This window comes from Thermobia domestica, chromosome 1 (assembly GCF_964235325.1).
Source record: "Thermobia domestica chromosome 1, izTheDome1.hap1.1, whole genome shotgun sequence".
NCBI lineage: Eukaryota > Metazoa > Arthropoda > Insecta > Zygentoma > Lepismatidae > Thermobia > Thermobia domestica.
In genome coordinates, this window is record NC_137454.1 from 302,059,583 (window position 1) to 302,186,252 (window position 126,670).

General features: G+C 35.5%; 2 protein-coding genes across 2 annotated transcripts; both read left to right on the top strand.

The window, feature by feature from the left end:
• The first annotated feature begins 310 nt into the window (after window positions 1–310).
• On the top strand, window positions 311–1,873 carry LOC145680446 (uncharacterized). Its single transcript, XM_081750990.1, has one exon. The coding sequence runs from the start codon at window positions 311–313 to the stop codon at window positions 1,871–1,873; it is 1,563 nt and encodes a 520-aa protein (XP_081607116.1).
• Window positions 1,874–13,866: 11,993 nt separating this feature from the next.
• Window positions 13,867–93,761, top strand: LOC145661725 (dnaJ homolog subfamily B member 14). The gene is made up of 9 exons (XM_081727061.1): window positions 13,867–14,415; window positions 37,609–37,707; window positions 40,088–40,163; window positions 43,477–43,622; window positions 47,463–47,603; window positions 51,992–52,119; window positions 59,331–59,443; window positions 86,236–86,399; window positions 88,995–93,761. Exons 1-9 carry the CDS (start codon window positions 14,280–14,282, stop codon window positions 89,111–89,113), a joined length of 1,122 nt encoding a protein of 373 aa, XP_081583187.1. The 5' UTR covers window positions 13,867–14,279; the 3' UTR covers window positions 89,114–93,761.
• Window positions 93,762–126,670: the final 32,909 nt, after the last annotated feature.

Sequence of the window (126,670 nt, forward strand, 5' to 3'; positions counted from 1 at the left end):
CGGTTAAAGAAGATAAAACAACTGAGCACAAAACTTGCAGACAACTTATTGAGAAGAAAATTCAAGATCTTAAAAACAATATGATTAAATGGATGACATCCATTATAACAATTATATCAGATGCACAAACTTTACAATATGAAGTAGTTCAAAATGCAATAAAACAAGCCACGGAGACTTATTTTCAAGAACGTATTAACACAATCATCTCAACTGAAGGCGACCTACACATTGGTCAAGAATCATTTCAACGGCATCAGAAGAGAAACCATTTGAAAAAATTCACCGCAAAAGTACACAATATGGAATAATGGCAAAACAGCAGAGGAAGGGCGTATCTGAATATAGGCGAAACAAATCCAATAATCTAAGACTTCTTTTCATCAACATACAAGGGATCAGATCCAAAACCTTTGAACTGTCAGCATATGCTCAACAATATCACATCGATATTATAGTCATAAATGAAACAAAACTTACCAAGAAACAATATTTACAAATTCCAAATTTTAAGATCATTCGGAATGATAGGAGCACTCCTACTGGAGGAACTGCAATCCTCATTCGCAGAAATATTTCTTATTCTATATACAACCTCCCGAAAAGACTACAAGATGATAATACCACTCCAATAGCCATAACGTTACACCTGAATATCCCGCTTATGTTGGTTACTCTGTATAACCATCCAGGACAAGATCTAACTAAGAGCATTCCGCTTCTCACACATTTTTCACGATTTCCATATACCATCATTATGGCTGATTTGAATGCACAACATCAGCTAATAGGTGATCCAATCACAAATAATAATGGGAAAATTCTTTTAAATTACCTTACCAATAGTTCACTATTTCTAGTGAAAACTGATAAACCAACTAGAAAAGCACAAAGAGCTAATGAACAAGATACGAACCCTGACAAAATATTAATTACAAGCAAACTACTTCCAATAATTCAAACAGCATTAACTAAATACGATCTTCCTTCGGACCACGGAGCCATTGTTGTGCCCCTTTCTAATTCATTTGTACTTGCTAAACACAACGTAACAATGAAAGACTACCAAAATGCAAACTGGAATCAATATAAAGTCGATCTCACAGAAGCCCTTAAAGAAGTCATTATTGATAATAATGAGGCTTCTATAATAGAGACCTACCATTATTTAGAAGACTCGTTGAAGAAAGCTCTAGAAAATAATATTCCCATTAAAACAATTGACATTACAGAAGAACGATTACCTAAACCATTATTGGAAAAAATCAGATATAAAAAATTTCTTTACAAACTCTACAAATCACATCCTCAACAAGACACTAAAAAGGAAATTAACAAAATCAACGCCGATATACGTAATGAAATCAGAACTTTCAGAGAAAATAAACTCATCAAACAATGCGAACGACTCAAATTATTATATGACAATAACAGATCAAAATTTTGGAAAGAACTCCGACCAAAATATAAAACTTTGTCCACCAGAGAACTACCTACCAACATAGATGGCAACATCTTGACGACTACTGAAGACAAACTTAAATTTTTTCAAAACAAAATGGTGCAAGACTTTCGTCAACCTTCCATTCAAAGTCGGAAACAAAAAGCGATCTTAAACCTTGCAAACACAATTAAAACTACTTTTAACCACCAAGAGGACATCCGATTACAAGACATCGCAGACCACCACAACAACAATGTCGAAGAATTATTAGCAGACATACACCCATCAGAAATAAAAGAAGCGGCCCAAAAGAAAAAGAACACTGCACCAGGACCAGACAACCTACCTAATATTTGTATTAAGCAAGCTCCAGAAAAAGTATTTGAGATATTAGCCAAAATTTATACTCAGTACTGGTTATATACTTGAATCATGGACAAAATCATACACAATTTTAATACCTAAACAAGAAAAGGATTTATCTAAATCCAATAATTACAGACCAATCACTCTCACATCAGTTTTATCTAAACTCATGGAAAAAGTCATCGTAAATCGTCTACACCTATATTTTAAAGAAACCAAACAAATAACGATTAATCAAGCAGTATTTAGACCACAACATAGTTGTATTGATCAAATTCTCCGACTTCATAACTATTTAGAAAAAACAATCAAAAAGAAATTGAAAGGAGGTGCTATATTTTTAGATCTAAGCTCAGCATTTGATTGTGTTTGGCATGATGGCCTCCTTTACAAACTACATCAACTACAAATACCCACTACAATTCTCAGATGGATTTGGAATATCTTACAAAACCGCCAAACTCAAATTAAACTTAATGACAAATATTCAGATCCCATCCCATTATTAAGAGGAGTACCACAAGGAACCACCATCGCACCATTATTATACATACTTTATGTAAACGATACGCCACTCTCACCAAGAACTAAATGTCACCTTGCATTATTCGCAGATGATACTGCTTACTAGACACAAGCTAACAATACTCCACTAATTCTTAGCAGACTGAAGCGACGAACAACTCAATTTAAGAAATGGTGTGACAGATGGTTCCTCAAACTAAACCCTAATAAAACACAAATTCTTCTATGCTACCCTAGTGGTAAAGGAACAAGGAAAGATCTAAATAACACAATCATGATCGACAACCAACACATCTTTCCTACTCGAACAGCCAAATATCTTGGCGTTACTTTAGATAATAGATTGAATTTGAAAAAACACATATCAATTTTAAAAAAGAGAGCAGTACTCATAATGATGAAACTTAAGACTACTATCAATAATATTCAATTCTCAGCCAAGACACATAACCTTATCTACAAACTGTTAATTAGATCTGTATTACTATACGGACATCAAATATATAATAGACAGAATATTGAAGAAATAGCCAAAACAGAACGTCATTGGCTCAAAAATATTTTACAACTGAAAGGCACTCACGAACAAATATATGAATTATCAGGATTAACACCTATCACAGAAACCATTAACTTATTAAATTACAAATATATTCAAAGACTTGACGAACGGGATTTCTTTCGACATCACTTTTCTCCAGAAGATAAAGAATATACTCCATATCCAACTACTATATTACAGGCCATTACAAACTATTATCATGCACAAAATACACAATAAATACAACAATATTGAGATTCAAACAGAACAAGGAAGAATTCTAATAAACAATTATACAAACGAAAAGAAATCACACACAAACAATGAAGAACACGCAACAAACAAAGAAGAACATTAACTAAACAATGAAGAACTCTCAAAAACAAAGAAGCAAACAATACAATCATTCACAACAATAAACTCAACAATAATAATCAATTCTCATTAATCATCAAACAACACTACCATCGTTTTTGTACTCAGCGTTGGACTTCGGCAGGGGGCGCTCCCCACAGGATGCGGCAACAACACGCCCAAAGAAGACCTACTACCAAAAGAAAGAAGAAATGTCTACCCACCACGAAGATTCGCATCAAGACCCGCCACAACAAGAAGGAAATGAGCTAAAACTGGGCCCACACACATATATAATCACAACACAATAACACAATACGAAATAAAAGCAATTTAAAAAAATAAAAAATCACAGATATTACAATAACACTTTAACTGTCACGACTGTTACACACACATATACAAAAACTTCACTAGGATAAAGTAGCATATAGCTAATACATCCATCCATTATCTATATGGAAAACAGACAATGACTTGACTTGACTTGAAGACATTAAGAAGGCGGACGGACTCCTACCATAATCTAAGAACACACAACATAAGAAGAATAGCAGCCAAACTTATACCTGTGTTATAAAAGGTGTAGATGTTGACATTACCATTCCAGAGCTTAAAGCAGGTCTGACAGCAAGTAAAATTGATTTTTGCAACAAGAATTCGAAACTCTGCTGGTGCACTTCCACTAATACGACTTTTCTCCAACAATGTAGAAACCATTAGTAAATTAATTGCTAATGGTGTCTTTATCAACTACAAGAAGCATCGAGTAGAGGCATCCAGATCAGCAGCAGGACCTACACCATGTTTTAATTGCTACAATTACGACCATCCAACCCACGCCTGTAATCGGACCAGAATATGCTTTCGATGCGGCGAAACTTACAGTTCACCTTGTGGAAGACCAATTAATAGATGGTTCTGTGCTACCTGCAAGACAATAGGACACCGCACAGGAAGAAGTGATTGCCCCAAGAGGCCTCGCTACACAGATCATCCCAAACATCCTAAATCCAAGTGAATTCCCAGCACTTCCAGAAACCGGCCCTTGCAAGGCTCACAACCAGACTCCCACAATTCAAGAAGATGAAGAAGCAGCAGAACCAAATTCACAACCGACCACTCAAAGTTCAGATCTTCAAGACAAAATCCAAGAAGCAATAGAACAGGCCACAAATTCCATCATGAAATGGGTAGCTTCAATACTTGTAATAGTTAACGAACCCCCGAAACAAAAAACACTTCACCAGGCCATCTCCAAAGCCACTCGCCAAATATTTTGAAAACAACTAAACATCCTTACAACCACACATAGTAATATCTATATCACTCACAAAAATCTATTCCCATTTGCCACAGCAGAACACCACAGTAAACTCATCTCACATTACATAAAATCATTTCTCCAAACACATACAAGTATACAGTGGTGCCCACCCCCCCCTTATGTCCATGACGCACCCCCCCAATTGTCTATCCGTAGGTGTTCTTCCATGAAAAAAATCTTCTTTTCGATTAATTTTACCCCCCCATCAAACATATTTATATGGATTTTAACCCCCCCACAATATTTCAATGGCGCAGTTTGCGTCATAGCCCCCCCCCCCTTGTGGGCACCCCTGCAAGTATAGAACAACTACACACCCAGCGAATAACATCAATACACAACCAATGTTTTTGAGCTCAATACCATAAGCTTCTCTTTTTGGCTCTCTCCACGGATATTCAAAACGAGAAGAGGATAATCAAGATCAGAAGCTCAAAACAAGGACAAGAAGTTTCTACACTAGCCTGGTACAGGACCACGTACAGGACCATCTACCTGATGGAAGATCTTATACATCGGCTTCGCTCCACTTCGGCATCACACACAATAGAAGACCCAAGAACAGAAGCTAACTTGTTAAGACGTGTTTCGACTAGTTGTTGCGCCCATCATCACTTCTATCAACTTTTCACATACATTCATTAATACTTAACGCTGGATGAAGTAGCAGAAGCTAGAATATCCTTCAATCTCCTATGAGATGGTTAAGGGCCATATGCATAGTCGAGCCCGTAGGGGTCCCCTAGACGAACCGTACCTGTGGGATACCTCAACCTTCCCCTTGACTATGCATTGCACAAAGCTTCCAAAGTGATCCCTCAGGTACGGTTAACACTGAGGGTTGGTTTCTCTAGCTACACCTCGGGCGAGGCTAAAATTCTGTCAAAAAAAAGTTGAAGGTAACGCTCCGAAGCTCAATTCTATTCGGTGGAAGTGTAAATATGGCATGCAGCAACTACAATGGTAAAATGCGTGCCACATACAATAAACGCAAGAAACTTTTATGAAGTTGTTGAAATAATAATAAAAAAGTAACGGAAAATAAGAAAATAATAAATGCAGCAGATTAGAAACAGTATCTTTTGCTTTTGATTTGATTTTGACATAAAATATAAATCTTAAAGGAAAAGTAGTGAATTTATGTAGGCAGCACACGTGTGAGGGTGTAGATTTCCAATGGGGCAACTGTAGAAACAAATATATGCTGTTTTTTTTTTTTTTTACGAAATCGTCTATTAGTAATTCCCAGAATTGTATTTTATAATTCGAGGGAGTAGGCGCGTCAGCGGCGGTGGGTATACATATAAACGAGGATGGTTGGAAAAACATTTTATATGTCATAAACTGCATTGCTTATGTGTCACATAGCTTTGAGGGAGATACTAAACGCCATCCCAAAAGTACCAAAATGTACTAAATTAGGTTAGATTACATTAGGTTTGCTTAGAGGTTCAGCAGTTTCGTTTCCACACTTACGATAAACTGTCCACCTGTTTAGTAGACCATGCCTTTCACACAATTTCAACAACTGACACTCCTTATTTTTGTACAATTCGATAAAACGCAAACATGATATATGACAATCTTGCCATGTAAGCATCATTTGCACACTGCCTCTCCCGTAAATAATAACAAGTGTACCTCTCCGCCAAATAGTTCCTTCCGCCTCCACACATAGTGCCATTTACAACATCAAAAACAACTAGTATTTTCTTAACTTCAACTATTCCCTTCACCTGACTTACATTTAATTTTCTTCACAAACCAACCTGAATTCTCCAATTCATCTGGTAAATTTTCTAAGATTGGTCCGGCGATACAGCAGTTAACTCATAGCTATAAGCACATTTTCTTGGGAAAATTTGATGCAAATATCTTAGAACTGTTACATATATTTTACTAGGGTGCTATCCACCAACTGGTGTGTGCCCATAGCGAAGAGGCACGTTAGCGGTGGTGGGTATACGCGTACAAGATGTGCTCGAAAAATACTAATTTGTTAAAGGTGTCCACTACAAGCTAGTTTTGACTACAATTGGAAGCAGTGAACTGTTTCTATTGTTACAAATGACCTATATAATTTCTCTTAATATTGCTGTTCCTTTCTAGCTTGACAAGTTTCAGGTTGTAAGCCTGTAACAACACCTCCGAAAAGAATAAAGAGCACTTCATCCTTGACAGCCCACAATTGCTTCTTCTGTGAAGATTACTTTGTGCATAGTGTTCATATTTGCTGCGTGAATTCTTCACTATTACTTTTCAGCTGTGTCGCCTGAGTAAAGTAACTATTCTGCATACTCATTTGTTGTGAAGTGACAGATTTCACCTGGAAATTTCCAATACTGGACCCCTTCTTCATTTTAAGCATATCATCTGATATCGTAAAAACAGTTTTAAGCAGTGCGATACATTCCTATGCGATTGTGACTCAAAGCTGCTTCTTGGGACCATCTAGCACAGGGTATGGGAGTGTTTCTCAGACTCTTGTTAGTTTTCACATAAGCCTACCATTGTTATCTCGCTTACTCCTAAGATTACACCCGAGATCAGTTCCTCAAATTCCCTTTGTTCTAAACTGAACTATAGAAAAAAATACTTCTGGACATCTTGCAGAGTCTTGTGCGTGATTTTCGTACTTGACGTCTTCACGCTATATAGCTAAGTATGTATGCATGCATATTATAAATTTGTACACAGTAGATGCATAATACTCAAGAAAATTAGACAGCAGAACATATCAGAAGATAATCAGTGAATTTTCTGGTGCCATCATTTAACCTCTCTTATGGACATGCGCTAACAAAAAAAAATCATTATGATAATAATTCGTGAACAAATAAATTTATTGTTTTTTGGTTATCTCTTACAAATATTATGAGGCTTTCAGAGCACAACGAATCAAGTCTTCAGAAATCTGAGAAAGTAAAACATACTGTTTGTGGGTACTTTTATGTACATAGTTAAAACCAAAACTTTTTTTATTCAAAAGTTATTTACAATATCTGGATATAAATCTATAAACAATGAAATGAACTTCAGTGAAATATCTCAAACGTGAAATGCATCTAAAATGAACAAAAACCAAAGTACTTGATTCTTTTGTACACTGAATGCACCATATGACATACAACCAAAACTCAAAATATTTATATAAAAAAAGCCTACATGGATATCTATATGAACAATTCCAGAGAGTTCTGTATGTAGTTAATGATAGCCTGTGGTATATATTTAGAATTTCACGCTTCTAAGAGTAGTATGAATAAAATAAAGCCGTCTAACATGTTTAAGCGGGCTGGGGCAACTGCAGGATAGAACATGCATATCATGTAATGCCTCTGACCATTTATTTCATTATTATATTTTATTTCTCATCGTCTTACTTAGCCGACAGGATGGAAGCATAGAGGGAGAATACTAAAAATGCAATACAATCAAATAAAATAATGCCATTTAAAAGGTTAAACTTCGAAGATTGAAAATAACATTTACATACATTTCGATAGACTAATTTATTTTTATTTATTTTACAATCCAAACATATTTTACATAAAACGTTCAATTTCTATGGCCTCATCATTATCATCACCACCACCAAGAAGTAAGCCCATCAATTAATTTACAATAATATATTTTGCTATAAAACCAAACTGGATAGAGTGCGAAACTGTTACACGTTAATATTTTTTCAATAAACTTATTGTTTTACTCTGCGACTACCTTAAATCAATTTTAGTCTATAAAGTGCAAAGTTTGTACAATGTAAAACTTTACAATTGCTGTTTCTACTTATACAGACAATTGCTTCAAACACGAAAATTTATTTTTCTCATTCCAAATTATCACTCAGCTACATTTGTTGTCCTCTTGTGATGAAATTATTTATATCTCCACTGTAAGCCTCTCTCTCTCTCTCGGAGTTAACGATGGGAGTGAGTGTTCTACACGGATACCCAGTCACAGAGTAGAGGGCACCGCATCCAATCCTCTTCCAACTTTCTTTTAAAGTACTCTTTTGGAAAACTGCTGTCATGCATCTTAGTGAGATACATGCAACACTGTCCATGATATCCATTCCGAAATTCCCCACTGCCTGAAACGAATGAAAAAGATATAATTCACATTTTGGGTGCAAAAGTAATATGATACATAAAATTTCATATTTTCAAAAAAATTAAGTATTAGAAAATTGATTCTACTTTCCATTACATCACTTGAGATTTATTCAGCAATGTATTTCAGGCATTCCCGGAGCTATTTATCAATCTTTATTCTACTACTACACTGCTCACTAGAACATGGCTATAGGGGGCACGAAGGCATAGCGGTAGAACACTTACCTCTGGTGCGTAGGGTCCTTGGTTCCATCCCCGACCAAGTGGAGAACATCGTATCCGTGGGTTTTCTCGGGGCACTCCCATTTCCTCCCAAAAAAAACGTTTTAGTGAGCGGTATAGTAGTAGAAAATGCATTGATAAAACATGCAAGAGAAGACCTATAACAGTTTGCTGTTATGAATCTCAAGTCCTGATGCAACAGGAGCATAATTTGACTATCAGGTTCAAAAATAGTAAGCCTTTTGTACAAAAGATGGCGTGAGTATCCCAAATCTCAGATTATATGAGTCTCAGCGAGTAAAGCTTAACATCATTCGTTAGCCGACAGTTGAAGCAAGTATATGCAAAATGTATCGATATTCTCTCATTCAGACGTTAGGCATCATGTCGTGAAAATGAGTGTCTTTCGGCAAAGCTGCATTACGATTTTATTGCGATAAAAATGTAAATGCTGTGCAGGCCTGCGAAGAAATTAATGTTGTTTATGAACAAGATACGTTAAAAAAACAGCAAACACACAAATCAGTCGCTTTCGTTCCAGAAATTCTGATGTCCAGAATGCCACTCGCTGTGGTGGCATATGATCTGACTCAAAGAGATATACACGATTAAATTTCTATCTGAGAGTCTTACTGAAACGTAACGAATTCGAGCCATTTCTGATACAGTTGATCACAAGTGATGAAAAGCAGATAATCTATAACACCAATATAAAAGAAAGATTGAAGTCGAAGAGACCGGAAGTTTTACAATCTGTGGCAAAGCTTACACTTCACCCCGGTAGATTAAGCTGTGCGTTTGATGGAATTGAAAGAGTATCTTGCGCCACGAACTGATGATGGCGGGCAGAACGATAGACTCGGACCCGAATTGTCGACAATTAGTGCGGGGTGTGCCTAGGAATTTAAATTAAACGACCGGAATTTATCAACAGAAAGAGTGTGGTAAACCAGGCTAACATCATTCGAGCGCTTACATACTTGATCAGTCAGAAACTGAGAACTCGGTTCAGAATATATGACCATTAGAGAAGAGACAACTTGCAAACTGCTTACTGTAAGCTTGCATTGAAAATCGGTAAGCTTGCATTCGGCTTGATTGGAAAGGGTGCAAGCATGCCGCAAGCTGGATTCCAGTAACAAAGTTATATGGGTGCAACCTTGGATTCAGTGTTCCATTCAAGGTTGACTCAAGAGTTTTACGCTGGCAGCAAGCCAATAAGACAATGAACGACCAGTGATGATATGACGCTCTGCGAATGATCTAAAATATCGCATGCAAATAAAACAAAAGGCAGATTGTATGAAAGCACGTGTTAATACAGCAAGCGTAGAAAGCCTAAAGCCAAACACGCACCAACTGGCCGAAAGCTTTCTTGCTACCGTATAGCATGAATGTATCCACCGTATAGCACGGACATGGCACTATCAGATTATTGTTTTTTCGATTATTGTAAAAACTCCTTGAGCAGTGTTTTAAAGTTAGATTTGAAAAGAAATCTGTTGAAACCATGTGTCACAATTTTTAACCAGAAACTACAAAAGCTCTGTAGCAACAGGGTTATGGTGTTACCGGAGAAATGACAAAAAGCATTGACTAAACTGGTGTAAATGTGATTTCGTAATATTTTCTAATCACAACTAGCATACTCTCAATTCTACCCTACAAAAGCTCGAATTTTTTAGACAACCTGATACTTGCAAACAACTTCCTTTATGTGTATGCTTACTAACATGTTTTGAGTTCGATGTCTACAGCTACTGCATACACATTTTGCTCAGCAATGCATACCAACTGGATTACATTAGTTGTACTTAGGTTTGGACAGTTTTCTTTAGCTTTTAAAGTAGTTACTTACGTGATTACTGATATATGCTTTGATATGTATTAAATTGAATAAAAACCCACTACTTCAAACATCGTTTACACATTGTTCTACATACAGTTTTTTTAAAAAAACACTTCTTTTCCAGCTGCAAAAACGAACTATCAACCAAATGTCATTTTTTTTATTACGAAAATGGTGCGACTAATCTTTAGTGTACATTACCTAAAGTTCGTATTCTAATGCCTTATTTTATTAGTAGTCTTTTACTTTATTATGTATGCCTGAATGATGGGCTATTAGCTAACCTACTGGGTGGATGATGCTAAAAACGTAGTCAGACATCCATAGGGGGCGCAGAAGGACAGAGGCGGGCGCTTTCTGCTATCAACACTTTAAGGTACTCATAAACATATGTAAAGAGCTTGCAGCACATTGGGTAGATTATATGACAGTGACGTTACATCATTTACTTTCGTACAGATTAAGAATATGGGGTTAAATTTATATAACAGTGACTCAGTTCTTCACGAGAATAGTGTCATCATGCGTTCTAAACGACTCTTTTCTTGGCGCATGCCGATACCCTACTAGGAACATGTTGAAAGGCGCCAACAAAAGTTATAAGCAATGGTGCCTTTAGAAGGAAGTCACATCGGTTAAAATTATAGTTCCATCGTTTTAATTCAACTTAACAAACTTGCTAATGTTTTGATTACGTGTACTATACAATGGTTAGTAAATTTTGGGTAAATTTTCTTATCTTAATTTGAAGTGATAAAAATTTAATTTTTACTGTTGTAACTTCCCTCAAGGTTCGCCACTGATTACAAGTCTTTCATTATTTTTCTCCTAATACTTTCTACTCTTTTATTTTCTTGGCGCCTACCCACTAACTACCCACTAAACTGATATTTATAGTATACTTGCAAACTTGTTATATATTAAAAAAGACAAGTGCAAAAGCACGCACCAACCTGTGCTACGTGGCCACCACAAGCTAGCATTACATCTACTCCGAATCAGAGCAAAGCGAGCTTGAACGACCTGCTCATGCGTCCTTATCGAACACGGACGTCAGTGATGATGGATATGCGCATAAAAGAAAACAAATGTGAAATCTAAGGACTAACTTGTGGTACTTGTTTAATATAGGTAGCTTTGTATTATGACTCCATAGTATTGAACTACATTTTTTACGCTGTTTCCATCTCTACAGACGACTTACATGTTTCCTATTTACACTTAATGTTTCTCTTCCTTTGTGAATTATCATATTTTACTTTTCATTTTCAAAATTGGCCCCGTATTCTTAATCTGCACTCCCATTTCTACATATATTTATTTAGCTCGGTTACAGATTTTAAAGTGATATTTCTGTTTTTACCTATGATATTTTCTATTGGCATAGATTTACCTCTTAATTGATATATTTTATGTTCGACATGTTACTGTAGTCATTTTCATAAACATATTTTTTCTTTTAAAGTTTACACATAGGTCTACTTAATCCAGGGAAAAATCAGAAATAATATGATTCCAAACTTATTTTCATTGATAAACAGTAATATTGGTTTAACATTGAACGTAAGTTTCTGCCTAAACAATATTGTAAATATTAATTTATTAAGAAAATAACCATAACACTCACCTGGTATTTATCAGAACTCTAGAATGACAGTCAGCTGCATTTCAGACCTTGTACTCAATCGATGTATTACAAAATGAACATTCTCGATGCTACATATCTTCTAGATATTTCGTCCACTTGTTGAATAAATTCTTCAAAATTATTATAAAATAGATCTTTTGCACCAAGCATATCCATCTTCTATAACAAAACAGACTGCTACGGGCTGTCAAAGGGTGCTTTGAAGCTCCCGTAGCCTTTCCCTTGACTTACGGGGAGGTTGCGGGCTAGTTTGACCCTGTGGGAGAACTCTGCAACGCAAATTATCAAGTGTCGCGTACGTGGCCCTTAAGTAGCCCGCAGAATAACTATGCATATGGCCCTAAAAGACGTATGCTTGCCTTGCCTTGATCTCTACATAATTGCCCTGATGATGAGAACGATGACAGCTCTCGAAACGTTGGCCTATCCACCAGTTTTTACCTGGCTGATTGCCCGAGCAGAACTTTATCATATACGCCGCCAGGAAAGCTTCAAATCTTACTTCACAAAAGATGATCTTTCCGCTGAAACACCATATCACCTTATTGTTCTCCCTTCCTGCCTACAACGGACTTCAATTTTTGCCCACCAGGGTGTAGCAGCATGCAGAAGTATCCCTACAGATTCTGCAAAATCATCTTGCACGTCTCTGGCATGCAATAAGGAATCCAATATAATAACATTTGCTTGCACGTCCATAGCACGTGCATGGCCAGCTTGGCGAAAATACCGTGCTTGTGCTATGCACGCGCATGGCGTTCAATGTGTTAATAATGTATAGTGATGGCTTGCAGGGAAGATTCTAGGACCTTGGACTGGTTTTACATTTTTTACGAATGTCAGTTTACTTACCTTATATTCTTTTTACAGTCTATTATCCTCCTTAGGTCGTGAAATAAGGGAGAATAAGGTGCAATAACTTATATTTTAATATGTTGTTATAACATACTGTTTACTCATGAACTCGGAGATGATTGATTTGTTCCTCGTTTTATATGTATTTTCACATATGGCCATAATACCGTTTTGCTTTATTGGTCACTTTGAAATAGAGGCGCGTTTTGTTTCCTTACAATACATACCGAAGAAGATAACTGTTTTCCCTTTTAATTTGCGGCCTGTGGTTATACTTCCTACGTGCGAGAAAAGTTTTGTCTACTTCTATGGTTGTTCGGATGTTTTTAAAAAGAACACTTCCTTATTGGAAGAGGGTTGGCGGGGAGTATTTAGTTTTCGTGTCATAGAGCCATCTATTACACTGGTATAAAATAATGAATTCGGCCCTTCTTGTTTCAATTTGGTACCATTTTTCAGCCCACTCCAGAACTAGGATTGTGGCAACACTGTCATTTAGCAGACCAAATTTTCGACTACGGAGACTGGCCAAAGGCTTTGCTACTTATAAAGTTCCGCTACTTATTTGATCCAAAAGACTGTTTTATTTCATTGGTATACCTATTCATGTTCTGCACTGTCATTCCCGATTTCCCCACAATTACATTTTTTCCCCTCAGCCACGAGATGAAACTTACAAATGAAACGTACCATTCTTTGATTGGACCGTTGCGTCGTAGCCTGAATGTGTTCGCTTAGCCATTGCATGGTTTATGCAAAAGGAACAAAGTAATGGTCTGATGTTTTAAATATTATATTTATCACATATACCAGTAAATAATAGTCACGTATCAGGTAGCTTGTATTCGTTTTTGTTTGCTTCGTCCCAGTGGCAAAATATACCCATACCGTTCGGCATGGCCATACATCTGTATTTTGGGTGACTTATCAACATTGAAAATCCCAGTCGTCATTTCCGGTGTTGTGACGAAATTGAAGAGACGTGAATTTTATGGTGTACTATTGCAGGTGATGTTTATTAGTGTTTAGTGTCATGATGGAAGGAAATAAGGACGAAGCAGAACGATGTATAGAATATGCCGAACGTTTCATAATGGAAGGCAGAAGAGACAAGGCTGAGAAGTTCTTACAGAAAGCGGAGAAATTATATCCAACACAGCGAGCGAAAGGTAGATGTCGACCTTGTGTATTTCCTTGTCAGCAGAAATAGCTGGGTAACTTCGTGTGTAAATAAAGTGGGTATATGTGCGCTTTTGTTTCCAGGAGCAGAAAGTCATTCAGTGTCAATTTGTAGCACAAAGTTTACAATAGGAGTTGCAAGGCAATAATGTGAATTCGAATATTATATTATTTTTCCGTATTAGAATTTTTAGTATTCTAAAAAATTACTCGGTTAGAGAAATTCAAAAGCTATTTTGATGAACGTGAGGATTTAACTTTCGTCACAATTAAAATGTAGGTTAAGAACAGATTTTCCAAGAGTTAAATAATTCGTAGTTGTGTAAGACGCCATAAAGTTTAAAAGAAATGTTAAACATCACTTTTCGTATTTAAAATAAACCTAACATGTACAAAAGTGTTATTTTCGAAATAATTCCCTACAGATTGATAATATGGTTGCAAAGAAATGTGATAGTGTGTATAAACTGGTAGATTGTCAGTACGAGCAAGATTCATATCGGTCCAGTTCAGGGCAGACTAATGGGCCCGAGAAGGGGTGCGCGTCCGTAGGGAGTAAGGGAAAAGCACCGGTAAGCGTGTGGTATATCTTTTAGTTTCTCCCCCAATCTACCACATCTAAAATCTCCAGTGTTATTTGCTTCACAAAATACAGCTAAGCGAGCGGAGAGAGAGAGAAGCTCTGTACGGCTCGTTGTTTTCTACCTTTATCACAAAAAGAAGGTACTCGGTTCTGGAGCCCTAAAACGAGTTGGAAAGTTTCTAAATGCCATCCTGTATGCGCTAAAATTCCCACTAACTTGTGGTAGGTGGTCATTATAAACAAGAATGATACCGTATCTATTCTCTGTCCTTGTTGGTGAAATATTAAAACTTTCTTTTTTCTTCGAACAGAATTGCATAGTTCGAAGGTTCCAAACGATGTAGGGACAGTTTTATAAGTGGATTCTACAGTATTTATCTAAATGTGGCGCTAGGCGTGTTCGTCGTTATTTTCTTTATGTATTTTCGTATTCTACTATGTTTTTGTATGCTTATGAGTAAAGACACAATTTTGTGTTAGATAAGAATTCGTAATTTCGTTATAAAAATATGCGTAAAGCGGGTTACAGTCGGCGAAAAAAGTTCAGTATAAGAACACTATTTTCTTTGGCAATTACAGTTAGTTACCTTTTATTTCATTTTAATTATCAATCATCATGACATGAGCTCATGCATGACTATATTAAACAATATTTGAGTTTTTAAAAAGTAAGACTAAACATCCTCATTGGATAAAAATATAATTTACATTAAAAAACAAACACACAGAGAGGACACTATTAGAAAAAAATAACCTTAGTGTTCACAGTTTGCTAGTAATGGTAATGAATAAATCGTAAAAGCGTCGAAAAATTGTCACTTTTGCGTAAATTTCGTGGAATATCGAGACTTGTTGCAAATTTCGCTAATTCGACAGAATTTTGTGTTTAATCGCGGGCGTTGTATGGCCTAACAAATAGTGGAAAAATATATATTTTTAGATACACAACATTTTCGTATAAAACCAGGGTTGGCAAAAGCCATGGTTTTTATTGAAAAAACCCCCAAAAAACCGGTTTTTTTGGTTTAAATAATTTGCTCTATGTATTTATATCACATATGGACAGAAACAAGTTTGATTCGCCTTGGTGTTATTATGCAACAACCGGGTTATGCTGGAAGGGGTCACATAATCTTAAAGCGGAATCCAAACCGCTTTTTGGCTTACATCTGAGAAAAATTGTGCTCCATTTGAATTCGAAACCGGGACTTAATTGTCCACAAATGCGATACGTCTGCCGACTCACTCACGAAGGACTCCTGATAAAAAATACATTGTATTGATCTTTATATACTTGTTAATATAATTGTCAAAGAGTCATTTCAGAAGAACAAAAAGATAAACAATTGTACAAGTGAAACCATTACACAGAATTACATATGGACAATTTCAAACTACTGCAGAGTACAGAAGAACTAATTTAGTCCAAGTTAGTTCACTACGACTTTTATTAGTCCAAGTTAAAGAAATACAACGACTTAATTTGCATATTAGTAAGAAAAGTGAATCAAGATACGAATTATTTGAGACCACTTTGGCTCTGACCCATTTATACATAAATAGATACCAAAGATACTTCTGATTTCAATAAATACCTATCGTTTGGTTTGTATGACCCCTCCCTCCCAAAAAAGGGGGGACGGCATTTCGATGTATTTTATCAATAGTAAACGTTATTAAAATGAAACAATATTTGAAATTTTTCTTTGATTATAATTGCATAACAAGAATAACAAATTATAAAAAATCACAAAGGAAACATTCATAAACTTATTTTTAAAAAATCTTGCTTTTGTAGTATAATCTCTTTGAGCAATGAATGGGGAATTTAGGTCTGAATATAATACGAATAATATAAGGAGTAAAACGTGATGACTCACAAATGTGTGTTCATCAAGATTTTACTAACACTTACACTTTTACGAAAATATTTCGTTTTTTGGTTTAAACCAGTTGGTTTTTATGAAAAAAAACTAACTGGTTTAAGCCAGCCAACCCTGTATAAAACTAATACATTTCGCGTGTCACCAAAAAATCGTGTCTCTACTTATGAGATATATGCGATGAATTTAGGATAATTCTTTGATAATAGATGATTCTTAATCAGCTAACATTAATGTGATTGTGGACTCATATATGTTAGGAATATCGTACCTTGGTAGAGTAATAATAATATGCCTAGTTCCATGCGTGTAACTTTGTTTCAAGGATAAATATAGCTTTCCAAAATTGTGCAGAGGTTCTGAGCCGGTAGATACTATTTTATACTCATTTTCTCATGTACCCCATAAAAGTACACCTGAAAATTTACATGTAAAATCTTACTTTCAGACGAGAACTAATGCCTCAGTAAGTTACTTATGCAAGCTACATTTTATGTAATGATAAGATAAATAACGTACATCATATGTAATCTTGTATAAGAGTAGCATGGTATGAACTATACACACACACACACACACACACACAAAGTAGCCTGAATGCCTGTAATTTCCAGAAAACGTGTATACCAGAGGATTAAAGGATAAAATTTACAATACCCGCTCCAGATGCGCACTGGTAAGTAGGGCCGCTTTTAAAAGGGTATTGTAGAGCGGGTTGGGAAGAGTTGAGTTGATTCTGAGTTTAACGTCCCGTTCAGCAGCGAGACTATTTGAGACGTGGGCCTACTGATTAATTTGGAATCCGAACCAGATGAGCTCCCACCGCAGGGTAGGATAGAATAGAGTAAGATAGCTATAAGTAGAGTAGGGGTAGGAACGGGTTAGCTTAAGTTTAGGGAGGTTTTGATCCATTTTCTTAAAATCAAGAAAGTGTATTTTCTCGTTTTGAGTGAGTATATCAGCTGGAGTGGGAATTGTAAAGTTGACCCGGATTAATTATCGATAGTAAAACTTGAAAGTTCCAAATAAAGCCAAGATTTTTGAATTATTATCGACCCATTTTATGGAAAAGAAGGGATACCCTCACTAGATACAGGCAGCTTTATTCTGTTCTTAATCAGCACGTTAGTCAAATACATAATTACCAAATATTTCGCAGCTTCGTTCACTATGGTAGTTAACTCCGGATATCTTCTGCGGCAATGGGTAAATACAAGTCTAGTTGTTAATGCATGGATTGTAGTAGAGAAACTTATTCTATTAGTAATTATGATTCTGATTTAACAGGCCAATATGAATGAGTCTTTTTAAAATATTAAAGTATGATACTAGTACCGAGCAGATTATACTTTCGGTTAGTGATATTAACCACAAACATCGTTAGAGGGGGTGGAGTGGGACATGTCCAACTCAATAATTAATTGTCATGTCTAAGTTTGCCAGTTGGCCGGTATTTTACCGGTAGGGCTGGAGATCTTGTTGCTAGTTTGATTAAGCAAGGCCTATATTGCAGACAATATGAGAGGAGGTGCCGACATTTCGTTTTCCAGTTAGCAACGCAAACCATGTCTTATATCGATGTTTAATTTCTTCTGTGATGTTAAATGTGGTTTGAGTTCAGAAGAAAAAAAGTTTTCTGTCGTATTTGCGAATTGCAAGAAATAACGTGAGGAACTTCTTCTAGTAACCCTTGCAAGACTAAAGAAACTGCCGAAAAGACTTACAGAACCTCATTCTGATCACGCGTAGAAAACTACAGAAGATTACTATTGAAAAAAAAAATACAGGGTGGCCCAAAAGTAGGTATACACCCCAGCATTGATCGAGTAAAACATTCTAGTTAATGGGTTTATTTGTGTTGACTGTTCCGAGCTTAAGGTATAAGAAAAAATGCATTAAGAGTAAATGATAAAGAAACTAACAGCGTTTGCACACGTCCGCGGCAATGACGGATCCGGTTCCGACAATGCCGGTGATAGAATCGGCGGCAATGTAATCAAATTGTAGCTTGCACACGCTTTCCGACCCGGCAAAAAAGCCGTGGAACTCCCGGGACCGGCAAATGCAGTCGGCCAAACCGCCGACAATGTCGGTGTCGGCTCCGGCTTTCTCGGTGTCAATGCTTACTTATGCGTGGATGCACACATAGCCGGCTTGCTGATAGGTTTCTTCAATCTAGCTACAGTGAGTGAGTGGCAAGGCGTTATGTATTCTTGTTTCTTTTCTTGTATTTGGATTTTCTGTTTACTTCGGTTTTTCTGTTATTTTTTCCACATCACTTCAGTATATAATGAAGAATGAAATAAAATGGCTGAGGTACCACAAATATAGCGGCTTGCTATTTACATAAATTCTCAGCAAGGGAAATTCAGATTTTGTTTGAATTACCCAACTACGGCAACGCGGAAAGTGAGTTTCTCATATGTATGTGTAGGGTTACCAGATTTTGTAAACGGAAAACCGGGACACTAATCCCAGACAATATACTCGTATGAGGTCAGGGTTCCTACTCATTTGGTTGGAATCAATTAATTACCTATCTTTCCCAGGTTAGTACTCACAATTTTCCAGTTCATTCTATACACGGTTAACAAAGGATGTATAAAGAATGTGAAAATATAACATTAGAAGAGCTGCTTGCCGCTCCTTATTCTAAATTCCGATTTGTTGTGTTTAACAGGCCTTAAATATTGCTCCAGTTACGACACACCGTCCCATTTATGACTGAAGAGATACTTTTTTTTTTCTTTGTTGCATCATCTGAGCTAAAACACTATCGTGAAAGAAATACAAATATAACATTTAGCAAGAAAAATACTATATTAATGTCAGAGATGGAGTGGGTCAGTGAGTCAACAGGACGTGACCCACTACGACCCACCACCCACTCTGAACCACCGACTCACTCGCACCCATCGACCCAGTCTGCTCAGTGCATTGTAGACAGCATCTTTTGAAAACTGATCAATTTGTCTATGTTTTACTTTCAAGGCTTCTTTTTTTTCTTCCTTTTTCATTTGTTTCTGTTTACTTGGCTGAGCATGTCTAAGTGAAAAAAGAACTTGGATATTGATGGATATTGATATTTGTAATTGTAATAATAGCTAGCAATAGAACCTGGCTTTCGAAATACAGCCGTGAGTTTTTAGAGGAGCTAACTACTGAAAAAAAAAATACATTTTTGAATCATGTGTAATACATGAATTATTATATAAAATAATTGAATGTAACTTCGTGTGCCTGATCATCACGGCCAAATAGCAAGGCTAAATGAAATGACTTTTGGTATATAGTTAGGACCCAATTCCAACTGGGATGTTATACGCTTTTATTATATATACTAAGGGGGTGTCCCGAATTTTTGCGAAAAATTGAATATCTCATAAACCGTTCAATTTAGGTAGTACAAATCTGTATTAAAATAAATAGAACGTTTCCTAGCATTTTTTAATATTCTCTTTTATGGGGAGGAAGCACTTTCTATATATGGGAAATTGGTAGTGGGTTGATGTGTAAAAATAATCGAAAACGATCGATATTAGTTGAGAAACAAGAAATATAGTGTTTTGCATTATATATCCACTGCTTTTTTGTTATAATAATTGCTGAAGCTTGTGTTTATTATATAGAGCGTTCAGAACACAAGGTTATCAAACCATAAAGTTATGAAAAAATAAACATAAAATTTGTACTGGAAGCTTATTTACATGGAAATTTTAAATCTCGTACGGTATACTTATACACCAGCAATGTGAAACAAAAACGTTGACTTTCACTCTACACTGACAAAGAAATTAACTTCACTTCGCTTACAAAGATAGGTATAGCATAGCCACTGACTGATTAAAGTGCTTGATTGTAAAATTGTGCCTCAGAAGACGGCAGATAGGACGAAATAGATAGTTTAAATGAGGTTAACACGCAGCGCCTGAGAGCAGTATCGTCGTTGTTAGTTCCAATAATGGCGCAGATCTAGGCTGCTGACTGAAGTATAAAAGAACTAGTAGTTAAAAGTCTGTCACCGGGAAAAAGACTTTCTTTTCTATTGAAAGTGATATTTAAGAAATCATTGCCACAACATATGAATATATGCCCCTCTTGACTATTTTTAAATCCTTTTTTTTTTTTTTCTCTCTCTCTCTCTGGAAGCTAAACAACCCACAGGACGAAAGAATGAATGTGATTTTCAAACTCCTTGTTGTTGTTTAGTAAAATTAATTGGCTACACATATCTTCCGAAAACCTTTCATTTTTAAAATCTGAAGGACGAAAACCGGGACAAACAGGTGTCCTGAAAGCCTTTTTCGGGAGAGTTAATTCTTTCACTAAAAACCGGGACGTCTGGCAACCCTATGTATTTATGTATATTTGTTATCTTCTACAGCCGAAACTTACTAAAACGATTTAAATAAAGAGGTCGTTGGATTCGTTTTGATAGAGAATATATGTCTTAGCATATATAAAGTCATAATAAAAATCAACATGGCGGAAATGAACAAAATGGAGATATGAAGAAATTTTGAATCTGGGGTAGTTTGCCAGTGTTTATCCTGTTAATTATGCAACCCACTATATAGGGTATGAATAACCTTCATAATAAATAGAGCAACCCACATTATGCTTTATTTTTTTTGTTTAATTATGCTTTATTTATTTCCAAATTATACTTTATTGCTAATTTCATTACATATACATTAATCGTGTATAATGTATAATATTTACTATACATTACATATTTTAAATATCTTGATCTATTTATTAATATTTTATGCAACCAGTTTCTTTCATATCTAATGAATTTTCTACTTAATGCACTATAAAGAGATATGCTTTGATCGAGTCAATTTTTTCTATCACTTGTGTGCGTCTTAGAGATGCATATATACAGAAAGGGAAAGTAAGAGATGCCACCAAAAAGTACAGAAAGTGCTCAAGTTCAAGAGGTATACATAACAATATAGTGTGAAGTTCGTGTGTACTATTCATTGTTGCCGGAAAGTTTTCTTCTTCTTTTCCTTTTTCTTTTCTTTACATCAAAGGATTACACCGAAAAGTTTACAGAAATAAAAATAACCTTTTCATTGTTGAATTGGTATGTTTTGCACTGCAATGATTTTGCATTGTAAATATTGGTTTTAAAAAATATTAATACAGTATGTTAAACTTGCAGTTAAACAGAATTTTCCAAAAATTGTTCTATATATTTAAATTATGCTTTATACTCTATTTTCTAAAATTATGCTTTATTATGCTCGTAAAATTAGTTTCTTCTGGACTCTTAGACAACCACAACCATGTTCAAGGTACCAACCATATGTGTAAATTGCTGTTATGCTTTTTAGGCTTTCGGGTTGCCCTAATAATAAGAAAACAATGGTTTAAATCTCCATCATAATCGAAGAAGTAAGCATTCCCAAGCATAACGAAGGTTGTAAATAAAATAAAAGTAAGTAAAAACTAAAACACAACTACAGAAGGAACTGAAAAAGCACAAGGGGCGCAGTGGCTCAGTGATAGAGCGCTCACCTCCGGTGCTTGGGGTCCCTCGTTCGATCCCAGCTCGCGCCGTGTGGACTTGGTGGTGGGTTTTCTCGGAGTTCACCCCTTTCCTCCCACTTCATTCTATCATTTCATCCATTTCTCATCACCGTCTCCTTTAGCCTAACTGGCATAATCGTGGGACGTAAAACTTAGATTTCATTTCATTTTTGAAAAAGCACAAACAGAACAAGAAAATTTCCAGTCTTGTGGTTGCATGCTGCTTTACCCTATAGATCATAATAAAAATATTCTTGTACTCTGTGTCTAGTCTGGCATTTGTTCCCTAAAACGATTGTGGACTGAGTGAGATATCGTTTGTTTATTGCTGGACTCATGTTCTCTCTCTCACGTTCAAACTCAAACTACTTCTCAGCACCGGCATTACCGAAATGTGTGTGCAAAGCAGCGCCGGCACCAGTTTTGCCGGCCGGGGCCAGCATTGCCGGGAACGTGTGCAAACGCTGTAAGTCTTACTTGATGGATAACAATAAAAAATTATATAAAATGCAATGAAGTGAGAAACGAACCAAAGCATATATTATCTAATAAATAATAGCGTTTACAGTTTCGGCAAGGCTACTTTGCCAAAACTGTAATAATATTATTTATTAGATGGTAAATGCTTTAGTTAGAGTTTGTCTTTTATCTTATACAAGAAGTTCCAAAGATAGAAATAGTGGTCTTAAAATACTATACGAGATGAATGATTCAGCTCTTTGGGAAATCTGACCAGAATAAATTTGAGCAGTCAGGAATTAAGCAAGCTCAAATGATGGAAAATGTGTTACTAACAGAGAAAGAATTTCTGTGCTTTGAAGTTATATTGGGCAATTGAAACATCATCTTTAGATTTGGAATTGACATAGTTCTTGAAGAATAAAAACATAGCCAGTATTAAGAACGCAGTAGATACTTTGCATGAAATGACCCTTAAAGAAATGACTTCAACTTGTAAATTATTCATTGTAGCTTTGGAAAATTCAAGATTACTAATAAAACTCCAACTGACCAAAGCAGTATATATATTTTAAAATTATATATTTGTGTTACAGTTTCTGCTATGTAACATAAATATATAATTTTAAAAAATATATAATTTGGTCAGTTGAAGTTTTATTAGTAAATAACTTCAGTTTCAAACGTGGATACGCTTCTTCGACTGCTGTTGTTCATACCGAATTCAAGCTGTAAAAAAACAGAAATAAATTTCAATGTTAGTCGTAAAAACATTTGCGTTCTGCTACGACTCAGAACAACTCATGGCAGTTTGTTATTCTCACTAGGACCTTTTAGACAGTGTTGAAAAATAATAAATTTATACAAATTTAGTTTCCAAGGAGGACACGGTTTGGTACTGGCCACTGAGAAATGAGATTGATAATTTAAATGACTGTCGTGTGGATTTTCGGTAATGGCCGCGGTGGCTCAGTGGTAGAGCGTTCACGTGTAGTGCATGGGGTCATAGGTTCGATCCCAGCTCACGTCAGGTGAACTTTGTGGTGGACAGACCTCATGTGCGTGTGTTTTCTGGAAATTCTCCGTTTTCTTCCACTTCATTGCACTGTTTCCTTTATTTTTCACCATCACCGTCTCCTTTAGCCTAGCTGTCAACCGTGGGTCGTAAAGCTCAAGATGTCATTTTTTAAAAATTTTTCGATAAGTTAATTGATCTTTCCTATTGAATGTATATTATTTTGACATGAACAACGTTTCCTTTTTAGGTAGGGGGCGCGGTGGCTCAGTGGTAGAGCGTTCACCTCTGGTGCTTGGGGTCCCGGGTTCGATCCCAGCCCCCGCCAAGTGAACTTTGTGGTGGACAAACACCGTGCTCGTGGGTTTTCTCGGGGTTCTCCCGTTTCCTACCACTTTCTTCATTCCACCATTTCAGCCATCTCTCATCATCACCGTCTCCTTTAGCCTAACCGGCATAACCGTGGAACGTAAAACTCACAGATTTCATTTTTTTTCCTTTTTAGGTAAACCAAGTGTTCTGATAGGCCTTGAAATTATACGTACTTTCAGGGGCGAACCTAGGATTTGTTTCGATGATTTTTATCAGAATATGTAGTTTTTTTTTAAGTGTATTTTCCTCTTGTAATATAATCTAGTATTTGGAATGACTTTTTCTTATTTCTGAGCAAATAGGGCCAACCCTTTCCTAAGTTCGCCCCTGCGTACTTGTATTCATATGAATGATTTTATTATTATTACATGAGTTGCGATAAATTTTTAAATTTCTATGAATCAAACCAAAACGTAACAGTAACTTTATGTGGAATATAAAAGGCCTCACCCAATATTGAAAAGTTAATAACGCCGGTGATGTTAACCATGTTTATTAAGTTATTGATTGCCACAAACAAGTGTGTAATAAGAGTTAATGCAGTAGGAGGAGCTGTCGACAAAAATTTGAAATTTTACAGTTGAAATTTGGGTAAACTTCCTTAATTTTGTGGACAATGATGAAAACTTGATATCCGCTACGTAATTAGTGACAAGTTAATTATATTTCTCAAGAAAATGAAATCGTATGAAATCAAGAAGGAAATAATAATATAAAGAATAAGGAACAAATTCCCAATCGTTGGGTGAATACCTAATTCACAAGGTTGTAACGCAACAATGATATTATCCATTCTACTTTAATTTTCAGCGATCTAATTCCAAAAATATAATTAAAACTTCACCATCTTACTATTCTAGTTGCCGATTTCTACATATACAATTTAAAAATAAAACAATAAATACATTAAAGAAAATAAAAAAACATCATAATACAAGATTCTAAATAAAGCTGAAAAGACAAGAGAAATATTCTCTTTGCATCACTAACGGGAGATGACGTAAAAGAGAATTCTTCAGACTAGCACCATCACACAGAGAAATACTTAACAATTCATGTCTGAACATGACGTCACCCACGAATCACACGACAAAAACTACATATAAAGACCAGATTTAGGCATTGCAACAGGCACATTATCAGCAAATGTTTAAGACTTACTGTTAAGTATCGGAGTATCAATTTTATCGTATATTAATTTTGAAAACTCCATGCTCCTTTTGGACTCGTCGAAATAGCTGCTAGATGTTCAAATAGTAAGAATTACGTTTTGAAAATGTTATTCTATTAGAGAGTACTTCTCAGAATAGGAAGCAAAAAGCGCCGTATAGAAACTGCACTGTTCGGTCTGTCACATCATTTCCGCCCGAGTGAACAGTACAACTTTTACAAGTAGAACTCTCAGTGCATGAAAAATGCCTGAAGAGAACTAAAACCATTGAAGAGAAGTTGCAAAATAATGGAATTCATCATTCTACGAACGTAACACAATATACAGATAGTGTATATTGGAAATTACGTAATGTTCAGCCAAGACAATGGTTGTCAGCTACACACAATTGTGATGCTTTATTTTGGGTGGAGGTATTAAGTAAGTGATTAGAACTAATTAACACTAGATAATAAGGGACTGTACTTAGTGTATACGGACAAAATATCGTGGCCAGAACCTCGTCTCCAAAAATGTCATGTGGCTATAACCTTGCCGCGTAGAACCTGGCGAATCAAAATCTCCCCTTACCAAAACCTAGACGTCCAAAATCTCGCGATCCAGCTGAGTCAAAATTCAAAGTAACTGCTGAACTTCCTTTTTAAAATTAGCAAAATAACTTACTGTGTTGTATGTTTTGTTCTTTATTTATAATAATCATTTTCCAAGCATGCGTTGGAAATTATCTTCCACCGTATTTCAATGTAAAAACAATACAATCTCTGAACAGTGAACACTGATGAAACGTGATTATTCATCCGTAAATGAAGGGTGCCCACTTTGCCTAACAGTTTATCAGCTGTCAATCACAGATAATAATCACATCCACCATTTTAGGTCAAATGCCAATTCCCATTACGTCTAACGATTTTATAGGAAGGAAATACCCCCTATACAGAAGATCTAGCAGGGTTCCCATGCTTATACATGAATGACAGAAACTCATATACAAAATCCACATTTATTTCAACTAAATATAACATATAAAATATTTCAAATATACAAAAAATAACTTACATCAAAGAAATTACTACAATCATATTAATAACTTATCATAATGAACTAAGTTTGCTAAAAAAAAAAAAAAAAAAAAAAAGATACTAATTTCAAATAACTATAACAAGGGATATTCCAAATATAAATTATTGTAAATTACTTCAATCATATTAACAACTTATCATAATAAAGAACTGTTTGCTATAAAAAAAATTTAAAAAAAAAAACTAATTTCAAGTAACTAAGTATGTAAAATATTGTAGCTAAAGAGTGTGAATACACACACAGTCGTCCGGAAAATGAACTTGGATCCCTTGTGCTTCTGAACGCCCCATAAAAAATAAAATAAAAATAATAATAATAATAAAAACCTGTTGGAGCTAAATTTATCCTATAACCCAAGTTTTTTCGAAACGCATAAAATTAGTTTGAATTGATTGATTACAGTTTTGTATCAGTAGCAACGTTATATGAGACAGGGTTTATTTTTAAAGTGTTATCCGAATCATTCATTTTGAAATTTTACGTCGGATCGCAGTCAAAATCTATACAACAAATTCCAGACGTCTCGGGCCTCTACCCTCAAATTTTAATGTTAAAAGACCGAAAATTGCGCCATGTAACGTGGTATATACATACACAGACGAATAAATGTAGCTGAAGTCGTTCCAGGAGCCTCACGGCAATGATGTGACAATAAGTATCACGCTTTGTTTTCTGAATACAACTGAAAAAACTCGTTTCCAAGATAATTCTTTTATTTATTTTTTAATATCATTTCTACAAGTAGTCCTACCTTCGACCACGACACTTTCTTGCAGGTTAACTGATAAGAATTAAACAATATAATAAACGCTAAAAACAAGGGAAAAAAGAGAAAATAAATTTAGATAATCACATTGACCTACTATAGCCATGAGAAATCAAAACAATCAAATCACTTTAAAGTTGTCCATAGCCTGGAGTCCGGTGCACAGAACTTTTATTTTATTTTATTTTATTTATTTATTTGTGTTTGGCTGCGTAATCGTTGCTTTTGTCAACAAGGGCTTTTAAATGTAAGTGTCTGTGAGTTATTTGTGTGTAAGTATGAAAACCCTGCCAGATCTATATATTAACAACCTCCTCACATCGTGCCTAAATTGCATGGGGATGACGTACTTAAGACGATCGGAGATTGTTACTACTCATTGTCTGAAATGAGTAGGTTGAAATGATTGCAGAGGAAAGATAACACATTTGAGTTTCATTTAAGAAATATATAATTTCAAATAATATCAAAGTGTAAAAGTGTATGTTCATGTATGAATGAGTATAACTAGTCAGATCACATATCGCCATCATCTGGAAATTCTATCACGAATAATCCGCACATAGCTGAGATACACATACCTTAATTCTGATGAATGTCTGGACTGGATGTTGATGCTTCTTAATACGGGATCTCCAGCTTGGAAAGTCGATAGGCGATAATAACCGACTAGATGCCAACCATACTCCAAGTCTATGGTTGTTGTTGATGAAATAGATCTCCCTTGATCTATTTAATGGAATGGATAGCAGCTCACTGGTTAGCTGCCAGCGGTTACTAAAGTGGTTATCTAAAGCTCCTTCACTTCTGATGAACTTCTGGTCTCATCTGATCACAATCCTCTCCAACGAGAGGTTTTTGTTCTTCTTTCCAGACAATCTGGAATTCGTTTCGTTGTTCTTTTCTGTCTACCTCAGCTATTGGTGAAACATTGGTTTCAACCCGAATTACATCGTGACCAAATTCCCAGACTAACAACTTCTGCAAAACTGACAGTTATGCCACAGTCAAAAGTGTGTCAATGTTACATACATCATTTCACATTGATGACTTTTCATATTTCGTACACAAAGTTACAAATCACAACAAACACATAAATTGACGACTTAGCGTCTAGCCATAACATTCAGTAATTACATTCAACACATTTACTAACCATTGACGTCAGTAAACAAATAAACAAACAAATACACGTGCGTGTATTACATGACAACATTTCAGCATTATTACAATTCAATCTTTTTAATTTAACTTTGAATAACTATGAATTTCCATCACCAAAATAATATAACAAAATCATATACCTCTACAATATGGAGTATTTCCTTCCTGATAAAATCGTTAGGCCAAGTGGGAATTGGCATTTCACGTAAAATGGTGGATGTGATTATTATCTGTGATTGACAGCCGATAAAGTGTTAGGCAAAGTGGGAATTAGGCCAAATGACGAGTAAATCGACCGTCACATAGAAGTTACGTAAATTTAGATTACTCACAGCTCATGTGGGAATTGCCTGCGGTATACAGTAAATACAGGATGACGCACAAAAAGTAGCTCGTATGTCAAATCCTAGGAGCCTCAATGGCCAAAAGGAATATGGAGGGATACTTAGCATAACAAGTTTAATTATTTCCGTGCTTTGGAAAATCGCGTTGTTCGTGATCTATTTATGATTAACTTAAATTGAATTTGTTCACCTCAAAATTTTAGAATAATAAACAATAAGGAAAATTTGGTATTTATTTATTAAAAAATTCAATTGGGGAACGTATTACAAGTTAGTAAATACATATAATAATAAAAAACGTATTAGAGTAAAGCCCACGTTGTTCGAATCTGCGATATCAGGTGTTTCAGTATATACCCAATCCAGCCTCTCACAATTCGGTTTAATACCTTCCCTCTCTATATCCGGGGACAGAATTTTCTAGAAGAAAGTGTGCTCTGAAGTTCATGTTATTCCCATGTAAAAATTCCTTTATTCATGTACTATTGGTACGAAAAGTAACGCATTAAGATAATGTAAGTTTATTTAAATACTGAAAATTTATTGTGGTCAGAGGAAAGAAGAGTTTTAAGCTTAGCTTGCAACAGATCTTTGTTGTCGTTCATCAGGGAATTGACTTCACACAAAGACATTTAATGGAGGCTGTACTCATATTTATTGTGAAATTGCGGAAAATGCTTCCTGTGCTAATTGAATTGAAAGTAGTTCCTGTGTGTTATGAAGAGATTACTAAAATGTTCGGAGGGAAAAGAATACCGACTGTCCGTTCCATATTTGAGAGTATCAGTAAAATAGAGAGTCCTGTCCCATAACAGTTTCTTGGAACATAAAATCTATGCGTATTATATAGAAGTGTCCATTAATGCAGGTCTCGCTGTGTATATATTATTTTTAATACATATACACTACAGCGATGTTTTGAACATTCTACATTGAAGAAATTGCTATGGCAAGATTTTATCGTTAAAGTTTCGTTCTAGGCGAGATGTCGTTCCGCGAGATTGTGGCCCACGAGGTTTTTGTTGTCCAAGGACACATTACAACCGAGGAGGGCGCTCTATCACTGATCTACCGTAGCCTCTTTCAGCCAGATAGTATAGTCATAGAAACGTACTGACAAGGGGTGTTAGAGTCAGCTCAGTCACTCAATTGAAAAATTAAATAGCTTCATTGGCATCTTTCGCGGAATCAATAAGGTTAACGTTTTTTTTTCCTTTCTTCAAATTCTAGGATGCAAGCTTCTCATTTCATACGTAAAGCATTTCCGGTGGTTTTCCAACGTATTTTCAAATTTATTTTTGCAATAGTGTTTCAAACACTATCTCTAAGAGCGAAATCAGCTGTAGACAAACAGTCTTCAGGCTATGTTCTCTCTTTTTGGTGATTTTAGAATCTTCAAATTTCTGAATTGCTTTGTAATACATACAAAAGGCTTTGATACTGTTGTGTGTAAGTTATAAAGTGAAATAACCTCAATAATAATTTTCAGTATTCGTTTGTTGATGGTTTCTTTTTTACAATGATTTATACTGCTTGTGACAAGGTATGAGAGATGGTATTTCCGTAACAATACTGAAATTCCACAACTCTGAGGAATGTACATTATGCATATGCTTTTGCTAAATGCTTCAGTATCCTGTAAGAAGGGAGAAGAAAAAAATAGAAATTATCAGTCGCTTAGAAGCTTGTGGAGCGGTAGCATGATGCCATTTTGTCACATGACAATATTGACTGGTAGAAATCATGGAGAATTTAGTAGATGAAGAAAAACTTGCATGATGAATCGGATTTGTAAGGGCACATGAGAAAATGAAAGGAGTATATGTATGCTAAAAGCAGCGAGTAAAACAAAATAATTAAATAAATAAATAAAAGTCAACAAATAAGTAAATCAATAAAAGTAATAAGTAACAAAATTTGTAAAAAGTAGTATACGAAGAAGAAGAACAAAGAAAATAACGAAGGAGATATATATATTGGGTGTTCTAAAAATGACACCCATGGGCTACAGAGCACTATTCTACAAATCAAAATAAAGTGAAAAATATATACAAATTGTATACTTTTCAAGTTCTTGTCTGGAGACGCGAAGTACACTACACAGCCACATCGCAGATAAACAACCGTAGACTATAACTTCCGAACTACCAAATAATTACATCAATTTTTTTGAGACAGTAGTTCAAGTCCACTAGCACCAGTATTAGAGTAGCAATCGATTACCTTCTTGATGGATTCATAGAGCAATGTTGATAGTTTCAAGTAATCTACGACGTTGTTCCCCATCTTTTTGGTGCGTTGGGGTATATACCGGGAAATACATACAAGGTGGATCATTTATTTTGTTTGGCATACTCTCAGTACTACAAGATTTCGCAGTGTTGGCAAACTAATATACAGTTGTAGAACTGCTTAGTTTATTACTATTTCAAATATACATGTTAAACGAAAACGTACAAATGATATATTTATTATTCATTGTTTGAAACTTAGATAATTACATATCACAAATATCTAGATTTTGGAGGTCTCTACAATAGTAACAACACAAGTGAGATGGGCGGGACAGTGTACATCAAAATACTTAAGTGTCGTATACACTACAATCCTGTTTAACCGAATCCTAATTGATCTTAATTTTAGGTTAACTGAATCGCGACTTACATTAAAAACACGAACTATGGGTACACTATTTGTTTTGGTCTAACAGTTATTTCTTAAAGAGCATTTCATTGTTATGGCGCGTTGAAGGCTTCATATGTTGTCATCAATGTCTTCTTTACGCTAAAATTATGTCAAATATACAGTACTGTATATCAGAAAATTTTTATTCCGATTTAACCGAATTTTCGTTCAGCCGAAGTACCATCGGTTCCATCAGATTCAGATAAACAGGACTCTAATGTACTACGGTCATGATATGGCACATTACAAACGAACAGAAAAGTAGTTACAAGGGATTGAAAATTTAACATTTTTTCAAAAGATTTTATTTTAAAAAGTTGTGTAGAAAAATATCATATCCAGCCACGTAGATGATTTCCAACAGACGTAAAGATCGTAATGCCGTTTACATCAATTTGTATCTCAAACCATTTCAGAAATTCGAAAAATATGAGTAGATATTGTTATACTGCGTAAAATGCCCCATGTATGAAGAATGTTTAAAATGACGGTTGTTTGCCGTGCTTCTCAGCAATAGTTTTTGGTAGTTGTAATTATAACGAATTCTCGCATTGCATAATTTTAAACAGTGTTGCAGACTTTACAAAAGCTTATCGTATCTACGGAACGGTTTGAAATATCAAATTGCTGTAAACGCCATTATAATTTCTTCGTCTGTTGCTAGCCATGTAAATCCTTAGATGTGATACATAATGTGAAGCCATTTTCGAAATGAGACCTTTAAAAAAAAAAAAAAAAAAAAAAAAAGTTCCTCGTAACTTTGTTACTATTTATTGGAAATGCGTCATATAATGATCATAGTATTCAGCAGTAAAGTGTACATTGCCCTGTCCATCTCGCTTACGGTTGTACTGTTGTAGGGACCTGCAAAAATTTGGATGTTCGTGATGATGTAGCATCTTCAATTTGAAATGCTAAATGTCTGATGTAGTGTTATACGTTGTTGGTTTGACAATACTGTTAATCTAGTGTTATTACAGAGTACGTCAAACGATACCCTCCCTATTAATATTTGCTTCGACACGCTCTTTCCGCCTGTCTAGTGGCTAGCGCACACGACTTTGGTGCACAGTTTCCCGGGTTCGATTCCTGGTGGAAGAGTATTTAAATTTGATGCGAATCCCACCTTAAACTGTAGCTCCATATATCATATATAACCTCATTGCTGACAAGGAACTCTAAATTTCAGCAACAAATAAAAATATATTCAGCGTCTTTTGCTCATTAGTTTAAATCTTACAAGAGAAGAAAATATGATAGGAGACGGTCATGCGCTTAATTAAAGGTACTTTCTCTCGTTTCATTATGTATAATATGTCAGTATTTTATCTTGAAGGTTGTTAAACGCTGTGCTTTGCTCGTGACTGGATCCTGTAAATAAGTGAACCTAAGGTAAACTAATTAGTCACCTGCTACTTCAAAAGTGGCATGTTCAATTTGACTAAGCCTAACGTAGTGAAACGATACCTGGACATTAATGATATGCTGCGAGTAACTTTTACCGCTTACGCACTTCTATTTTTCGTATTGTAAACATATTCAGCGCATGCTTACTTTACAGGTAGGTATTACGTTTAAAGTAATGGATCGATGTCATATGTGTCAGTCTCATGAAGGATGTTGTGAAGGTCATTTATGAAACAAAACGTGTCATATACCGATACAGGGAGTTTTATTCTTTGGCGTTTATAGGGTATTACTTTCATGCTTAGCGCGTGGAAACAACGTTACTGTATTACGTTGGTCCTCACTGCTGCCCAAATAATTAAAATTGGTTGAATTCTACAGATCTATCAATACGACTTTCTTTTTTAAAGATAAAGTTCTGTCTTTTCATTGTTCAATAGCTGAAGTAAATATAAGTTATCTTCTTTGTGAATGATTTTCATGATGAAATAATACATTAACTAAAGAGGGAAGGGGGGTAAAGAAGAGTAAACAATTTGAAATTATGCTGCGGTTACAAATATATGCAAAACATTAATACCTCTGATGAACGGACAACAATGGGACATGATCATCTATCCATAGGTTCAAAGTATCCGTTATACAGGAGCTAATTGACACTAAAATCACCAATCACTAATTTAGATTACTCAAAGTCCTTGTGCTAATTATATAATATATGAATGTAGTAAATACAGGGTGAGTCAAAAGTCTTTGGACACCTGCATAAGTTTGAAAATCGACGGGAAATGTAAAAAGTGATGATGGGAACAGAGGTTTGATGAGGGGCCGCAACTTTCGGAGTGTATGTCATTCATGGCCACCATCTTGAAATCCGCCATTTTGGATTCAAGTCTATTTTTTAAACGGGAAGGGGGGTGTATGAAACATCAAATAACACTAGCTTGAGCTCAGAAATTTAGTGGTGTAATTTTTTTTTTTTTTTTTATCTTGTACAGTTTAGAAGTCATTAATGTTCAAAGGTGGGAAATCACCTTGATACTGACCCAGTTCTCTCTTTATTCCAGGTGATCTAAAATGGGTCTGACATGTGAACAGAAGAGCGAAATCATCCTTATATCAGGGGAACGCAGCCACCGAACAATAGCAGCTGACTGCAACAGGCGGCACCCAGACAGAGAACCGGTATCGCACAGTGGCTCACGTGATCAGCAAATTCCGGGAGACGGGCTCTGTTCAAGATAGGGCACGTAGTGGGCGACCAAAGACTGCCACCAATGAGGAAACTACAACGGCGGTTGTTGCGTCGTTTGTGAAAAGTCCTAAACGAAGTACCCCTCGTGTATCCCTAGCATGTGCAATAAGCGAATCCTCCGTTGTCCGGATATTGGCATCCTTACAAGCTGCACATGCAACATAAACTGAACGAGGATGACCCTGATCGCCAGTTGGAGTTCTGCATGTGGGCTACTGAACAACACGAACTGGATCCTGCGTTTGCCAAGGGCATACTGTTCAGGGACGAGGCGTATTTCACTTTGAACGGGGAAGTTAATCGACATAATTGTCGATACTGGTGTGACGCAAATCCGAACTGGGTTGACCCGAGTCGAGAACATAGTCCAGCGAAGGTGATGGTGTTGTGTGGCATATGGGACACCCGCATCATTGGGCCATTTTTCATTTATAACACCTTAACTGCACCACAGTATCTGATGCTGCTGCAGGACTTTGTGTTCCCTGCCACACTGAACGCTGACGGCATTTTCCCATCTTATTTTCAGCACGATGGAGCCCCTCCACACTATGGACTTGGTGTCCGTGAATGGTTGGATGAACAACTGCCAAGGAAGTGGATTGGTCCCGTGGAGTGGCCACCCAGATCCCCTGACTTAACGCCCCTTGATTTTTATCTATGGGGACATCTTAAGCAGATAGTGTACTCCGTGATTTGAGACAATCCGTGATTTGAGACACCTGGAGGAACGCATCCAACAAGCCTGTGACCAAATTTCAGGAGACATTCTCCTCCGTGTGCAGTCAGAGTGGTTGCGGCGACTACAGTTGTGCATTGCACGGGATGGACAACACGTAGAACATGTGTTGTAGCATTTAGTATCAAGGTAATTTCCCCCCTTTGAACATTAATAACTTCTAAACTGTACAAGATAGAAAGAAACAAATTACACCCTAAATTCCTGAGCTCAAGCTAGTGTTATTTGATGTGTCATACACCACCCTTCCCATTTTAAAAATGACTTGAATCCAAAATGGCGGATTTTAAGATGGCGGCCATGAATGACATACACTCCAAAAGTTGCGGCCCCTCATCAAACCTCTGTTCCCATCATCACTTTTTACTTTTCTCGTAGATTTTCAAACTTATGCAGGTGTCCAAGGACTTTTGACTCACCCTATATATTAGTTCGAAATGTAAATAAAGGTTAATATCAAAATCTGTATTCAGTGTTTGAATTACGGTGGCTCAGTGGTAGAATGCTGGTGCGTGACAGTCACTGATTCAATACTCAAGACAAGTAAGTTTGTAGTGGACAACATCGTGTCTGTGGGTTTTCTTGAGGTACTCCCGTTTCCTACAACATTTTCATTCCACCAGTTCATCCATCATTCACTTACCTTAATCATAATTTCTCTTAGCCTAAAACATAGTCGTGGCACATTAAGCTGAAAAATTTCATTTCATTTGAGTTACGAGGGGGAATGAAGGAGAATTCCCGTCTGTAAAGAAACAAAAGTATCACTGTTACATGATCGTGCACTGAAAAAAAATATACTGAGATGGACAAACACCGTGTGCGTGGGTTTCCTCGGGGTGTTCCCGTTTCCTCCCACTTTCTTCATTCGACCGTTTCATCCATTTCTCATCATCGCCGTCTGCTTTAGCCTCGCCAGCATAATCGTGGGACGTAAAGCTCCAAAAATTTCATTTCATTTTTGCGAAATATACTGCATGTGTACACATGGGAAAGAAAGTATTTGACAATTGACAAATTTTCTTTTGTCAATAACTCGAGGACAAATGAATTAATTTGGATCTTGTAGTTGCTATCCTTAGAATAGTTATAACTTGATAACTTGTCAAAATCGATACTCTAATAGGTTATTTTTTGTTGAGTTATTAGGAAAAGAAATTTTGTCAACTGAAAAATGCTTTCTTTCGTGACTGTACTAATTTTCTTTCCAAGTACATATCTTCGCAATCAAAAATTTATTTAATTCACATATTAATTGTAGCTCTGGTTTAGTGGCTAGCTCGCCCCTTTGTTACACACACACACCCAGGTTCGATTCTGTGTGTGAGCGCCTTAAAATTTGAACTCAACGATTGTTGGCATTGCACTTCAAACTCATATAGCCTCGCCACTGAAATGGACGTTAAACCCCAATACAACTAACCAGACATATTGGCCGTAGCTACTAGAAGTAAAACTAACGTAATAGCATGCGACATTATTATTAATACTGATAATGTAGATACAACTCGTTCAATTTTTATCGTAAAACAAATTACGCTTGTTCCTTTATCTTTGAAGTTATTTGAGAAGATGCAAGTCTCAAAAGAAAGGAAAGAAAATTTTTAGAGAAGGGAAGCGTTTCTTATAGAATTTTTGACCGTACAACTGGCTTTCAACGTTGAAGGTTTTGTAGATTTTCCTACCAGAAAGCATTTTCTTGTAGATAAAGAAAATAAGAATTTTAACTTCAAACTTGCATCTGTTTTGTGTGGTGATTCAACAGGTCATTGACTTATGGCAAAAACATTTTGTGGGTAAGAGATTTTTCTGTGCTAAATACGTATAAACTGGGAATAATTTTTCTTATGTTATGAAGGCGTTAGTAAAACGTAGTGTGTAAAATACGACTGTCGGTGTCATGTCAGAGTTCGTAGAGAGGGAGAGTTCTATCCCGTGTGCTGAAAAAAAAAAAAAAAAAAATCATCGAGTGTCCGTTAAGGGAGGTTTCGCCGAATAACTTTGTTTGTAGTAGACAAATAGTAATATAGTTCATTTCATATTTTCGAAATGCATGTCAGAGACATAAATCTAATTGAGGAAAAAAAACTTCCAATTAAAAAACATAATAATTGCCAATGCAAGTGACGGATTCTGCGTAATATACTAAAGTGTCAACCTGTAGGTTTCAGCTGAATCAGGATTTCAGCAAAAGTAGCCAAGCCATTATCTTAATTTCTGCATTGAAACTCAAGAGAAACGCGAAGCTGACGTCTGTGCAGACTTGTTCAACTTGAACGACAAGACAGTTTTCGACCGATTTCATATATTGCTGCTTGATACTAGTGAAAATAGGTAGTATCTTTTGAGATTCCGCTAACAATTGTCGTTGCGAAGTTGAATTAGGTTTATCGCATTCCAAATTACAAAATGACTGCCCACGTTTATTGAATACCATACTTGTTGCTGTTGTCTCCTAGTATCAGCAAATGTGCGTAAGGTCTCTTCAGAGCTTTCTTTTCCTATTAGCATAAGAATGACAATGATTCGTTGTTTTCAAAAAAGTTGCACGAAGTTAAAAGTAGTTTGGTATACATCAGGTTGTTCTTAACTCCGTAAAATGTCCTATCTATCCAGTATATATAGTGGATAAATAAGATAGCTATTAAGTAATTTATACAAGAAATTTGATGTGAGTAGATTTATAAATTATACATTATTGTTGTTATTTCTTTGTTAACAGACCTTCTAGAGCGTCTCAGCAAAATAAACGGTGCTACAAATATGGGCTCTCAAACCAGGCAACCTGGTCCGGATGATATGCCAAGGAAGAGACGGCCAGGTAAGTCTTAACTTACTAAACTTACTACTTACTAACTTAACTTATTTAATTGGAGAGGTTTGGATTTTACAGGATGAGGACATCGAAGTGGTACCTCATCCCAAGAACTAACCTCAGTGAACTCTTATTTCGAAAACTGAAGGATTCATTGCGAGGCCGAGGCCGAATCAGCGCAGAAGTGCTCTCGGAAGTAACATTTTCCAATGTCTAAAAGACATATATATATATATATATATATATATACACCCCGTTGAGGGAAAGCGACATGATTGTCTTGACAATGGAGATATATTGACATCAAATAACTGTATTCATATTGTACAGAACTTGGTTGTGCTAACTAGTAAAACACACTGCATTTGTGGTTGTGTCTTTGTCATACTCAGTGTATATTACTTGAAATCAAATATTTATGTTCATATACAGTGTATGATGCTACGGAAGTTTACCTTGAATTATTTTACGGTTGTAAAGCGAAAAATACCGATATTCATTATGCGAAAGTATGATAAAAAGAGTATGAAATAAAATTGTGTTGAATTTATAAACAAACCATTTTAAAAGAGTTAAATACTTACTGTCCAGTGCAATGTAGAATTTTTGCAGTTTGCAAAATGGGTAAGATATTCTACATGTGCATATTTTACTTTGGTTGTTTACTGATTAAGATTCTTCGAGTATCCTAGATACCTTTTCAGTTTCTAAACGATTACATAATACCGAAAGAGAAATGTATTCTTTCAACTCCCGCAGCATTAACTGCGTAATTAGTTTTATTACTTTCAACTTCAACAGGGAATTAAAATTATATGGGCGTATGAGAGGATGGTTCAAATCAACAAAAATTTGGCTACTTACCAATGTAAGTCACAAGAAGCGAGCATGTCGGGATTGGCGCTTCATTTAAAACAACATTTACATAATATAAAACAAGTTAATGTAATAGGTTCAGCAAAATCAAAGAAACAACGGGAGATTAAAGAATCATTCTTTTTACATAAATATAGGGTGTCTCAAAAGTCCCCTGACATTGGGTAACTCTGTTATTATCAGAGTTACAACAAAATGTAAGAGGGGAAACCGTCTCCAAATATGATGTTTTCAATCTAAAGTGGATGATTTTTTTTTTTTTTTTTTAAATCGGACGAGTCGTTTGGGCTGTACACTTTTTTTTTTTTGGCCTAATGTTAAATGAAAATGCAACATTGCCATTTACCTGGACTCACAATATAAGTGTATGAAGTTACTGTCTTTTACGCTAACATGTCGATGGCCAGCCCTCATTTTAAACAACCCTAATATTTGAAAATTTATAAGTGTTGGTGCAGTATATGTTACTTTGAAATATATAATTTTATTAGTTCTAGAAATTTCAAGAATTTAAGTGAAAACTCGAAATCATTACACCTTTATACTGCACTGTTGTAAGTGGTACAGCTACGATACAAGAGCGAACTTCTGCAGAAAACAGTTCCTGGGATTTTACATACTATCAGGTTACATGTTCTCAGATTACATTATTGTGCGTTAATTGTATATTTTCCAAGAATGCACCATTATCTAAGACTCCATTAATTAATTTATATAAGAATATTGACTGCAATGTTACATTTGAATAATTGATTGTAAGGTACTCTTTCTAAATAGTCTGATTTATTATATTTCATAAGATAGATATATCTAAGCATTTTCTTTTGAATTATTTCTTTTCTTTTCTATTATTATACGTCTTGTATATTGGACAGCAGATAGTAGAGGCATATTTCAGTTTACTACGAACCAAATTATTATATAACAAAAGAAGGTATATGGATATCGTAAAATTCTCGAATCTTCCTTATAACAGTACCTACGATTCTATAAGCTTCATTAGTAATATTATCAATATATGCTTTTAAATGCCACATTGTGACTGAATGTTACACCGAAATCCTTGCATTGGTATTTTGTTTCGAGTTTGGTACCTTCAACATAATACGCGGGTTATCGCAAAAGTCATGGTAACTTTTTTTTTTTTTTTTTTTCGAGAATAGTAAGGAATAAAAGAAATCTGAAATATACAAATGAAAAGTTAGTTCGTATTATGTAAACGTTACATGTAGGAAGTTGTATGAACACACATATCACCATTAGGATATAGCACGAGAAAAGTGAAAAGAAAAAAAATATTGTCTTTTCAGAAAGTTCAGAAGAATCAGTATTGCAGGAGGTATTAGTTACGATTGACATTCGGGCGAGACTCAATAGAAGTCGATGTTAGAAAAAGAAGTCAAATACAAATGCAATTTCAAATACCATTTACAAATTTAATAAATTAATATCTCAAATGTATTAGAGTTTAATGTGGTAATTATGTATTTAAACCAGTTGATGCTTTCAGCACCCAGACAAGAAGAATCCAAACCTTCGGAAGAAAATGCGGAATATACAAGAGAACAGTTAGATGAAGTCAGAAGGTACGTATATTACTATTATTGTGCTTGACTTTGTGAAATTCAGTTGAAATTTTAGATTTGTTTCAGACCGTTTATCATTACTAGATACAAAGCATATATGTAACTATTCACATGTAGTTACATATATTTTACGACAGGCGTTCAAATAGAATCCAGTGTCTTTTTGGGGGAGAGGCCATTTTGGAGCAATCACACAATGTTTCATGGTTCGATGAATGATACTGCCTTCACCCCATCGATGGATAGGTCAGAATCCGTCGTCTTCCAGGGTATCAACTACTCGAGACGTGCACAATAGGATGACGGTAGACCGGTGGTAGCTTCATTATGATTTAGGGGACCTTCACATGGTCATTCATAAGCCCAGTAGAGCGTGTGGAGAGCATTATGACGACTCATAGCTATCAACAGGGCAATGCTGATCACGTATAGCCATCCAGGTTGGTTTTCTCTCTAGCTGGAAATGACATCTTTCAACAGGACAACGCTCCTTTTCGCAAGGCCAGCGTTGTGCTGCATTGGTTCAAGGAGTGTCCCCGAAACTCACCGATCTTAAGCTAATTGAACACTTTTGGGATGGCAGATCCGATTTCATCTACCACCTCCACAAAATTTACAGGAATTAAGTGACTCGTGTATGCAGATGTAGTACATGATGCCTGCAGCCGCTTACCAAGGTATCATTGCTTCTATACGAAATCGCATTACTGATATCCTGAGGGCCAAAGGTGAACATACCAGATATTAGGTAGGTGATCATAATGTTCTGGCTGTCAGTGTAGATCAGGACGTGCACCGTTCATAAGCAAACTACTGGTTACATGGAAAAATAACCAGAAGAGGCAAAAACTGTTCAGCTTTCATATAGCAAATGATATTTACTAAAGAGCTCCTTTCAGCAGACGTTGATGTTCCAATTTGGCGTCCCCCCTTTAGTGCAGTTACAAGTAGAATTTTACTCCATACTACCGGTAAATCTATCAGCTCAGTTTCATCTATAATACATTATAAGTACGATGTACAGGAAAAGCATTATTTAGCAACCAGATTTTCAAGTAGCTCAAGAATTTCAAGAATTTCAGTCTTTCTTGTTGAAACTCCTTGCTGTCGAAAATAAAGTTACTGTTGGCTTTCGAATTGATAATGTGTTCTTGTGTCTGCGCATGAAAGCATAAAATCAGTCCTTACCTGCTTTCTTCTCCTTGCCAGATGGATGACGAAAATTGTTGCGAACAGCAAATTAAAATGCTAAAATGCATATATTCCTTCTTGTTAGTCCACAAACTACTCCCTCCGTTTCCAGTAAGTAATTTACTAGTTCTTTCTCCGTATCTTCTGAGAAAATTGGTTTATGTCCTAGGCACTCTTGTTTTGTATGTACTGTATTTTTTTCCTTGTTGTTCGCGAGTCGAAACAGAGTTCTCAGATTACTTTGACATTTTCAAATAACCCAGCATTTTTTCACGTACAGCTGCTTTGACACGTGTCATTTGGGTGGAATTCCAAAGTGTTCTCTTTCAATCCTTTCCCAAAACATCCTTCTTTGACATAACTACAATGAAAAGAAAAATAAGTTTGTTTCATTTTCTTAATTGACACAATTATCTAGATAGTTAGTAAGTCTACACAGGTATAACAATAGTATCATTGCAATTTCGAAAACATTTGAAGCATTAAAGTTTCATTCTCAGTAAAAGCTCGCGATCAGTACAAAAATTTCAACGCGATATAATAGAATTGCAAAATCCATATCCTAAGTAAACACTAAATTTTGATATTTGTAATTCTTGGTATTCTTATAGCTTCGTTCAATGTTTATATTTGCTCAATTACAAGGAGGACTGAAATACTTTTTTCATTAATTAATAGGCCTTATTTTTATAGTGGATAATTAAGAAATCCAGAAATAAATTAGACTATTTATCAAATTCCTGTTTTTACAATTCATATTGTAACGAATGACCACTCTTATAAATCGTTTTTGTCTATCTTTCATCTTCCTACGTTCTTTCAGTTGCTTACATTTTTATTTATTTATGTATTGTATTTTTAAGTGTGTACCTTCCATTTTTCTTCTAGAAGCATACAATTTCTGTTTAAAAACTTACAAGTTAGATTAATTTTTCTACAGACTACACATACACTTTATTCGGGCAATATGGAACACCATGCTTTATCTGGTGGATATTGTGGAATGGTCCTATTCTATAATGCCGGACACTCCATCTTGGGAACGAAGGAGTTGTTAAACAGTACAGATTTGAAAACACGTTATCTTAAAAACTTGTACGAATAGTCAAATGTAGCTATTAATGGTGATGGCAAGAATATAAAATTTTCGTAATTTTCAAAGCTTTGTTGCCATCAAGCTTGGAGAAAATGGAGCAAAATCCAGTTTCAATGCATAGCAGCACAACCTGAGCCACAATCACAGGACCTGTAGAGCATCATGGGAACGTGACATAGTAGTTTCTTTTCTCTCCACTTTGAGGCAGTACATCGCAGGCGAGATGAACAAATATTTCATATTATACGACCATTTCATAATATCGAAATTTTTCTCTTATATGAACCAAATGTGTTCTTTTATGGTTTTCTTTACCTTTGGGATTAGTAGAAAATCACAGGGCGGGTAAGACAGTAACAATGTTGTTTTTAGAAAAAAAAAAAAAAAAAGTGAAGTGTGCGTGTGGTCGAAATTCAACAATTTCGGAACAAATTTTGTTACTACATATATCATACTCAAAGCATCCGAAACAAATTGTCAAATGATATGTGAAGACCGTTAGCAATCTCTCTGATGTTGATTCTGCAATTGTCCATAACCACTTTTTTTTTTCGTTTTTCCATTGTCATTGATTTTAATGTACTGGTGCGTTCAGGGTGTCATTATTTTGAACTTCTTCAAGACCCTCTTTATAGGAAATTTAATGTAAATTGTTCCATCATTTTCCATTAGTGAAAAAAATTGTCGAGCACACAATATATGTAACCTAATCGACAGCCAAGAGTAAAATAAACATCCAACATGGCTACCAATGTAAGATATATCAGGGAGGATTGTATCCCCCTCCTTCCAAAAGAAATAATAAAAAAAGAACAAGTAATTGGACTTCTACAGCCCCCGATTTTATTTATTTATTTATTTATTTATATATTAAGCTATATATACAAAATTCGATCCCGATATCTTACGATAAGACTTAAGACTGGATTTTCATCATTACTTAAATGTAGTTGAGGACTGACTTAAGGTAATTGAGGACTACTAACTATAAGTTGCCAATTTACAAGATTTAAATTTAAATTTCAGAATAAAGAAGTGCAAAGATTACTATGAAATATTAGGTGTTAGCAAAGAAGCTACAGATAGTGATTTGAAGAAAGCTTACAAGAAACTGGCGCTACAGTTCCACCCAGATAAGAATAAAACTCCAGGTGCAGGAGAGGCATTTAAAGGTAAGTCCTTGTTTTTATTCAGTCTCTGTAAGGAATTGTCTCTTGATTACTTGGTTAGTTTCTAACAATAAATGAACATGCTCTTATGTTTATGGAGTGTAATCCATTACTTCGGTCCGTAATCCAGGGTCGCACCCCCGCTAATGTTCGGTTTAACTGAGATCATAAGTAAAATTGAGAAGCTTATTAAGTAGTGACGTACCACTGTACAGCGAGCACAAATGCTGCTGTTTGGGGGTCTGTATGCTCGATACGTATTGTCCAATCATTTTAGTGATATCTTCCTACCAGAGCACTTTGAGTTGAAAATGACAATTCATTATTAAATGAGAGTGAACACTAATGATATGTAGTCAAAAGACAAGACTTCCAGAAGCAGTTGATTTTCTGTAATTGTACTTAAGAAAACGAAAGCTCTGTTTCTTTTCAGTTTTAGTTTGTTATTGATCATAATACTCAGCTATGTTTCGTAAAAAATATTAGACGTATGTGTATCATTAGTATCTTAGATATCATCCTATCATAACTGTAGATAAATAAATAAATAAATAAATAATAAAAAATCATAACGGACGGAAAAGTGGGTGAATTTAGTTTCATCTGATTGCCAAATATTCTATTTTTAACGTCGTTATAGTATATAATTATAAAATGATCGTGGATACTGTGATATACAGAGACAATCGAGTGCAGTGCAATACATCTGCTCATGGGAGGCAAAGCCAAAAGGTTACTAAGTTGACGCAGTTTTTTTTTTTTTTTTTTTTTTTTTTTTTTTTAAGTACTCCACTAAATCACTAGGAAAGTCGGTGAATGCAGTTGAGAATTATTTTTAATTTTCTAGGTAACTTTCAGATTGGTAAAATGTTTTAAAATTTAACAAATCACTAAATCCCAAATTTTCCAACATTAAAGTTTTATTGCAAAAGTAACGAAATATAGGCTTCAACAAATAACATGCAAAAACTAGCTATTCGAATTTGTAACTTATTAACAACTCCCTTTTTATAAAGTTCAATTTACAACGATAATGTATATTTCTTATGTACTTTTAAGTATCATTTTTATTTACGGGCAAAATGAGCTATTTAAAAGGCACAAGCTATCAAGAAGAAGAAGAAGAAGATGAGATTTTTTTCTTGTCGCTATGACGATTTGTTTAACTGTTTAAATGTCGTTGCTATGGTAACAAAAAAGAATATAGATAAAACGAAGAACCATCTTGTGTATCTGAATGTATAATATTTTAATGTGGCGAACGACATATAAGTTGAAACATAATAATATATATTTGAAGTGCATAACTGTGTTGAGTTATTCTAGATAATCTTGTGCATTGCATAAACATTTAGAATCAGGGAATATGTAACGTAGCTGGCGAAAAAATTAACGTTACATATTCTATGGTGCCGGAACCCGGGACCTTTGGGATCAGTTTGAAGTATTAGTAAACTATCCCTCAGCATCACGGATTATCTAGTCATTCGTAATAAAAGAAAAATTTACAGAAGACCTACAATGAATGTAAATATCGGAGTTGAAGAAGTTGATATTCCTGGAAGTGAGACTTCAACAGATGTAATTAAACTTTTACAACAGCTAGGACAACAAATGAATTCCATGTCACAACAGAGGATATGAAGTTAGAACGAGTGACACAAAACTTTGATACCAGATTGGAACAAACGGATTCCAAATTGGACCCCAGATTGGAACAAGTGGCTCAGCAAATAGGACAACAAATGGATTCCAAATTGGACACCAGACAACTGACAATAGGATGGAACAGATTGTTCATAGCTTTGTATTGGTGAAAAGTACCGTGGACGTAGTCGAAACCCAAGTCAACGAACATTGCAATCAAATTCGAAGACTGCAGGAAGAAATCCATACTGTTAAAGAGAAAATCAGTGCGATCAACTGTAATCCTGATCCTGCCCTTAATGTTGTGCATGATGAATATAGGAGACCTGAGTTAAGACATTGCGAAGAAGACAACAATTCATTAGAAATCTATTCTGACAGGGAGGACACCATCTCAAAAACTGAGAATGAAGAAAGAAAGGCCACCTCTCAGGAATCACACGCACGTAAAACGACATCTAAGGCATTTTAGTAATAAGAATCGGGTGAAATTCAGTGAAATAAGGTCATTAACTAAATTCAGTGGCAGATCAGAAGACATCCCAGCAAGTACGTTTCTAGAGAAATTTGAGGAAGAATTCTAGTTAATTGACACAGGTAAGGCCAATTTCCTTAAAATCTTACCACATATTTTGTTACCGCCCTGTTCTGTATGGTATAAAGCAATTAGAGGTAGTTTGCGTAACTATTCCGATTTTAAAAATGCATTGTTAGCTAATTTCGAGAATGACTTTATGTTAGCAGACAGGGATGCTCAGATGAGGAATCGACGTTTTGATCCAAAAGTCGATGAAAGCCTTACCGATTTTGTAATCGCAGCGTATAATGACTTGAAACAAATTAATCCTTACCAGCAGGAGTCACGCATTATCGCATCAGTAAGAATATTACTACTGTTTAAGCTTCAGCAAGTATTGATCTCGTCGCAATGTATAAATTTCAATCATTTAATAATGATTGTTCAAACTTATGAAAGTCAGATTAGATTGCAAAGTAATAGTATTAGAAATCAAACTAACTATATTCCTGTTCGAAATATACATGTTAGAGAGGATTGTAATCATAGTACGAGAGGTAATGTTAGATTTACTCGTAACTACAATACGACAGAACCTAATTTCAGAAGAAAAAGAAACAATAATAGTACCGTTTCTAGAAGTAATGTAAATAATCGAGCTAATTTCTCACGAACTCCCAGATTTCTTAATGATTATCTAGATGGCAGAAATTTTCGAAATAGAAACCAAAGAATTAGTGAAGTAAATAACACGCAGGACTGTATTCAAGATTGTGTCATTCAATGCATCCTAATCGAATCTTTTGATAATGTAACTTAAGCTAAAAGTTATGGCGTCCGTCAAAGCATACCAAAAATAAATGAATGCAATTAGTTGAAAAGCTAGTCCCTTCAGAAGTCTTATCTAAGATTAATATAGATAATATCGAAGTTTTAAATTAATCATTAGTGTAACCAATTCTTTATTGTGTGATTATTCTTTTTGTGATATTAATTGGTTTTTGTTTTGTTTCACTTTGAATATTGTTCTGATTTCATTGTAATTCTTACTTCGTCTGGATTCTATGCAATTACACCTATGCATCGATACAAATATTGTCTATCAAATTTATGCTAACTATGCCCGAATAAATGAGATAGGTTAAGTTTTATTTTAACGTACACCAACTTTATTAATATCAAGTGTAAATGGTGTTGAATTAAATAATCTATTTAGGACCTAAAAATAACCAACAAACGTAGCACATTTTGGAATATCTCCTTATCGTCGGTAATTTTATAGACCAGCTGCCTTTTCTGCAGTAATTTCGACACTTCCCGAATACAATAACCGAGATTCGGGCATGTTCTTAAATATTCGTAGCCATGACGGGCGTTCGAAAAACGTATTGTATGCAATACGCAGGGTTTCAGGAGGTTAAGTATTTCAAGGTTTTGAAATATAATAGAATCCACGTTATGTTAGATATTACTTGCTATTCAATTCTCTTTGATGCTTATATGCTAATTTAGCTTGTGATATTCCTTCGGTATATTTGATTGCTACTACAATGTGTCTTCCATCTGATTGTGATAGGTCTTACGTGTTTGTTCTGTATTTTATATTCTGCCGTGAAATTAATTTAATGTATTAATGCAAGTTTTATACTTAATGTAAAAATAAATTCTTTTTCTTTCAGCTATTGGAAATGCTTATGCTATTTTAAGTGATCCTGAGAAGAGGAAACAGTATGACCTTTATGGATCAGAAGAAGAAAGGATACAACAGTCACGACATAATCACGCTAGTTATCACGAAAGTTACAGTAGAGGCTTTGAAGGTACGTTTTTAATTATTATTTACAAATCGTAAGATGTTTAATAACTCACATAGAAATGTATAGAAACTCCAGCGCGAGCTTAAGGAAATGAAAGCATTTTTTAAATAAGTAGTGACCTTTCAAACCACAAGTGTCTGCATGAAAAGCTCTAAGAAAAGTAAGAAAAGATGAACTAGGAAAATGTACAAAGCATCCCGTCTGTGTGGCAAAGTATGAATTCCCAAAAATGGATAAAGCAAACTATCCAAATTTTGTCATGGTGACAGTTTTAGGTACAGATGTGAAGGTGAATGTTAGTTAATGATTAAGAGAGTATTTATTGTCAGAATGACTCACTTTCTCAAATGTTTAAAATTGCTGTTTGCTGAAGCTCTTATCTTGTACATCAGTTATTTCAAAAATTGTCTTCGATTTAGTAATGTATTCCCACAAACAAAACATTTTATGCATGGATTATAACTGACATTTCATACCGATTAGCGATAATACCAAAAATAAATAAATAAAATCAACCGATATATGTGTCTACTAAGACAAAGAATACATATAATTTATATCTGAATAAATAATAATCATGACATGTGAAACAAAAAAAAAAAAAAAAAAAAAAAAAAAAAAAAAAAAAAAAATGCAACTGCTATACTGCTGCTATTTATTATGTATCCATATATTTTAAACCCAGTTGCTTTTTAGTTGAAACTTTATTTGTTACGAATATCATTTGTTTTATTTATTTTTTAAATTTAAGTATTTGCTATTTTTGAAGATGGGAGAAGAAGAGGGTTGATTAGATTTATAAACGTAGATTTTGGAAGACTACAGTAAAATTAAGTTTTTACATTAACATTTCTCTTCAAAGAAAAAAACCTTGATTAATATAACGTATTAAAAGAATGTAACAACGTGAGTTAGTTCACAACAATTTCTGAACGAATAGCAGGAATCGCAAACAGGATATTAGTCACTAATGTCACTTTCTATAATTCTTATATCTGAAAAACATTATTTCAACTTTTTTAAGAACACAAGTGAAACCTTAAATGTTTTCAAAGCACAGTCATCAACAATAATAATTTATATATTTTTTTCTTTGTACGTACATTTTATTTTCGCAAACTGTTATTTTAATACCGTAAGTATCTCGCGTTTTGTTTGTGTATTCGAATTTTGTTTTTTTTAAGGTTTCAGAAAAAAAATGGAAACAAGTTCTCAACATTTTTGTTTAGTTTATATATATTCAACAAGTAAATTAAATACCTATATATATGAAATGTCTTAGAATACCAGTACTACTGGAAAGAGATAAATATCATTCATGTGTATGACAGAATTAAAGAGAATTTTACCAGTGTACGACGAAGATTGAAAGTTTATTCATTCCAAGAGATAATACATTATTCTGTTATGGTATTAGTGTATACTGTATTTGCGGTATCCTAATATTTATATGTACATTTCACATATAAGTGAAGTTAACATGAACACAAAGTTGAAACTATCGAGAAACACAAATTGCAGGCTTTGCTTAGTGTCTAAATACTCGATCAGCAAATGAAAATAACAAAGTAATCCTTTCACGTTCAAACTTGTGTAAATTAGCTATATTACACTGTTCTTTTTTAATTATTTTTTCCCCCTAAAGTATTGTAATTTTTGAAATTGACTCAATTATAAGGAATCCAAAGGTTAATTGCTGCAGAAATCAAAGTTCTCTACTGAAATCTGTTTAAGAGCCATTCATTCAGGTTACGGTTCATCTTCCCATTGGGCTTTATATTATCCTCTAAATACTTGGTAAACCTAAAGAAATTTTGCTGAATACTTTCCAACTAGGCTTGCTTTGTTACGCAAGCAACACACTGTTCCCATCTTACTTGGTATAGTTTAAAAACCGTATTATATTGAGTGTCGCAAGGTATATGACGAGATTCGGGAGTCTCGTGATCGAGCTATGTTGTTTTGGGTTGCTTTTTGGATGGGAAATTCATTGAAGTACACGCTACACAAAATATTAATAAGCCACCATGACAAAATACCACCAATTTGTAAGCCATCTCAAGCAAGAAACAGACCCAAGCTCATTTGTTGCAGAGAGCCTATGAGACAATATGAAAATTGAAGTCAAAATTGGAATAGAAGTTTAAAGTTAAGATGGCTACATAACATAGGTGGAGAATATGTTTTAACTCCTTGCCTTCGTATATGCTCGGATCAGATATCCTTTCCTCTCTCTCATACATACACACATGCATATACTTTTTAGCATGACTTATTCTGGCTCACCCATATAGCACACACATACGCATACCTTGAAAGTAATTATAAAAGTAACCAAGAAAACTCTGTCGCTTTTTCACCCACCACATTCGAACATACCTGGAAGATCAAAAATAGTCCCCATCAGCATCGACAACCTTTTACCAACGTTCTTGAAGGCAATGGATTCCATTACGGTAGAGCTTGGTGGGCTGTGAAGCGAAGAAGATATTAAGTGCATTTTGCAGCTCTGCTAGAGATTTGAACTGGCGTTCTCTAAGGTGATTTTCCAAGAAATGGAACAGGTGATAATCGGAGGGTGCAATGTCGAGGAGTATGGCGAATGCAATAGTGTTTCCCATTCAAGACATAGAATGGTATCCCGGGTCATCCTAGCTACGTGGGGCTTAGCATTATCCTGTAACAGGAGGACCCCTTTCGATTCAGAAATGCTGGCTCCAGAGTTTTGAGTTTTTCTTGAACACGGCTCAAGTGCTAACAGTACACAGTTGCATTATGTTCTGACCAGCTGGTAACAGTTCCCTATACACGATGCCGCGACCTGTCCACCAAACACACACGAGGGCCTTCTTCTGGTATAGTGCTGGTTTCGGCTGTTTTGGAACCGGTTCATGGGATACTAACCAATGATGACGGCGCTGTGGAGCTTCGTACAGGACCCACTTCTCATCACATGTCAACACCCTATCCAGAAATGGTTTCTTCCTCAGACGAGACAGCAGAGGGTCACAGGTATCTGCTCGCGGTGCCGTCTGACCCGGAGTAAAATTATGTGGGACCCATCGACCCAAGTTGATGGAGGTGCTGCCGAATGATTTCTCGACTCTCATTGAATTGTAGTCCCAGTTCCTCTCATGACTGGCCATTGTTGGCCTCAGTTGCTGCCTGAAGATCTTCATTTTGTACATGTGTTGGTCTTCCGACACGTGGTGCGTCTTTGAGTGTTTCGTCACCGTTCTTAAACTTGTTAAGCCACTACTGCACTGTCCGCGTAGTCACAACACCCTAACCAAAGGCCTGGCATATCTTCCACCCTGCTGCAGCGGCGTTTGTCCCCAGTTTGAATTCGTACAGCATACTCACCCCTATGACGCTCTGTGGAGGTCCCATGTTCACTCTGTCCTTACACAAGTTCACAGTGTAACTGAACTGCCACAACCAGGTAGTATGTTGGATACCTATACCAATAACTGACCTTCGCCTTATCTCCATTCGCATTCAACTCACGGTGTGAAGGCTAATTGAACACAGACCTATACAAAATGCGACATAACTTTCATGGTTACCTTTATAAGTGAGAGCATTGAAATCAATCAGTGCATTTTCGGTAGAGATTTTTTTTTTTTTTTAAATTTAAATAATTGCAGTAAATGAGTTTCACCAAAGTTACATGATTATTCGGTAGGTGGATGAAAATAAATGATTTAATAGTAGTGTGTTTCTTTTAAGTTCTGCGAAAAATTTGGCGAGTCCATATTCCGTGTTATAGTCCTACTGCTACATACATGACCAACTCCTTTGCGCCTTGCACTTGTCACTGCACCCACTAGCATCGTACTTTCTAGCCTCTCGAGAAGACATTCATTGACTCGTAGTTCTAAATATAGTCACAGATCACATAGGAAGAAAATAATTGGTCGAGAAAGCAGCACCTACTGTCTATACTAGTAAAAATGTGGAGGGAAAGGGAGAGAACTGCTCTTGAATGTTCACGAGTGGTCACAATCACAAAAGGGAATTTCATTTAATTAGGAATAAATGGAGTTTGTAACCTTCTTTGTTTCGTGGCTCACTTAGATATACAATTCCGTAAATAAACTGTTGAAAAACTGAGTTCATCACAGGTATAAATAATCTAGAATTCGCCCGAAAGAATTGTAAATTGTAACTAAATGGTAAGGAAGCATTGTAGTACATTCTTGCTTAAAGTTTAAGAAAATTTGTTTAAAGTTACCTACCTAACGAATGTTTTTATATTACTGTTATTGTGAGATTGATGTTTCTCTATATATAATATATATTTGCTGTTCAATGTTTTAAATCTAATCATAAATTTCAAAGACAAATGTCGACTAAATGTTTAATTTGGTACATCTTTTCTTTGTTTTTAGCTGATATTACAGCGGAAGAGCTATTTAATATGTTTTTCGGCGGCGGATTTCCAGGTCAAAGTGTTTATGTACGAAGAGGAGATGGCAGATGGCAGAGAGCAACAGAACACAGAACACATGCAAGAGAGGTTTGGATAATTTAATTTATTCTTAAGTAATGTTTAGAAGTAAGATATGAATCTACAAAAAAGGTAGTATTTCGCCAATTTTGATACTTCTGTGCAAGTTTTTATTATTCGCATTATGATGGGTATAATATAGAAACATTTTGTAACACTGATAGAATACGAGGAGCGTATTTCATAGAAGTAGCAGATATGCAAATGTCTCTTCATTACGCGTCAAATATTATGACGAGAAACACTTCTACAATAGTAATGTTCACTTGCTAGAATAGTGAATATAAATTCTGCTATTATTATTATTATTAGGGTACTGTTACGTCCCGTAAGCAAAACGAGACAGATGAATAAAGGAAGTGAATGAGTATAAAAGAGTTGATTGAATGAGAGTATGCGAGAAAACTAAAACTAAAACTTAAAGCAGAGAGAACCACGGACATGACGTTTTGCACCACAGATTCCAATTCATGTTCAAGTTTTATGTACTTTGGTTACGTCATACGTTTCTGTTACACGTCTGCGAAGACTGAATAAAAATGTGCAAGGTGGAAGATTTGTATACGAATAAAAGTACTGTTTAATTTTAAATGTCTAAGAACAAAGATAATGGTTTGTACTGTTCCAGTATTTGACTTGTAGCTTGTATATCAATAACTCCAAAGTCGGGCTCCTTGGCTGCCATACATGCACGCCACAAAATATTCTAATATTGTTGCTGATGACACTTAACCAATTGCCACATAGTTTAAAGTCGGACCATTAGCATCTTGATTTAATAATAGGAAGCGGACCATTAGCATCTTGATTTAATAATAGGAAAGATTTGATGGTTTATGGAAAGAAGGATCATCCAGACTTTTTTTTTAATAGTAACACAAATTCGTATTTGTTACCAGCATTTCAATACAGTCTGGGAAACTGAAGACTGGCTTAGTCACCGCAGTACAGAAGACTGGTATTTCTAAGTTCGTCGCAAGTAGGCGCATCGTAGTACAGCTTTGTGGATATAGTGATTGAATTGTTATACTTAGTTTTCGAATTTTCTGGATATTTAATATTTGTATATAAATCTCGGTACTCATTGAAAATCGAACCAACGATGGTATGATCAAGTAAATTCTTGAATGTTGTTATCACCGTGTTAACTAAGCCGAAATGCTTTTTTAAAAAAAGTTCGTAATTAATCATTAATATGCCAGGTGTACATAAATGAATATAGCAGTTTATTTCTTTGTATTATCACTTAGATGAAGTGTACAAAGTTGTTTGTAGGCTCAAATTAAGGGCAAGAAAGACAGTTTGAGTTGCATGTATGCACGCAGATATCTTTTCTTTGTTTCCACTTGGCAGCGACAGTAACAAAGAAGCCGATTGCTCAACAGAAGGCATTTTGTGTTTTGCAGTTTGCTGTTTTACAATTTAACGTGCGGTTCGTAGAGAACTTAATTTTTATCCCCAAAATGCCAACAACATCCATCGATGGCATAATCAGTTTGAAACGACCGGCTGTTTGTGTACGGGTAAAAATACGGGACGACGTAGAATATCTGGGGAGAATGTTGAGCGCGTTAGCGAGTCTTCCTTTTGAAGTCGTAAGAAATGTGTTAGGTAGGTCACTCGTGAACTTACAATGCCAGTGATGACAGAATGGAAGATCTTAAGAAGACACATATTCGTCCCTATCGTGTAGAGATGCAAGGGCTCGGAAAAAAACCGGCTTTTTTGAAACTTTTGCTTTAAATTGATAATGCAGACTTTGTTTCGCTTCTCTACAATAAAAAACTCATTTAATTTGTGGTTGATGCCGATAATAATATGAAACCTCGAAAATAAACCCTGAATATCAAAAAGATTTGTTTAAAATTCTTAACATATTTACATCATGAATTCCAAAGGATTAACCAATATATGTAATAATATTTTAACCTCTTATATACAATAAGTACTTTAAAAATGTACTAACTAGCAAATAACTAGCAAAATTGTATGTAATATTTTTACTTCAAGAGCTTCGTTTCGGGTGGTTCTGTACATTCTTGAAATTTTTCAGTTAAGTTTTTTCGTATACATTGTATGAATATTTCGAACAAATTTTTCACTGATTGATCACATACGTAATAAGCTGTTACCACCTATCAGGTGCTTCGGATCTGTAAAATCGGTAAAGCTCCAAATTGTGTAATGCACTGACTGTTGCTTAAGCTTGTTCAGAATCGGGAAAGTATCGATTTTTTTGTTCATGGATCATATACGTAACAGACGGTTCATCTGAGCAGGGGCGGCGGTTGGACGTTAAAAGTGGGGGGAGGGGGGCAAGACAAGATCTGAATATTTGCACATAAATGTTACTTTTCCTGGTTGTTTCTGACATTTTGTTTGACGAAAGGTTGTGTAACTAATAGGATACTATCTTTTTCATTTAAAATACCGTATATTGTAATTCATATTTTATTAAGTAAATTGACCAGAGCAAGAGCAACGCCAGTAGCTACTAGCCCTTTGTACTCTTAAACAACGAAAGTGTAAGAGGAGATTTGATTCCTTGCTGATGAACATCTTAAAATTCTGTCTGGAAAACTGTGTATCTAATCAGATTATTGAATAACAAATTTGCAAAACAAATAAATAGAAAGGATAATATTAATCATAGCAATAAATAATGATTCATGTTTTGCAAAAGTCATGTTGAAACAGGGATTAATAAACAACTTAATTTTTAATTTCACACATGCTATTAAATGTACGTTATTACTCTTAGAAAATGAAAGACAGTAAATACTACAAGCATATGCTACGACATTTAAAGAAATATTTGATTTAGCAACTTCCCGAAACTTGTTCGTTGCAATTAGGTGCAGTTTTCACTTTCTTGGAGCACATCAAAACACAACAATACTTAGAATCACTCCATACTCTAGTTATGTAAAATAATCGTAAACCTAGAATTATGTTGAATTTACTAAATTTAATTGTATATACACTCGTACACCCCTAACATACCACTTCACACGTATATTACACTACAAAACAATGGAAAAGGTAGAAGTTGTTTCTTATTACGCTGTTTTCCCTTACATTTTAGGAACTGTCAACTTTGTGCAAGTAAAGAATAACTCGTGAAAGACTTTTTTTTTTCGAAATGTTCTCTCAATTAGTTTGAAAGCGGCTGACTAACATATCGAGCCCTTGTAAGAAGTGAAAGTATGCTGAAATTGTTGTACTCCAATAGGTTAATTTTGGGTTATTTTCTGTGGCAACCAAAATGCAATTCCTGTAGTTTTCTTTAGTCCACGGGAACACAACCAATACGCACTCGCCGAACGGCAAATATATGGCACCATTTTTTCTATGAACCAATAATACAGTAGGACGTCGATAATCCGAACTAATTTGGACCACAGGTAGTTCGGATTTTCAAATTCTTCGGATTTTCGAAAATGACCAAGGAAATGCCACTTAGGCTTAACTATACTGTATGGTATGCTCTTTTATCGATACAGTGTTTATACAGTACATACAGTAACTACAATACCGTACGTAAAGCTACATGCACTTAATGTTTCTGAAGAACCTGCTCGTACACTAAATTACATTGTTCTTGTAACTCACACTTAAAACTTAACTTATTTAGGCCTAAGAGAAAATAAAAATAAAAATATGTATGACAAACAATTACATATAAATGAGCTTTTGTACAAACATTGACTTCACAAAAGTTTGTGTATCGCTAGCGTTAAGACAAAATGTAAAAAGCTCCTAGGGATCGAGTTCGGATTTTTGACGTTCGGATTATCGACGTTCTACTGTACATACAAAAAGTTTCCATTTCTAAATAAAACTATATATATTATGGGTTACTTAAAAAAGGGCGGGGCAACTGCCCCCCTTTGCCCCCCCTAATCGCCGCCCATGCATCTGAGCATATGGTTTCCTAGGCTGTAGAATATATAACCACCATCACGGTTTACCCAGTCCTGAAGGCTTCTGAATTTTTAACAAGAAAATTCAACATATCGTTACATAACTTTTTTTTTACCAAAAAGAAAAACTATGGAATATATTTAAAAAGAGTGGAAGAATCAATGACTGTTCCAATTCACAAGAAAGACGACAAAATTGATTGTAATAATTATCGAGGCATTTCTCAACATTCCGTTAATAAGACTGACCCCACACGCATATGAAATTATTGGATATTATCAGTGTGTATTTAGTCGAAATCGATCAGATATTTACCATTCGACAAATACTCGAAAAGAAATGGAAATATATTACCCAGTACATCGACTGTTTATTGAGTTTAGAAAGGCTTACAACTCGGTTAGAGGGGTATTTAAATGAATCCCAGAGTCCAAGTAGAAAAATCCACGTCGAGATTGGCCTGAAACAACGATATGCGTTATTGCCGTTATTATTCAGCTTTGTTCCGGAGTACGCTATAAGAAAAATCAAAGATAGAAACCAGGGCCTAGAGTTGAATGGTATTTACCAGGTTATGGTGTATGCTGATGATGTAAATCTAATAGGAGAACAATCGAAAAAAATGCAGAGGCTTTATTAAACGCTTGCAGGGACATGAGTAAATGCAGAGAAATCTAAATACAAGGAAGTATTAGGAAATACAAGGAAGTTCACAAGGATCGTAATATGGCAAATTATGAATGCGTTAAAATATCAATTAATACTTTCGACACAGTGGATACTTTCAAATATCTTGAATCAGTATTACCAGACCAAAATCATACCCACAAGGAAATTAAATGTTGACTGAAATCATCAAATTCTTATTATTCAGTTCAAAATATTTTGTCGTCGCGAATTCTGTCAAGGAATTTAAAGCTTAAAACATATAAAATGATAATCATGCCTGTTATGCTTTATGGTTTGAAACATGGTTGCTTACGCTGAGGGAAGAACGCAAACTGAATTTATATGAGAATAAAATTCTGAGACGATTATTTGGACCCAAGAGGAACGGGAATGGGGAATGGCGGAAACTTCATAACGAGGAACTACATAATTTATACGGTTTACCAAACATCGTTAGAGTCATCAAGTCTAGGAGGTTCAGGTGGGCAGGTCATGTAGCCAGAATGGAAGAAAGTAGGAACGCTTTCAAAGTTTTAACTGAAAATCCAATCGGGAAACGTCCATTAGGAAAACCTAGGCCCAGATGGGAGGACAATATTAAGATGGATATAGCAGAAATAGGAATACAGAGTAGAAACTGGATTGAATTGGATAAGGACTGAAGTCAACGGAGAGTTTTGTGGCCATAGAGAAAGAGAGAGAGAGAGAATACATTTAAGTTAAGCTCAACAAACATGAGTGAGTGGTTAGCTTTCGCGCTTCTATCGTGAAGTCCGGGATTCAACTCCGCATTCGACAATTTTGACAAAAGTTTTCTTAATACCATCTGTGAATATAGAGATAATGCGTGTACTATGTGTCCTGGCCGACTTCCTTTCTAATCGTTTTTAAATCTTTGTTATTACTAATTACCAGCAGTGATGGATTTGCGAAGAGGGTTAGGGGTGGGGATGTCTTTCGGATTGAAGCCTCTACCCCGAAATTACGGAATTTCTAAAACAAACTAAATATTAGTTTTGCCTTTACTCATAAACTTCAAGCTATCCTCAAAAAATAAATAAATAAAATAAATAAAAATAAAAAAGCCCCTCTTAAAATACTTTTCTAAATCCGCCACTGATCATCAGTATAAAATGGAGTTCAAGGTTATATCTGGAAGATTATAGCTGAATATACAAACGAAACGAAATATTTGTTATGCCTGTACTCATAAACTTAAGCTCCTCTTAAATAAAAGTTAGGAATTATTAGAAAAACCAAACATTATTCAGAAAAATCCCTCCCAAGTGTTTTTCTAAATCCGATACTGATTATTTCTATCAAATGGTATTCAAGGCTGTGTCTGGAAGATTATTGTTAAATCATTGCACAGCTACAGTATAACGGAAATGTGGAAGTACACTCTGATGTATATATTGAAAAACATAAGTTTAATTATGTGCTAGAAGCTAGGGTTCTAAACTCTAAGAAATGAAACACGGATGACTAAAAAGGAATGTCGATGATTCAGAAGTTAAAATAAGGTTAAACAGCTTCTAAAATTGCCCTCAAATACTACGTACTTTATGTTTACTTTAATTAATAAACCATGTGCTCCATCCATTATGATGGTGAATTCCAGAGCGAAATATGGCATTCAGGTCATGGAATCATATTTAACTTTAGAGTATACTATAAGAAAGCTATTTAAACAGAAAAATCATGAAAATGAAAAAAGCCAAAATTTCCAAAATTCTCGTTTTTTTCCCAAAAAAGCCGGCTTTTTATGTGCAAAAAACCATCGATTCAAAAAAGCCGGCTTTTTTGCATCTCTACTATCGTGTATAAATGTTACAAACTTTAAATCCTACTGACTACGCAGTGCGCTCGAGCTTCGCAATTAAAATGTTGCAGCATAAAAATAATGACTTTCTTGATCGTGTTGTGTTCAGTGATGAATCAACATTTCATCTTAGTAATAAGGTCAACATGCACAATGTGAGAATCTGGGGATCTGAAAATCTCCATGAACTCGTACCATGCGAACGAGACCCTCTAAGTTAATGTATTGTGTGCTGTTTCCGGACGAAAAGGTATGGGTCATTCATTTTCGCTGAAAATACCGTAACTGGAATGACTTATTTAAATATGCTCAAACAGGGCTCACATTGAACACTTAAAGGTAAATTGGAGATGTTACTCCTTCATTTAACTGATAAAGTGTAATTAAATACCTTTAAAACTGCTATATTCATTTATGTACACCCTGTATTTATCATGGGAGTGAAAATAAAGAGGATGCATTGCAATCAGTTACGGGGAGGTATGGAGAAGCAGAAGTATAAATGTGATATTTTATTTGATTTTGACAGCGATCCAAAGACACTAGTTTGGGTAACATAGCATTTTAGTAGAAAGTTAGTTAAAGCTGTAGAACTCAATTGTCAGCAGGTTTTAAAATCATCTTGTGTGACATCCCGTATGTGTTGCCCGATAACCAAAATAAAAAATTCTTTAGTTGCTGAACTCAATGAACCATGTATCGTTACTGTACGTGTTTCCTATTCGGAGTTATTAATGTTTACAATTGTGAACTTTATTGTGGTCCATGAACCTTTTGCTTTAATCCTTCATTATTTCATTTGCAGGCCAGTGGTTATACAGTATTTCTTCAAATGCTACCAATTCTTCTTCTTATATTATTGTCAATGATGAGCAGTTTGTTTGTATCGGATCCCATTTATAGCTTGCATCCAAATTCGTAAGTATATCCATAAATGTATTTGTATTATAGCATAAGTGTTGCGTTTAATAGTGGTACTTGCTTATGCACGAAATCAGTTATGCACCGTAACTAACTTCAGTGTGGAAAGAAATTTTTTGTCATGAAGATTTGTGTATGTTGGTACTGAAACATGAAGTAATATATTAATTATAATAAAAGAAGAAAAAGTATAGATGACGGATAAACTAAAGAAATTTAATTCTTTACTCTGTTATTAAAGTACTTTACTAAATAGTTATTCGGCATGTAAATTAAGTATATGCCGAATGTATTATTAAGTATATATGTACATGGTAATTAAATAGTTTATATGGTGGATTGTGTTCTTCGCGTTTTAAGTGTTAATTGTCTCAAAACTGAATACCGAAATTAGATACCGTACGATCATTTTGAAGAAATCTAGCAGTCTCTGTATGTCGTTAGAATCTCTGCTGTTGGTGAGATAAAACTTCCATGCAGCTCAGTTCAATAAAATGAAACTTCTGGATGAAATTTTAATAGTGAATGAACTAGATACACTACTTTAAACAAACACAATCACTAATCATGGCGAAATCCTTATTTTCATTATTTGCTGTTTGACAACAATATTAGTTTTAAGAATGTAATAAAAATAGAAACGCGTACACTAAACGTTGAATACAAAATAACGCAATATAAATATGGTAAAGATTCACTTAAATAGAAGTACACAGAAAGATATATTCACCAGCTGAAACATTATGACCACCCGCTACCTTTGAGTGAAGTCGTTAGGCGGACGTAAGAGGCACGGGACACAGCCAACCGCTCGCCAGACGGTAAGAATCTTAATCAGTCAGTCAGTGTGATGCTTGTGTGCGTAGAGTGGAGAAGGCCCGAGATATATCAGAATTTGATAAAGACCAAGTTGTGATGGTAAGACGATTTGTAACGAGATCTCGGAAATAGCACGACTCGCCGAGGTTAGTGTCTTCTTAAGGTGGAAAACGACGGTGAAACTATCGCCAAATCTCAAAATGTCGGGAGGCCACATGTTACTAAGATGTAGGACATCGTAGACTTTCGAGTTTGGTACAACAGGATAGGGCGCAAACAATGTCACAACTAACAGTATACTTTAACAGTGAACAAAAACAAAGCACGAGTGTCTGAGCACACAGTTCACCGTACGCTGTTAGATATGGGCCTCTGCAGCCGACGTCCCACACGTATACCAATGTTAACCGCACATCATCATCGAGCACGACTAAAGTAAACACGTGTCATTGGATCGCCGAGGTACAGTCCGCAACAAAAAACCTGGAAACTACGCCTAACAGCGCAGGGAATTAACATAACGTCTAAGTGGCACGAATCACGCCAGAAGAAACCTTGGCGTCCTCCCCTGCACACTTATTTTGGAGCAAAAGAGTTCATTGTTTTCCACAATAAACTTACATGCTCATGTTGCAGATTTTTTGCTGCGGACTGTACAACGTTGTATTGTCCGATGAATCACTATACTGCCTTCATCACATCGATGCCAAGTCGGAATCCGTCGTCTTCCAGGGAGACAGTTGCTCGAGAGATGGACAATAGGATGATGACATGCCAGTGGTAGCTTCATTATGATTTCACACAATTATCCATAGTGCGTGTAAAGAGTACCATGGCGGCTCCTAGCTATCAACAGGCCATTACTGATCACGTATATCCATTCATGTTGGCCATGTTTGAGGTTGGGAATGACATCTTTCAGCAGGACAACACTCGTTGTTGCAAAGCCAATGGAGTGCTACAGTGATTCGAGGAGTACAGTGTGAACGACAGTTGCTACAATGGTCCCAAACTCACCCGATCTTCACCCCATTGAGCACCTTTAGGATGTCACTGGAAGTTAGATCCAACTCATTGCGAAATTTACAAAAATTAAGTGACTTGTGGGTGCAAATGTGATGTGCTATGCCTCTAGCTACCTACGAAGATCTCATTACTTCCGTGCCAAACCCCATTGCCTGTTGTCTTACGAGCTAAAGGTGGATTATGTAGGTGGTCAGTGTATTTGATACCATGTACGTGTCGCATAATTTGAATTTACTGAGGATTATTTTCAAAATAATCTATTATAAACTCAAGTACTAACAGGAATCCCTCTTTGCTAGTTAGGTTCCTGATTTTAGTACGGTACGTAATTTGAATCCCAAGTTTAAATGTAGATCCATGTATTACGTAGCCTCAAGGCAGTGCATTTTTTAAGAATTCGCTACTGGGTATCCAGGCACAAAAAGGCCCTTTACACACTCATAGCAAAATTCAAACGCACAGAGTTTTTAAATCGCATTTTTGTATAATGTACACTTTTGAAATAATGACATACAAAATGACATATTTGTCAGACCTGCTAGCCGTTTCATTTCCGACTTAACACATCGCCATTAATACAGGAGCGGACATGTTCTTTTTTTACATTTTGGCTTAGATCCGCCCTCAGGTCGGTATTTAAAGATAAAACCATACTGTGCTATCATGATTGGATATTTTCCTTCATTTATTTATTTATTTTTATATCTTTTTTTTTTTTTTTTTTAAAGTTGGACATAGGACAAGAACAAAAACGCTACTAGTAGAGATGGAGAGGACAAAAAACACACAATACAAGACACAAACCACTCAACAAAGAAATAACAATATGTGAACCTGACTAAACATTTCCCTAACGAAATCATTTTAGGTGTATACGTATGTATTCGATACTAACTATTACTACCAATATTTTATTTTTTAAGAAACAATGTAATCAAAAAGTTATCTTTATGGTTTAAATCTCTCCTGTTTTAAAGCGTGTTATTCCACTTGCAACTGGTTACTTTCTAGTATTGTTTTCACACTTCAATTGCATTGTTTGGTTTCTTACATGTTTAGAATATAATTGAGTAAGTTTCTCATGTAGTTACCATAGGTTTCACGGAGCCGTTAATATCACTAGCAGTCTTAATACCTGTATCACTGTCACAGAATTTAAACATGATCTACTATCACCGAATAAATGGCACTGATTGATTACCAAAGAAAAGGATTTTTTCTGACAATATTTAAGAAAACTCGCGCTGAAGAAAAAACGAAAAAGTACACAGTGACTCAGTATTAGAGATTCTAGTATCTGAGTATACGGAAAAGGGGGATGGGCACAAAGATAACAGCGACAGATTTATAAAGATATTTTGGTAGGGGCTTCTTCTAGGAATATTTCATGTATAGGAATCCCAAAATTTTGGGAGAAGGGGCTTGATGATTATGAGTAACATTTGATTCGTTTCCTATAGAAATCCTCAAATTTTGGAGCTCAGCCTCCCCGCCACTGCAGGTAACTGTGCAACAAAGAGGATCAAAAATTGTTAAAAATAGCGCTTTGTACTTAATGGACAATCTCTTACTTTCTTACAAGTTAATTATATCAGAAAAAATTGTCTGAACAAATCTCAATTATCGATATTGCCCATAGCAGACATGAAATGTTTGGTTGTCAGAAAATGTTAGGCCAGGATACGTTAAAGAGAACAATCTTTTAGAAGACTGGAATTGGGCGGTAATAAGAATTGGGAATCTCTGGAAAGCGAACCAAGTAATTCAACTAAGAGCCTATCCGGTTTGCCATAAACACCAGACTGTGTCACGTGATCAGGTCAAAAGTCACGTTGCGTGCTAAATCGAGTCTGAAAATTCCAAATCAAGATGTGAGATATTTCAAGCACTTAACCTCCTCGTGGGGTGACCTGGGTAATTCGAAGAAGATACATATACTTCATTATTATTATTGATTTTACTCAAACAACTTGACTTTTGTCAATGTTCTATCCATATTTCCCTATGTGCTATACATCATTTATAAGCTCTTCACTATGTCTTTTGTAATAAGCTTTCTAATAGCCATGTCCTTATTACAGTTTTTGAGATATGTTGACAACTTCATTTTTTTTCACTGATTTTCCATTGACTTGACTTTTTCATGTTTCGTGATCTTTTTTGACTATGTTCCATCCATTTTAGGATTATTTTTTTTTTTTTTTTTTTTGAATGTAGAATCTGCATAGTGTGTTCAATATTTAATCTGATTTTCATCCATCTTCCTTTTAAGGTTTTTGAGATAAGTGGAGGAAATACTTGTTTTCCATTGATTTTTCCCTGACATTAATATTAATGTTTCGTGTTTTTTTTTTTTTTAACTATGTTCTATCCATTTTATGACAATTTGCTTTAGGAATATAGGATCTGCATAGTCCCTTCAGCATTTGAGCTTAATTTCAGCCATCTCCCTGTTTTGGTTTTTGAGATAAGTGGAGGAATTATTTGTTTTTCGTAGATTTTCCATTGACATTAATGTTAATGTTCCATGCTGTTTTTGGGTATGTTCCATCCATTTTAGGACAGTTTGCTTTTCGAATTAGTCTCGTAGTCTCTGCCACATTTAAGCTGAATTTCTGCCATCTCCCCCAAGGTCTGTTTACATCATTGAAACCGGATAGGCCCTTTATTGTTCAAGTACTCTTCCAGTAATTTAAAGATTTATGGAGTGCACTGGGTATCCAAACTGCTAGGCCTGGGTATCCAAGTGCTGGGACTGGGTATCCATTTGGATACAAAAAGGTAGCTAAAAAAATGCCCTGCCTCAAGGTTAAATAAGACGTTAAACTCTAAACAGATTGTTACTACTAACGTAGTACGTGAGAGTTACTCGAACATCATACGTATTTTTACGGGTTTCCCATGAACAACAGACAATGTTCTGAATATTGTTTATTAAGTATTTCAAACACCAAATACGACATTCACTGAAGTTGGCAAACACGTTCTACATTGTGTATAGTAAGAAATGTCTGCACGATACGAGTGAGATGTTACTTAATTCTAGCATCAGAGTCAAAACCTGCATCTCCATGGTACCAGTATCAACAGAAATCGTAGACCCAGCAAAAACATTAATTGAATTCACAATAACGTATTGTGAACAATAACATATCGTCTACAATTGTTACATAATCAGGGTGTTTCTTGTTTCCGAGAAAGTTACAACATTTTTGAAACTTAACCAGGCGTTCATTTCCAATTTGGTCATTGAATTTTCAAATGTGTCATCTACTAACAGCTTTCTAATTTGGATCCTGTAAAAATACCTTCCGAAAGTTTTGCTGCACTCAGTGATGGAAAGGTTTTAGCTATATATTGAAACCACTGCCCATTCTTGTCCACAGTTTTCACAAATTGCTTCATAAGTCCCAGTTTCAGATGAAGTGGTTAAAGTAGCACTTTATTGCGATCAATTAGTGGAGTGTGCATTACACTTTTCTTACCTGCAGACAAATCACAGTGCTGAAGCCACTCTCTCACATTCCAGTGCTTGTTTCTGGCCCTACTATCCCATTCACATAAAAAGCATGGGTATTTTGTATATCCTGGCTGCATTCATAGTAGAAGACCTATGACTTTCCAAGTCCCCGCAAACAGACCAACCGTGTTCTTCGTATTTTAATTAACTTAGAAAGTATTAATTTCAAAGTATTGTACGTTTCTTTCCATGTAACAGAGTATGCTACAGGAATTGATCCAAGTTTGTTTCAATTATGCAGAAGAACTCCTTTTAGGCTGGATTTCGAAGCATCTATAGTCTCCAATCGGGTGCGTTATAAGAAGCACCCAATGCATACACAAAAGCTGAAATGTTGTTGCAGAACACTAACCCGTCTTCTTCAGAGAAATAAGGAAGAAATTCTCTTTCTCGGTGTCTATATCATGAGTAATGTGTCCCACATACCAAAAGTTTTTTCGAACGAAGTCTAGACCCAAGAACCTCTGTACTCTCCTTTGGTAGATTTAAATCTCGAACAAGATCATTAAGTTCTCATTGTGTAAACGGATGCGGAATCGTGCTAGGATAGTTGCTATTGTCTTTGCATGCAACATCTGCTTCACTACTACTAGATGATGATAAAACGTCCATAAAGGCTGGTGGATTGGGAATCGGTAGATTTTTACCATGAGGAACGGACCGAATTGCTGAAGCTATGTTATCCGGATACATAATCCCTTCTTGTTGTTTGTATTGTATCCTTGAATATTTATTGCACAGAAATAACAGTCTCGTGATGGTTTCGAGGCTCCCTCCACACCATAGGTATTCCGAACTGCATTCCTTTCTTTTTACCATTTGCCCAGGATCTCACTGTCTCTACACATATTGTGCACACACTGTGAGATGCCTACGATTTATCTTGATCACCTAATTTGATACCAAAATAAGCCAAGTACACTTTCTTTATGAAACTTGTAATAGGGAGTCTCTGTTTGAGCACAGTGTAACTGCCACACACATAACAGAAAAATATCAGGGCCATTCAAACATTTACGCGATGTCATTTTCTAACAATTGAGTCACTGCACTAACTAGGAAGACACAACACTACCAAAATAAGTACCAGTACATTAAAATATTTTTAAATAGCTAACTTGAGTCACCGCAAGTTATCCAAGAAGACACAGCATTGCTGAAGTAAGTACATTAAAACATAACACTGGCAAAATAAGCACAATAGGAACTTCTTTTCAAATTAGCTAGCTTCAGTCAATGCCCATCAACCAGAAACGCCAAACACTGCTCAAATAAGTACTTTTTTTTATTTTTTTCATCCCATCAAAGAATAACACAGCACTCGCAAAATAACTACATGCACCGCGATGACTCATATAAAACAACACATTTTCAACACTACTATGGATATTTATAAGTAAATAGGCGTATAAATACTCAAAGTAGTTTAAGAACAGCATGGCAACACAATACAAAATAAGTTTTTTTTTTGTTTTTTTAAATTCACATTCAGTTGCAAAATGAAAGATTTGTAACGTAAAAGTACATGTATTTTGTACATGTTTACAGGCGCCATCTATTGACAACATCTGAAACTTTTTTTTGTCTTAAATTAAGAAAAGTAATATACTGTAGTTTTGTGCAAAAACTGTACGTGATAGAAACAAACAGTCTTTATTTTCGGAATGAGCATGTCAAAATTATTACAAGCTATTACCTTCGAGACAACCGACCCATGCTGACCAGTGTAATCTTTTCGCGTACTAATCTTAAGGCCAATTACACAACTGTTATGCGATCAAAGGAAACAGTTTTATAGATGAAGGCAGAAAGATTCTGAAATTTTAATTAAAATCATTTCATTTAAGTGTTCTCCAGAGTGAGAGAAAATTAATTTTAAGTTCTATAGAATGTTTTAGAGTACAAATTAATGACAGAAGTTCCTCTGGCAAGTTGCTTGGAAGTAAATTAATGTGGAAAGACATGGAGAGAAAGAGGAGTGTAATTAAATTTTGGCCAGTAATTTTGTAGACAAAATTTCCGGTCTTTTTCAAGTTTAGTAAGTAAATAGAAGACTCTAGGATTCAAACCTAAACGTTAGAGCTATGTCACTTCGAAATAACTGAAAGTAATTTCATCTTGATTTCCTTTAGAGGTAAAATGATATAAAAGAAAACCAATTGAACTAGTGAACCGACTAATTTATTTCGTGATAAACAAGGACATGGTGGTTTCGTGTTAAAGCACTCAGCTCTCCGAAGGATTTTTAGTTTGATCTTAGATTGCGTGTGTTTGTAGTGGACTATATTATTCGTGAGTTTATCAGATTTCACCAGTTTCCTTCCACTACCTTCACTCCACCAATTTGCAATTATCATTAATTAGCATCTATTATCCGTCTCAGTTTAGTCTGTTTCTCCACAATGTAACGTGTTAATATGAAGAATTATTTGGTGCAGAAAATTTCAATTTAGTCTCAGTTCAGAAACTTGAATGATTGATTTTATGTTTTTTTTTTAAATTTATTTTTTTTTTAATTTCAGTTTTTAATTTTTTAGATGTGCACTTTTACACGCTCATTACTCGATACTCTTCGAAGCAAATTGCTACTCATTACATCCGGTGACAATATTTGAGAGTCAATGGATATACAGTTCGATTGATAGAGATCTATACAGATGAAATGTAAAGATAAGAAAATGACTTGAAAATGATTAATATATTATTTTTTAATAGAATCTGTTACATTTCTACGGTATTAAATTTCATGGTACATTTGTGCAGTATACAGAATATTTTGGGATGATCCCAGCGAACTTTGCGGGAGCACAGGAGCTCAGTAGTAGAACGCTTACGTCGGGTGCATGGGGTCCCTGATTCGATCTCCGACTAAATAAGTTTTGTTGGAAAACTTCGTGTTCGTGGATTTGCTTGGATTTTCCGTTTCTTCCCACATTCCCATTCCACCAATTCTTCCATAATTGTTCACTTGTCTTAATCATCCTTCTCTCTTAGCCTAAAGGACATAATGTGGGATGTTAAACTAAGAGATTTCATTTAATTTCCAAGGAACTTTACACCCACAGTTCTCATTGTTAGGGATAGGTATAACACAAGCGGATAATACGAGTTTGACAAATTTGTACATGCCCTAAATAGTGGTGAACCAGTCTGAATTACCAGAATGAGTTGCTTTTAGAATCGGAATCGAAAACACGGTTATATGTATATGAACACGCAACGAGATGTGTTAAAGTACCTTTGAATAAGTATTAAGCTTTGAGCTCATGGCGTTTAAATGAAATATAGTAAATTTGTGATTGCGGAGAAAAAAATAGAAGTATTATTATGAGTGGAAATAATTCCGTCCTTTGAAGTTAATTATGCGTAAGGCTTAAATGTCTAGACCCCCATATCTTAACTGTAGAATAAAGACTTAGCCGATTAATCTTCAACCAATAACATTTGATTTTCAAAGACAAATTCCAGCAGAAGCTAAGTTTGGAACTCGTTTAGAAGTAGAATTAACATAAGGCTACACTCACGTTAAAAATTACGTAACCCCTTGAAAGTTGTGTCGGCCAAATAGCACATTACCTTGAAAAAAAACTGGCCAACACAATTTTAGCGCGGCTATAGCTCTGTAACTATCTGTATTTCTTAAAAGTGCAAGGTCAGGTTTGCTTTTGTTGTAGTGTACGAACTACGTGCACAAATTTGGTAAGTTTCTTTGAGGTTTTGTTTTCGAGATAATGAATTTGACGATATGATTCGCGTGCCTAGAGCTTGGTAGTTAGGCCTATCTCAAACATCACATATATTCAGGAATGAATATTCCCTCCAAAACATCATTTATTGGAAAAGAAATATCACTGATGCCAATGTTAAAAGCCATCAGAAATTTTAATTGCTCTTTATATACAGGGTGCGGCACGTAAAACCGGCCCGTCGTAATATTCTGGTATATTGTGTTTTTGGCAACACTTAAATAATCTACCTTCCTACCAAGAGATGGCGTGTCGAGGTCGGGTCGACTTACGTGACCTGTAGCAGTCACGTGCAGCCGCAGCCAGTGAAACTTGTCGAAACCAGTTGAGAAAAAGGCCTCGTTGTGTTAAGCCGGGTGAGTGTCAGTGTGTGATAATGCCGTATTCGATACCCGAGCGTGTTGCCATTGTTGAAGGGTTCATTCTCACTGGATCTTTTGTGAAAACAAAGAATTTGTTTCGGGAGAAATTTCCAGGACGTTCTGTGCCAGCAAAAAGCACCATTCAGGAATTGATTGAAAAATGGCGGCGTACAGGATCGGTTCAAAATGCTCCCAGGAACAGACGACCATCTGTCTGCACACCTGAATTAAAGATGCAGGTGGAGGAGATAATGACAAGAAGTTCTCGAAAGTCAACCAGGAGATTGAGTCAACAGGTTCATGCGAGTGAGAGAAGTTGCAGACGTGTTTTAAGGGGACTGAAGTTAAAACCGTACCGGATAAGTGTTGTGCAAGAACTGAAGGAGCCTGACCTGCAGAAAAGGGTGCATTTCTGTTCATGGCTGTTAAGCAATGTTGCCAGTGGTTTCTTGGATCCACTAATGCTCATCATGAGTGACGAGGCGTGGTTCCACCTGTCTGGGTACGTAAATTCCCAAAACAACCGGTATTGGTCGATAGAAAATCCACACGCAATCCACCAGGTACCCTTGCATGATGAGAAGATTGGTGTTTGGTGTGCCATTTCCGCCACATGCGCTATTGGGCCCATATTCTTTGAGACGACAGTGAACAGTGACGTGTATATGGGAATCCTGGAGGAGTTTTATACACACTTGACCGAAGAGGAGCGTCAGTTATGTTACTTTCAGCAGGACGGTCCAACATGCCACACATCAGCTGCATCATTGTCCCTTGTGCATGAGATGTTTACACCAGAGAGGACAATCAGCAAAGGCTTGTGGCCTCCTCGGTCACCAGACTTGTCCACGTGTGACTTTTACTTATGGAGACTGTTAAAGGGAAGAGTATACGAAACAAATCCACACACAATTGAAGAACTCAAGACCAGGATCCAGGATGTCACCAATAGCATTACAACACAAGAACTGACAAGGGTATATATGAATCTCCTCAATCGTGCTCACATGTGTGTTGAAGTGGGCGGAGGACACTTTCAGCACCTGCTGTGAAGGTGAGTGGTCATGTTCAATACATTACATTTCATTTTATGTGTTCACTTTACGGGCCGGTTTTACGTGCCGCACCCTGTACTAATGTGAGGTAAACATATCCATCCATGGGGTTTGATAAAAAATGACCTCAAAATAGGGATATTTATGTTTATTTATATCGCAATTTGAGGTCATTTTTTCAAGACCCATAGATGGATATATTTGAAAATAGTTCAATTGCATTCTGCTCCATAAGTTAGTGTAAAAAGAGCAATTAGAAATTTATGCAAAAGAGGACACTTATACCATTGGCATGAGTGGTAGTTCCGTACCCGAAATCTATTCTTTAGTGCACAAAAAGAAAAATTTATGGGAAAATAAAGAATTATTGTTGAATAGTTTGAAAAATTCCAGATGTACGAGTAATTACACACCTATTTAAAATAAATGTAGTCAGCATTCTATCGCATCATTAACTCCTCCACTATTTCGACAGACTGCCATATGTTAACAGGTATCTTAATTTTAACTTACCTTAGAGTTCCTGCGAGGCCCCGGTAGCTCAGTGGTACATCATTCACGTCTGGTGCTTGGGGTCCCTGGTTCGATCCCAGCTACCGCCAAGTGGACTTTATGGTGGACAAACACCGTGTGCGTGGTTTTTCTCGGAGTTCTTCCGTTTTCTTCTACATTCTTCATTCCATCATCATCATTCATCTTACTATCACTGTTTGCCTCAGCCTCGATGCATAATTGTGAAACGTTGTAATAATAATAATAATAATAATAATAATAATAATAATAATAATAACAATAATATAAAATACTACTACTTATAGTAATAATGAAAACACCTGTAAGCATTGTAAAATTTGTAGCCAACTACAACTTTTCATCGAATCACTTTTGACTTCTTCAGTGTAACTGAAAAACTAAAGCTGCCAATTGTATTGTTGCCTCCAACTATGAAATGATAGACAAATGGAATAGATGAATCCTTGATACATTATATGCAGACGAAAATGGTTACTTTCTGGATTCTTTACACTGAAGAATGGTAAACTTCGCTCAGATGTACAAGAGATATTCACTTAAGAAGGAAATGATGTTCCATTTATTACTGTACAATTCATGTTTTAATTGTTTCATGTATATAACATTTAAACACGTGATCAACCTGCACATGTACTGAGATTATTCGCTTAAGAAGAACACTGCGAGAACTTTCAAGAAAACACTATTGATGTAACGTTGAGTAAATCGCCAATAATAGATTTAAGTTGTGAAGTACTGTAATTTCAAAGTTCGTGGATGCAAAATGCTGCAGAACTATTAACTGAAACGCCTGGATTGGCAGTCCAAATAAAAACAACGGACTTCGTTTATTCAGAAGCGATGCACTTGACATTTGTAGATTTCTACAAATTTTAGGACGCTTATAGGTGAGCTTTTAATTATTAATATTGGCCTAATAGTTTGTAAGTCATTGTAGTTTTACTCGGTCTTTCTCGAAAATTATTATCCAGCTCAGAATCGAATATTAAGTTTTTGTGGGTAGTTTTGTTCCCACAAGTTTTTTTAAAAAATTATTTTTTATTTATTTATTTGTTGCTTACTTACAAATGGCTTTCTTTTTTTCTTTCCTTTTCTTTTCTTTTTCTTTTTCTTTTTTTTTGATCGAAGCACGTACATAATTCGAATTTACGCAGCGAACACTGCATAAGTTAATACGGTGGTCCTTCACGAGTTTTCTGGTGTTCTTTTGCTTTAAAAATATAGAAGAAAGTATAATGCTTCAGACATATACGCTGTGAATATTTACATTAAAGTTTATTCCAGAAATGGTTATCTGGTAATTAAGTAGTAACTATCTCTTCCCGGTAAGATATTCTCCTGTTTTTGCTTCTGTACTTTTCTTGGGTATTAAAAATCCGCTGTCTACAGTGATTTTGGTAAGATATGTTATCTTTGTTCTTAAATTTTGCAGTTGTGATCTTTCTATTTATGAACACAACAAAGAAAAAAATAGTTTTAAATTCCGTCAATATTCTGAGTAATTTCTGTTTATATTTCTTAATACCAACCATTTTGTATGTAAGCGTTACAATGAAGTATTCGTTTGTAGGTATTAAGTTGAATTTTTAAAACATTGTATGGGGTTATCTGTATGCCAGTTATTTCTTTGAAGTTGAACTACAGATAGTAACGTTATTTTATGTATTAAGATGTCACGTTTACTTCTGGATAAAAAGCACTTTGTGTGATTGCGTACATATTTACACGAGTACACATTAATACTCTTCAAAAAATGAAACTAGTACACCAAAATTAAAATAAAGTAGAAATATTTGCAACTTCATATGATAGAATCTTTATGGCGTTGTGCATCATTTTTCTGTCATGAAAGCATGTTCTTTCGTTTGCTTTAAATGTCTTGATAGTGCTAGACGTATTACTTGTGCTTGTTTCGAATTCTGTTTAGTTTCAGTGTTCACACTAACACTCACTTCTTTACAGACACCTTTGGAGACTTGTGTTCAGCCTGAACTTGTTGTGAATGTATTAAAGATGTATTATTAAAAGTAATTTATTCCAGTCCCTAGGCCTAACCCTTGCAAACTGTTTTCTTCTAACAAAGTAGTTGTGCAAATCTCTCTCTTGATAATGTTACAGGTGACATTGGATGGCTGTCAGAAAGGTTCTGCTCATGTGCAGCTATGTATATATTACAAGGTGAGTGTGCTGCTATAGTGTGTATTTTTGTACAGCAATAGAACTTCATGTATTCTCTGAGCTTCTTTCTGAGTGTTGCTTAAGCATTTGATAGTTATTTAACTACTAGATGTACTGCATGGTTGATTTTTTCATTATTATAAAAAAAAGAGGGAAAATAAAAGTTCCCCAATTTCTTACCTTAAAACATCTCTTTGAAAATGCACATGAGCGCTGTACGACATTTTTTACGAAAGTGTTTGAACTAAACTGTCATTGTATACTCTTACGGAAATATGTGAACTTCTTAGATAATTCTTCGTGTTGTGAGGAGGTGGTCATGAACTTTGACCAGACGATTTCAGTGTAAATGTTCGAAAATATATATATATATATATATATATATAGTGCTTACGGGAGAATACCACACGGAGGAGCATTGGCGTATTATTCTGAATAGTGGATCACAGTGTATGATTATCAAGCTGCAAATTTACCCAAATAGGCAATAAGATAAATTGTTAATGTTAAGAGTATAAAATGTCGACATAAATCTGACGTGTTTTTGCCGGAAGCGTTGTTGCGAAAGAATTTAAATGTTTGTGGAAAACAGTTTTTTTAAATCAGTCGAAACTGAACTTTATACTTTGATTTACAGCACTTTTGTTTATGTACATTTTATTTATTTGGTTTCTATTTCATAACTGACTGAATTTTTTTAAAGTACAGTATAACATTTATTACATTTTCTTGTTGTTAGCTTTCATTCTCTGTAATATCTGTATTTGAGAAATGTAAAAGTGTGTATGGGAAATATATTAATTTGACGTTCCATGTCCCACGAGTATGTTCTGAGGCTAATGGAAGTAGTGAAAATGACAATAAACGAAATGATAGAATGAAACCAGATGAGGATGCTTCAAGAGCATTACCAGAACGAACTTAAAAATAATTATTTTTTTCGAAATTTATATGAAATTGTATATTAAATTTATTTGATTAACTAGTGATGCAATAATTATTGAATCTAGAACTAATATTTTTATTAAATTAATATTGGTATTGATCAATACCAATATCGTCTCCCTATGACATACGGTTCCCAAGATATGGCTCCTTAGATCTCCCGAAATCAGAACTTTTTTTGGCCAATATCGGGAACGGTAAGAGTAACGGTAAAAATTCGATCACTTCTTTGAGATTGTTTTTGATGCTCTACCGAATGGAGGGCTCAAAATTGAAATATTCACAAATAACAAACAAACAAACAAACAAACAAAAACAAACAAACAAATAAACAAACAAACAAACAGACAGACACAGACAGACAGACAGACAGACGGACGGACGGTCGGTCGGTCGGTCGGAAACTAAAGTTGGAAGAAACGCGAGAACTTCGAGAAGATCAATTCATAGTGTTTGCCCACCACAAAGTCCACTTGGCGCGAGATTAAATCGAATCAGGGACCCGACGTACCACAGGTGAACACAGCCATAGCAACCCGTTTATAGGAAATTATTATGTAAAGAGGAACTGTGCAGCATATCCATTAAAAGGAAGTTTGAAATGCAATGAAATGTCTAGTTTTAACATCCCACGATTATGCCCTATAGGGTAAAGGAAATAGATAATTAATTGAAAGGGAATGATTATGGAAATAATTGGTGGAATGAAAATGTAGGAGGAAACGAGAGAACTTCAAGAAAACTCACGAACACGGATGTTATCCAGGAGAAACTGACACGACCTGAGATCGAACCAGCCCTGGCACTACACATGTACTCTTTACCACTGAGCTACCATTCTCCGCGAATAAATATTAGACAATGTTTTATATATTTAAGCAATTTATTGGACAAAAGAGAATATTTTAACCTGCATACTTATCTGAGTAGCATGCGGAAAGATATAAATAAGATTAAAAATTTTATGTGTGTTAGTTGACTGTGATTTAATGCTTTTTTGTAAGAAGACTTACAAGACTTGATTTCAGCTCAGTGGTGATGCGACTATTTTTCTATATGTAAAATCTCCACTATTTTGGGAACTATGCCATATAATGCTTACAAAACACTCTTAAATAATGTAACATTTTTTTTCTGTTTCATTTTTTTAAAATTATGTCCTTATGAATTACTTCATTATCTATGGACTATAAGGAAAGGCAGGATAGTTTATGTAATTATACTTTATAAAGCTAGACGACTTACTTCTTAGTTTTCCGGCAATTGCTTATTGTGTATACGTTATTTAGTAGAGTTTAACGAAGGGAGGAAGAGGCGTAAATATAAGCGTTGTTCGAGATAAATATTTCACAGTAAAATGTAAAGTTATGAAAACAGTGAACTTTTAAGCTTTGTCTTCCAGTTACTATTGTGCTACGTGCAAGATAATTTATGTTAATTCTTTTGACGTCAAGAATCAAAACTAAGTAACCGCCTCTGGCCTGGATAAGTATCTGGATTCTGTTTGGAACTGACTTAGGTGGTGTTGGAGCTATGAAACATCGATGTGTGTTTACTCATCAATAGATCTCGTAGTTCAGCAAAGTACATGGATGTATTTCTTCTTGTCACTCTCTGCTCCAGTTAGTGCAGTAGTTTCAATTGGATTTAAATATGTGAATTTCACAGGTCATATTTGGTGGAACAGGGCGCCTGAATGTACAGTCCGCAGCAAAAATACCTGCAACATGAACATGTAAGTTTATTGTGAAACTACGCGTAACAGCGCAAGGAATCAACATAACGTCTAAGTGGCACGAATCATGCCAGGAGAAACCTCGGCGTCCTCCTCTGCACATTTATTTTGGAACAAAAGACTTCGTCGTTTCACAATAAACTTACATGCTCGTGTTGCAGTTTTTTTTTTCTGCGGACTGTACAACGGCTTTGAGCTCTCAGGGTTCCCACGCCCCTGGAAAATCCTGGAAAACCCTGGAAATTGAAATTACCCTGGAATGTCCTGGAATATCCTTGAATTTCTTTGCAGTCCTGGAAAAATCCTGGAAAAGTGAAAGTTTTTCAATTTCTTAACTAGTTGCAATTACATGCAATAGAATGCGAACGAAAGCAGTCCTGAGAAATAAAAATTGCGAGACCTAGGACATTTCCCTCTCAGTGCCGCATTCTAAGGCGACTGAGTAAACGGAAACGCACAGTATACACCATGTTTGGTGTAATACATTTTCGCTCTGTGGAGAGAGGTGTTCATTAGAGATTCCTGTGCTTAGTATATCGATTTAAAAACATTACTGTTTTGTTTCTCGTATCATGTTTTTGACCTTTTTGTGTAGTCGAAGTAACAACTAATCAACGTCACATCTTAATCTGCAATGACATTGTATAAAAGCGAGAGTGCATTAGACTAAACATTGTGTATACTATGCGTTTACGGTTCCTCAACCGCTCGTGTAAACTATTCAAAGGCGTGCTATCGCCTTCAGAGCAATATCCATTACGAAGGAAGGAAGGAAAGAGAAGTGTCCAGTTAGTTCACTGGCGATCTTTGTTTGATAGATTGTGCTTTGTTCATGTGGTTGAATAATAGCGATACTTTTCTTGTTATTTTACTTAACGATTAGACAAAAAAAAAAAAAAAAGCCTAAAGGTAAAAATGAAATCTTTGAGTTTTACGTCCCACCGTTATGCCGGTTAGGCTAAAGGAGACGGTGATGATGAGAGATGAGTGAAATGGTGGAATGAAGAAAGTGGGAGGAAACGGGAGAACCCCAAGAAAACCCACGAGCACGGTGTTTGTCCACTACAAAGTTCACTTGGCGAGGGCTGGGATCGAACCCGGGACCCCAAGTACCAGAGGTGAACGCTCTACCACAGCCACCGCGCCCCCCGGCCTAAAGGTAAATCCACGTTCAGTGAAACTTGGCTGAAGAAAAAAGAATATAAAGAGTGGCTGACTGTGGGTCCGGACAAGTAGTGCAAAATATGTGCTTTGCTCAAAAGTGTTCGATGTTTGCAACATGGGTGAGGCTGCCATTCGAAGTCATGCAGCGGGAAAGAAACATTTGGCTTTGACAAACAACCGAAACAGCACAGTGCAGAATTTTTTTCAGCCGAAAACTACTGTAGATAATGAACGGAAAGAAGTTAGTAAAGCCGATTTGCTATCCACCAATGGATCACCAACCATTCAGGTGACACGCAACGATTGTTTGCGAGCTTAAGTACTTTGGACAATGAAAGTCGTGACATCGCATTACTCGTACAATTCTTGTCAAAACATTTCGAGTCTTTTTACCTCTGTGTTCCCCGCCAATGATGTGGCGAAACTAAGTGTTCATATTTAAGTGTGTTTGGTTTGGCGCCATATTTAAAAAATTCCTTCAAGATTACGTGTCTGCGCAGCCAAGTTACGTTCTGCTTTTTGATGAAACTTTGAGCTCAATGACAGCTATGAAACGGATAGATATCCACGTTCGCATTTGGGATATTAACAACAGGGTAAGTAGATGTTACTGAAAATTTTAGTGTTAAGTTTTAAATACAAGAACCAATTTGTTATTAAATACTCGCATCATTCTAAGTGCATTGGAAGTTTCATCGTTTGTTGCAGGAACAGTTACTACAGACTTCAGGAGTGCATTTGTTAGATGTGGGAAGCTGTGAGCTCCACATTGTACATAATTCTGTAAAAGAAGGAATGAACAAAACAGGTTGGCATTTGTTGGAACTTTTCAGTAGTTTGCAGTTGTTTTCAAGATTCCCCTGCTAGAAGGGAGGATTACATGAAAATGACTGGCTCACATGTGATCCCACTGAAACACTGTGGGCACCATTGGGTGGAAAATTTGCCCGTTGCCGAGAGAGTACTACAGATGCAGGAAGAGTTAAAACTATTTATTGATGAATGCAGTAAAACGTCAAATACCCCGAACTCAGTTTCTTTTAAAACCATCAAGTCCTACTTTCAGTATCCACTGACAACAGCAAAGCTCCATTTTTTCATATCAGTCACAAAGAACATTGGCAATTTCTTGACAGTGTATCAGGTGGACAAGCCAATGATCTTTTCTTCTGTGATGATCTTTATAATTTAGTGCGAAATATAATAAGAAGTTTTATTCTGAATAATAAAGTTGAAAGCATTGGTAATATTCCACAGCTACTGAAATTAGACATACAAGATTCTGCAAATTACGCTCATCCAAAAAACATGCCAGAATTCAAGATTCAATGCAGGTCTTTTCTTGTCTGCATTGCAAAAAAGATATTGGAAAAGTCGCCTATCAAATACCCACTAGCACGTGCCATACAATATTTGAATCCCAAATTAATGGGAATTGATAAACCGAGATGTCAGAAAATGATGACGAGCTTATTAAAGACATTGGCAGACTTAAATAGAATAGAGGGCGGAATGTCTTCTTGCGATGATATGCTGAAGGAGTACAGAGATTTTCTTGATGCTGTTTTCCTTCCAAACAACGGTGTATATAAGGAATTCGATCATATTTCAGGCAAAGAAAGTGTTGATGCTTTCCTGTATAGAAAAGTTGGTTCGTCAGGAAAATACAATAAGTTGTGGTTGCAGATGATGAAGCCAGTTCTTCTCTTATCACATGGGCAAGCCACAGTTGAAAGACGATTTTCTGTTAATAAGGAAATTGAAATCGAAAATCTTCAGCAGAAGTCATTCCAAGCGCAAAGAATAATATGTGACCACGTCAGTTATGTTGGTGGTGTAACAAAAGTAGATATTTAGAAGGAACTCTTAGCTTCTGCATCAAGTGTTCGTAGTAAGTACCAGTTATTCATAGAAAAACAGAAGAAGGAGAAGGCAAAGAAAGAGTCACCACAAAAAAGAAAAAAAAAAGTTGCTGATGCTGTTCAAGAGCTGAAGAACAAAAGGATTCGGTTACAAGATGACAGATGAACTACAGAAATCTGGTGACAAATACGCCAAAAAAGCGGAACAGTGCGGCAGTTTGACTTTCATTGCAAAATCAAACAGCATGGGAAGATCTGCAAAACAAAAAGAAGAAGAAGTGAAAAGTGTGGTGAAGGAGCTAAGTGAAAAGGAGATGATGTTAAAACTCAGTTAATCTGCCATAGCGATATGTTGGTCTAAAGATTAACAGTAAAGTAATGATATTCTCCTGAACTGCATATTATAACTTCAGAATAGGTATATTTTGTCAGAAATACCGTGGAATTTTTATGTGATATCCCTGGAAAATTTGCCTGAGTATCCTGGAAAACCCCTGGAAAATCCTGAAATTTATTTTTGCCAGTTGCGTGGGAACCCTGGCTCTACAAACATGGTAGTTGTGGTCTTGTAGTCAAGGAAGATGGGAGTATCCACTGCATATTCATCATGATGTTGGAAACATGGCAACACGTAGTCACTCGAGATGTCCAAATGAACATGCTGGTTCATGTTTACATTCACCTGTATAAATAGACCCAAGTCATGATACGAAAAACATCCCTACACTATTACTTCCTCTAGCTTGAACCACATGCTTGTGGTGAAATGCTTCATTAAGTTTTCAATGCGCTCGACGCCTTGCATTATTGGAATATAGATAAAAATGCGTCCGACCAATCGTTTTCAATCTGTCACAGTTCATTTTCTGTGTTCTTGAAACCATTGAAGGCGCGCACATTTATGCGCTCTAATTAGAAGTGTCCCATTTCGTAATACTCCACATGCCTATTTCAAGAAGTTGTTTTTGCAGTATTGTTTCTAAAGTTGGAATAGATCTGCATGTACAGACTGCATCAATTCCTGTCTATACGTGAAAACTTTTTTTCATCGGCAGTCCCCATAATTTAGATTTTTTTTTCGACCACGGTTCTGACGTCTTTTGACTTCTAAACAGACATATTTACATTAATTTATCATTTTTTATAAATTATATTCCGAAAAGGTAGAACGAAATTTTGAAGTTACTATTCCGTTAAAGTTAAAAAACTGCAATGCTGGGGTTAGGTCTGTCCACACAGCATAGCAGTTTTTAGTTCAAACGTTGTCAAACGTTATAGGGACACGAAAAAGTCCCGAAATTTCATTTTGGAATTTTAGTAGACACCCTGTATGTGAAAAAAGGACTGCCCATGAGAGTAATTTAAAAATATACACTGAAAATGTTGGTACCATGGCGCGACCGAGGTGTTTATTTATTTTATGTCTTAAGGAGTCGATGGTATTGCTTGTTGGTTGTCAGCGTAATCCGTTCGTTTAGTTCTGTATACCCAATCCTCTGGCTTAATGCAAGTGGACGGGACCGTATTGTTGAGGCATGTGCTGAATACGAACAAAATGCAGGGGGGGAGGGAGGCAAAATTTTCTTGAACCCAGGGGGATAAGGCGCAAATTTTTCTTGGACCAGGATGTGTATTACCTAAGTACAGATGTTTTTAGTACACATATACTGACATAAATCTATAGTGCGTCCAGTAAGAGAACATCTCTGACAGCTCGCAGTGACATGTCACTACTCGCGTGTCAAGGTTTTTTTCGGTGCAACTGTAGTGGCAATTTAATTAATGGTATAAGCAGAGTGATCGTGGTTGGTAACACTGGTATCAAAGTAGGGGCTGCAATGTCCCACCGCATGTGGTAAGAAACGTCAGAGACCATCTCTTGTTGGCCGTGCTATAGCAAACAGAACACTATCTTGAAAAAAGATACCAATTTACAGGAACATGAAGATCTGCATTTGATACCATAGTTAAGTTCCTCTAGGAAGTACATGTAGTTGAGATTCCACGTTAACCCTCGCATTACCAAGCGGGGTATTCTGACTGCCCCAGGTTGATTTTTTTCCTATAATAATTTTATCTGAAGAGCTACATACTTGTGATTTAATGACTTTGTTCTAAAAAGATTGAAATTGCATTCACATTCGTGACTAACCCAATTTTTTTTTCTTTTGTAATTATTGACGGGATATATTGGTGATGTGAGACTACCCTGCTTGGTATGAAATGTCTTAATTTCTTATTTGTCAAAACTGAAGGTTTTAGGAAATATTTCTCTCAATCATCTTTGTTATTTGTTTATTTTCACTGTTGAGTTTTACCAAAAGGAGGCCGGTAATCTTATTCTTCACTCAGAACCATGAAAGGCAAGTGAGTTGTGAAGAAAGTGAATACAAATTTGAAGTCATACTCTATCATAATAAAACTAAATGTGCGGTAGAAAATAGACACAAAGTGACAAAAGAATACAGCTGTGTTTGAGGAATCAGGTGGTGTCCATGAAAACTTTTCATGGAGGTAGTAGATATTGCAGTTCATATGTTCTGTACACACAAAAATTTCCTGAGTGGCAGGATAATAATCGGAGTCGACGGAAACTCTTCATTACTGAGCTGACATTTGGACTCAGCGAAGGCTACATGGAGGGAAGGACTAGAAATATCAATGGTCTTCACAAGGATGTACAACATGCATTGAAAGCACGGTATTGAAATTCCAACCCCAGTGTTTCAAGTTACAGACACTACAGCAATGTCAAGATTACAAGAGGAATGAAGATCGGAAAATAAGATTCTGTTGTGTAAAACGGAAGAAACACACAGAAAAAAACTTGTTTGTTCTAAACACACAGAAAAAACTGTCATAATGAAGTTCATATTGTGCAAAAATGTACCTGAATGAACAGTTCAAAAATGTTTTTGTTTATTTGACTAGTAAATACGAGTTGTGTTAGAAAAGTAATGAGACTGATTTTGTACTATCCAAAGTTTTTATGTTCTTCAAACAACAATGTTACCCCTTCAAAGTAGTTCCCTTGGGCAGCTATACACCGGCGGAGTCGTTGTTCCCACTAGAAGTCTTCAACTGGTATGGCTTTTAACTGGTCGGTCACAGTCTGTTGAATGTTCTCCAGAGTTCCAAAATGACGTCCTTTTAGAACATGTTTCAATTTCGGGAAAAGGAAAAAGTCACAAGGACTCAAATCAGGTGAATAGGGGTTGAGGAACAACAGTAATGCGTTTTGAGGTCAAAAATTCACTTAACGCACACGCTTTTTCGGAGGTTTTTCGGCACCATTTTGGCACAAATCTTTCGCATGTTCAAATCGTCTGTCAAAATTTGATGTACGGTGAAAGTGTTTAAATTTAACTGCTCATCATCCTTATTGTTAAACGACGGTCTGATCTCACAAGAGCCCTCACACGTTCAACGTTTTTGTCAGTTTTTGAAGTTGAAGGTCTCCCTGAGCGAGGTTCATTTTCAACTTGTTCTCGACCTTCCAAAAATGATTTGTGCCAGCGGAAAACTTGTGCTCTTGATAAGCAATGTTCCCCATAGGCCTGTTTCAGCTTTTCAAAAGTCATACTCGCGGATTCACCAAGTTTAACACAAAACTTTATTGCATAACGTTGCTCTAAATTCCGATGCTCCATTCCTTTAACACACAACAAAAACACAACTTCACTAATGGCGCTGTCAAAAATAATGTGTTAGCTGTACGGAGTTGTAACTCGGACTGAGCAAGTGGAAGGTATAAACAAACCGATGTAGCACAGGCCGGTAGACACAACGTTGCCAGATCGCTCCCAGTGTTGCCAGTTTCATTACTTTTCTCACACACCTTGTAAGTACTAGTTTGGTGCAACAACAGAATGTATACATTTTTCTTTTACAGGTGTCCAATATTTAATTTATCTTATGAATGATATAAAATTTATTGTACTGTGCATCCATGTTCAGTTTAAATATTTTTAATAATTTGTAAAACTGCATTTCAATACTAAATTAGCTATTCTTTAAAAATAACAGAATCTGAAAGCAAATCAAACTACAAGATTGTATTGGGGTAGTGAAAATACCCCGCTTGGTAAGTTAAAGGTGTCGAAAAGCTTGGCAACGGGAGGGTTAAGCTGCAGGTCCACATCTCATACAGCCTCAGTGATGCAAAAGAACGTTAACCTGCAAACAAAGAAAATAGAAACAAATACTTTATGCTACGATTGTTTTAAGATAAAAACAAAACACTTTGTTACGATTGTTTCAAAATAAGTTTTAAGTATTCACTTTTTTTTTCGTGCATATCAGTGTGTCTTTCTTTCGTTTTTAATTCAGTCATTGTACAATGATTTTCTTTTTCTTCTTTTGTAACTCTTCCGTTTCAGTTTTTCTTACACTTATTTATGTTTTTCTGTGTGGCAGTGAGTGAATTCACTTTTTAGTAATAATAATAATAATAATAATCGTAATAATAGCAATAAAAGAAGTCGATAATATCACCGAACTTCGAAGTATAGTTTCTTACGAAACGAAAGATGAACATTCTGATAGCTAGGTCGAAAACTTTTTGTTTAGGAATTTGAAGTTGCCAAATATTGTCGGGACATTTTTGAAAAGTTATAACTTCAAAACAGATGGCTGTACTTCTAATGATCAAAGGAAATTGTATACATGGAATCAGTTAATGCGAAAGTATTCAGTGACTTAAAACTATGAAACCTGATTTGTTTCATTCATTTCTTTACAACAGAATGCTTAATATTTGGTACACTCCTGAGTATTTCTTATTTATCAAGTATTTAAAAATGTATTGATTTTACGTTGATTATGTTTGATTTTCGTCCTTTGACATTCTATCGCAGGCTTTCCAATGCTCCTATATTTCCTATATATTTGCGTCTCTTCATATAAACTCCTATATTTCCTACATTTGAACGAAACCACGTATATTTTTGTGGCATTGCTACTTCCACTTGTGACGATAACATAAGAAAATAAGGTGTGGGTGGTTTGGAGGGCCTTTTGTTTCCACAGTAGGGTGGTTGAATGGAGACTCTTCTGTGTTTCGTCCTTTCCTGCTTACTGTCTAAAAATAATTACACCAATTGTCTACAAAATGGAACAAAAAGTAAACTGGTTTCATCATATCCATTAAAAAGTTTTATAGAGTAGTGATTTTAAAGACTTGCAAATAATTTATTTAGGTGTATCTATACTTTTTGCACTAACTGTAGACAAATAATTGTAGAATATGTTACACATAGTCAAACACTAAGAAACTCGTATAAAATTTTACGTAAACTCGTTTTAAAACTTACGAAGACACTAAGAAACTCGTTAGAAAATTTTGCAACGAGATAATTACCCATTTAGTTATACAAGGGTCGTTCAAGGTTGACCGGGATTTTCGTACGTAAATAATCGATGAATAGCCGGATCATGATGAAACTTGCAGGTGACGTAATGTATTCCTTCTCGAGTAACTAGCGCCCGGCAGACGTTTTTTGGCGCATACGCAGCAGTTGCAGCGAACATGGCGGCAAGCAGTGTGTCTGTGGCCGTGGAGCAGCGGTGTGTAATAAAATTTCTTGTGAAGGAGAAAGTTAAACCAGCTGAGATTTTCAGAAGATTGCAAGCACAGTATGTTGAAAAAACGATGTCACGGGCAAGAGTGTACGAATGGTGTGAACAGTTTCGCGAAGGACGGGAGCTGGTGATAAAAATGAAGCGCATGGACACATTCGGCCCACTGCAGTCACACCAGTGAATATCGCAAGTGTTGAGCAAATGATTCTTGAGAAACAGCGAGTAACAGTGCGGGATATTGCTGCCGAGATGAATATCAGTGTTGGGTGTGTTGAGACAATCATTCACGACCACTTATGCTTCCGCAAAATTTGTGCAAGGTGGGTTCCCCGCCAGCTGACATTTGATCAGAAGTGGATACGCATGACGGTCTGTGAACAGCTTAACAGCTTCTGAATCGGTTTCGAGCCGAAGGAGATGAGTTGTTGCAATCCATCATCACGTGTGATGAAACATGGTTGCACAGTTCAAGCCCAGAGACTAAAAGAAGCAGCATGGAGGGGCGGCATAAAGATTCCTGGTGGGATCGAACCAAGGATCCTATGCACCAGAGATGAACACTCTACCACTGAGTCACCACGAGCCCCGCGTCAAGAATTGAATGACCATAGAATTTTCCACATTAACATTAAATATGTTGCCTCAGGTTATATCGTCAAACTGATTTGATCACAGCAAAATGGAAGCCGTAATGGATTGAAAGGTTAATTAATACTCTTTTAAATTAATACTTAAATTTAATACTCTAAATCTCTTTCTTAAATTAATACTTAAATTAGATATTAAATTAGTACTTAATATAGGCTTCATTTTAAAAATAGTTTATCTTATAAAATAATAAAATCTGTTCCTAACAAAAGTATAGCAAATAGTGTGATGTCTTCCTTAAACATACAACGTAAGATACCTTAAATAAGAGAGAGATATTTTTTTTTATGAATATCTCTTATTTTGTAGATTACAAGACTTGGACAGTTTTGAAAAGTGGATATTTAGTACGTAAAATAATATTAATAATGATTTTTTCAAGGTCTTTCATTTTGCACATAATTCCTGATTTCATAAATCTGGGCTACGGGCTTCTGGTATAAAAGAAATGATCTAGAAACAGTTATTTCTTGTTGTTATGGTAATAACTTATTAATCCAATTGTTTCCTTCAACATAAATAATTTAGTCCCCGAGAATAAAGATAGGTAGAGAAAAATAATGTGGTGTGGAACAATTTGTTTTCTGTTAAGTGATTTATCTTAATCACATTCATGTCTGTCGTGGTTCAGGGTCCTAAGTTACCGCATCGGTATTGGTTTAGAGACTGAAAGCAACAATCAGCTAGTAGAAAATTGGACGTTTTTTTTCTGTTCTGTTCAATCATGAAGTCAAGGTGCATTTTCGCTTTACTGGAGAGAAAAAGACTTACCTAGGTTTGTAAATTTACATAGGTTCATCAGTGCTAATATGTTCATTTATTGGTACAGTAGAATCCATAAAACTCGGCATTCGATAACCCGGAAGTCCGGATAACTCGGCCACATCCTGGTAAGACGAAAAACCCCGCGCACAGACCCATTCAAAGCCGATATTTTTTTGAGTTCTGTCTTAGATAAATTACTGTACAGTGTATATTCATTAATTTTGATTTTCATGTACGTACTTTTCCTTTGTTTAAGGGTAATTGGGCAGTGTATTCTCTGTTGTATTCTCAAGCAACAATACATACAAGTATACTACTGTATTTTCTGAGAAAACACTCGTACTTATTTTTTCTAAACCCTATTCTGATAACTCGGCATTTTCACAAACTTGGCCACCCTTCGGTTCACATTAGGTCGAGTTTTCGAAAATCTACTGTAATATTTTACACCATTAATTGCACCATTATTATTTCTAGGAAGAAGATAAACCCAGTTATTGATTCTAAACATATTACTGTAATGAAGAAAGAGCAATAATCGTACTAATTTTCTAGAACTTGATCAGTCTGTACTGTATACTAACAGAAATTATCCTTTAATTTCAGGTGGAAATGAAAATATGATGCTGTTGTTTAAGAATATACAGAGCCTAAAAGAGGGTAGTAAAACAGTGTAGATTTTTAACTTTACTCAATGTAAAGTCAGTGATTTTGTTTATTAGCTTTACTCCTACGACAGAAACTTTTGTCTGTAAAGCCTGGAGACTTAAGAATTTTACGTATATATGTATCTTTGAACTGTATAGTTGCTTCATTTTACTGTTAATGATTTCTCACATTCTTTACGCAGAAAATTTAACATTGAAAGGAAGACTATGAATTTAAAGATACCATACTATGTAAAGGAAAACTTTCACACCGAGTATCAAGGAAGTTTGAGACGTTTAGAAGCTGCAATAGAAGAAGAGTACGTTACAAATTTACGACACTCGTGTTTTAGGGAGAAGAACTATCGTAAGTATTTAGACAGTATTTATAGTGATTATTTTAAAGGAAATTACGGTTTTATTATCCTTTACAATTCTCTGATAACTAACTGGTTCATATTAGCTTTCCTAATCTACATAATTTAAACTAGAAAAACAAATCACTGAATAGAGCAACGTTTATTTTAAAAATAATAACCGTGTAATAGTTTCGCCAACTAACTGAGTGAATTGGCCTCATCAGACATTAGGCGAAAAAATACTTACATGAGTAATATTTAAGTACATATATGGTTTCCAATAGACAAACAAATCGTTTTGCTGTTAACAGCAATTTGATATCTCAAACCGTTCCAAAGATATGAAAAAACATTTTTAAAGTTTGTAACAGTGCTTGTTGTAATAATCATCTGTATTACAAATACCTAAAGTTATTGTTAAAGTTTTACAAAAGCAAGGAACAACAATCGTTAAGGTTTTCACATACGTCATTTTAAGCAGTGCTGCAAGCTTTATCAATTTTTATTATGTCTACTGGACGGTTTGAGATATATTGTTTCAAAGCCGTGTAATTTCCTTCCTATTTATTTGAAATACGTCATATCGTGCTCAATGGTATCCAACACTAAGGTACTTTGGATGTGCGTTGCCTCGTTGGCCTCCGTTTTGTCTTTAGTGGGGTAAAGCCTTCCAAAATTTGGATGTGTATGACTGGTGAGTCCTTAGTTTGCAACACTGAATAATAAATATGACATTCTAAGTTTTCGTGTAACATGCAAGTTTGAAATATGTAATAATCTGATGTAGTGACATTTGAAGAAAGAAAAAAAAAAAGGATTGACAACGTTTTCATTTGTTTGTACTGTTTGTATTGCAGCGCGTTGTATAAACATGTGTCGAATATTATGGTGTGCAGGCTTCTAGTTCCTTGTTTAAATGTCAATTAAAAGTCAATCTTAAGCAGAAAAATAAGGAAATAAAAATCAAATTGGCAAATTTTTACGACTGTGATTATTTCGCTTTTTACGTGTCTTTTCTGTGCGGACTTGAACTTCGGAACAAATAACAGCTCAGTTCTTTCTAAGTTCTATAAATGTGTAGTATCTTAATGCTTCATACATCTACTTTGGTGGCGAATAATAGACCGCTAAAAGCTTATCGCACATTAACTTGGGAGCAAGGGATTTCTGTCATGGTTTCAGAATTAAAAGGTCAAGGCAAAATTTCTTCTAAAGAAAGAAAAAAAAGTTCCCGGTTCTGCTCTAAAACGAAAAGTCGGCTCAAAAATCTACAAAAAATCAAATTAGGCCAAAAATCTACAAAATAGGGCTGACATTAACACAATATTGCGAGCGGTGATTATATTCAATGGGAAAAAGCAAAAAGACTACTACTCACAGCAAAAAATATGTAGCAGAATTTTCTTCTATATTTCTTGCGGTGAGTAGTAGCCGTTTTGCTTTTTTCTTATAGGACTGATATTATTTTAAAATTTGAAGCTAATTTGCTTTGGAAACAAACAACATATAAAGAATTTTGGTAGTTTTCTTATCAACAACATTCGTGTACTAAGACAAGAAAAATCTCAATCAGGATCACCAGCTGGAGAGTTCGGTTCCAGAACAGTCCACGTGCGAAGCAAAAACTGGTAACAAAGCTCTCCGGTTAGCAGCTCATGTACTGTGTAACGTTTTCAATTGCACGGTTGATATGTTGGTTAAATATTTAGTTTTTTTCTTTTTCAGTATTCCATTACTTTTACTAGCTAAATTTTGATATAATTGCAATTGAGAGTTTTTGTTTGTTTGTTCGTCTGTTTAGCATTAAACAGTATTGTACAGGATGTGGTAATTACGGGGAGTGATGAGAAAGTAAGGTTACAAAGCCTGCAGTGAAACGTGTGTACATTATTTCATACAACCAATACAGCCAACATACATTAAGTTATTTTTCGACATAGTCTCCTTATCGGTTGAGGCACTTGTCACATCGTGGTATGAGTTTGAAGATTCATTCCTGTCGTTGCGTGTTCAGCCACGTTCTCATGAAGTGTTTCACGTCCTCGTCTGACGCGAAGCGGCGGGAACAGGTGAAAATCGCTTGGAGCGAGGTCCGGACTGTAGGGAGGGTTCTGAATTAGCTCCTCCACGCGAGCTGTGTTCAAATCTGTTGATGCCGTGCTGGATCGGCCACTCTGCTCCTCGTCGGTGATTTGTCTACCAGCCGCAAACTTTCGGCACCATTCTGCGACATGCTGACGAGACATTACAGCCTCTCTGTAAACTTCTATCAGCTGCCGGCGAATTTTAGCCGCAATTACACGTTTCACCCACAGAAACCGAATAACTGAGCAGACTTCTTCGCGAGACCAGTTTCCTAAACGAGTCGCCATATGTGTTTACCTACAACTAGCGCTGTAGGTGGTGGGTGGCTGAAACTGTACAATTGCCAACTCCATGTATTACAATTACCGCACACTCCTCATCCTTTTTAATAGACGAAACTCCAGTAATAACGGCCTTGTAACCTTAGTTTCTGATCCTTCCTCGTAGATACAGTATTTAGTTGAAGTACTTGTTTTATAATTTGTATATATTAATGTAAATTTTCTCCGTATTATTAGGTGAAACAATGTTATGGAAGGCTAGAAATTTTGGTGACAGTGACCTGTTCCGTCGGGCTCAAAATATCCGAATGCCATCGTGTGAACAGTTGCAACAGATACATTCTCAGGCGGCGTAGCAAGTAATCTCAGTGAGCTCTTTTGTTTTGTTAAATATAGAGTCAAATTTTCCAAAGAATATTGTAATTCTACACTACTTTTTGTGTATATATTCTTTGTAAAGTATGGTTGTTGTAATATAAGAGGCACTTTGTGCAAGTATTTGAGAAATAAATGTTATGTATAACACTGATGTACAGTGTGAACCGTGTTAATTTGAGAGAAATCACATGAACTATAGTTATTAGTTCGTACTTGGAGTAATATGAAAAGCATATTTCGTAATCTTAACTACATTTTTGTTATTGTATATAATAAGTAAAAGCTTAAAGTTCTGAATGAAATGTGTGAAACGTTATGTGCAGTGTAACATTTAAAATTTTATACTAACTTTTTTTTTTCCACAAAATGAAATGCGGGGGAGTAAAATGAAATGTTCTAATTTGTTACTTTCATTTGTTTTATTTACAAAACGTATAAATCTAAGGTCATAAGGTTATAATAAAGGAACTGGCTAATGAAAATCTTTGAATACAAACAACATGTTCGTATCGATGTTCATCTTCCGTTTCGCAATGAAATTCGCCGAGATAATCATTGCACAGAGGAGTTTATAGCTGTCTGAGTTGAAACAGTTGCAGTTTCCAGAAACTTTTCAGGGTTAAAACTGAGAATTTCTGTGGTTTAGAACCTGGTTGTGAATGCTCAGTAATACTAATTTTTACATAAATAATGTTGTAACAACCCCGAAAAAAGATAATTTGCTGATATAAAATTTGGTCACCTTTTTTTTTCTTTCTAACATTATCAATATTACTTTTAATATATTCTTTATCTAATTTCCTTAATAAATTGCCCATACAACATTTGCTTGTCTGACATTACTAATCTCACTACATCAAGTACAGCAGGCATGTATAAATATTTTCATGTATTAAACTTCATAAATTATTGTTTTCTAAATATTGTACTACTTTGCTCTTAGTGCAAAATGTGTGAAACGTTCTGGTGCTAAATTTGTAACGTGGGAATCTTAAATAAGAAATACCGTAAAAGTGCAGCTTCATATACATCATCATCATCTTTCTTCCTAATGTATCCTTAAATTTTGTCTACGCCTAATTGATGGAATATATAAATGGGGGTATATTACATAAGTGACCTTTTTGGACTACAATTCATGAGAAGTATTGTGGCAGCTAATTTGCTTTAGTATGTGATTTTGGTTTTTGTTTACTACTTCATATCCATTTATTAAAATGTTTTCTCTTCTTTTTTACTGTAAATGTTACATCTTTCAAGTTGTTGGGGCTTCTTTGGATCTTGAAAGGTTAATTTAAACTTCAAACGTCATTGTCTTAGGGTAATTAGCTAGATTTTGTCTTTTAAGTAAATAAATTGTTGGTTTGGTTAGAAGTTTCAAATGTTTATAGCAACGAACATGTAATACAACGAATATATAGTAAGAAGGAATAATTATATAAAGAGAAGCTGTATGAATTAGAAAGATACTATTCGTCTTTTATTTGCAGATTGATTGAGTCTCTTTTAGATATGAGAAATAATTTGCAACATGTCTTCATTATTCATGGACACTTTTTTTTTCCCTTTCTTTATAACGTATTGCATTACTACTAGACACTTGAGATAAGCGAAAAGTTTTCAGTTTCTTTCCGAGTTCAGCTTTGGTTAATATGCAGAATTTACCGAATAGGCTCATAAACGCATAAAACAGTTTAAATTTTATCTCATGTGCTTAATTTTGACTCTTCAGTTTTTGGATATGCATGCGTTATATCAAATACATTTTGTTAATGATACACCTTCCTAATTGAAATGATAACAACAAAGAGAAAGAAGAAGCCTGTCTTCGGATTAAAAAAAAAAAAAAAGAAAAAGAAAAAAACAGAACACTAGGACAAGTGATTAGATTACATGGTGGGCTCATTCCAAGGAAAAATAGTGGATCACGGAACGTAAAAATCCCAAGATTTCTTTATTTCCTATGTTTAATGTCCCTTCGTGTAAGAATAACACGCATAGTGATTTTACCCAAGGATTAGCAATATTCATATCACTATAGAGAGTTGTGAAGATGTACAGAGAGTTAAAATAGTATACTTTCAGTATGTATGTATACATGCACCTTTTTGTTTTTCTGGGTACATAAATGATCAGAAATGCTTTGTAAGTGTTATTGTGAAGTGAAAAGATAAGCGTATTATTATTATTATTATTATTATTATTATTATTATTATTATTATTATTATTATTATTTTATTAACATAGTGCAATAAATTGAGCACCATTTTCTTTTATATATATATTTAACTTTCGAATTTTAAAAGATTTCATAATGAAATCCGATTGCCAATAAAATTCTTCAGAGGTCTGTATCCGAAGAAAACCCGAATTAAAGATTATTTTTTTTTTAAAGGGAGGATTGGCATATTTTCTCGTCTTTTCTAATTTTTTCAACTCTGAAGACCATTAATTTTTATTAACACTATATCATTTAAAAGTGATTCTATGAATCTTTACATTGGTGCCTCATTTGTTTTCCCATGAACAACTGTAACAGTGGCGGCGATTGGACGTTGAAAGTAAGAGAGGGGGGAAGACATGATCAGAATATTTGTGTATCAGTGTTAGTTTTCCTGGTTGTTTGTAACACTTCGTTTGACGAAAGATTGTATAACTAACAGGATACTATCTTTCAGTTAAAATACCGTATATCGTATTTCATATTTTATTAAGTAAATTGACACGGGCAACGCAGGTAGGTACTAGCCCTTTGTACTCTTACAGAACGAAGATGTAAGAAGAGGTTTGATTCCTTGCTTATGAACATCTTAAAATTCTGTCTGGAATATCGTATGATCAGATTATTTAATAACAAATTTGCAAAACAAATAAATAGAAAAGGTAATATTAATAATGAGACTTGTTTTGTAGAAGTTATATTGAAACTGGCAATTAATGAACAACTTATATTTTTAATTCCACACATGCTATTAAATGTATGTTATTACTCTTAGAAAATGAAAGACAATAAATACTACAAGCATATACTGCAACATTTAAAGAAATATGTAATTGCAATATTAACTGCTTTCAATTGCAATTAAAAAGCAATTCCTGTAGCTTTTTTAACTCCACGGAAAGACAAATAACCAATACGTACTAACTCAACGGCACCATTTTTTTCTATTAACCAGTAATACATACAAAAACTTTATATTTCCAGTATACATTAAGGAGTGACTTCAAAAAAGTGGGGGGGCTAACTTCCCCCTCTTGCCCCCCTAATCGCCGCCCCTGCGTAAACTACATATTTATATCGTCTTGGCAATAACCCAATATTGTATTTTTCATAGTTATGATCTTTGCGCTGAAAAGGAATGTTAACCTCCAAATAACCAAAGCAAACTGATAATATGTACTAACAGTTCCAATTTATTCGAAGAGCATAATTATTTGCAGCAGCCAACTTATTGGAGAAAATCTTGCAACAAATATTGGATCTTTATAGTGAAGAAATTTTCGTAGTGGGTCACAATAATTTAGAGCATTAATAATAAAAGATAGCATTGGCTAAATCCTAAAAGTATTGTAAAATCCAGTTTCAGGAGACAGTGAAAGAAATGAGTTAAAAGATTAAATTATGCCACCAGTAAATCGAGTGGTTTTAAGTGCAAAGATTAAGGAGTTATACTTGAAAGAAATTTGAGTAGATATGGATGTGTAAGTTTCTGTAAATTCTGTTAATGTCTGTAAGATTCTATAAAACGATAATACGGTAGTATTGAGACGGAAGTATAAGATGGTGCCAAATGACAGTTGCTTCAGAGTAATGACAATGAAACAAAGAAATCTGAAAACTGTCAAAAAAAAAAAAAAAAAAGAAGTGTCACTCAAAGTGAAATTAAGAACTCAGAATTTCTTTCTTAAGGACTTGTAGTAAATAAAACTTATTTCTTAAAAAGAATAGTTGCGAATAGGATACTTGTACAGTCTTATTTTTTAAAAAAACACCCACTTCTCGTTCAAAAACCCTATAGTTGAATTAAACAAATATGATTCTCTTTTAGAATTTTTAAATTTCCTATGCATGGTGGCCAGAAAGTCGCCTTCTAAAGCAAGGTATGTGCCAAGTTTTTTGAACAAGACTGTACATTAGAAATCAAGACGTTTTGTTATGCAGATAAAAATATTTCGTATAGTGAAGACAGCGTTGGTCAATATTCTGTTACTTTCCCATTCACGTATTTTTATTATTATTACTGATCTGATTGTTATTGTTTGAGAAGCTGTTTCTGAAATAAAATACATGAAAAAAACGAAAATTATCTTCACTTCTTGTGTCATAAGTTATCTCCACAAAAACTATTGAATTCTGTAAAATGTAAAACTTTAATTTTCAAGTGTGTATTTTTTTAAAACTTTATAGTAACAATGAATATTAAGTGTTTGAAGGCGATTGAATAATTCTTGAGTTGGTAATTTTTTGATGATAGTATTAACGTTTTTTGCTTAACCAAATTCTTGAAAATAATCCCAGTTCTCAGTTGTCTGTTAAGTCACATACGTACGTAAGGGAATGGTCTATGTACAAAATGTATTGCGCTGCTTAGGAGGAAGGTCCTTGTATTTTTCTTTTCTTTTTTTCTTTTTTTTTTTTAAATAAATGTTATTCATTAATGTTCTTTAAATTATTGTTAGTAGCTCACCGAGTTTTAAATCGCAAAATTAAAATGTCCACTTAAAAATAATTAGTTTTATACTTTGTTTCAGGTTCATACCAAAAATAAATGTAAATAATGTTGCTCATATTGGAACAAAGGTAATTCGCATCATGGAAAATATTCACTAGAATGAAACTCTTAGAGCAGTTAAACGTGTAATTATTGTGTTTCAGCTTAAATGGAAATTTTCAGTCAGGTAAATACAAGGTTCGTTACACTGAGCAAACAATATTAAATTCCTTATTGTGTAAATCACAGGGTATCGTACATAAATGTTCATTACAAGGAAGATTTATTTAAAAAAGCAAAAATTGTTTCCGAGTGTAGAATGATCTATCTTTCGAAATTGAAGATAGAATATTACAAGTCTCGAATCGTTTTGGACAGAAGTATTTCTTCTTATACATGAATGTTGTGTCAAAAGAGAAACTTTCATTTCCTGTTTGTTGTATGAATACCACAAATCTTGTGCGTGTTTCTTGCTATCGTGTTCTTTATATAATAATATGAAGCAGCTTAGTTAAAATAAAAAAAAAAAAAAAAAAAAAAAAAAAAAGTGAAGCAATACTAAAAGGCTTTCGTAATTGGTGACGAAATCTTACTTTTATCAAGTTCTTTTATCATTTTTATTTTATCCTTTTGTTTTACTGCGATTTATTATTATTATATATAATGATTAGACTTTTGAAAGAGACTTCTTTATGATTTTTTTATTTTATTTATTTTATTTTAAACAAGGAGAAAAGTTCTAATGGCTTTTGCAAATTCAAAGCCAAAAATGCATACAAGTCTCGATGAAAGCTAAAATACAAAGATCATCTCTTTGAACTTGGTGGTTAGCGTGCTGTTTTGTAAACAACTCATAAGGAAAGTTAACAATGCATCAGCAAATTGGAAGGTGTTGTGTTCGCTGTGATAGCTCGTGTGCATTGGTGTGTTTTTCATATATTTGTGTTTTATTAAAATCACATTTGATTGATTTTCTTTTGTATCTTTCTATTTCAATGTTTGTATGTATTTCAGTTTGTGAACAAAGTACAGACTACGCAATGTGTGTACTAGTGCTGATTTCCCCCTTAGAAATGTAACCATAACGTGCTACTGTTCAACTTTAGATTTCATGTAAAAACTGTATGTATTATCCGTCATTTTCACATTTCTAATTTTAATTGAAACGAGTGAAAATCTGTAAATTGTAATGTAGGAAAACATTGTTATTTATTTGTATGTATGCAAAAGAGCGTGAAAGACCTATATATCAAATAATGTATTACATTCTGTTAAAAAAAAGAAATAAAAAGATAAATTATTTGTTGTACTCCTTACTAAATCATATGTACAGAGTATTGACTTGATTCGTGAATTTAAATTCTAATTGGTGATATGTGTGGTGCAGTGGTAAAGACCTCACTGGTTTGATTTCAAATCTTGTAAGTTTGTGGTTGGTAATCTCGTGTTCATTGGATCTGCCGGGATTCTTTTGTCTCCCTTCGGTATTATTGTACACTTCAGGATATGAGCTTGTGACGTTAAATTAAAAATTTCATTTTATTAAATTCTAATACCCACCGCATGAGTAAACGCATGCCAAGTTGGCGAAAAAAAAAAAAAAAAAAAAAAACGCGACTCCACGACTAACATAAAAGAAAAGAAAGCCAGAGAAATTAAGATTTCGGTTCACTACAGGCTGCATTATTTGTGTCTGAAAAGTGAGTAATACGTACAGGTATGCTCATTAAATCTTGCGCGCATACTAAAGTTCACGATTTTTTGCATTTATTACGTTTTTCCGTCCACCTTTTGACTAAAGTGATTAGTAAGTGGGAATGATAGAAAACATTCCTTGTATAAAAATGTCCCCAAGAAATATTAAAAATTATAAACAAAAAACAAAATTAAATTTGATTGAGTCTAACGTGGCAGTCATGCTTTCGAGGGAATTTTGTAGTAGTAAAGGGAAATTCACAAATTTCTACCAAAGACACTGGGTAAAGGGTGTAAAATGTTGCATCTGTTGGTTTAAACATAGTATCTGGATTGTCTGCTAAACATATTAGCTTCTGTAATCAGGATTTTGATAAAATATAGGAAAAAAAAATTGAGGGTCGGAAGCGACGCGGTACAGCTAGAAGAGCTCAATGTATGGTGTAAAGTAGGAAGCCCCTTCAACCGAGTCCCCATGGATAAATGTGTAGAGTGAAAGAGTACAAACTTGCAAAGCATTTTTGACACCTTATCGAGTTCCATTTCCTTTTGTTTCGTCCTTTTTTCTTTTTTTTTTTCATTGCATTTATTTTAGCATAGTAGAATACCTTTTAAAATTTTCATTTTCATAAGAACTGAAACAACTTAATAAGAAAGTAACTTTTGTAAATTTTTCCTTTAATCTATGTATCATCTTAGAAGCAGAGTATACTGGTAATATCTCTTGGATACTTGCACCTTCCACCCGTTCGCTTTCCTTCACAGCAGACACCTACTTCAAACTAGGTAAACAGAGAAAATAAGTCACAGACACATTGCAGTCTTATGTTAAAAAATATTTTTTTTCTTTGTGATAGCATATTCAGCAAGAAATGCGATAATACTAGTTCGCAAGACGGATTGAAGAATGATGTTTTAAATAAATAAATTCTGTAAGTTTAGGTGTGTAAAATACGAGTACTTCGAAAGAATATCATGACGTACGAAGCAAAACCATCCTATTCTAAAGCAGACAGGAGAGTGAATAGCGATATTGAAACACTACAATGAAAAGGCGTAAGCAACCTTCTTTTTTGGGGTAAGAACATAGTAACTAGATACATTATCTAAATTATTGGCGCGGGAGCCATTTTTTGCAGTGATAGTGCACATTTAAAGCGTTCCATTACAAACTGAGAGAGCGCAATGGCCTAATATAGCGGAGAAAAAGCGTTTTCAAGTTTTCGACTCGCCTCATATATCGTACGATGCGCAAACTTTTTAAGTGATGGTGTGGCAGAGTAAGTAGCATATGTGACTCACGTGCTAAGGGTCTTGGGTTCAGTTCCCGCTGGAGTTAATTTTTTTTTTACTTCAACCAATAAAGTAGCCATTTGTAGCTACAAGTAAAATGTTAATTCGCCATATGTTTATAATTAATTAAAACAATAGAAATATTCAAATTAGTTTTAAAATCTTTCAATGTTCTATGTTAGCTAGCAACTATTTTGTAAATATATTGATATCACGAGTTATATTATGGTTATCACGGTCGTTGTATATAAATGTTCTTGACTCTTCGTGTCTACATCTGTTGACACTGTGAGAATTACAAGGGTGATGAGAAGGAAATCCCCTTTGGAAATACTGGATGTTGCTATAACCAAAAGAGATTTCCCCCTGATTTCCCTTGTAATGAGCGGCTCAAATCTGCCTTCAACATTGAGGCGGACGGGTAAGACCGTTGCCATCTCTTCTTAAAGCGATGTTAAAATATTTATGAAGTCGAAGAACACTTGTGGAAGATCAGGGGAGCATAGTTGTCTTGAACAATGAGAGGTGGGGAGATTTGAGAGCTTATTCTAGGGGGTATCAATTTCATCTCACTTTCCTTTGTGGAAATCGGACAAATATTTCTCCCCCCCCCCTTCCCAAAAAATAAAAACATTTCAAATCGGATTATTGGGGGGTACAGTTCCAAGATTAGAGGGGACGTCCCCCTCATACCCCGTGCCATTTGCGCCAGTGCTTGAGATTCGCACACTGTCAACAGATGTGTGCGTGGGTTTCCTCGCACTTTCTTCATTTCTCATTATCACTGCCTCCTTTAGCCTAGCCGGCATAACGCTGGACGTAAAACTCAAAATTTCATTTCACTGTCAACACATGTAGAGACGAAGCGTTAAGCGAACGACTGTGGTAACCACAATATAACTCGTAATATCATATATTTACGAAATAGATTACATTTCGTTGCTACTTAACATGGAGCATTGAAAGATTTTACAACTGATTTGAATATTTCTATTGTTATAATTCATTATAAACATATGGTGAATTAACATTTTACTTGTAGCTACAAATTTCTACTTTATTGGTTGAAGAAAAAAAGGACTCCAGCGGGAACCGAACCCGAGACACTTTGTACATGAGTTAGAGACACTACTGACTCCGTCACGCCGACACTTAATAACTTCGCGCATCGTACGATATATGCGGCGAATCGAAAACTTGAAGACGCTTTTTCTCCGTTATATTAGGCCATTGCGCTCTCCCAGTTTGTAATAGTGCACATTTAAAAGTGTTCATATCATCTTGCAAAAAATGGTCCCGAAGTTTATTTACCAAAGTCTGCTTTCTCCTTGTTAGTGGTCTCAGGCTAAAGCAACACATATTTGCTATTACTCAACCAAGGATTGGATTCCATGACGAGAAAAGTTTGGAGTGTGCAATCTGAAGTAGTAAACTTCATGTTGCATCATCGTACAGTCATCAGAGGCTTTTCCTTGACAAGAAGTAATTGAAATACCGAAAGGTGGCATAATCGGTGAGAAAATACGGTATATAAAGGAGGATTTATACCGCATATCATAAACAATCTGCTCCGTCTAAGGAGTGTATTAACTTAGAATATGTCGACCATTACTGTTAGTCTTGCGGATAGGTTAGCAGTGCATTTTACGGAGTTAAACGTTGAAACTGTCTGATAGATGTTGTATTCATTATAACGATGGTTACACTTTTAATGAGAAAGAACTTCAATAGTGAGTCAATCCATTCTAAATAATCAAGCATGTGCCGCTCGACCATCTCCAAAAAATCTATTTTTTTCATGAATGTTTATCCTATATAATAGTACTTCAAAACCACAATTATTTTTGCAACATCGCATGGCGACGCAGCGGCTGCCGCCATTTTGCCTTTTCTCAATTTCAGGCGTTTACGTTTTGGATACCTCAGCATGTATTTGTTCTACCAAATTGAAAATTGCTGAACGTCTCTAACTTATACAGAGCTAAAACTTTGATCTCATAACATTTTTAAGCAACCACTCGAAAGGTGAAATTAAGGCCTATAGTAGCAACATTTTTTGGGCATTGAAGACATGTTTGGGAAGACGAAGCAACTGACGTAGAGGAATGAATTTGTGTGTGCGTGTAGTCCGGGTTCATAAGTTTATACTCAAAAATTTGCAGACCTGTAGCTGCTCCCAAAGGTCAAAAAAAAGAAAGAAAAAAAATCGTAAAGTTGGGGAATTAAGCTAATTTGGTATATTTAACTGTTCAATATCTCCAATGGGCCTGGATAAAAAAAAAAAAATGAAATTTTGGAAATAGCTACTCCTTTATTATACCATAACACAACAAAGCATGTCAAAGTTGAGCAGAAGGGGGTCAAAGTATTAAGGAATGATGACATACTCTAAGAGGTGTTTTGTTCACAAATTCAACTGAAAATTCGTTGTTGTGACGTAAAATAAACTTGGATCAATGGTTTGTCCAATCAAGGTTCTCAAGCTCGTTTCTTTCCTCTAGTTGTGACTCCCAGTCTTATCACACCCACAGCAGCACTAGTGAAAAATACCGCTATCAGCAGAAGGCTATATATATATACACACACTTGACAAAAAGTCCGTAAGTATTCATTGCTGTTGTCCTTCCGTCTGATCTACAATCCTCTCAGTGTTTACAGCGAATGAGTGTTCACTGATAGAGAATGTAGGTCAGACGAAAGGAGGACAGTCTCCTGCATGAGTTGACAGTTAAAACAAGTATAGAGTTCGTCAGTGGCCGTTACAGCGAGTGCATCGTGTTTTGTGTGCTCTGTGAGGACGAGAGTTGAGTGGGACTTTATATACATATACACTACACTTACATTCTTTTCTCCGTTTACACGTTCATACATTCCCTTCTTTCTTCAACACGTTTTTCCATTCATTTTACACCCACTTTTCTCTACCTTTTGCCCTGTCCATCTTGGCCTTCAACCCTCTTTAACTGTTCGAACTTCTCTCCCGATTTTGACCTTTACCCTATTGTGTCGTACTTCTCTCCCGATTTGACTTTTTCCCGATTGTAACATTACTTTCTTTCACATCTTTTTTACTTTATCATACTTATTACTTTGTATCTGTCATATACCTTTGTACTCATCTTATTACTTTTTATAATTTTTCTACTAATCAAATCATTACATTTTACACGTTAAATTACCTTTGTAAATTGCCGATGAGTCTTTTCAAAGACAGTGGCAACGTTCTTTTGCGCCACTTTTGTGACGCTTCTACAAACAAAACAAGAATAAACATGATTGAATATCATTGATATAGAAAGAGCAATGAGTACTTACGGACTTTTTGTCAAGTGTACATTTTGACTTTTCTCGCCTTCTGTTGATAACGGTATTCTTCACTAGTGCTGCTGTGGGCGTGATAAGACAGTGAGTCACAACTAGAGGAAAGAAACGAGCTTGAGAACCTTGATTGGACAAACCATTGATCCTTCTTTATTTTACGTCACAACAACGAATTTCCAGTTAAATCTGTGAACAAAACACCTCTAATGCTGCTTGTAGACGATCCAAGAAAGCTTGAACAAGACCATTCAATACCTCAAATTTACACGTCCAAAAAAGTATTGTTCGAAACACTTGAACAAGTCTCTCGAACGACTTGAAACAACTTTTACACGGTCATAGAGGTGGTAATAGTATACATGAGAACGCCGTGATCTGCGTTTCTTCTGTGCTCTATTACCACTTCTACATGAAATACCATAAATTTTCTACGTAGTTCAATAGTAAGAAGTATCCATGTGCACAAGACATGCGATATGTGTTAAATCCCCCCCCCCACACACATAGTCATAGATAAAGTACAAGGGCACTACACATGCAGATATAAAGTACAGGTACGTTCTTTTTTATTTTCGTATCAGTCGATAAGTAAATCAAAGTCGCTTTGTTACCCCCTTGGTAAGTTCGTAGATACTCAATGAATAATCCCTAAAAGTATGAGCGTCCAGCTCCTTCGGGAACTGACGCGGCTTTACATATACTATATCCATAGAGGTATTGAATCTGTTTTATATTCTTGTTAATAGATGGCAGTCCAAAACAAGAGACTGTAACTATGAAAACAAATGAAAGCGGAACTACGTACTGCTTTAGTTCAGACCTGCGCATGAATAGCTATAATATTAGCATATTTTTCGTAACTTTCTGCAGGCATTTGTAATTTAATAGATTATATTAAATAATTTAGAAAACAGATCAATTGATTTTGCAGGAATCCCATCGAATTTTCACTAAGTAGTTAGTCCCTTTTACATTAATGCGAGTTAGGTTAGGTGACGTTAAAAAAGTAAAGTGCTGCTTAGATATAAAATCGTTCCATATACTAAGCTTTTTTTTTTTTTTTTTTAAATCTGATTCTTCAAATGGCGTGCTGATGACAGAACCACACTCAAAAAGAAGAAATCGAACTGTTTCCTAAAATTGTGTGTATCACGAGGTAATGACTGCCTTTTGATATTATTTATGCTTTGGCATCGAAGACTGTTTAAAGAAAAGGCTGAAATCACAGAAAACCAAACGAAACAATGATATTTTTCAGCTACAGGACTTACCGCCCTATCTGCATCAGACTTGCTTCACAAATCTATCCCTGTTTTGGTACTGGTTAAGAATAACCCGTCAAACAAATACTAATTTTAATGTTAATGTGTGAGTGTGTATGAAGGAGAATTTTCTGAGATACCGTAATAATTCCCACTGTCGAAACACCTGCATAATGTAGGAAACCAGTATTTTATGTTTAGAAGTTTAATGTTACCAGTATCAAGTCATTACAAGAGCTATAGTTCAGTTCAAATGAGTGAATACGATATCAAGGGTTTGTTGCACTATTCTAATTTATACATGATTCTTATTCTTGTACTATAACCTCCGTCGATGACGCGCCTGCTCCGTGCGGACTACTTTCCCGTGGACCCCCTTCAATGCTCCTGCCCCGACACTGTTAAATAGCATCTCGATTTTATTTATTTATTATTATTTTTGCACAGTCTTGTATGTAGCATGTTAGGATGCACATTTGTACCTTACGGAAAAGCACTAGTAAAATTAATCTGCACACGTGAAAGCAACCTCTACCTTAAGAAATAACTTCTCAAATACTACGTGTGGATTTCGTGATAAAATAATTAGATTACAGTAGGATAACATGTAATCATTTCCAGAATACTTCAGTTTGCGAGCATATTATCAATCTGTATGCAATTATTTCATATTACCAGAGATTAATAAAGTACAAAACGTCTTATTAAACTAGGAATGCAATGTATATACCCGATTGCAATGAAATGAGCTGAGCGAGCTTAAACTACGTAATCAGGAAGCGTTTTTCGGTGATTATTCCTCGATGGTACATCGGATTTTTGATTTCGACCTATGTTGTCACTCAGCACGACATACTCTATCAGCGTGCTAAGTTTGGTTGAGATCGGCCAAACGGTCTAGGAGGAAGCGTTTTTCGGTGATTATTCCTCGATGGTACATCGGATTTTTGATTTCGACCTATGTTGTCACTCAGCACGATATACTCTATCAGCGTGCTAAGTTTGGTTGAGATCGGCCAAACGGTCTAGGAGGAGTTCGCGGACAACCAAACGGCTAACCCGAGTATAAGAGCTTCGCTTCGCTCAGCTCAATCAAGGAAAGTCAGTTATATATATATATATTTTTTTATTTAATGGACTCTTCTTTCTTATAGCGAAGCGTGATATTCTACTAGTAGCGCTAGTAGCGTAGCGTGATATTCCAAAATGGGGATGCCAAAGTTAGTCACTTGTGCGATACAATACTACTCCAATCAGCAATACATAGCTATTCTGAGGGGAAATATAGGGTTATAAAAAATTTAGAAAGGAGGTTCCCCTAATCAGTGTTGCCAATTTGGGGGAAAAGTCGCTAAATCTAGGGGATTCACATTCCAGGATAGCGACAAAAAATAATTTTTCCGATTAGCGACTTTTTTGGTGATTTTGGAATGACGATTTGGCGACATACAAATCTAGCGACTTTTGTGCTGCGAACAACTTATCATAAAATAAGTACTATTAGCTCGAATCAGTTCAGATATATGTTTATTTTCCTTTTGCTTATTTGAATAAGGGAAATTACATAAACATTTGTCATTTATCATAAACATTTATATCTATAACATTTATCTCTAAATTCCCGCTTTGATTGCTGTTATCTCTTACCTTCTAATGACGACCAACCAGTGATGACAACAAGTTGATACAAAAAGTCGCTAAACAGGAGATGAAATGACTCCAATTTTGGGTGAAAAGTCGCTAAAAAAATTTTCGTTTATTTTTGCCACTTTCATATATATAATATGTGTGTGTGTGTGTATGTGTATATAAGATACCTGATCAATTAAAGTCCTACTACTATATACGCTACAAGAACGTATATGAAAGACTCATATATAACTAACAGTAATTTCACTTTTATATATTTTAAACTTTATGATCAATTTTGCTTCAACGAAATCAAAAATGAGTTTGGAAAAAGGAACAAAATTAAAGGTCTAGAAAAAATCTTACATGCTTCACTTCTACTCACGCTTCTACAGATAATCTGTTTGCTATCGTTAAAGGATTATTTGTGCCTCTAAACGAAAGCTCTGTAAACTAAAGGACATTAAAAGCTGGAGTTGGTCCCCGTTAGAAGGTAAGAGATAACAGTAATAAAAGCGGGAATATAGAGATAGGTATTATGTACTTTCCCAGCTCGTCAACACCTGTACTGATTCACATAAGCAAAAGGAAAATAAGCATGTATCTGAACTGATTCGAGCTAATAGTACTTATTTTAGGACAAGTTGTTCACAGCACAAAAGTCGCTAGATTTGTAAGTAAGTCGCCAGATCGTCATCCCAAAATCACCAAAAAAGTCGCTAATCGGAAAAATTATTTTTTGTTGCTATCCTGGAAGGCGAATCCCCTAGATTTAGCGACTTTTCCCTCAAATTGGCAACAATGCGACCAACTCCAACTTTTAATGTCCTTTAGTTTCCAGAGCGTTCGTTTAGAGGCACAAATAATACATTCACGATAGCAAACAGATTATCTGTAGAAGCGTGAGTATAAGTGAAGTAAGATTTTTTTCCTAGACCTTCAGATTTCTAGACCTTTTGTTCGTTTTTCTAAACTCATTTTTGATTTTGTTGAAGCAGAATTGGTCATAAAGTTAAAAATATATAAAAGTGAAATTATTGTTAGTCTTTCATATGCTTTCTTTTTGCATATATAGTACTATGCCTGATGACCACGTAGATGAGTTGACCACGTATCTGATACACACACACACACACACACACACGCACACACACACATATATATATATAAGAAAGAGGCAAAATTCCACGAAAACTTTTTAACGACTTTTCACCCAGAATTGGAGTAATTTCATCCCCTATTTAGCGACTTTTTGTATCAACTTGTTGGCAACACTGCCCCTAATTGGTGGCCTACTAGGGCATACAGAAGCAAATGCATGGATTACGTTAGAAGCCAACAAGCAATTGTCTCAGCTCCTTCTTGCCACTACCGTTGTGACGAGAAAAATCGGCCCCACTGTTGTATGAACATTAGTAGTAGTGGCCCCCGTATGCGCGAATGACTCATCCTCACTCTCTTTCATGACCGGGGTGAAAGGTCAATGACCTTGGCCCGGGGTCAATGACCTAGGGGTACCTAGGACCACCCCCTCTAAATTTTGGCAGGGGTACAATGGCCCACCCCCTAAATTTTGGCAGGGGTACATAGGACCACCCCCCTTAAATTTTGGAAATTGCCAAATCTAAAAATTTGGTATGGTAGCCTAGGACCATAGTATGTACCTCTATCAGTATTGGGGGTCTATGTCGTTCCCTTTTATGGGTAAAAAATTGCCAAAAATTCAAATTTCGGGGTTTTTTGACCTAATTTATCCCCTTGGATGAGGTGTTATTACCTTATATAGTTATATGGGCGTATACAGGGGTTCATTACCTTTCATAAGACATGGGTACATTAATGCACCCCTTGAAAAATTTGGGAGGGGTACCTTGGCCCACCCCTTAAATTTTGGAAATTGCCCAATTTAAACATTGGGTATTTTAGTACTGGACCCTAATATGTATCATGATAAATTTGGGTGGTCCACCTCGTTCCCTTCTAGGGGTACAAAATTGCCAAAATATAAACGTAAGCAATACGTAGTACCACGTGTTTGGTTTTTGGTCGATTTTATCCCCTTTGATGACGTGTTATTATCCTATATAGTTATATGGTCATGTATAGGGGTCCATTACCTTTCATAAGATATGGGTATATTTGTGCACTCCTTTAAAAATTTGGGAGGGGTACTTTGGCCCACCCCTTAAATTTTGGAAATTGCTCATTTTATATATTTGGTATTATAGTACTGGACCCTAACATGTATTATAATAAATTTGGGTGGTCCACTTCGTTCCCTTTTAGGGGTACAAAATTGCCAAAATATAAACGTAAGCAATACGTTGTACCACGTGTTTGGTTTCGACCCAAGTTATCCCCTTGGATGAGGTCCTATTACCTTATATGGTTATATGGTCATGTATAGGGGTCCATTCCCTTTCATAACATATGGGTATATTGGTGCACCCCTTTAAAAATTTGGGAGGGGTACATTGGCCCACCCCTTAAATTTTAGAAATTGACCATTTTACATATTTGGTATAATAGTATAGGACCCTAATATATATATATTACTATAAATTTGGGTGGTCCACCTCGTTCCCTTTCATGGGTACGAAATTGCCAAATTGTTAGTACAACCACGTGTTTCGTTTTTGACCTAATTTATTCCCTTGGATGAGGTCCTATTACCTTATATGGTTATATGGTCATGTATAGGGGTCTATTACCTATCATAAGACATAGGTACATTTGTGCACCCCTTTAAATTTTTGGGAGGGGTACCTTGGCCCACCCCTTTAATTTTGGAAATTACCCATTTAATATATTTGGTATTATAGTATAGGACCCTAATAGAGATTACTATAAATTTGGTTGGGCCACCTCGTTCCCTTCTAGGGGTACAAAATTGCCAAAATATAAACGTAAGCAATACGTTATACCACGTGTTTGGTTTTTGGTTGATTTTATTCTCTTTGATGAGGTGTTATTACCTTATATGTTCACATGAGCGTATACAGGAGTCTATTACCTTTCATAAGACATGGGTATATTGATGCACCCCTTTAAATTTTTGGGAGGGGTACCTTGGCCCAACCCTTTAATTTTGGAAATTGCTTAATTTCATCATGTGGTGTCATAGTACTGGATCCTAATATGTATCATGATAAATTTGGATGGTCCACCTCGTTCCCTTTTAGGGGTACAAAATTGTCAAAATATAAACGTAAGCAATACGTTATACCACGTGTTTGATTTTTGACCTAATTTATCTCCTTGATGAGGTCCTATTACATCATATAGTTATATGGTCATGTATAGGGGTCCATTCCCTATCATAAGACATAGGTACATTTGTGCACCCCCGGGAGGGGTACAATGGCCCACCTCTTTAATTTGGAAATTGCTCAATTAAACATTTGGTATTACAGTATAGGACCCTAATATGGATCACTATAAATTTGGGTGGTCCACCTCGTTCCCTTTTAGGTGTACAAAATTGCCAAATTTTAGTACAACCACGTGTTTGGTTTTGGCTCAATTTATCCCCTTGGATGAGGTCCTATTACCTTATATGGTTATATGGCCATGTATGTATTGGTCCATTTCCTATTATAAGACATGTGTACATTGATGCACCCCAGGGAGGGGATTCGGTATCATAGTACATGCCTCAACATGTATCATGATAAATTTGGATGGTCCATCTTGTTCCCTTTCATGGGTAAAAAATTGCTAAAATATAAACATAAGCAATATGTTGTACCATGTGTTTGGTTTCTGGCCCAATTTTTCCCCTTTGATGATGTTCTATTACGTTATATGGTTATATGGACATGTATATGGGTTCATTTCCTATCATAAGACATGGGTACATTGACGCATACTTTAAAAATTTGGGAGGGGTATCTTGGCTCATCCACTCGGTTTTATAAATTGTTTAATATAAGCATTTGGTATCATAGTACAGGACCTCAATATGTACCACTATAAATTTGGATGGTCCACATCGTTCCCTTTCATGGGTAAAGAACTACCAAAAATCAAATTTTGGAGGTTATTGACCCCGTCTTATAAGGTTTTAACGCGTTATATGGATATGTACAGAGGTTTATTACCTTCATATGTTTATGTTCCCTTTTAAATTTGGGAATTATCAAATAACAAAATTCGGTAAACGTTTTCTAGGACCCATTGGTGTCCCTCTTATGGCCAAATATTCAAAATTTAAAGGTTATTGACCGGCTTTATTATTGAATAAGTACAGGATTTATTACTTTTTTCATAAGACACAGGTGTGTTTGTGTACCAATCTTAAATTTTGGGAGGGGGTACATTTCTTATTGTCATATCAATAATTGGTAATTGTTCTTAGAATTGGGTGGTATCTCTTTCTTTGGGTAAATCATTGTCAAATATGAGTATGATCACGTGATCAGTTATTGACCTATGATGGGATTAGGAGCCCAGGACATTGGTACATTTAAACTTTATAGGATAATTTGAGAATGCGTCATTGGTATTGATTATTACAGCCAAATATAAACGTAAGCAATACGATGTACCACGTGATTGACCTTGATGAGGTAGTGTACAGGGATACATAGCTAACCTTATTGAATCTTATGACTCATAGTCTTAAGGAAATACTGGCAAAGTTATTGTTGATGCAATTTGATTGGTGGATCACTATCTTTCGTGCAATCTGATTGGCTGATCACTATCTTTCGGGCAATCTGATTGGTTGCTGATGTTCAAATCTTTGCTGCATTCAGTTTTATTTTAACATTTAAAAAGTTTGAAACTTTGGTTTGACATTTTTTCGTTTGAAATTTTTCGTTTAAAAATTTTTGTTTCGAAATTTTTTGTTTCAAAATTTTGTTTGAATTTTTTTGTTTCAAAATTTTGTTTGAAAATATTTTGTTTAAAATTTTTTGTCTGTAAATTTTTGTTTCAATTTTTTTGTTTAAAATTTTTCGTTTGAAATTTTTCGTTTCCAATTTTTTTTTTCTGTTTCAAGATTTTTGTTTGAAAAAATTTTTCGTTTCCAAATTTTGTTTCAAATTTTTTGTTTGAAAGTTTTTGTTTGAAATTTAAAAAAATTTTTGTATCAAAATTTTGTTTGAAAATTTTGTTTAAAATTTTTTCGTTTGAAATTTTTCGTTTCCAAATTTTTTTGTTTAAATTTTTTTTTGTTTCGAATTTTTAAAGAACCGGAACTGTTAGAACTAAATCCTCTGGCAACATTGTGGTGCAATAGTACACGTCAGAACATGGGGTTGTACTTGAAATGAAAAAAAAAACACTTCATTGAAATGGATCATTTTATTACACTCCACATACATCCATACCAGATAGTGGTTCTGGATATTGTCGATACAATGTATTTTGAACTTCGTGCACTAGTTTGTCTTTAGCATATAATTTTAATTCCAATTGAAGTCTTTTAAGGTCTATTGCAATATCAATTGGTGGAAACTCAATGTCCATTTGATCACAAATAAACTGTTTATCAATACAGGTATGCACCCACGAACAACCATCACAATATCTAGATACATGTTGTACAATATGCATAAATAGTACTTTTTCAGGAATATACTTGTTTTGTTGCACACTTCCACTGCATGTTTAACACACTGAAATACGCTTATAAATTTGTTCCATTCCGTTTGTGTTAGATACACCATGTTGCGAGGGACTTGGAATGTACTCTTTTTACGTATCAGCACCATCTTCTCTTCGAGCACCACTTCATGATTTGAGCCTAATGATTTGACTATGGTCACATTTAGCTCATCATTCATTTGGTCGATTCGTGCCATTCTTCACAGGTCAGTTGTACACCAAATTGTTCTGCTTTGCCCAATCGAATCACTGGTTCAAATGTTCTAGCACTGATACCAATCATCACATGTTTTGTTTATTGGATAATAGCTTGCGAAGATGAACTCTTTATCGTTAGAAGTACACATCTTTCTTCCTGAAAAGCACTTGCTCAAATGATTTCGTGGGATGACACTGTATTTGCTGGTTTATAGTTATTGCTGATGTCGAATGTGCTGATTCATGATTTCATCACAGTTACAGACGTCATGCCGACCAACCAAATTCATACAACTACGTCTAATGTGCTGATTCATGATTTGCTGACGAATCTGGCTGTGTACTAAATTCAAATTGATGACTTCGACCCAAGAATCCTTTATAACATAAAGATACAGATCCAGTATTTAAGAAACGCAGCAGTTCTTCTTGTTTTGATGCCCCCATGGGTAAATATCTTGCTGGTAAAATTATATTCTTATCATTTTCAAGCTTCACTACGATTCTTAATCCAAACTTTGTAGGGATTTTTTGGCTAGCTAAGATTCTATAAGGTACATTCTGTTGTAAATCAGTAATCTTGGTAAATGATTTCATCACATCACGCGTATTTAGAAACTGCAGACAAGTAGCCATGATGATGTTATCATGAATACTAACTCGAACGATGATGCAAAACCGATGTCGTTGCATTATCATGTTCTGACGTGCACCACAATGTTGCCAGAGGTTTTAGTTCTAAACAGTTCCGGTTCTTTACTAATGAGTGCACAAACTTAAAAGATGTCAAACCAAAATTTTCCAAACAATAATTTCAAACAAAAAAGTTTACAAACAAATATTTCGAACAAAAATCTTTGAAACAAAATTTTGAAAAAAAATTTTTGAAACGGAAAAACTTGGAAACGAAAAAATTCAAACAAAAAATTTCAACAAAAAATTTTAAACAAAAAAATTCAAACAAAATTTTGAAACAAAAAATTTCAAACAAAAAATTTGGAAACGAAAAATTTCAAACAAAAATTTTAAACAAAATTTTGATACAAAAATTTTTTTAAATTTCAAACGAAAAATTTTTAAACAAAAAATTTTGAAACAAAAGTTGTCAAAGAAATTTCAAACAAAATTCTGAAACAAAAAATTCAAACAAAAATTTGAAAGCAAGAATTTTCAAGCAAAGTTTCAAACAAAAAATTCAAACTAAAAATTTTACGTTTCACGGTTAACCGTCAAACTTTATCCGGTTTTTTAACTATTCGATTAACAAATAAACGGTTTTCAAAAAAATTCAAACAAATTTGAAACAAGAGTTTTCAAACAAAAACTTTCAAACAAAAAAATTTTACGTTTCACGGTTAACCGTCAAACTTTATCCGGTTTTTAACTATTCGATTAACAAATAAACGGTTTTGATCATATTTATCAGTGAGTGCAAAATGTTGAACGAAACCAAGATTTTTAAATGTTAAACAAAACTTAAAACTGAATGCAGCAAAGATTTGAACATCAGCAACCAATCAGATTGCCCGAAAGATAGTGATCAGCCAATCAGATTGCACGAAAGATAGTGATCCACCAATCAAATTGCATCAACAATAACTTTGCCAGTATTTCCTTAAGACTATGAGTCATAAGATTCAATAAGGTTAGCTATGTATCCCTGTACACTACCTCATCAAGGTCAATCACGTGGTACATCGTATTGCTTACGTTTATATTTGGCTGTAATAATCAATACCAATGACGCATTCTCAAATTATCCTATAAAGTTTAAATGTACCAATGTCCTGGGCTCCTAATCCCATCATAGGTCAATAACTGATCACGTGATCATACTCATATTTGACAATGATTTACCCAAAGAAAGAGATACCACCCAATTCTAAGAACAATTACCAATTATTGATATGACAATAAGAAATGTACCCCCTCCCAAAATTTAAGATTGGTACACAAACACACCTGTGTCTTATGAAAAAAGTAATAAATCCTGTACTTATTCAATAATAAAGCCGGTCAATAACCTTTAAATTTTGAATATTTGGCCATAAGAGGGACACCAATGGGTCCTAGAAAACGTTTACCGAATTTTGTTATTTGATAATTCCCAAATTTAAAAGGGAACATAAACATATGAAGGTAATAAACCTCTGTACATATCCATATAACGCGTTAAAACCTTATAAGACGGGGTCAATAACCTCCAAAATTTGATTTTTGGTAGTTCTTTACCCATGAAAGGGAACGATGTGGACCATCCAAATTTATAGTGGTACATATTGAGGTCCTGTACTATGATACCAAATGCTTATATTAAACAATTTATAAAACCGAGTGGATGAGCCAAGATACCCCTCCCAAATTTTTAAAGTATGCGTCAATGTACCCATGTCTTATGATAGGAAATGAACCCATATACATGTCCATATAACCATATAACGTAATAGAACATCATCAAAGGGGAAAAATTGGGCCAGAAACCAAACACATGGTACAACATATTGCTTATGTTTATATTTTAGCAATTTTTTACCCATGAAAGGGAACAAGATGGACCATCCAAATTTATCATGATACATGTTGAGGCATGTACTATGATACCGAATCCCCTCCCTGGGGTGCATCAATGTACACATGTCTTATAATAGGAAATGGACCAATACATACATGGCCATATAACCATATAAGGTAATAGGACCTCATCCAAGGGGATAAATTGAGCCAAAACCAAACACGTGGTTGTACTAAAATTTGGCAATTTTGTACACCTAAAAGGGAACGAGGTGGACCACCCAAATTTATAGTGATCCATATTAGGGTCCTATACTGTAATACCAAATGTTTAATTGAGCAATTTCCAAATTAAAGAGGTGGGCCATTGTACCCCTCCCGGGGGTGCACAAATGTACCTATGTCTTATGATAGGGAATGGACCCCTATACATGACCATATAACTATATGATGTAATAGGACCTCATCAAGGAGATAAATTAGGTCAAAAATCAAACACGTGGTATAACGTATTGCTTACGTTTATATTTTGACAATTTTGTACCCCTAAAAGGGAACGAGGTGGACCATCCAAATTTATCATGATACATATTAGGATCCAGTACTATGACACCACATGATGAAATTAAGCAATTTCCAAAATTAAAGGGTTGGGCCAAGGTACCCCTCCCAAAAATTTAAAGGGGTGCATCAATATACCCATGTCTTATGAAAGGTAATAGACTCCTGTATACGCTCATGTGAACATATAAGGTAATAACACCTCATCAAAGAGAATAAAATCAACCAAAAACCAAACACGTGGTATAACGTATTGCTTACGTTTATATTTTGGCAATTTTGTACCCCTAGAAGGGAACGAGGTGGCCCAACCAAATTTATAGTAATCTCTATTAGGGTCCTATACTATAATACCAAATATATTAAATGGGTAATTTCCAAAATTAAAGGGGTGGGCCAAGGTACCCCTCCCAAAAATTTAAAGGGGTGCACAAATGTACCTATGTCTTATGATAGGTAATAGACCCCTATACATGACCATATAACCATATAAGGTAATAGGACCTCATCCAAGGGAATAAATTAGGTCAAAAACGAAACACGTGGTTGTACTAACAATTTGGCAATTTCGTACCCATGAAAGGGAACGAGGTGGACCACCCAAATTTATAGTAATATATATATATTAGGGTCCTATACTATTATACCAAATATGTAAAATGGTCAATTTCTAAAATTTAAGGGGTGGGCCAATGTACCCCTCCCAAATTTTTAAAGGGGTGCACCAATATACCCATATGTTATGAAAGGGAATGGACCCCTATACATGACCATATAACCATATAAGGTAATAGGACCTCATCCAAGGGGATAACTTGGGTCGAAACCAAACACGTGGTACAACGTATTGCTTACGTTTATATTTTGGCAATTTTGTACCCCTAAAAGGGAACGAAGTGGACCACCCAAATTTATTATAATACATGTTAGGGTCCAGTACTATAATACCAAATATATAAAATGAGCAATTTCCAAAATTTAAGGGGTGGGCCAAAGTACCCCTCCCAAATTTTTAAAGGAGTGCACAAATATACCCATATCTTATGAAAGGTAATGGACCCCTATACATGACCATATAACTATATAGGATAATAACACGTCATCAAAGGGGATAAAATCGACCAAAAACCAAACACGTGGTACTACGTATTGCTTACGTTTATATTTTGGCAATTTTGTACCCCTAGAAGGGAACGAGGTGGACCACCCAAATTTATCATGATACATATTAGGGTCCAGTACTAAAATACCCAATGTTTAAATTGGGCAATTTCCAAAATTTAAGGGGTGGGCCAAGGTACCCCTCCCAAATTTTTCAAGGGGTGCATTAATGTACCCATGTCTTATGAAAGGTAATGAACCCCTGTATACGCCCATATAACTATATAAGGTAATAACACCTCATCCAAGGGGATAAATTAGGTCAAAAAACCCCGAAATTTGAATTTTTGGCAATTTTTTACCCATAAAAGGGAACGACATAGACCCCCAATACTGATAGAGGTACATACTATGGTCCTAGGCTACCATACCAAATTTTTAGATTTGGCAATTTCCAAAATTTAAGGGGGGTGGTCCTATGTACCCCTGCCAAAATTTAGGGGGTGGGCCATTGTACCCCTGCCAAAATTTAGAGGGGGTGGTCCTAGGTACCCCTAGGTCATTGACCCCGGGCCAAGGTCATTGACCTTTCACCCCGGTCATGAAAGAGAGTGAGGATGAGTCATTCGCGCATACGGGGGCCACTACTACTACATTGTTTCCAGTATAGTTCCCTTTATTTATTTCTCGTGGGCAGCCTTTTTCTCCGCATATCATACTTCAATCTCGTTATTGAAAAAGCCGCCCCTAGAAATTTGTCATCTTGGGTTCGCAACTCAGACGCCCATTCGTGAATATGGGCCTGAGGGTATACTATATCATTTGAAAATGCAAATAGAAAGCACTTAAACTAACTCTAGGGGCCTGTTTCTGCGTATGTATTTCGTTGTCAGATATCCAGATACTGAAGACAGGGGCGCAAATCTGTTTTCAACATTCGAGGGACGGGTAAGACCGTTTCAATATTTTTTTTAAAGCGATGTTCAAAATATTTATGAAGTTGAAAAACAATGCTGTGGAGGATCAGAGGAGCAGAGTTGTCTTTAATATTGGGAGGAGGGTAGATTTGAGGGAGGAGGGCATATTAAGGTAGACGAATCTGATTTCTGAGGTGAACGTGTTGTATATTATATATCAGGCAATGTAGATGAAATTGTGGTACATATCGTATTACAAATCAGTGCCGTAAACACATTCTGAAATCTGAATACATGTATATTTATAATTGGTATGTTTCTACTTAGACATTCACAATTATCTACATTAAAATTTTAGAACAATTGTTTTATAATAATTTAAATAATGACTTTCCCAAAACTATGAAAGAAAATCAACTATGTATGGCGCAACAATACTCTTATTTGAGCAAAATTATGATGATCACAATAGCATTCTAGGAATCGTTACAGAAATTAAACAAATAGTTGAAGATAGACTAATAATAATTAACGGTAATGAAATATTAAAGAATACGATTCTTTTTAAACATAAAACAAGTCAAGGGACATCTATTTCATCTCACTTTCCTTTGTGGCAGTCGGATACAAATCATCACAATTTCAAATCAGATTATTGTGGGGGACAGTCCCCCTGTTCCAAAATTGGAGGGGACATGTCCCCCTCATCTCCCCGGGATATGTACCAGTGACTGAAGGGCCCAAGCAATCTTTGCGAGGGGCGGAGAGTGCTGGCTCTCTTGGCCTACCAGGTCGGTGACCGTGATTCTACAGAATGCTTTATATTTATGCTTGTGTGTGTGAGCTCCTTCGAAGTTTCTGGCCACGCCACTGGACACACTATGTATTTATGATTAAGATTAACAGTTTGCCTTTAATTACGATTACAATTACGATGTATTTAATTACGATTAAAGCATAACTATTTTTATACTATTATTTACATAACCGACATGCTTCAAAAAAGCATTGAACTAGCCATTTATGTTTTGTTTCTATCTCCTTGATGTTAATTCTCGTACGTTCTGTACAGAAACTATAGCTTAGTTCAAAATATGTAGAGTTGGAAATACTTGAATACGCCAGCGTATAACTAAAGCAAAATGTAGAGTTGCAAGGAATAGAGAGAGTAAGAAAGTAAGTAGTTGCGCATGCGCATTCAACAGAAAGCGGACGAAAACCCCGATGCTTGCAGTAGGCTCGGAAGCCCAAGGAATATAGCATATGACAAGAAGAAAGACAGAAAATTTGCATCTGAGTGACGCGCATGCGTAGGTTCTGCTTGTCAAAGTTAAGCGAGAGAGCGCATCCAGAAGATTGCAGTGGAAATAATTGTGATAATTACAAGCAAACAATCTATATATATAAAAGAGAACGCACAAATCCTTTGTGAACTCATCACGCTAATACGGCTGAACCAATTTCTTTCATTTTTGGGGGGTTATTAGGATTTGGACCCTAGATGGTTTTTATCATATCACTTTAATTTTTAATTACCAGTGTCTTGAGATAATTGACCATTCAAGTGTCCATACGTACAAATCCTTTGTTATTAGTTCATCATAGGTAAAAATAAACGTATTTATATGCAACCCGCATGACCATGTGACTCGGCGGGTTAACATAAATGACAGGCGATATAATTTTAACATTTACTGCAATTTGAAAGCGAAAAAGTAAAAATTATCTAAGTAACAAAGTTTATTGCGTTCCGGGGTGACCGCAGCGAAGCGGGGTGAACGCTGCTAGTTTATATATAATGAAATACGTAGTTTTTTCTTATTAACAGGGGATGCCAGGCATACCGACGTTCCCTTACGCTATGCCGCTGTATAATACACACTTGAAATATCAGATAATTATGGAAAAGAGTAACGAAAAGATGTTTATTCAACTGCAGTTGTCTCTCACGACGCCATCGTACTTGTTTTGTATTTTCCTGCACTCAAACTCGAACGCTGACTGGCTATTGAATGCTCTTGAATTGGATTGTTTAGAACAGGACCGAAACGAAATTTCTTGAACGAAACTATTGAATTCAAGAGAAAAATGACGTCAGTGCTGACATCTTTTTCATCAAATAGTCTCGAATGGTCTTGAGCAAGAGTCTTGTTCAAGCTTTCTTGGATCGTCTACAATCAGTATAAGAGTATGACATAATTCCTTAATACTTTGACTCCCTTCTGCGCAACTTTGACGCGCTTTGTTGTGTTATGGTATACTAAAGGAGTAACTATTCCCAAAATTTCAGAATTTTTTTCCAGACCTTTGGCTGCAGCTACAGGTCTGCAAATTTTTTAGTATAAACTTATGACCCCGGACTACATGCACACACAAATTCATACCTGTACGTCAGTTGCTTCGTCTTCCCAAACATGTCTTCAATGTCCAAAAATGTTGCTATTATAGGCCTTGATTTAACCCCTTTCGAGTGGTTTTAAGCAAAAATGTTATGAGATAAAAGTTTTAGTTCTGCATAAGGTGGAGACGTCCAGCAATTTTCAATTTGGTAGGACAAATACATGCTGAGATATTCAAAACAACGTAAACGCCTGAAATCGAGAAAACCCAAAATAGCGGCAGCCGCTGCGTTGCCATGGGATATTGTAAAAAAGAATAATTAATTGTTGTTTTGAAGTACTCTTATATCGACTTAACATTTCTGATTTTTTTTAAAGGTCGACCGACAATTTTCCTTTTTTCTCGATCACTTAGCATGGATTGACCCTAGTACCAACAAAGTCTGGTTGGAGTGATGGTCTTGGAATTCATCCTGGATGTTGATCACGATACAAAAGCTGTCCTGGCCTCTTTTGATTGTCGTAGCATATCCATTTCCATCAGAAGTGACCAGTGTTCGAAGTGGGGAAAAAAAAGCAGGCGGTATGTTTTATTACAATTGAAATCAGTCATTCGAGAAACACCTCATGTCAAGAGTAATATATCTGCTTAAACAACTAAAAAATCATGTTCCTGATAACTATGTCAGATCGGCTTTGCTTTTTTCAGAGTATAATTTTGTATGGTATGTTGTTTTGGGGTAACAATTATCATGTAAATAGCATTCTTTTAATACAGAAAAAGGCAATCAGAATTATTCTAAGATAGACTAATAATAATTATACTATCATATATTATAATAATAATATTATCAAGATAGACTAATAATAATTAACGGTAATGAAATATTAAAGAATACGATTCTTTTTAAACATAAAACAAGTCAAGGGACATCTATTTCATCTCACTTTCCTTTGTGGCAGTCGGATACAAATCATCACAATTTCAAATCGGATTATTGTGGGGGACAGTCCCCCTGTTCCAAAATTGGAGGGGACATGTCCCCCTCATCTCCCCGGGATATGTACCAGTGACTGAAGGGCCCAAGCAATCTTTGCGAGGGGCGGAGAGTGCTGGCTCTCTTGGCCTACCAGGTCGGTGACCGTGATTCTACAGAATGCTTTATATTTATGCTTGTGTGTGTGAGCTCCTTCGAAGTTTCTGGCCACGCCACTGGACACACTATGTATTTATGATTAAGATTAACAGTTTGCCTTTAATTACGATTACAATTACGATGTATTTAATTACGATTAAAGCATAACTATTTTTATACTATTATTTACATAACCGACATGCTTCAAAAAAGCATTGAACTAGCCATTTATGTTTTGTTTCTATCTCCTTGATGTTAATTCTCGTACGTTCTGTACAGAAACTATAGCTTAGTTCAAAATATGTAGAGTTGGAAATACTTGAATACGCCAGCGTATAACTAAAGCAAAATGTAGAGTTGCAAGGAATAGAGAGAGTAAGAAAGTAAGTAGTTGCGCATGCGCATTCAACAGAAAGCGGACGAAAACCCCGATGCTTGCAGTAGGCTCGGAAGCCCAAGGAATATAGCATATGACAAGAAGAAAGACAGAAAATTTGCATCTGAGTGACGCGCATGCGTAGGTTCTGCTTGTCAAAGTTAAGCGAGAGAGCGCATCCAGAAGATTGCAGTGGAAATAATTGTGATAATTACAAGCAAACAATCTATATATATAAAAGAGAACGCACAAATCCTTTGTGAACTCATCACGCTAATACGGCTGAACCAATTTCTTTCATTTTTGGGGGGTTATTAGGATTTGGACCCTAGATGGTTTTTATCATATCACTTTAATTTTTAATTACCAGTGTCTTGAGATAATTGACCATTCAAGTGTCCATACGTACAAATCCTTTGTTATTAGTTCATCATAGGTAAAAATAAACGTATTTATATGCAACCCGCATGACCATGTGACTCGGCGGGTTAACATAAATGACAGGCGATATAATTTTAACATTTACTGCAATTTGAAAGCGAAAAAGTAAAAATTATCTAAGTAACAAAGTTTATTGCGTTCCGGGGTGACCGCAGCGAAGCGGGGTGAACGCTGCTAGTTTATATATAATGAAATACGTAGTTTTTTCTTATTAACAGGGGATGCCAGGCATACCGACGTTCCCTTACGCTATGCCGCTGTATAATACACACTTGAAATATCAGATAATTATGGAAAAGAGTAACGAAAAGATGTTTATTCAACTGCAGTTGTCTCTCACGACGCCATCGTACTTGTTTTGTATTTTCCTGCACTCAAACTCGAACGCTGACTGGCTATTGAATGCTCTTGAATTGGATTGTTTAGAACAGGACCGAAACGAAATTTCTTGAACGAAACTATTGAATTCAAGAGAAAAATGACGTCAGTGCTGACATCTTTTTCATCAAATAGTCTCGAATGGTCTTGAGCAAGAGTCTTGTTCAAGCTTTCTTGGATCGTCTACAATCAGTATAAGAGTATGACATAATTCCTTAATACTTTGACTCCCTTCTGCGCAACTTTGACGCGCTTTGTTGTGTTATGGTATACTAAAGGAGTAACTATTCCCAAAATTTCAGAATTTTTTTCCAGACCTTTGGCTGCAGCTACAGGTCTGCAAATTTTTTAGTATAAACTTATGACCCCGGACTACATGCACACACAAATTCATACCTGTACGTCAGTTGCTTCGTCTTCCCAAACATGTCTTCAATGTCCAAAAATGTTGCTATTATAGGCCTTGATTTAACCCCTTTCGAGTGGTTTTAAGCAAAAATGTTATGAGATAAAAGTTTTAGTTCTGCATAAGGTGGAGACGTCCAGCAATTTTCAATTTGGTAGGACAAATACATGCTGAGATATTCAAAACAACGTAAACGCCTGAAATCGAGAAAACCCAAAATAGCGGCAGCCGCTGCGTTGCCATGGGATATTGTAAAAAAGAATAATTAATTGTTGTTTTGAAGTACTCTTATATCGACTTAACATTTCTGATTTTTTTTAAAGGTCGACCGACAATTTTCCTTTTTTCTCGATCACTTAGCATGGATTGACCCTAGTACCAACAAAGTCTGGTTGGAGTGATGGTCTTGGAATTCATCCTGGATGTTGATCACGATACAAAAGCTGTCCTGGCCTCTTTTGATTGTCGTAGCATATCCATTTCCATCAGAAGTGACCAGTGTTCGAAGTGGGGAAAAAAAAGCAGGCGGTATGTTTTATTACAATTGAAATCAGTCATTCGAGAAACACCTCATGTCAAGAGTAATATATCTGCTTAAACAACTAAAAAATCATGTTCCTGATAACTATGTCAGATCGGCTTTGCTTTTTTCAGAGTATAATTTTGTATGGTATGTTGTTTTGGGGTAACAATTATCATGTAAATAGCATTCTTTTAATACAGAAAAAGGCAATCAGAATTATTCTAAGATAGACTAATAATAATTATACTATCATATATTATAATAATAATATTATCAAGATAGACTAATAATAATTAACGGTAATGAAATATTAAAGAATACGATTCTTTTTAAACATAAAACAAGTCAAGGGACATCTATTTCATCTCACTTTCCTTTGTGGCAGTCGGATACAAATCATCACAATTTCAAATCGGATTATTGTGGGGGACAGTCCCCCTGTTCCAAAATTGGAGGGGACATGTCCCCCTCATCTCCCCGGGATATGTACCAGTGACTGAAGGGCCCAAGCAATCTTTGCGAGGGGCGGAGAGTGCTGGCTCTCTTGGCCTACCAGGTCGGTGACCGTGATTCTACAGAATGCTTTATATTTATGCTTGTGTGTGTGAGCTCCTTCGAAGTTTCTGGCCACGCCACTGGACACACTATGTATTTATGATTAAGATTAACAGTTTGCCTTTAATTACGATTACAATTACGATGTATTTAATTACGATTAAAGCATAACTATTTTTATACTATTATTTACATAACCGACATGCTTCAAAAAAGCATTGAACTAGCCATTTATGTTTTGTTTCTATCTCCTTGATGTTAATTCTCGTACGTTCTGTACAGAAACTATAGCTTAGTTCAAAATATGTAGAGTTGGAAATACTTGAATACGCCAGCGTATAACTAAAGCAAAATGTAGAGTTGCAAGGAATAGAGAGAGTAAGAAAGTAAGTAGTTGCGCATGCGCATTCAACAGAAAGCGGACGAAAACCCCGATGCTTGCAGTAGGCTCGGAAGCCCAAGGAATATAGCATATGACAAGAAGAAAGACAGAAAATTTGCATCTGAGTGACGCGCATGCGTAGGTTCTGCTTGTCAAAGTTAAGCGAGAGAGCGCATCCAGAAGATTGCAGTGGAAATAATTGTGATAATTACAAGCAAACAATCTATATATATAAAAGAGAACGCACAAATCCTTTGTGAACTCATCACGCTAATACGGCTGAACCAATTTCTTTCATTTTTGGGGGGTTATTAGGATTTGGACCCTAGATGGTTTTTATCATATCACTTTAATTTTTAATTACCAGTGTCTTGAGATAATTGACCATTCAAGTGTCCATACGTACAAATCCTTTGTTATTAGTTCATCATAGGTAAAAATAAACGTATTTATATGCAACCCGCATGACCATGTGACTCGGCGGGTTAACATAAATGACAGGCGATATAATTTTAACATTTACTGCAATTTGAAAGCGAAAAAGTAAAAATTATCTAAGTAACAAAGTTTATTGCGTTCCGGGGTGACCGCAGCGAAGCGGGGTGAACGCTGCTAGTTTATATATAATGAAATACGTAGTTTTTTCTTATTAACAGGGGATGCCAGGCATACCGACGTTCCCTTACGCTATGCCGCTGTATAATACACACTTGAAATATCAGATAATTATGGAAAAGAGTAACGAAAAGATGTTTATTCAACTGCAGTTGTCTCTCACGACGCCATCGTACTTGTTTTGTATTTTCCTGCACTCAAACTCGAACGCTGACTGGCTATTGAATGCTCTTGAATTGGATTGTTTAGAACAGGACCGAAACGAAATTTCTTGAACGAAACTATTGAATTCAAGAGAAAAATGACGTCAGTGCTGACATCTTTTTCATCAAATAGTCTCGAATGGTCTTGAGCAAGAGTCTTGTTCAAGCTTTCTTGGATCGTCTACAATCAGTATAAGAGTATGACATAATTCCTTAATACTTTGACTCCCTTCTGCGCAACTTTGACGCGCTTTGTTGTGTTATGGTATACTAAAGGAGTAACTATTCCCAAAATTTCAGAATTTTTTTCCAGACCTTTGGCTGCAGCTACAGGTCTGCAAATTTTTTAGTATAAACTTATGACCCCGGACTACATGCACACACAAATTCATACCTGTACGTCAGTTGCTTCGTCTTCCCAAACATGTCTTCAATGTCCAAAAATGTTGCTATTATAGGCCTTGATTTAACCCCTTTCGAGTGGTTTTAAGCAAAAATGTTATGAGATAAAAGTTTTAGTTCTGCATAAGGTGGAGACGTCCAGCAATTTTCAATTTGGTAGGACAAATACATGCTGAGATATTCAAAACAACGTAAACGCCTGAAATCGAGAAAACCCAAAATAGCGGCAGCCGCTGCGTTGCCATGGGATATTGTAAAAAAGAATAATTAATTGTTGTTTTGAAGTACTCTTATATCGACTTAACATTTCTGATTTTTTTTAAAGGTCGACCGACAATTTTCCTTTTTTCTCGATCACTTAGCATGGATTGACCCTAGTACCAACAAAGTCTGGTTGGAGTGATGGTCTTGGAATTCATCCTGGATGTTGATCACGATACAAAAGCTGTCCTGGCCTCTTTTGATTGTCGTAGCATATCCATTTCCATCAGAAGTGACCAGTGTTCGAAGTGGGGAAAAAAAAGCAGGCGGTATGTTTTATTACAATTGAAATCAGTCATTCGAGAAACACCTCATGTCAAGAGTAATATATCTGCTTAAACAACTAAAAAATCATGTTCCTGATAACTATGTCAGATCGGCTTTGCTTTTTTCAGAGTATAATTTTGTATGGTATGTTGTTTTGGGGTAACAATTATCATGTAAATAGCATTCTTTTAATACAGAAAAAGGCAATCAGAATTATTCTAAGATAGACTAATAATAATTATACTATCATATATTATAATAATAATATTATCAAGATAGACTAATAATAATTAACGGTAATGAAATATTAAAGAATACGATTCTTTTTAAACATAAAACAAGTCAAGGGACATCTATTTCATCTCACTTTCCTTTGTGGCAGTCGGATACAAATCATCACAATTTCAAATCGGATTATTGTGGGGGACAGTCCCCCTGTTCCAAAATTGGAGGGGACATGTCCCCCTCATCTCCCCGGGATATGTACCAGTGACTGAAGGGCCCAAGCAATCTTTGCGAGGGGCGGAGAGTGCTGGCTCTCTTGGCCTACCAGGTCGGTGACCGTGATTCTACAGAATGCTTTATATTTATGCTTGTGTGTGTGAGCTCCTTCGAAGTTTCTGGCCACGCCACTGGACACACTATGTATTTATGATTAAGATTAACAGTTTGCCTTTAATTACGATTACAATTACGATGTATTTAATTACGATTAAAGCATAACTATTTTTATACTATTATTTACATAACCGACATGCTTCAAAAAAGCATTGAACTAGCCATTTATGTTTTGTTTCTATCTCCTTGATGTTAATTCTCGTACGTTCTGTACAGAAACTATAGCTTAGTTCAAAATATGTAGAGTTGGAAATACTTGAATACGCCAGCGTATAACTAAAGCAAAATGTAGAGTTGCAAGGAATAGAGAGAGTAAGAAAGCAAGTAGTTGCGCATGCGCATTCAACAGAAAGCAGACGAAAACCCCGATGCTTGCAGTAGGCTCGGAAGCCCAAGGAATATAGCATATGACAAGAAGAAAGACAGAAAATTTGCATCTGAGTGACGCGCATGCGTAGGTTCTGCTTGTCAAAGTTAGGCGAGAGAGCGCATCCAGAAGATTGCAGTGGAAATAATTGTGATAATTACAAGCAAACAATTTATATATAATGAAATACGTAGTTTTTTCTTATTAACAGGGGATGCCAGGCATACCGACGTTCCCTTACGCTATGCCGCTGTATAATACACACTTGAAATATCAGATAATTGTGGAAAAGAGTAACGAAAAGATGTTTATTCAACTGCAGTTGTCTCTCACGACGCCATCGTACTTGTTTTGTATTTTCCTGCACTCAAACTCGAACGCTGATTGGCTATTGAATGCTCTTGAATTGGATTGTTTAGAACAGGACCGAAACGAAATTTCTTGAACGAAACTATTGAATTCAAGAGAAAAATGACGTCAGTGCTGACATCTTTTTCATCAAATAGTCTCGAATGGTCTTGAGCAAGAGTCTTGTTCAAGCTTTCTTGGATCGTCTACAATCAGTATAAGAGTATGACATAATTCCTTAATACTTTGACTCCCTTCTGCGCAACTTTGACGCGCTTTGTTGTGTTATGGTATACTAAAGGAGTAACTATTCCCAAAATTTCAGAATTTTTTTCCAGACCTTTGGCTGCAGCTACAGGTCTGCAAATTTTTTAGTATAAACTTATGACCCCGGACTACATGCACACACAAATTCATACCTGTACGTCAGTTGCTTCGTCTTCCCAAACATGTCTTCAATGTCCAAAAATGTTGCTATTATAGGCCTTGATTTAACCCCTTTCGAGTGGTTTTAAGCAAAAATGTTATGAGATAAAAGTTTTAGTTCTGCATAAGGTGGAGACGTCCAGCAATTTTCAATTTGGTAGGACAAATACATGCTGAGATATTCAAAACAACGTAAACGCCTGAAATCGAGAAAACCCAAAATAGCGGCAGCCGCTGCGTTGCCATGGGATATTGTAAAAAAGAATAATTAATTGTTGTTTTGAAGTACTCTTATATCGACTTAACATTTCTGATTTTTTTTTAAAGGTCGACCGACAATTTTCCTTTTTTCTTGATCACTTAGCATGGATTGACCCTAGTACCAACAAAGTCTGGTTGGAGTGATGGTCTTGGAATTCATCCTGGATGTTGATCACGATACAAAAGCTGTCCTGGCCTCTTTTGATTGTCGTAGCATATCCATTTCCATCAGAAGTGACCAGTGTTCGAAGTGGAAAAAAAAAAAAAAAAAGCAGGCGGTTTTATTACAATTGAAATCAGTCATTCGAGAAACACCTCATGTCAAGAGTAATATATCTGCTTAAACAATTAAAAAATCATGTTCCTGATAACTATGTCAGATCGGCTTTGCTTTTTTCAGAGTATAATTTTGTATGGTATATTGTTTTGGGGTAACAATTATCATGTAAATAGCATTCTTTTAATACAGAAAAAGGCAATCAGAATTATTTCAAACGCAGACAAATTAGCTCATTGCAAACCTTTGTTTTTCAATCTTAAAATTATGACAATAATCAATCTATACATTTACACAGTACTCTTCTATAAAAAGTAATCACCAAAATTTACAACTCAGACAAGACATCCATTCGTATAATACTAGAAGCAGTAAATTCATATATGTCCCATATCAACGACTGTCCAAATCGTTACATAGTTGAGACAGAATAAAACTGTGTAACAAGTTGCTTACAACACTAAAAGATGAACATATAGATAGATTTAAAATTAAGTTATACAATTGGTTAGATGCAACGCCCTTTTATTCTTTACAGGAGTATTTTAATTGTTCAATAGAAGTGTAACGTATTTTCTAATCTCGTGTTGAGCTAGTATTTAAAATGCATATTGTTATTGTCTTTTATTTTGTAATGTCATTTCATCATTAATTTAGTTATAAATCATTATTTATTTATAATTACGTATCGATATAGTATTATATTTTTACGTTGCCTATTGCTATGTATAGCTAAACGAGAATAAAATTCTTTATTATTATTATAATAATGATCTATTCCACATAATTCTCTTCCAGGGGCGCCCGGAGAAAATTATCTAGGGAGGGGCCCTTCTCTATGGTTGCTACCATATATTACGTTTGGTATTTCTGGTATTTAATATACGTGGTTTGCTGTATTACGTAAACATTTTTGTGAGCTAGGAGGGGCCCGAGCCCCACCCTGCCCTTCCCTTCGAGTGCCCATGTTCTCTTCATAACTTTTTCCGCCAATTTCTCTTAAACTGAAGGACGATTCCACCTACATTAATACATCAATTCAGTTCTCAATGCTGACTTATTATCTATGTTTCTGTATACATTTGAAAATTTTACTTGTTATTCTACATTAATGTTTTGTTACTAAGTTGTCAACTCCTCATGCAATAAAAGTGTTTATTAGTTGATTTCAGAAACGTAAATGATAATCCAAGTGCTTACTTCTACATCTCAGATTATCCCTTCACCTTGTGCAAGCTCTAATGCATCTGAAGTAACAGAAAGACCCCAGAAAAAGTGTTTTACAAACAAGGGAACACAGTAGTAAGAAACAGAAAAGGATTCTGTCTTATCTCAGAGACCCTAAACCTTGTTCTCCCGCAAGAGCAGAGTGTTTGATAGTAAAATATGTAATATGGTACCCAGTGGCGGCGATTGGACGTTAAAAGTGGGGGGGGGGCAAGGCATGATCTATTCCTGTAGCTTTGGGAAGGCAAATAACCAATACGTACTCACGCAACGACAAATATTACACGGCACCATTTTTTCTATGAACCAGTAATACATACAAAAACTTTACATTTCCAAATGAAACTATATACATTACGGGGTCACTTCAAAAAAGTGGGGGAAACTGCCCCCTCTTGCTCCCCCCCCGAATCGCCGCCCCTGATGGTACCAAAGGATCTTCTTCCTTTGTCTTTCGTTGAAGCAGTTCGGTTTCGGGAATTTATGAATGAAATAGAACCAAGTTACCAGTTACCATCCAGGCAAACTGTGACCCGCAGTACTGAGGTCTTGTTTTCTAAGGAGAAGCGTAAGCTGAAAGATCAACTTGTACCTGCGGAATCGATTGCTTTGACAATAGACACTTTAGACAGCTGGACTTCGCGTGCTACGGAAAGTTATATTACAGTCACAACCCACTATATGCTTCCATCTAAATTCAATATTGAAACACGAGTCCTTCAAACAATTGAAATGAAAGTGAGGCACACAGGGATAAACCTAACTTAGCACTTACGAGGAAGGTCCATAAACCGTGAGAGTTGAATTTTGATGAAAATTTGTGACAAGATTCAGTTCGAGTTGCTAAGTAACGTAGTAATAGTCACTCGATGCGCAAGTGCTTCGTTGAGCTGCTACACCGACGCCATCTTGAAATC

What these genes read in the sequence shown, in the direction of transcription:
- LOC145680446 (XM_081750990.1), top strand. Translation starts at nt 311, where the DNA reads ATGGCAAAACAGCAGAGGAAGGGCGTATCTGAATATAGGCGAAACAAA.
- LOC145661725 (XM_081727061.1), top strand. Translation starts at nt 14,280, where the DNA reads ATGATGGAAGGAAATAAGGACGAAGCAGAACGATGTATAGAATATGCC. An exon ending in TCCAACACAGCGAGCGAAAG is followed by an intron (nt 14,416 to 37,608) that starts GTAGATGTCGAC and finishes CTTTGTTAACAG; the next exon opens with ACCTTCTAGAGCGTCTCAGC. An exon ending in ACAGAACACATGCAAGAGAG is followed by an intron (nt 52,120 to 59,330) that starts GTTTGGATAATT and finishes TTTCATTTGCAG; the next exon opens with GCCAGTGGTTATACAGTATT.